Genomic DNA, 126790 nt, shown 5'->3' on the forward strand with positions numbered 1-126790 from the left:
ACCAGGATCTATTAAGTAACTGGTGACAAAGGTCTGAAATACGGTGTTGACTGCCATACAGTAAAATAGCCACAAGGTAAAGAACAATCTGAGTTTGGTATTGCATGGCATTGTTGCTATCGACATTCCAAGAAACGTTGACCAGGCGTCAGTAAAAATATATGCTATACCTTTGTAAGAATACTGCATATTTTGGTTTTCTGACCCAAATTTACATAAATAAAACATTAACACTACGTATGTAAACATAGCAGTGAATATAAGAGCCCATACTTCAGAAGAAAATACTAGAAAGATACTTCTCCATCTGGAGAGTCGTTGAGCACAAGGAACAACCCAAACTATCCCACCATTGACATAAGATATAGTCCCATCCATGAAAGGAGCCCGTTCGGATCTCACTGATATCCCACAAAGCACAACATCTGTTCTTTTGTATATTACATCTCCATATAACCCTGTCCAGATGCCTCTAGCTGATTTTGATCCCCATAACTCATTACGAGGTGGTGGAGGTCTGAAAACGATTGTCAAATTCATTGCATCTGCTACAAAACGAAAAAGCCGTATCTCTAAACCTTCTTCATAGTTTAAATTCGACGAAGTTGAAGATGGTTTCATTACATATGGTTCAAAAGGCATTGTTGATACCATAATAGGGCATTTCCCAAGATTGACTGGAATTTTTGGAGGATACAATGTTACGTTCATTCGGTAGTCATAATTACCTTGTACCAATCGAGTCAAAAGGTAACTTTTTCTGAATTTCCCACACTTACCAGATGGAGGTTTATACGGAAACCACGTATATACATTTAATACAGCCAACCTAACATCTATATGAACAAGTAAAACATTTGCAATATTCCAACGACTCATTTCAGATAAAATATCTTGCACCAAACTTCGACAGTTTGTGATTGTTGTTTCTAAAACCACCAAAAACCGAGCCCTAAGATTCCATGAATTTCCACTAGACATATGATATTTTAATTGCTTTAAAGGATTTTCTTTGATCCACAGGATATAACTTCCATGTACACCAATATCAAAATATGAAACATTGTCACTATCAGGATAGGATATAATTAAAGGCCACTTCAGTGTGTTGTGAAGTTGTTGTAGATGCATGTTCATTTCATGCTGTATGATTAAGAATTTTCCAGTCTTCACATTTGTCGGACTGAACTGCAGCAATGAATCGGCGATCGTTTGATGCTCATCTGCAGGTAAGGATACTGCTAATGTTCTTCCTGGCGCAAAATTTGCGTTGCTAATGGTTGAGATTAGAGTCAGAAGGCTGTCTTGATAGACGAATGCGTAGCTTTCCTTGATTCTGCTCAATAAGGTTAGTATTATCAGCAACATGGCGCCCAAGCTTAAATGAAATATTAATTTATAATTAATAAAGCACACATTTTTTAATGAAATTATTCTTCCAATTCTTAATGGCTACGGATTGTCTCAATTTCATGAGGACGACGAGTTATCACGTCGACCGGATCTGTGACAGTTTTTTTTTTTTTTTGTGAAAATGCATTGAGAATACTAGATTATATCTTTCTGTTCTCTTTCTCATATTCCCTGGTTCACCTGAAATGAAGTAAATTTGTTTTTTTTTTATATTTTAATTAGCTATTTAACGACGCTGTATCAACTGCGTGGTTATATAGCGTAGATAGAACTAGTGACACGAGATGGTATTTAGTGAGGATGCGTCATAGGATTACGTGACATTCACCTTAAACTTTTACAAAATCTCGGAGAAGAAACCCAACCAGAGAAGTCCAAATGCAATTGTAATCCACGACCGAATGCAAACGAATGTATGATAACTAATTTTAAGCATGTTAAAAATTACACTTCCTTTAAGGGATTAGATACAGCCTACAGCAATAAAATTTTTGGAAATATTCAACATTTTTTTCCTCCATTATTATATCTTGTACAATAATGAAAATTGGTATATGTAAAACACTGTCCTTCTGCTATATGAAAAAAATATTTTTTTACGATTTAAAAACAATTATTTATATATATGTTTTTCAAAATTCAAAATGTGCAGTTCACTGTGCAGTGGTAAAGCTTTTCCCTCATAACTCATAAACTTATTAACTTTTTCACGTTGTCTCTCTTTTATTTTATTGCTGAAACTCATGTTTACATTATCATGCTCTTTCAACTACATTCCTTAATAAATATATATATTTTTTAATTTTGTGTTAGACGAAAATACTGATATTTGACCATTTTGTAAAATAAATTTATTTTTTTATCAGACAATCTATCAAAGATAGAGAAGTGATCTAGCATCAGATTGTAGATATGACATGCATTAATATACACAAGAAATTTCATCACAGAATGTTGGATAGTTTTTTAGTTATGTGGAAAACGCTTTATTATTGCACAGTGAACTGAATTTTGAAAAAAAATGTAAATGTCTTAATTCCGATGGGGAATATGTTGAAAAATAGCGCAATAATTGCTGTATCTCTTCCAATAAAACTTTTCACGAAATTGTGTTTTTTTTCTGTAAACGGCCCGACGGGAAATCACTTTCTGGACGGCCTCATAATTGCGGTCGAATAACTAAAATTTGTATAAGCACTTGTTTTGACATTATTAACATGGTGAAAGAAAAAAAAATAACTTTTTTATCTGCTCTCATGAGAATGTTTGCTTGTTAGCGTGAGCTGCATACACGATTTTTTTTAATTAACAATAACTATGGAACTATTACACACAGACAATTTCTCACACTAATAGAACACTCATGGGCTTTCTTCTGATTTATTATTATCATCATCATTTTATTATTATTATTATTATTATTATTATTATTATTATTATTATTATTATTATTATTATTATTATTATTAGCAGTACCCGTGCGCTCCGCTGCACCAGTTAGAAATAAATATAAAGTAATTACATAATTAAAATAGGACATTTGATCCAGGGAACATTCGTGTTTGATAGAAGGATAAATCGTTTATTATGTTACTTAAATTGTATTAAAAAAAATTAAAATGCGATCATTTTGATCCATAGACCACTCATTTGGTCATAAAAATTATTTTAGGAAATACAGGAAACGAATGCCTATCAAGTTTTCTGTGCATAAGAAGCTGTTTTAATCTTACCTGTCCTCGATTCACTCGGACGTTACTGTAATAACATCATAGCATTATGTCCATCTAGAGAAACTACACTTTCCAATGGTGAATTAATAATTAATTATACAAATCGGTTAATTTAACTTCCGATATTACTTCATACAAACACAGAAACATTCTCTGTAGGCTAAGTTTCATAGCTTTCGATTGTTGTTGTCCAAGGCCCCTTATAGACGAAGTCATTTGTTTTTTATTTCATTACACCGCCTTAGATGGCGTTGTTATTGTAATTTTGAAACTCATTTATCTCGTTTAATATCAGTCCTATCAAAGTTTTGCGTGGAATAAAACTTATCGGAAATTAGTTTTAAAGAAACTTTTGTTATGAAATATTTTTCATGAAAATTAATAATAAGGGAGATATTTCGATGTATTTAATTCAAGCCCCCTTATAACCCCCTTTTAAATTAGATATTTTGAATGCCATATATCCTAAATTCTAAGTTACAAAGAACTTAATTTATATTCCAATTTTCATATAAATCGGTTCAGCCATTATCGCGTGAAAAGGTAACAAACATCCAGACAGACAGACATACAAACAAAAATTTCAAAAAAGCGATTTTCGGTTTCAGGGCGCTTAATTATATATGTTAGGACCAATTATTTTTGGAAAATCGAAAATTACCAGAAAAATTTCGGCTACAGATTTATTTTTAGTATAGATTATTATTGTTGATTAAAAAGAAAATGAAATTTGTATAATTTTACTCTGGTATTTTACAGAAAATATTATTTCTCAATAACAATAAATATGACTAATATAAACTTTTTAATTTTATTTGCAGTTAGCATTGCAACAGATTGTAGATCACTATAAAGCGGCAAGAACCAATAATTACATTTACACAATTTTTTCTTTTTAATTTTAGTACTAGAGAAAAAATTCATCAACTGACATTTTCAAAGAATAATCATCGTTGCGCGTTATCGTATCACAATTGAGGCGGTAGCCGGAAAAAGGGCCCATAAGCAAAAGTCATCTTTCGAGAAAAAGATTGAAAGATTTATATTTATCTAAATAGCGATTTGGACGCGCTTTTGTCAAAATAACAATTTGCATACTGCTACCAAAGTCTAGTATATACAGTCACGAAGCTTGAGTTGTGAGGTTGCTAGGAACAATAGACTGTGCCGGTACTATGTAATGAGGCGATATTAGCGATCCTAGTGGTTAGCAACTATCTATGGATGCGTATTTACTACGCACTGAGCTTCGTGACTATATACTAGACTGTGCTATTACAATAATATTTGTCTACAAGTTTTTGTTAAATAATGGATTCCAACTTTAATAGTGCTATAAATACATGTATTTTATTGGAGCATTTCATACGTCCTTTTTCCAGAGAACAAGTTTATTTTATCAAAATACTTTAAATATGATTATATTTTAGCAGAAATTAAACATCAGTATTGAACAGTGCACATTACAGAGGTTTACAAGTTCAAAATCATTACATTTCTTACATATATCTCATAGTTACGTCCTAAATTGTACCGAATATGTAAAAATCAAGCATATCTGTTGATTACAGAATACAGATTACAGGTTATTTAGTTTTAATCTAGAATGGATTCACACTCACTTCAGAGTTTATCTTCAGAGTGTAGTTTACATTTTAGTGCACATCCTGGATGGACTCACTCACTTTGAGGATCATTTTCACCGATGTTTGCTGAGTTCCATAACTACGCAAGGGTGCATGGGATCATTCAATTAGCTACCCTGCCTTCTGTTTACAAGATATTGAAACGAAACTACGTAAGCAAGTAGATTTTAAAACGAAGAGTCGAATTAAACTTTCTCCCGAAAAAGGGCCTATAGGCCTTTGGGCTCCATTTTCCGGCTACCGCCTCAATTATTGTGGTTCAACCTCTGTGAACTGCAGAGACGAATGTGTGTGCAAATTTTCATCAAGTTGAACCATTGATTTTTTTATATAGGCCTACTATGGTTTTTTGTAAAATGTAGAAAAATATGTGCAAATTTTACTTTCTTTTTTATTCAAAATCAATCTCAAATAATGATTATTTGCATACCAAAAGAAAGTCCAGGGATTGTTCTATCAATGTGCAAAATAGTTCCACAGATATTGTTAATTAAGAAAACTGCGAGCTCTCAGCTACAGAAGACACCAGAAAGATCTTGAAACCGGCACCATAATTTCCTTATGATATCATGATGGAAGAGTGGAACAGATAAAAATTCTCTCCGGCACCGGGACTTGAACCCGGGTTTTCAGCTCTACATACTGACGCTCTATCTACTAAGCCACACCGGATTCCCATCCCGATGTCGGATCGAATCCTCTCAGTTTAAGTTCCACTTCTTGGGCTTAGTGGATAGAGCGTCAGCACGTAAAGCTGAAAACCCGGGTTGAAATCCCGGTGCCGGAGAGAATTTTTCTCTATTCCACTCTTCCATCATCATATGATAACGCAGAAATTCTGCACTGAAATATCATATGTACTTCGGTACATCTTAATATTCCGTATGATAGCTTATACTAGAATAAATGAAGATCTAAAGCTAAAATAATTTGTGGTAAAACACTATTACCTGGAGGTACTATTTTTGTGAAATTTGTGGTATTTAGATAAAAGTTGTTACTGTACGACTCTTTCAAATATTATACTTCCGCTGTTAAAAATAACACCCAAAACTAACTTACGTACAACGTGGATGACTGTAAAGAAATAGTGTAATGTATGCAGGAAATGTGAAATGGAGATCAATAACAGCAAGTTTCTTTCATGAGAACTAAAATGACAGCAACAAAAGCGTATGTGTGTGATGTATGTGCCCTTTAAAACGATAGGCGTGGTTACAATAATTTCTCATTCACATGCAAGTGAAACGGTTCTGATATGAACTACTGAGACTTCTATTGTAGACATGACAGACTGAGCATAGAAAACGAATGTAAAACTATTAGTGATATAATGCATTTCAGGAGACAAACACATTACTCCCACGTTAATATTTTTTTGTATACAACGTAATTTTCATTCTAAGGAATTTAGGCTAATGTAACCATACACTCCCTAAGAGCGTTTCATATTTTTTTGTCTTGTATATCATAGGCATAAAAAATAGATATTAAGGTAATAATAACAACAACATGTTATTTATGACATGAAAGGTTCGTGTTCAACCTACAAACTGGCAAATTTATGTGACATGCCTACGTTAGACCTACAAACTGGAAAAATGTGCAACACTTTTGTGTAAGACGAAGTTCCAACAGTTGATCTTAGAAGCAACTCCATCGCTTCCGTTATTGTATTATCCGATATATGGCAGTTTACAAATAGTGTGTAAAAGAAAGTGATGACGTCATACGCTGTTAACAGTCGGTCGTACAAGTACAAGCTACTTGTACGACCGACCGACTGCCACTGCTAGTACTTTAGTACTACATCTAGTACTCTATGAACATTTTTAGTACGCTAGTACTTTTTTGTGGAAATCTAGTACCATTTCGGAGAAATCAGGAATTTATGAAATTTTGTAACTCTATAAAATTAAAAATGCTATAGGCGAATACGTTTTCCAGAATTTAACAACATTTGTATCTTCCACATTCTTCTGCAGCAATAGAGTGTGTGTTTCCTGGTGTTACCATAAACAAGAAAAATTGAGGAAAAGCTCCAAATTCCCATGACGGAATCATTCCAACGAAGGAAAAGCTAAAACATTCATCAACCAAAAATATTCATATTTCCAAAGAACTTAACTGCCTTGGCAAAATCATCCAAGGTCTAGTTGAAGACCAAGGTGCGAATTTAAATATAGGCCATAGTGTATAAATTACATTCAAGTTCCAAGTCATAAATTTGGTTAATATTTGTCCAAGCCTAAATTAACGTAGAATTATCAAACTGTTTATGTCAGCAAAAGTGAACACGGTGAAATGATTACAGTACCAGCGGAGTGCGAGATAAACTCATGTAGGCTACTCCATATCAGAGACCATTTACTGATAATACAGCTGGCATTATATGCTTGACTGTTTCAAAAAGTTATAAATGGTGAGTTTGGTTAAAGTACAATCTTTAATCTGCGGTGTGCTCAGCTCAACTAATATTCACATATGCATAATTTAACCGGTAGGCCTATATGTACGTAAATTTGTCTAAAATGCTGTGTTATAGGCACAAAACATCATACGCTCAGGGAAGCTTAATACAGTACGTTTTTGTATGATCTATTAGAGGCCTGCACAAGATTTGCGCTCTCCGAGCTCATGAGCGGAATGCAGATATTGGCTGCGCTCTGTATAAAGGTGGGCTGGAAGAAGGGGTGAACTCGTACAAAATGTACACAAAAGGAAGTACTATTACGAGTGTTCATGAAATGAATTCCCGTTCAGTCTTTGCAAAACTATCTTGGACTACTATTGATTAAAAAAAATATTTATTTTACAGAAATAATATAAATTCTATAGCTACTTAAATGTACAATATCATTTTGTTATATTTGTATTTATCAGTACATGAAAACGAGGTTCTATGCTTTTGGCAGCTGAAAGGAACAGTAGCCTACTGATTGTAATGAAACATCAGTTACAGATGTTCGATGTGTGCCTTTATTAAAGTTGATTACAGAAAACAGTTGCTCACAAATATTAATGTTGAGCCAAACATAGCAATCATTTTCACAGCCAACCTGTGTAGTCGTTGATATTATTGCTAATCTTTAGTCTTGTAAAACTCAACCAGGCTAGTAGTATTATTATTCAAACGATCTTTACCCTTTAGGTCACAATGAAGATCAATAAGTTCGAGCTGTAAATCGTTAAATGTTATGTTTTATTTAACGACGCTCGCAACTGCCGAGGTTATATCAGCAAAGCCCGTGTGCCGGAATTTTGTCCCGCAGGAATTCTTTTACATGCCAGTAAATCTACTGACATAAGCATGTTGCATTTAAGCACACTTAAATGCAATCGACCTTGCCTGGATTCAAACCCGCAACCTCTGACAAGACAATGTGTTTCAAATTCATAAAAAATAAATACCGACTATACCTACATTACGTCGGGTAATAATGCAGCTTTCAAGTACTGAACCTTTTCACTGCGATCTTCAACAACAAAACAATCATAAGTATCTTTATGTCTGGACTCGTAATGACGCATTGTTATGTTTCTTTCTACCTTTCAAAATTTTGTGGCAGATAAGGCACTGAGTATTTACTTCAGCAGCTATGAAAAAATAAGCATTTTCCCATGCAACATTGAAAGAATTTGCCTGATGATCATTATTCCCTCTTTTAGATTCCTCCATACTGTATTATAGCAGTAGGTAAGCAACGTGAAAGAGTTACTGAGAATACACACTGCACTCCACTAGATAGCTAAGTGGTCGTTTCCTTCTCCTCTACCTATAGCAAGTCTATGTCATTCTGACGTATCTTCCTCTCCATTTCGGCGAGCGGTAAACACGGCTCTCCCGCTCTGAAGGAGCGCTGTTTGTGCAGATATGATCTAGTACCTTCCTAGGGAAAAATGTAGTACGAAAATTTTTTGCCTGGTGACAACCCTGCTTTCATATTCTCCTCCTCCCTGAACCAAAGAGGCATCCTACCCACAAAGCTACAGACCGTCAGTTTAATCACGAATTTGGACAAATTAATGGAGAAAGTTCTCTTGCCACAACTGGGCGTCTAACAGCGGAACCGCAATCTGATTCCGACCGGGAGCGCAACTACGCGACCAGCTGATACGGGTGCTCACTCCCGTTGAAGAGGCTTACACGCATACATTACGCCAGACTGATCGTCTTGGACGCCAAGAGAGCCTTTGACACTGTGTGGATGCACGCCTGAAATATAAACGCATATCCCTCAACCTACCACACGAAAGGATATGCTGGGTCCTCAGCGGAGAGGACAGGAGTCATATCTCCCATTCCATACATCAGCCGTGGCGAAAATGTGACTCACGAGCACATTGTGGCTCGCAATGGTAGCTATGCATTTCTCTTACTTCCTACCTTCTCCAACCCCAACCCTCTCACTCACTGGAGTCAAACTCCGTTCCATTTGTATTTGTCTCTGACCTGCGAGTGGAGTATCGTCGCAATGTCTCTCTCGAAACCATGTACAGTACCTCTACAAAAACGAAAGTATCAAGTAGGATGGGAGGACGTATTTTTTGCTGCCAATATGATGAGAATATTAAATGTATGATTTGTTCACAAGTATTACGAGGAAAACGGTTGTATAACATAAAACGGCATTATACTATATGTTACTCATGAAACATTAAAAGTATTATCAGGATCATCATCTCTGTACGTAGATTCTTTTTCAGCAGATGTACTAATAAAGCGATTAGATCTTCAATTTAAACTCTCAGATTTACAATGTAATGTTACAATGAAAGCTAGATGTAAGGACTTGACAAATGTTGAACTTTTAAAATCTTTGCCAAAAATAAATAAATATCCGAAGCTTCGTTCTTTCGCTTGCTCTGTCGAAGCCATGTTCGCTACAACTTACGTTTGTGAAAAATTATTTTCAACAATGAAAATAGTAAAAAATAAATTTAGATCATGACTGACAGACAAATACCTTCGTGATCAACTACGATTCCTGATTTTGAAACTTTGTCGCAGAGAAATTCTGAAGACAGTTAATTTAAGGTTGTGGTAATGTGTCCTATGTTTTCTTGTTCATTTCTTTCTTCGTTACATGTACTAAACATTAGTTTGTAACTTTATACTGTATAAAATTATATTTCAGTGCTTGACGTAAGGAAAATTAAAATCCGTTAATAAGTCAAACAGTTGTTTCACTTCCTCTTTGGGTGTCCGCCTCCCTCAATAGGTACTATGCACGTTGCAGGTTGCACAGTGGCTCGGAGCACGATTACATTTTCGCTACGGCTGCCATAAATCATCTATGTTGCTGATATTCCCCTCCCCAAAAATCCGTTAGTAGGACTGACGCAATATGCTGGGGACATCGCCTATTGGACCACGCGCCTCTGACACTCCTCTAGGAAACTGCTAAACGCAATACTCAGGCAATATAAAAAGTTGATCAGTAAGTGGCGAATCACAATCAACATGGGAAAAAAATTCGGATATCAAGGAATACACCTCCAGCAGTAAGCTCTTACGTGGCTTCATCAAAACACTTCTCCACTTAAACAACGCACTGATGCGATCCCTATGCAAACACCCCTTCGTCTTACTCACACAAACTCCTCCCGCGATCCAATCAAAATTCGAAGTCAGCGAAAGAAGGATTCTCGGATAAATTCCCCACCTACCAAGACGCACCCGGGACAGGAAAATTGACGCTATAAAAACAGGCCACTCTTCATAATACTAAATCACATCAATTTCCCCCTCTATAGACTGCTTCCCTAAGAGCAAAGTGTTTCTTCCGTGGGAACCGCATGCCTTCAGCGAGAGCCACGAATGTCTCTGAAATAGGCTGTCTGATATTTGTGCTGTATCATCATCTTTCTCTCTTTCTGTTCTCTTCATTTTTCTAGTCCCACTTCTTCCTGTTTATCCCTTACATACTAATATGAAAATACTCCCTATTACTAACATGAGGACGTGCATAAACCCATCAGATTTTAACGTTATTTTGCAGAATATATCCACTTCATTGGAATTAATATAACCTGTCTGAAGAATCATTGCAGACGGCAGGTAGAGTAAGCTTGGACATAAACATGCACTCGATACTGCATTACGTCACCCTGTTCTGACGTACTATGCACAGTGCTGCAGTAAAGAAATGCCTCAGTTCAGTTCGTTCAGTCTGCTAGTCGGTATCGTGTGTGTGTGTGTGTGTGTGTGTGTGTGTGTGTGTGTGTGTGTGTGTGTGTGTGTGTGTGTGTGTGTGTGTGTGTGTGTGTGTGTGTGTGTGTGTGTGTGTGTGTGTGTGTGTGTGTGTGTGTGTGTGTGTGTGTGTGTGTGTGTGTGTGTGTGTGTGTGTGTGTGTGTGTGTGTGTGTGTGTGTGTGTGTGTGTGTGTGTGTGTGTGTGTGTGTGTGTGTGTGTGTGTGTGTGTGTGTGTGTGTGTGTGTGTGTGTGTGTGTGTGTGTGTGTGTGTGTGTGTGTGTGTGTGTGTGTGTGTGTGTGTGTGTGTGTGTGTGTGTGTGTGTGTGTGTGTGTGTGTGTGTGTGTGTGTGTGTGTGTGTGTGTGTGTGTGTGTGTGTGTGTGTGTGTGTGTGTGTGTGTGTGTGTGTGTGTGTGTGTGTGTGTGTGTGTGTGTGTGTGTGTGTGTGTGTGTGTGTGTGTGTGTGTGTGTGTGTGTGTGTGTGTGTGTGTGTGTGTGTGTGTGTGTGTGTGTGTGTGTGTGTGTGTGTGTGTGTGTGTGTGTGTGTGTGTGTGTGTGTGTGTGTGTGTGTGTGTGTGTGTGTGTGTGTGTGTGTGTGTGTGTGTGTGTGTGTGTGTGTGTGTGTGTGTGTGTGTGTGTGTGTGTGTGTGTGTGTGTGTGTGTGTGTGTGTGTGTGTGTGTGTGTGTGTGTGTGTGTGTGTGTGTGTGTGTGTGTGTGTGTGTGTGTGTGTGTGTGTGTGTGTGTGTGTGTGTGTGTGTGTGTGTGTGTGTGTGTGTGTGTGTGTGTGTGTGTGTGTGTGTGTGTGTGTGTGTGTGTGTGTGTGTGTGTGTGTGTGTGTGTGTGTGTGTGTGTGTGTGTGTGTGTGTGTGTGTGTGTGTGTGTGTGTGTGTGTGTGTGTGTGTGTGTGTGTGTGTGTGTGTGTGTGTGTGTGTGTGTGTGTGTGTGTGTGTGTGTGTGTGTGTGTGTGTGTGTGTGTGTGTGTGTGTGTGTGTGTGTGTGTGTGTGTGTGTGTGTGTGTGTGTGTGTGTGTGTGTGTGTGTGTGTGTGTGTGTGTGTGTGTGTGTGTGTGTGTGTGTGTGTGTGTGTGTGTGTGTGTGTGTGTGTGTGTGTGTGTGTGTGTGTGTGTGTGTGTGTGTGTGTGTGTGTGTGTGTGTGTGTGTGTGTGTGTGTGTGTGTGTGTGTGTGTGTGTGTGTGTGTGTGTGTGTGTGTGTGTGTGTGTGTGTGTGTGTGTGTGTGTGTGTGTGTGTGTGTGTGTGTGTGTGTGTGTGTGTGTGTGTGTGTGTGTGTGTGTGTGTGTGTGTGTGTGTGTGTGTGTGTGTGTGTGTGTGTGTGTGTGTGTGTGTGTGTGTGTGTGTGTGTGTGTGTGTGTGTGTGTGTGTGTGTGTGTGTGTGTGTGTGTGTGTGTGTGTGTGTGTGTGTGTGTGTGTGTGTGTGTGTGTGTGTGTGTGTGTGTGTGTGTGTGTGTGTGTGTGTGTGTGTGTGTGTGTGTGTGTGTGTGTGTGTGTGTGTGTGTGTGTGTGTGTGTGTGTGTGTGTGTGTGTGTGTGTGTGTGTGTGTGTGTGTGTGTGTGTGTGTGTGTGTGTGTGTGTGTGTGTGTGTGTGTGTGTGTGTGTGTGTGTGTGTGTGTGTGTGTGTGTGTGTGTGTGTGTGTGTGTGTGTGTGTGTGTGTGTGTGTGTGTGTGTGTGTGTGTGTGTGTGTGTGTGTGTGTGTGTGTGTGTGTGTGTGTGTGTGTGTGTGTGTGTGTGTGTGTGTGTGTGTGTGTGTGTGTGTGTGTGTGTGTGTGTGTGTGTGTGTGTGTGTGTGTGTGTGTGTGTGTGTGTGTGTGTGTGTGTGTGTGTGTGTGTGTGTGTGTACACAAGAGCGAATGGAAACTCCGCCGAGACACTCGTCACGCGAAGTCTTACACTCGCAAAGCAGAAATACTATATACAATGTACTAAAATTTTGTAAAGAGAAAAAGAAAGGTCTGATCATTCCATTAACGAACACTGTGAAAAGAACAACAACGGCGGTGGGGAAGATTGAAAGAACAATACATACTATAGCTAAGGAGGTGAGGAAGCAAAGCGCATTGGAGGACAATTTTCAACTCCTGATGAAAGCCGCCCACATCCAAAGAAAATTGTACTTGATTTTACAAAAAATGTGTCATCCGCAGAACATTTTTGGAGTTTTATGGGAAGAGAAAAGAAATTCCGACCCTACGCAAACTTCTGAATGCTGTTAAGAAAAGATACAGTTTAATGACGGAAATGATACATTCTGGAGGCTGTCAGTTTTGAAACAAATTACCGCACAATCAATAAACGAAATCCGCAAAGAAGTCTGGATAAAATGCTGCCAATCTGTTAAACTTATCGAGGACGAATATTGGCGTCGTGACGCGTTAATGAAAGAGGAAATAAAAAGGGTAGTAATAAACATAGGCATTGTGTGTAGTGACGAAGAGTGTGATGAAGATGAGATGGATTATGATAGGCCAGGTGGCAACACAGATACAGCAGTTCAACTGATAGTGCAAATAAAATTGAGACCTCTGCCTCGGGGATACAGCTACTTCTGGAATAAAGTACGGATATATATCATGACAGAAAAATTAAATTTAACTATGGTATTGGTAATTGTATTTGATTACGTTCATAACCAGCTGCTGATGTTTTTATTGTCAGACTGTACCAACATTTCTCCAGCTGACTCGCCACGCATCGAGACTGAGCGGATCGCAATCGCGACACACGAGCTCCCTCATCTGAAAACTGCAATGTTTCGTCAGACGGGTTATATTTTATTTATTACAAAAATACATAATTTACTTTAGTTTTACGAAAAAAAATATATATGCAACGTGGAGAACATTTTTCAAGTACGTATTTTGTAGAGGTATACAAATCATTACTGGCATGCTGCATAATGTCATACTAGACTGTCTGCAGTGAAGTTATGTACAGTCGCGCTCAAATCTCCTGACGTTTGCAAGTGTGTCCACTTATCGGCGATAGCCAATAGCGGCAGTGCTGCGTTGCAACATATGGGCACGCAGACTCGCCGCTTAGAAAGTATCAGGATCAAATAACAAGTGCGCTCGGAAAATTAGTACGTTGTAGGGACCCTGCATGTATATACGATGAATATTTAATGTTTTCTGAACACACAGAAATAAAAATCACATTTCTACCCCCAGTGGTTCCAGTTTTATGGGTTAATAAGTAAAACCCCGATAAGACGCTGTTCAAGGGACTGCGTGTAAACCGGGATCACATATTAGGTGGGTATACTAATTTTAACTCGTGTACAGTATCTATTAGCATTTTTCTTTATTGAAATACACGATTCATGAAAGGTAATACAACATTACTCCATTTTGTAATTACTGTACTGTACGTCAAAGACATTTACAATATGTACTGTACTTAATTCTTTCGGAAAAATCATCAAGTTCTTTGTCGTGTGCGTATTCTCCAAGTCCTCATGTTTATCACACGTCACCTCCCTGCGCTTACATCCTCCCGACGTCGCAGCTGCAGTAATTGAGTCGCGATTTTTTATTATCGTCCTTGATGTCGATGATTGGATTCCTAATGAATCAAAGTTGTTTCTAATTAAGAATACTGTTTTCATCGTACTTTCGTGAGATTTACAATTTTTCCGATACAGGAAGCGCTTCTCGTATAACACTAATTGTAATCACACTCACAGACACTTCAATACACCAAAAGACAAACTGACTAACCAGGAACTTTTCGTATGCGATTCTGAACATCGCGTAATTTTCATGTGAGCAATATTAAAGATTATTTGGGCTTCAGCATTTGCTCAGTTTCGTGATTTGAGCGAACCAAGACATTTCATCGTTAAACATGCGTTAGCCCTGAAATAAAATACATTTTAGTTCTTTATATTCAATGTTTGCGTTAAGCAAAATCTTCAATACCCATCATTTTTAAATTATTTCAATGAAAACCTTCCCTTCGAAGGTCGCCATGCCATGTTACGTAATTTAATTTTATAATTCCCTTTCTTAGAAGGAAAAATCCTTAAGAGGAGAAACAGTTCAGAATAGAAAAATGTTTGGAAATAACTGGAATATTTTAACTGCTGTAATTATATTAATATTTAACTTAATTTTTCCGATCAGTATCTTGTGTAAAAAATAAAACTACAAATTTTCCTGCATTAATAATTCTCCGTCTTTCCTCATCTTGAAATAGGTTGATCTTAAATTATACTAATTTGTAACATTTTAAGGTTTTTATTTCAATATATTACATCAATACAACATTTTAATACAGTAACGCCGTTTTTCTCTTGCTTCTTGAAATTGCACAAAATTAACATCTTATAAATAATTATAGCTATTTTACTATAATCAGACTAAGCCAATATGTCTATCAATGCCAAGTATGATCATACTCTTCTCCCATTGTGTAGTCTAGGCCCTTCATCATTTTCTCACAGATGAAAATACGTTTAATCGAGCATAGAGCTTCAGTGAGGTATCCGTTTCGGTTAACAGATACGCAATTGGCAGTATCCCTATTATTTGGATGACCAGGAAACCATCTTGCATATCCCGTTGTGTTGATAGAGTTCCCTGAAAATTGTATCGTTCGATTTTAAAGACACCTCAGATATACTGTAAGACATGGATAGGTACACCAATTAAAACACCTATCAAAACTTCAAAAATAGAAGCTGAATGCATGAACAACGTAACTGAACTTAAATTCTACAAAGCAATTTTATCCTTTGGATCCGAAAACTGTGTGGAGACAGTCGACAAAAATAAAGTTCATTCTATGTGCAAGTGTCGAACTTGCAAACTTCAAATACAGGGAGAGCAAATTACTTCCTTACCACGTAGCGGCTATACTCATGTTCGGGTTAATTTTAGCTTAAAGTAAACATAGCAATACGCAACAGCGAGTTTTGATGCCTGATAATTTGTTAAAATTTCGTCCGTGAAAGTTCGAAGACTAATCAGAAGAATCTCGTACTAAAGTTTCAAGTACAACTATTCGGCTGCTATTCATAGACATTTCGCTAGCCCGCGCTACGAGCGTGCTAAACTAGCCCCGACTATCGACTGGTTACTTATACTGGCTTTTAAGGAACCCGAAGGTTCATTGCCGCCCTCACACAAGCCCGCCATTGTTCCCTATCCTGAGCAAGATTAATCCATTCTCTATTATCATATCCCACCTCCCTCAAATCCATTTTAATATCTTCCCATCTACGTCTCGGCCTCCCTAAAGGTCTTTTTCCCTCCGGCCTCCCAACTAATACTCTATATGCATTTCTGGATTCGTCCATACGTGCTACATGTCCTGCCCATCTCAAACGTCTGGATTTAATGTTCCTAATTATGTCAGGTGAAGAATACAATGCTTGCAGTTCTGTGTTTTGTAACTTTATCCATTCTCCTGTAACTTCATCCCTCTTAGCCCCAAATATTTTCTTAAGCACCTTATTTTCAAACACCCTTAACCTATGTTCCTCTCTCAGAGTGAGAGTCCAAGTTTCACAACCATAAAGAACAATCTGTAATATAACTGTTTTATAAATTCTAACTTTCAGATTTTTTGACAGCAGACTGGATGATAAAAGCTTCTCAACCGAATAATAACAGCCATTTCCCATATTTATTCTGTGTTTAATTTCCTCCCGAGTATCATTTATAATTGGTGTTGCTCCAAGATATTTGAACTTCTCCACCTCTTCAAAAGATAAATTTCTAATTTGTTACTTGTACAGGATTCATATCATATTGCTAACACTGGTTTATGAATAATAAAAACGTTAGTTCGCCGTTCATCCACCGGAAGCCCGCGCTAAGAATGTCTATGAATACGGCCCTTCGTGACAAATTCCGGACGATAGGAAACATTACAGATGAATTCTGAAGGCATTCTATCCTTAAGAGGGATTTCGGATGAAAATTTGAAAATTCCCAAAATTCGCTCCACAATTTTTTGTAAGAAATTAGCAACTTCAGATTTCTATGTGAAATGCTACGAAACAAATTGTACAGACCCAGAAACAAAATTTGGGTCAGCTAATTTTACCAAGTTCCAAATACAACTCATTGCACATGTGCAGTAAACAAGAGCTCCTAGACTATGCTTCTTATGGACAGTCTTATGTAGATTGTTGCCTACATAGAGAACTGCTACCAAGACTCCGCCCATTTTATAATTCCGTATCTGTACACTAATCATATTTAGATTTTCTGAATTAACTTAAAGTGAATGATCAAAATTCATCCATCTCCCGTTTCCAAATGCGGCTTTACTTTCATCTTCATGGAAATGTAATTAGACAAATGTTAACCGAGAAGGTGGACTATCAACATCTTGCTAAATTGGACAAGTACACTACGCCTTATTTTTCATTCTGTCAAGACTAAGGAATCACCGATAACACACCGTCCATAGCAGGCGTACGAGAACATTGCACCAGAGTCGAGTGGTCTCTTCGTGGTAAGGAAGTGATCTATTCACCTTCATCTTTTATAGTGTTTGAATTTCTGAAATATCTCTACAGCAATTTCATGGAATATAGATATTCATATGAAGAGCTAGTGAATTTTGATTCTATCACAATTTAAAGGACTTTGTTAACTCGTTACTGTGTCAACAAAGCTCACATTAAGTATATTTAAGGGTGCTGGGACGTGACTGCTATGAAACTGTAGCTCTAAAATTCATGTTAAAAATTAAAAAGAAATGAATTTGCACTTGTGATAGCTTTACGCAGTTTTCACCAACCTTCAGATAAGTCTTTATCTTTGTAAGAAAAAATATCTAACAAAATTTCACAGGCACAAAAAGGAATACCCAAATACTTTTACATGCGCTTTTAATCAATTGTAATTTTCTGACATTTGTATTTATGTCTAAATTTCTACTGGTTTATTGAGAACATAGCACTTGACAAAACGAAAAATAATTTTGCTAAATAAAGATATGCAGTACAGCAAAGTCTTAAATGTTTTGATAAAAATTAAGTAATTAAAAATTTTTAATTTTAAAAATCTGCCTGAACAAAACTCACTACAGCAATACAAACAGATGTTTAGTCTACATTAATTTTAGAGCTGCTGTGAAGGTTTGCAAGACAATTATATCGAAGTATGTAAAAACAAGAGTTTCGGCACTTCATTTTGAATCACCCTGTAAAAGCATTTGGTTGAGTTCTTATCTATACACAGCATGGAAAGGTTTACCTGATGTTTTGTCAAAGTTTCGTGAAGCTATTGCAAGTTGAAGTTCATTAACTTTATTTTAAAAGTCACTAGTTTTAGAGCAAGTCACATGGTCGTCACGTCAAAGTAGCCTTAATCTATTGTATAGGGAAGGCCAGAATTTTCAAGAATCCATAATATTAGCGGAGATATGAGCAACTTAAATTGCATTGTACTTTTAAAAATGTCGTAAGTAGTCAAGCGTAGTGGAGCAGATAAATTAAGCACCAGATAAAAATTTGAAACATTTTTCACGAAATTCAGTTACAGTACATGCACAAGTGCTCTTATCCACCGCACCCGTACTTTGCGGTCACTACAGTTCGAACAAAATCTTACCCATCACAGTAACGAACTGTCCTTCGTTGTCGATGTCGTTTATACCAACATGTAGGGCTACTCCAATACCGGGTGCAGTATCCCATATCTTCTTAATTTCCAGGAATTCCTTTTCCGAATTCAGAATAAGCAAGTAGGCATTTTCTTCATCGCATGTTCTAGACGCTTTGTACCATGTTTGAGCATCTTTGTGGAGCTTGTAGTATCCTAAACCTGGCACGTATTCGTAGCTGGGATCATCGCAAGTAGTAGACTCGTACTGCTCCGAAGACTCTGCGAATACAACACGAACATCGATCAACTTATTTACAATTGCAGTCACATCAGCGCCACTTGAATACCAAGCATCTCACGCAAATATACTGCATTTTCTTGCTACTGAAACTGGTCTCAATCCCATGAAGTCAAGACAAATGTACTGGACGTTTTCTGCATCCGTTAAGAGAATTATTGTCGGAATCTCGAAATAATTCACGAAGAAAGATTACCTTCGTAAAATCTATACTCAGTACAAATGAAGTGTGAACCCTTCATATAGGTTTTAAAGCCCACAGATAGGCGGTGAATTATGCGATTAAGAGCCTTCTGTGTTGCACATTTCACTTTGGCACTTAATACTGGAATGACGTCACAGCACATTCAACTTCCTGCAGACCATGCTCGTGGCCTGGTTTTACTCTACTCCAACCAGGAGAAAGTCTCAGGGGAATTAGACGCAGCGGGGTAATGCAGTGAATCAATGTTTATATCACAAGAGGTCGTAAGGTCACACACGTGGGTACACGCATCTCCATTGGCTAACTCTCAAAGCACAAACGATAATACTGATACACATATTCTTATACTACCCTAGTTACAAAATTAGATCACAGTTAATCTCCTGGTGTGCTATGCATAGACATTTCGCTAGCCCGCGCTACGAGCGTGCTAAACTAGCCCCGGCTATCGACTGATTACTTGTACAGGATTCATATCATCGCTAACACTGGTTTATGAATACAAAAAAAGTTAGTTCGCTGATCATCCACCGGAAGCCTGCGCTAAGAATGTCTATGAATATGGCCCTTAGTCTTTTAATCCCTCCATACAGGAAATAACATATGCAGGAGAGCGCATGCTTTTAAAATAACATAACGGTAATATAATTTATCTACTTCGCTCCAATAGATGACGCAATAGTAAGCACATTCCTTTCACGGTTATTCTCCTGGTTGGAGAACCGTATTGACGACTGCAATGAAATATATTTTTGATTCGAAAACATACTTAGTGGATGAAAGATTCAGGAAGGTGTAATCATTTGCTTTCACCCTAAAAGTTAACATATTGTAACCATTCATTAAAAGAAAAAAAAACTGAAGTATAGGCACAAAAACATAATACTTTTGAAACATTTTTGAGCAGTAAGAATTAAAATCTCCACCGCGCTGTATGTATTTGCACAGTCTATGAACCAGTTTCAATATTCAGTCAGTAAGAAATGCACCTTCTCGGGAACGCACCTATCAACGCAAAGTTTCCAGTTTGTGATCTTGAAAATTTTCCCGCAGGCTGTCATTGAGGGGTCCAAAATAATGAAAATTTAAAGGCCTGGACGAAGGCTGAAGTGAAAGAATATTTCCCAAATTTTGCAGTGGCTTTCTTCGTTTCATTCTATATGACTTTTGCTCTTTTCCGCAAGTTGGATTCTCAATTTATTAGTGTCAATGTAGCGGGTAGTTTGCTCTTTCCATGAAATACACACACAAAAAAAAAACCACGGTAGATGTTCCAGAATATCGGAGGTTTGAGCAGATTGATGAATTTTGCTTTTCTTGCTAGGAGACTGATTCCACTACATGGACTGCCGCTGTATTTCTTTTTTATTATAGTGCACCCAGAATTAAACACATGTGACTGTATACAACATTTCTTCCTATTTCTTGGAGCGCTGCGAAAATGCATATTCTGTTAGCCCTGTGAACCTCTTACTCTACAAGGCACCCACCATTCATAGATTTTCTTTAGCAGAAATCAGCAATTATCTTAACAGCATGGCACACAATACAAATTACAAATAAGACTCGCGTCATCCTGTGCAATCCGCAGATCTTCGCGTATCAAATTAACTACGTTCAAGTCTTACTACATTTGCAGGGGGGCCATCACGCAGTTTATCAATACGTTCCTCTTGTCTTGAAGTGATTTACACACCTAGTCTCCACATTAACAACTTCCTTTTCATACAGATTCCTGAAAATCTGTTAATCACTTCAGGCTCAACCTTCAGCTGCGAAAAATTCAAATGAACTCTTCTGACATGTTTCCAGTGCAGCAGCCATTAAAAAAAATTAGTGCTACAAAGCCATTTGGGGCCAGACTGCTGAAACTTTTTCTGAAGTGGCAAGAAACTTCAGAACTTTCAAAACACTTTACACTAATCGTGAGAAAAATATACTTATGTGGTTACGTGATAATTTATGTTCGTTTCATTCCGAAGAAAACCATCAGCAGAAATTAAGAGCCTAAAACCTCAAGATAAGCACCATCTGCTCTAACCATCGTCATAACGCGGGATTATCAGAAAATTTCCTCCTTCTAACCAGTGATTGTTGAGAAATTTATGGATACTGTTTTGTAGGATAACTTAATATAAAGAAAATTGAAGTTCCTGGTGAATTATAAAATATATCATTACGAAATGTGCTTATACTGGAATGCACGAAAAAATTACTGTACGTATATATTTTCATGGACATCTTTTTAACAGATTACTTACAACTTACTTACAAATGGCTTTTAAGGAACCCGAAGGTTCATTGCCGCCCTCACATAAGCCCGCCATCGGTCCCTATCCTGTGCAAGATTAAGCCAGTCTCTATCATCATACCCCACCTCCCTCAAATCCATTTTAATATTATCCTCCCATCTACGTCTCGGCCTCCCTAAAGGTCTTTTTCCCTCCGGTCTCCCAACTAACACTATATGCATTTCTGGATTCGCCCATATGTGCTACATGCCCTGCCCATCTCAAACGTCTGGATTTCAAGTGCCTAATTATGTCAGGTGAAGAATACAATGCGTGCAGTTCTGTGTTTTGTAACTTTCTCCATTCTCCTGCAACTTCATCCCGCTTAGCCCCAAATATTTTCCTAAGCACCTTATTCTCAAACACCCTTAACCTATGTTCCTCTCTCAGAGTGAGAGTCCAAGTTTCACAGCCATATAGAAGAACCGGTAATATAACTGTTTTATAAATTTTTTAACAGATTATTTGAGTCAATTTCTACAACGTACCTGTATGAACAATCAACTGGTAATAATATAATCACAAACTTTTGTCTAACCTGAATCTAATAGGACTAATGCTGTTTTAGCAACTTATGACTAGACATCAATGTAACCGTTTTTGAGTATTTTATTGCATTATATTCACTCTAAATAGACGAGATCGAACAAAGTCGACCAATATTTTTATATACGAATATATGTATGTACATGTATATTTTTTTCCACAAGGTTTTCCGCTAAGAATTCACTCCAAGAAAAATAAAATCAAAGCTTTCTACCGAAAGAAAGATTAGCCCATCTGGAATAATCACTTCTGGGTGAACTACGGTCATGAATTAATTTTCCTGGCTTCTATGAAATGGGATATTTGTAGAGACCACTCTTCACTTTACTGACCACACAGTAAATTGTAATTTATATTTAAACTATGAAAAGAAATGACGCAAGTTTAGATTTAACTTAAAACTAGCCCATATGTAACTTAAAGTAGGACATCAGAAATAGAAGTTCTACGATTAACGATTACCTCATGCTTTACTTCTACTATTAGTACTGTATTACCATTCAAATTTTACGAATAGACGTTCAATTTAGACACCTGCAACACTTATTACGAAAATCTCATGTCAAGAACATCTTTGTAATTATTAAGCATCTTACTTTGGACTTAATCCATTTATTTACGTCAGTATACAACCAAGACAATTTCACATTTTCTTAACTTTAAATTCTGTTTAAATGGAAAATATATCAAGTCTTACTACAGCGCTAAAAATTAAGATCAAATGTATATGAAGTCTTCGCTACTGATATATACATACTAGTCCAACCAAAACATAAGGTACTATTTTTCTTTAAAAAAACTGGTGAAATTAAGTAGATTTGACTTGATACTTCGGTGTAAATACGAAGAAAGTAATTTTATTCCATTAATTTATCTAGTTTTTAATGTTCTGACGCCCACGAACAAGACAAGTCACTTGAAATTTAACGGCCACTCACCGGCACAGTAAATAATAAAAGATCTGTACTAAGATTATATCGGAAAGGTGAAGAGCACTGGTGAGCCTTGAAAGGATCCTTGAACCTACATGGCTTAAATGAGAGAACGTCATAATAGTCACGAACACAAAGCAATCGTTCGGACCTTAATCACTCGTAAGTAGTGGTAAGTCCAATCTAGACTGGTGCTCGTCTTAGAGTTTCTCTTCCGTAAGAAAATAGTTCCTGCACTAAACGCATTAAAAGATATTTAGTAATACCAATTCTAAGAACCCATATTCTAAAATTTCTCTCCATTACGTTATTATATTTTAATGACTATTACACTTTTATTACGTCACACTACTTTCGACCAATTAAACGGTACGAAAGGACGTCTTTCAACCAATCATGGCTGCTTATTGCACAATTTTATCGCGTCCCCAGCATTTGTTTCTTTGTTTGCCAACATTTCAAACTGCACTGGTCTGGATGTCAAAAAACAAAATTAAAAACCACTCCAGTCGATCCACAGCACTTTCAAATATGACTCGCATTGGCATTCAAGAACAAGAATTAATAAAGATTTTATTTTTTTTATTGGGTTATTTTTACGACGCTTTATCAACATCTAGGTTATTTAGCGTCAGAATGAAATGAAGGTGATAATGCCGGTGAAATGAGTCCGGGGTCCAGCACCGAAAGTAACCCAGCATTTGCTCGTATTGGGTTGAGGGAAAACGCCGGAAAAAACCTCAACCAGGTAACTTGCCCCGATCGGGAATCGAACCCGGGCCACCTGGTTTCGCGGCCAGACGTGCTAACCGTTACTCCACAGGTGTGGACATTAATAAAGATCACTGGTCATATATGAAGAGCACCATTCGGAAATCCTAAATAAGTTGAGGGATACACCGTGTACATCAACGAGTTCACTTCTTTTACGCACACGTCCAATATAACATCAACTGAACCACCAACCATTAAAACATTCAAATTTGAAAATTGTACTTTCAATAATTGTTTCTTTTAAAATTATTCATGTTTATTTTTATTTCATCATCGTTAATTAAAACGTTTCTTGTTTATTTCATCATCCCTAATTAAAACTTTTCTAACACTTATTTATATTATTTAGGTTGTTTGTTATAGCTTCTGCTATATGATATTATGGATAGTCACGTATCAGAGATTATTTAATACTAAGATTTATTGAAAATTATCTGTCAAGTGACGTTGATTATTGGGATCCGGATGATTAAAGTGTAATGCAAATGTTTTAATAAAAATGAAACAATCAACAAAGCCTTCTTGACTAGTAACAGTCCACAGTTCAATTCCATAGTTGGCACAACTGATACCGGTAACAAGAAAACAAAACACTACTGCCATCTAGCGTAATGTTGAGATGGTACAATAATACATTTGAAGACAGTTTTATTTTCGTAAGCCAATTAATATTTTATTGGAGTACTTTATTACTTCTAATCTTTATATACTTTCTTCTAATAGTGTAATAGTCAATTAAATCCCACTCGAATTTTGATTTTCTCTAGATCGTCGATAAAATCAAAACCTCTAGTGAGATTACTGTTGATAAAATAATGACTGCTTTAAAATGTAATTAGCTTGAAGCAAAAATGAAGGAAACTTAATTGTTAGAAAAAAAACTATTCCATTTAAGTAAAATTTTTTATCCGCCTAGAAAAATTACCTCACCTAGTAGTAGTTCCCTGGTAGAGGGGCAGAGAAGGCCTGATGGCCTTATCTCTACCAGGTTAAATAAATAAATACTACTAATACTAAATAAATAGCCTACAAGATATCGTCTGTTTACAAGGAAAGCACATTAAGTCAGAAATATCACTTTAAGAAAAAGGTATGGCCTATATATTATAATGTGAGTGTATAAACTTAGAATTGGAAAATTAAATACACAAAGAGAAAGAACTTACTGAAAATATTTTGAGGATTCGGTTTTGTTAAGAGCTTTCAAAATGCCCTTTTCTCAAAAGTAATATTTTCTACTTCATGTGTTTTGCTCGTCTTTTCTCCAAGACTGTACATTAAACGGTGCAAGATTATGAAACTTCATCACAGGAACTCTGAACGATAGTAACTGAAGGAAGATAGTTTAATAGCTCGATGCATTGCTATTTCGAAATTTAAAGTCCTTAAAAAGTGCTTAAGGGATTCCCTACCAATTCTGATTAGCTAACTCCACTCAGTGCTGCAAACAGTATGATCTGGATCGTACAAGTGCGATAAATTGGTATCGTACGATCGTATAATCCAACACACTGACAGTATGCAAAATTTACGATCCTGTCGGAAAAGAGGAAAAACGTGTCAAAAAGAGAGAATTTTACTTTTTACCATTTACGACATTTAAAATTTTATTTTTACATATCTGCAGTATAACATTCCACATAAAGCGGTTTCTGCGTATAGCACTTCTGCGTTATGAGTGCGGCACAATCGATTGGAGCAACACAGATTCCTATAAGGCATAAACAATGCTCTGATATCTCCACGTCCAGGAGACTGCTTGATTTTGGTAGACTAAACATTATAGTAAGCGTTAAGAAATCCATTACTTGTGGCTATTAAAAATGACTATGACAAAGTTCTTTTGTTTATTTCCAAACATCTGAGAAATGATTTCTCCAATCCTCTCAATAATCTAAACAATTTTCACGTAAGCATGTAAAAAGTTGGTCATAATATTTTGGGAATACCACAACAGAAAAACATACGCAGAAAACATACAACGGAGCACGGAAGTCTTTTGTGGTAGTGCGTGACAATAAGAAATCAGATGTCATTGTGATAAGTATCGACATGAAAAAGTGGCAATGGAATCAGAAAATAGTGATGGTCGTCTTAGTGCGCCCTACTCCCAAAAATCTACATCGAACATACATAAATATAAAATATAAACAAAATTGTTTAAGAAATTATGGTAAACTCTCCCCAAATTTATGTAAAGATTTGTTGTGCGCGATGATCAAACTGAAAGCGCTAGATGTAGGTTATGGTTCTTCTGCTCCTGCTGTTGCAGGTCCTCCCGAAGAAGATGCCTTGAATTTTTAGCCTCTCCCAAAATAAGCATATGTTTTAATATATAATTTTGTGCGTCCATATTTAATTTTTAACAATTCAATCCTCTAGAGTCAACTCAAAAATATACAAAAAATTAACGACTCTCTTAATAATTCATAAATTTATATAGAACGAGTTTACTTAAAACAATATTTAGAATATTTAATACATGGCATACTTAATTGAAGATGCGATTAATTGATATCGAGAGGCAAGAGATTGAGCTCCAATGTTCGGAAAAGTCCTCACATTTACAATCAGATCTCATGCTTAACTGGGGGAGGTGTGACTACATAAATGCTTGTAATAAAGACAGCAGAGCAGGTTTAGCGTGGCTAAAATTGGGGGATGGAATTGTCAACGAAGGAGAGCGCCTTTGTCCCCTTTGCAGAGAAAAAGACTCTTAGACATTTTATTACAGTGTCGAATTGGAACAAGTACGGAGAAAATATCTACCACCCTCGATGCTAAGTCAGAATAGGAGTTCGCTTGTATGTCTTGGCCTCATGGGGAATGGAGAATACGAACAAAAGACTGGATTGTTTCTCTTGAAGGCGAGACATTAGAAGTGCAGCTGTGGAAGTTTGTGATACGAACTGACGGAGATAATTGTATCTACCCAATTATATACTTTTGTGTCTGCTTTAGGCTAGGATATATTATATAATGTGTTTTGTTGTGCCACTTTCATTTTAATATGCGTGTTCTTTTAGAGAAGTGGTTGGATATAATCATAGGTGAGGGGATTGGACTTTATTTAGGTACAAAGCACGTACGGTCAGAAGATCCGTGCACTGGATTTTAGAGAAAATCACGATAATATAACATCTGTATGTATAATATTACTCAATAAATCCATCTATCTATCTAATTTTACCAAATGGTAATTAGATGTGAATTTTTGCTTAATTGTCACAAACATTTTTGAATGTTGAGTTACAATTCTAAAGGACAATTTCCTTACAAAAATTAAGAAACCGTTTAAATAAAACACAGTGAAGGGGGTTTAGGTAAGAAAATTCAAATAGGCCTATTTTTACATGTGTACGATCCCCAATGAAAATACAATAATTTGGAACCAATTATGCTATCCAGTCAAGCCGTAGAGTTGGCAACGCTGACGCCACTAAATAAAATTATAACTATTGAACTAAATCTGCACACACAACGTCCTAGAAATATGGTCATCTAACAATAAAGTTCGTGAAAGAAATTACTTAATCGATGCTGCAGTCAACGCTGTTACCGACGTCTGAATTTTCACGACGATAAGACAAATTAACCTTTCACTACAGTTACGCAAGTTTTACTTGAAACCTGTACCTGGCACTTCCGACATCAGCTCCTCAGGAACTCCATCCAGGCATGTGAAGGTCAGCCGCATCACATCATCAGCAAATGCAAATGGAGACAGGCGCTTATGACCTCCGTAATCAAGGGTCACCTGTTAAAGATTTTACCATTAATACCTTCCAAATTTCTCAACATTGATAGAAAAGGAATCTTCAGTGGTTAGAGCAGTGGTCTTCAGTATTCTGCTGAACTGGGTAAAGGGTAAGGAGGGAGTCGCAATATGCACCGCCGTGCAAAAGAAAGCATACCCGCCAGCAGCCACGGGTGCACGCTGGTGCTGCGGGTGAGAGACGCCAGCCCGAGAGTGCATTATGCTGGTGACCGCTGTGTTACCAAACACCACGAAATTGTGACGTAATAGAAATGCAACCCGCACACCACTATCGCAAGGAGAGGGGTGGAGTGGGTATCTCCTCAGGTAATGCAGTGAATAACAGTGCAGAGACTGACTGACCGAAAAACGAAACCAATATAATATTCTTCTACTTATTAACTATACACACTTTTTTCCATGTTAATTTTGTATCCTCCTATTCATTATTTTTGTATTATTAATAAAATAAAATAAATGTATTTTCTTATTTACCATAGAAAGAGCGTGTACTTTACATCAGCAGATATTTGAAATTAAAAAAACGTACCAGGCTGGTCACGAAGTTTTAAATTACACTACATACTTCAAAAAAACGTTTAAGTATTTTACTCCGATTAAGACACAGAAGCCGATATTTTTTATTGTTTATTTATTAATAAAATATTCAAATTACACTACATACGTCCAAAAAAACCTCATGTATTTTACTCCGATTAAGACATAGAAGCCGATACGTTTTATTGTTAGTTTATTACTCAAGTTACAGGTAAGGGTGTGGTAGTCTTCATAACAAGAAAAATAATTACAACGTACATTGTTCTTTTACACTTCATTTAAAATTTTACAACAAATTTTAGTGTATCATTTTTGCCATCTGCACAAAATACTTTTCCTTCCATGCTCCTTAAAATTAAGTTTTTACTTACTGTTTTCGAAAAGACATCGAAACATATTATCCTACACACTTGTAACATTACATGTGTACGTCCGCTGCTGATAAATGTCTTGCTTTTATCGAAGTGATAGCTGTAAACAGAGGGTGGGGATATGTCATGGCTACGCTTGAGTGGAGACAGGGGCATGTGTCGCGGCACAGCTTTTGGCGATCACTGTGTTAGAGGAATTACTCGTACTTATGCAAGGAAGAAGCGAACAAGTTTCCTACCTTCGTACCAAAGACTTTACATTGTAAATGCTCAGAAAATCTCAAGTTTCACCATTCATTCCAATTTTATTTTTTGTAGAAATATTCTTCACACTGGCAACGCTACGGACTAGTAGCATTCTACAAGTAGACAATAAAATCGAGCAGATGTTTTGCACATTTTATCTTCTCATTTAGTTTAGATTTATAGCAATTTCTCTGCATAGACTATACTGTACACTTTGTCACTGTTCTTTCAGATTTATCAATTTGACGCTTTCAGCTATAGAGATGATTCACCAGTCTGTATTAAACGTGGGCGAGAAGAGCACTATAATACTTTTCTGGAGGCCTACGTACCGTAAACCTATAATACGTGGTTCCCAACTTTACTTCCCTCCCGGAAGAAGCCTTGCTAAAAAAATTTTATTGTTCCTTAAAATCTGTAGAATCTGAACTCGAAAATCACGAAATCACAATGAAAGGCTATTTTAGGAATAAATCATTTAAAACTACTGTAGTGTAATTCATGCCAATTAATCCGAGAAAGTACATTACAATTCTTTTCATGTGTGGCAACAATGTAAAGGAAAACAATATCCTCAATTTAACATCTTGCGTTCAATTTCGCTGAAAATCGATTTAATTTCTTTTAATATTCATTTTCTAATATATAAAAGTTTATCAATTTTAACACTTGCACATTTCCATTTAAAATCCAAAATTTATAACTTTTCTAAACTGAAAAACGATTCGAGGGCTTAATGTGAAACTAACGTAACTGCAATCTATGATTTATTCACAACAAAATTCTTAACAGGCAATATGTTTATTTTACATGAACTGTGCCATATTTTGTGGTTACAAATTATATAATACATGATGGAAGTGAAATAGCCTTGCAGATTTTCAGGTCAGAGCGAATAGCTTATGTTGCATGTAGCAAAAATCTGTCATTGGTGGAAAGTTCATAGTTTTTTCAGAAAAGGTTTTTCCCCAAATGTTTAACAATCTCTTATTCTATAACTATTGCGAATAGGATCGTGATTTTTGTCCATATCGATAGGAGATCTAATAAAAAATAATTTATCCATCTGGTGTAGGCCTATTTCAATAGTTTGGACGGTTTTCGTGTAAATTTAATTTTAAAAAATCTCCAATTTCAAGCCACTACACGATGCTCGCAAGTGGCAACGTCTAGGCAGAGAACAGTTCGCCTACCGAGACACTGAGTTCGTTGACCTCTTGCATCTGCATCACGAGTTTCTAACTTAACTTTCTAATTAACCGTGCATTTAATGACAAAAAGTAATTCAGTGAAACTTCCCTTAACGGACACTTCCCAGTAGCGGACTTTTAAAATTCCCCTGCAAAATCATTGTATAGAGCACATCTAGGTCAGAAAGCATGGGTAGACATAACGGCTCGGTTAGAAAAGCCAACGTACTATGGTAGGAACGATCACGATTTTAAAATCAAATGTAGGAAACAAAACGGATGCACGTAAATTCTCATTTTTAAATAGAACTATAAATGATTGGAATGACCTACCTGCAGCGGTCTTTGAGGGCTGTCCTTAAGGAGATTCAAGAATAATTTAAAAAGTTGTGTATAAAGTGAAAATTAAAATTAAGGTGACATTCAACATTTAATTTTTTAAGGTGACATGTATTTATCTAGCCTGAAGATTTTACTTCCTTGGTTTGAATTTTAAATTATTTAAAAAGTAGTGTGTAAGAGGGCCTTAGACTAGAAATATTTAGTTTAAATGTAGTTCTGTTTATAAGTATGCATAAGGATGTAATTATTTGACTTATTTGAACTGTTGTATCAGTGAAGCGAGGTGAGTCAGTGAAGTTATGGTTTTACAGTGCAGTGAACAGTTCCGATCAGTGATAATTTATAGCGTCAATGAACTGTGTTCTATAGTGTCAGTGAAATGTGTTACAGAGTGTCAGTGAAGTGTGTGCTAAAGTGTCAGTGCAATGCGTCATAGTGCCACTACAGGGAATGAGATGTGAGTAAAGTGAAAGACTATTGAAACTTATGTAGGACCTATACATAATTATGTAGGTTGTATTGTAAAATTAAGTATTTTATTTATGTTTTATTATTATTGTGTTAAATTTTATTGTGTATTCTTATTGTATTGTGTATAAAATTGTATATGTGTTGTAAAATTGTATTGTGTATTGTAAATTTTATTGTGTATTGCTTATCATTTTATTGTGTATTGTTAATATTGTATATACCACTGCCACCGGGTGCTTGCCCACTTGCAGTGTAAATAAATACATACAAAATAACATTGGCCCTTATGATAAAATTCTTCCAAATAGCGGACATTCTCAATAACTGACGCGGACACTGAAATGCATCTCCCAACAACAATTAAAACTTCCAAATAACGGACAGCGTGAAAGAAAAAAAAATAGACTGTTGTAAATTAAATGGAATTCTAACGGAATTCTTTGCAACAATCATTATCGTGCATTTGAAGGTTCTTGTACTTTATTGAATGTGAGCACCACAGTTGTTAGTCGTGATGCTGTACGTGAGCAGTCCGTACTTTTAGTTTGTCAAGTGGAGTGTTTGGAAGTACAGTCACATTAAAAATGTCACAAAAACGTAAACGTTTGTCACTAAAAGAGAAAGTGGATATTGTAAAGCATAATGAGAAGGAGAAATTAAGTATTTGTGAGCTGGCCACAAAGTTTAATGTGGGAAAAACTCGGGTTAGTGCTATTTTGAAAAACAAGAATGTTATTTTAAAATCATACACTGAGAATACAATTCTAGATTTCTTTGTGTAAGATGAAGTGGTGCAGTGACTGATGTTTACTTCATTTACAAAACATTTACTGGTACGATTTCTCTTTGGATGAATACTGTAAAAAATCTCACTGTCTACTGTACTGTACTATAAAATATAGTGTTGAATATGTATGAGAAATTTTAATGTACTGTATACATACTATTTTCTAAATAGCGGACACTTCTCAATAAGGAACATTTAATTTTTCCCCGGCGGTGTCCGCTATTGGGAAGTTTCACTGTATAGCCTATTACAAGTTCCGATTAAAACAATTTGATTTTTCACTGCATATATAACTTTAAAATGCAGTTCTCAAAACTTTGTATTTTGAGTATTTCAAACTGGTCCGTCAATATGTCAAAGGTTTTAATTTGATTAGAAATATTTCCTCGTAAGAGACAACTGCATTCATAGGCTATCAGGTACGACTTCCTTCCGCGGTATTCATTGCTACGTTTGAATCTTTTTGCATTGAGCAAGTTCATTTCCCATTGTTCGACTTTAATATGGACGGACATGCTACTTTTCATGAAAAGTAATCTGAATAATCAGTATTATGATATTCTATACTTGAGAGGATAACTCTAGTGATCAACTTCCAACGGGCTTAGACCTAATATTTATTTTGTATCACCTTAACGAAGAGAATGTAAAATGAAAGAATTTTCTAGGTAAAACCAGTCTACTATAATATACAGTCACGAAGCTTGAGTTTTGAGGGTGCTAGAAACAATAGACTGTGACGGTACTATTTTGCATTGCCTGTAATGAGGCGATATTAGCGATCCTAGTGATGAGCAACTATCTAATGTTTGCATATTTACTACGTATTGAGCTTCGCGACTGTATATACTAGACTGTGGTAAAACTAGAATTTTAAGAATTGTGGTACCTGTGCAGCTAATTCTCCAGTAGCATAGTGTCTGCTGAACCCAAGGGTCATGGGTTTGAAGTAGTCAGACTTGCATTTCATTGCAGTGGCCAGACCTGGACACAGCATAACGCAGCACACCAGAGATGCGAACTTCATGCTGCAGTCCATTATGAAATTCTGGAACAGAAAATGCAAGCATTCACCCCATCTTCCTAAAGTATTCTACTCAAAGGGTTTAATCAGATGTGAAAATAGCCAAGAATATCATTTGAACATGAAGTTTTCGTTGAAAAGCACCAATTCACAAATATTTTAGTACTCTAGAGCTAAAATTGTAGGTAATACTAATTCATTTTCTGCATTTTATGCTATTCATTAAAGAGTAGTTTAATATCAAAGACTGACATTGTCGTCTCCATAGTTTTGATTTAGAGGCACTTTTTTGTTTCACAGTGTTCTTTGAAATATTTTAACAATTTATTTTTATAAATTGTAGTGTTAGAGTTTGCATATAGTTCACCATAACTGAAAAGAGCATGAAAAAATGTACGAGAATCCACATTATCTAATTTTCGATCTGAAGGTCAGATGTCCGCCTTTGATATTAAGCTATTCAAATATTGAACCAACGTATGTCTACTCTTCTATTCAATTGTTTTAAATAATTTATGGACTCAACTAATGCACATCATCCATTATCTATTTTGATTTATTAATATATAAGAGTTCGATTTTTTAGCTACAAAAAATTGTCCTCAGATTTGAAGAGCCGTATTGAAAAGTTAACAGCTCCGTTGAATAAGTGCCTGGTCTTCCTAAGACACTAGACAGCCATTCAAATAGCGGGCGCGCTTCCGAACAGGAGCAGCGGCATTTCCCCCTAAGGTTAGAGCCCGGTTTAGGTAGCTTGTGTGTGTGTATTAATCGAAAAAATGTAAACATACGTCTTAGTCTCAATATTTACTAGCCCCTAATTTTCGATTAATACACACACACCTAAACTGGGTACTAACCTCAGAGGAAATACCGCTGCCCCTCTTGTGAAGTGCGCCCCAAATAACTACTGAGCACTTCAGGTTTATACTTTCTAAAAAATTCTACAAGTTACGAGAAGCGATGCGATTTTCGGAGTCAAATATCTGTCCCATTAGAAATTATAAGGAAGAGGATAAGCTCTTAGTACCCACTCTTCCGGATTAAAGTTTGTAACTGGCGCAATGGATGAATTTCTCAATCCTTGATAACTGCGATTGTACGTAGCTCCGAAATATTAGACGTAATGACATAGCACAACTGATTTATGTTAAATACGCAGTTTTGAGATCGCCCATATGATTTTACAAATGACTTATCCAGTTATCCCAAATAGTTCAGAGACTAATTGCAAATATTTAATGTAACACGAGATTCGTTATCTTTATATTCCGTAGAGTTCACGAGTCTTCATTTATGAAGTTAGATATTTTACATCACATTTCGTGTTTGATTATTAGTTCGTGAAGATCACACGTTTTTCGTAACTCCCCGTGTTTAAGATCTCTCCTATTTATTTCCAGTTCTAGAAATACAATATTTTTTAGTATACAATTTCGAATACTTTATTCTAAAATCTTCGATAGTTACCTGAAATTTATCCATCTCAATCGCTTTGTTTTCAGTAATTTTAAAACTTCAACAATTTAATAATTTATTATATAGAACGAAATTAATTATCTGAAATACAACAGACTGAATTTCTAATTTAGCTCGAGCAAACTTGAGAACAGTTGACATGCCAGTTCTACGGGTTTAATACAGGATTATGTGCAGAACCATGCTAAAAGAATTAGGTCGAATAGAGTATAGGACGCTTGAATTTACTGTAATAAATATGAAAATCAACCCTACTCCCTGTATGAAATTCAAGAGTTCTACATACGAACAGGATAATATGGTGGTGTATTTTGCCTATTTAGTTTTAGCCATTAAAAATACCGAGAAAGAGCCAACAGACTTAATGTACGACAATTACTGCAGGCATGTTTAATTTTTATTTAGTCACTTAGGTAAGTTTTAATGAATTCTTGCAGGCTCATGAAAATGAGATTTGCTTTGTACGGTTGGTTCATATTATACGTAACAGTTACTATTAGTTTCCCTGCCATTCCTTTTCACTAAGTTAATAGTTTATAGGCCTATATATTTAAAAAATACTTTACATTCCGCATACACATTCAGTTATGTAACTATTCTATTTATTACTCTACCAGAATAAATTTTATAGATATGTATGGAACGAGTATGGACATGTTTTGATAATGTGCATAACCGAACGAACTACTACGGTTCCTTTAATTGATTTTCCCTCTCCGCGATCGAGATTTCAGATACAATATCTTTGAAATTGTTAAACTTCAACAGTTTTGCCTTATTTTTCTTTTTTCTCGTTTGAGAATTTGACAACTAATATCCTAATAAACTTGTCAGAAAAAATCCAGTGCCAAGATTTCAAAAACAGCAATACAATGAATTTGAAAGAAACTTGCTTTTCGAACCTCCCTCAGTCAAAATAACAGAAAAATTAAGTTTACTATAGAACTTATGTGGGAGGAAAAGCGATAATCTTTTTTCCAATATTCAATGAAGACTGATTACAGTTAACGGTTATAGTATACAGAGGTAAAAAAAGATGTTACAGAAAGAACGTAAAGGCATTTAATGAATCAACACTGGTACGTCAGAAAAGGGAGAGGTACGGTATGAATCAAGCTCCACACTCTTCTTCTTCTTCGTTCTCTTTCTTGGCCTCGGGTTCAATTCAATGATCCCATGTAGCCAGCTAAATTCTCTAATGTAAAATTGTATTCTCTTATGTACTGAATAAATAGCACCGAAGTACCGCACCGACCGGTGACTAACTATTTTAAAAAAACATGAATGAGTTGTGGATGATAAACGATGACAGTGAACACGCCTGCACTTCACGGATACAGACCGATGACTTCTCCACACTCCTCTCGTCATTAGCAACACGGACAGAACACGCGGAAATGGCTACAGCTATGAAACGATCTGAAAATTCGAATAAAGCCTCCTTGGGAAAATTTCGTTTCCTCAGATTTAGGCAGCTATGCAGAATGAAAAAAAAAAACTATTTCCTAAAACGTCTTACAAGGTAACTCAAATATTTGGTAATTTTCTAATGGTTTAATAACTTAAAAATATCGCGACAGACTGGAAGAAGAGAATATTCAAAATTCTTTTCACTGATATTGAATTTATTACGGATTAAGGAAACTATTTCATATAGGCTACCAATCTAGAAAGGTATAATTCATAAAATGGTTGGGCGGAGCGGAGAAAAATTCTCTCAGACACCAGGATTCGAGTCCTGGTTTTCAGCTCTACGTGCTCACGCTTTATCCACCAAACCACACGGATTCCACTTCCGATGTCGTATATGATAATGCAGAATCCCTGCACGGAAATATACGTACTTCGGTAAATCACAATAATTCATGAAGTTTTTTTTTGTAACAAATTCCATGTACTTACATTCATTCGAAACCTACAAGTCCCTTTAGAAAAAAAAAACCTTGCTAATGTTCGTAATAGATCCCCAAAACACTAATATTAAATTGAGCAGTATTTACTTTAAGGCAAATAATCCGTATTTTTAATAAAAACAAGCGATGCATGTTGATTTATCGTTGAAAATGTTCTTTGTAAGTAACAGACACCAATACCAAAAGAAATTTAAATTGCATTTCAGTGATTTAATAATTTTCCCGATGTTAAAAAAACTACAAAATTTAAATTCCTTTAAATATGAACAAGATGTGCAACAGGTTTCTATGTATGGTCTGCTAAACCAACCCGAAAACTTACTAGGACTACGTAAATCGACTCTCCTCAAAATAGAAAATGTTAGGGAGTTATTCTGAACAAACAACCCTCATTATACATTAATACCTATCCCTAATATAAACTACTAAACACTGCGGTACTCCGACACTATTAGTAAGTAAAAGTACTTACCAAGAGCTTCCCAAGCAAACTGAGACAGAATCAGCTCCTCCAGTGTTCGAGTTAATTGAAGATAGGACGCGTGGTGGGGATATGAAAGACCGAAAATGGCGTACTTGTCATCTCACCAATGATCATTTGCTACATTATCGCTGGATGAGAAATTTGTATTTCCATTAGGAAAGATAAATTCTTTTCTCAATACACATTGGAAAGGAAGCGTATTAAACTGTATTGTAAGCTATATTTAAATAACACACAATTAAATTTGCGCATATATCTTTTCGATTCTTTTAATTTAAATTCTTATTCTATACCTTAATACCTGTTTATACGAATATGATGGGTAAAAGTTTTCCTTTCAGACGCCATTAAAGCTCCTGGGAGGCATGAAGGTAGAGCTCTTTGCTTTCATGATCTCGGAACTAGAATGTGAAAGGGTGGTCAACACCGACTGGCTGGCTTTACGAGGGCTCGACCCGGGCGGGCGTACATTTGGGCACGCTTTGACCTATGCGCCCTATATATTATGCAATGATTCAGCGTATTCCGAATCTCACCGGACCGGTGGACATCAATGACGGCACGCTGCAGCGGAATAGGAACAAAACTGCTGGAAGGTTCAATGACTATCATGGCAGATGTACAAGTTATTGTGCTACGCTAGCAAGATTTTGCGAAATTTCCGTATTATCATCTCGTTCAAAGAAAAGAGAGCATAAACAATTTATTTCTTGAACCGGTAGTAATAACTGGTCCGTTGACATGTTCGCTCATAAGCCATTAACATACTGTTTTTACGTTGTGCTCATTACAAACAATACAGCAGAACACACCGCCATGACACAACAGTGCACGATGTTATTCGTCTGCTAATTCCCGCCCTATACAAGAACCAATCAGATTCACTAATGGAGGCTGATGGAAACTGCTACCACCTCTGCAAACTGATGGAACCGGTGCGACACCGGTGGAGCATCAGTGACGTCATCGTTGAAATTCGGAACACCGTGATGTCATCAGATTGCTCAGCGCTGAGATTCGGAATACGCTCATTGTCCAAGTCTAACAGGTAGCCTGAGTGCTATTCGTGAATTCGATTGACAGGTGAGCCATCCTGCCTCAGCTCCTGATAGAACCAGGTCCCGTCCGCATACGAGTAGCCTGATAAGCTCCAGGGGCCCGGAGCATCAAAAACCCTTTCTATATCGGCATCGGAAATCCGTACTACCCCCAGGACTTCACCCCAGCATACTTTTATTGCAGATGATAAATGAAATGAGAGGGAGGTGGAGAGTGTTGGTGGAATGATACAGGGAAAGGGAAGTACCCCGAGAAAACCCTCCGCAACGTAAGTTTCGCCCACCACAAATTTCATCACGAACTGACAGGGATCGAACCCGGGCCGCCTGGATGGAAAACGTGGCCAGTACTACGCTGTGAATGCTTTTCAGCCTCAAGAAAGATGCGGTATTTAATTTGACAACTTATTTATTTAGCCTCATTTTATTCAAAAGGTGATTTTTTGTAATGGCCTTCACATATTAAAACCAGATTCAAATGGAAAGTTTACAGAAGTCCGTAGCTGAAGCCTCAAAACTTGTAATCACACGAAGAAAGCTGGTATATAAGTTTTTATGGTTTCACTAGTGTTTGACATCGCAGTCAGTTATAGTTAGACAGCGGAAAAAAAAATGGAATTTCATATTTTGCACCATTAATCGCAGAGCATTGTGAATCATAAGTTTTATGTTTAGACATGAGTACAATCGAAATTGGGGTAGGCCTAGTATTTTATTTTGCATATTTCTAAATATTTCATAAACATTTTCATATTATGAACAAATCTTCATGTACTTGTTCATATTTCCCAATACCTACCTTCTTCTGATGTATTTTCGATGTACTGGAGAGATTTGGAGACGAGCTTCCATTTTCTTAAAGCAATGTTCCGCAACTTTTTTTACTCACGGCACACCCTACACGGGCCTAGACTCAACACGGCACACCAAAATGTTAATCCCCTCAATCAAGTTAATAATAATAAAATTATTTATTATTATTATTATTATTATTATTATTATTATTATTATTATTATTATTATAAAAGAGAAATCGACTCTTATTAACAATTCATGAACTTTAATTCACTGTAGAAAACACACATTTCTTTTACTAATATTAAAGTAAATAACTCTCTCATACAGTACCTTCAATGTAATACTTGGGCTCGCTTACCTTCACAGAGGTGGCTGATCCGTGGAAGAATCGTTGACTGCACTGTCAACCTCATTTCTTCATTGATGGATCTGAGTCTCTCCCTCTTTGATGTTTTAATTTCGTTAACAAATGTAGTTTCAATTTACTGGGAACCATAGCAGCATTACCGAGTTTTTCACCTCACACAACACACCCGGGGATGGGCATGTTTTGTCACCACATTATGAAAACCCGTAAGATAAATACTGTAATTATCACTAAATTACCGGTGCACTACTTTTTGTTCCTTTTTTTTCGGGCTCAGTGGTTTCACTACTTGCACTTGCGGACGAAACACTCCGTACAAGGAACTTGTCGATCTTGAAGGTATAAAATAGTTTAATATTAATAGAAACTAATAAAACTGTATAACAATGACAACTTTACGACCACTTCAGAGCACAACTGTGATAGAACTGAAATAATTGTAACTATTGTTGCTTTGAGACATGAAATAATTGATGTCTTGTGATTGGCCATCCAAATGAACAATTCTATTTGTCAAATTTTTTTCTCACGCCGCCTTCTAGCAAAATTTTAAATTTGAAAAAATCATGCAGAAACATTTCTTGAATAATCCTCTGCTAGGGTAATCTGACACGTTTTATTGAACCTGCACGTGATATTAAGAGAGTTTTGTAACTCATACTGTCTGCGAAAATTGTAAATGTTTTAAAAAATGTTAGAGAGGGATCGGTTATTGTCATTTATTATAACAATATCTTAAGGTTTTGAAACTGTCAGTTATTGTAAGAAATGGGAAACTTCAAACCTGGCGACAATTCCTAGTCAGGTCAGTCATGCTCCCAGCTTCTGACAAAGTGGCCTGGGAATGGTACACAAAACATACGGTAAGTGTTACAAAGAAACCGCACCATAGCCGGCGCAGCGGTAGTGGCGAGAATACAAAAATTAATATATCAATAAGCAAACAACGATACAACAACAATGTTAAGTAAATAAATTATACTTAATTTATTTTACAACATAAAATTCGCAGCATGTAATAAAGAATAAACAAGTACCATGTTACTTAAAATAGACAATTTTATTACTTTCATTTTAATTTAATTTTATTGATTTCTTACAATATTAGGTAAAAGTTCACGTCACACCTTTCAACTTGTGGAGGCACACCAGTGTACCGCGTCACACCGGTAGCGGAACACTGTGTCTTAAAGAATCAATAACATGCGTCATACCCAATGTTATACCATGTTCAAATTTTCCAATCACAAGCAACCTCTTACAATAGACGGCGTATTCCGAATCTCACCGGACCGGTGGACATTATGACGTCACGCTGCAGCGTAATGGAAACAAAACTGCTGGAAAGTTCAATGGCTATCATGGCGGCTGTACAAGTTGTTATTGTGCTACGCTACCGAGATTTTGCGAAATTTCCATACTGTCATCTCGCTCAAAGAAAAGAGAGCATAAACAATTTATTTCTTGAACCAGTAGTAATAACTGAAGGGGTCAGAGCCATAGTGGGCCAAGCGCCATACATAAAACGGAGAAAACAAGGGTTAAAATTAAGTGCTTACCATAATTCAATGAAACATACAGAGTGTTTCAAAAATACGGGGCATAATTTCAGGTATGTATTTCCCACATATAGACAATCAAAATAGTTCACTACAACATGTGTCCGGAAATGCCTCATTTCCGAGTTATGGCCTTCACAACATTGAAATTCAACGGAAACGTTTTTCTTTCCGCAGGTCGTTGTCATTACAGAATATGTTCAAAATGTCCACCTCCTGCTTGAATACAGACCTCACATCGATGTCACATTCACCTGCGAACACGATCCCAAACTCCAGGAGTATTTCGTATGTCCTCAGAACATGCCACAATTCGATTGCGAAGGGATTCCAAATCAGGCACCGGAGACGAATAAACCAATGATTTTAAATGGCCCCACAAGTAGAAATCGAGAGAGTTCAGATCAGGTGAGCTTGGAGGCCAAGCAATTGTGCCACCTCTACCTATCCATCGATCAGGAAACCTTCGATCCAAGTACCGGCGAGCCGTACGACTGAAGTGTGCAGGAGCGCCATCATGCAAGAAGTGAATATGTTGACGATTGATCAGTGGAATGTCTTCTAAAACATGAGGTATGGTGTTTTCCAGGAAGTTTGTGTACGCCTGCCCCGTAAGTCTGTTTACAAGTACATGGGGTCCAACTAATCGATCATCAATGTTACCGGCCCACATGTTGAGGGAGAACCGCACCTGGTGATGAGATGGAACAGTTGCACGTGGGTTTTCATACGCCCATACATGCTGATTGTGGAAATTTGTTATGCCATCTCGTGTGAACTGTGCTTCATCTGTAAATAATACTAAGGCAGGAAAGTTCGGATTTACACCACACTGCTGCAAGAACCACTGACAGAACCTAACTCGTGCAGGGTAATCTGCTGGTGACAGGATCTGTACACGTTGCAAATGATAAGGATACGATTGATACTCTTTCAACAGTCTCCAGACAGTGGTATGAGGAACATTGACTTGCAACGCTACCCTTCGTGTGCTGATAGAAGCACAGCCTCCAGAATCTCCTCCTGTACTTCTGGAGTTGTAGATCTTGGTCGTCCCCTTCCCAAACCAGGAGAGTTAAATTTTCCATACTCGCACAGACGGTAATGGAGACGTACAAATGTCTTCCGATCTGGACATTGTCGCTGTGGGTACCTCTCCTGGTACAAACGATGAGCCAGCGCAGCATTGCCGTCCGTCCGCCTTACCGTACATGAAGTGTATCTCTGCCAGCTCTTGATTTGAATACATGTCGCACAGTCTAACGCCTACACAACACTGAATGTAACCTTCGCCTTGGAATGAACTGTCAGAGTGCCCTCTTAATGTCTCCTTTGACGGCAACGACCTGCGGAAAGAAAAACGTTCCGGTGAATTTCAATGTTGTGAAGGCCATAACTCGGAAATAAAGCATTTCCGGACACATGTTGTAATGAACTATTTTGATTGTCTACATGTGGGAAATACATACCTGAAATTATGCCCCGTGTTTTTGAAACACTCTGTATACCAAATAATATAAAGTGTGCACATTAAAACTAAATTATATGTCAATCTTCATTAAACTATGGTATTCACTTAACTTTAACCCTTGCTTTCTCCGTTTTTAATAAATGACGCTTGGCCCACTACGGCTCTGAAACCTTCAATTGGTCCATTGACATGTTCGTTTATAAACCATTAACATTTTTTTTACGCTGTGCATATTACAAACAATAGCCTACAGCAGAACACACCGCCATGACACAACAGTGCACGATGTCATTTGTCTGTTAATTCTCGCCCTATACAAGAACTAATCAGATTTACTGATGGCGATTGATGGATACTGCCACCACCTCTGCAAGCTGATGGAACCGGTGCGACACCGGTGGAGCATCAGTGACATCATCGCTGAAATTCGGAACACCGTGATGCCATCAGATTATTCAACGCTGAGATACGGAATACGCTTAGAGGCAGTGTCCAATATGTGGTAGACAGCATCAGGGGCGGACGCAAGGGGGGGGGATTAAGGGGATATATCTCCTCCCGAAATTTTGAGAAAGATACGAAACAAGAAACAAAAATAATATTGATTTTAATTCGTTAATGTACGTAGGAATTAGAGGGTTTTCCACGTAAATTCTCTTTGCTAAAATGTTAAATAAACGTATCTTTGCATTGAAAGAAATCCCTATATCTGGGATTTTTCGTGCCTCTGCTTCGCAACTCTGATCCACTGCCCACTGGAGATTAGCACTGTTCTCTGACACTTACTACAAGAGATCCAACGCAAGAAGACTAATAATATAACTCGTTATGAGTGACTAAGTGGCCAGGATCAGACGGAATAAGCACCATCTTAAATCACAATGTGATTATTTTTTGTATATCATGATATGCACCTCTGCACATGTATGGACATTATGCCATTGTCATACATCTCTATGACGCAGTGCATGAAGGTAGGCCATTAGAGGGAACCCAAGAAGTGGAACTTAAACTGAAATGATTCGATCCGAAATCGGGTTGGGAATCCGGTGTGGCTTAGTGGATAAAGCATCAGCACGTAGAGCTGAAAACCCGGGTTCAAATCCCGTTGCCGGAGAGAATTTTTCTCTGTTCCACTCTTCCATCATATGACGCAGAATTTCTGCACTGAAATATCATATGTACTTCGGTACATCGTAATATAAGCCATACAGAAACCAACATTTTTAGTGTCAATGATTGTAACTAGCCACGTTTTTAGCCTGTCACATGGTTTAGCCAGTCTACTACAGTCAGAACAGATGGGCCTTAAGACATGCATTGAACTATGTGAGAATCTAGAAAGAGAACTGGAAGATTTTCTTTTAATTTTTCAGCCAGTTAACCTAGAGGCAAAAAGTGTTGCTGAACTTACTGGAATTACGCTGGAAATTCCAAGAACTGCAGAGAGACAAACACAGCATTCTAACTTCAAGACAGAGAGTCCTGAAGAGTATTTTAGGCTTTCAATATTCCTTCCCTTCTTAGACTATTTTATTAGTAAGCTCAAGGACAGGTTTTTAAATCATAAGGGAATCCTAAAGTCCATACAAACTTTGCTGCCTAAAAACATAGTGCGAGCATCAGATTTAGAAACTGCTGTTGAGGCTATAGTAAATCAGTGGCCCAATGATGTTGATGCATCACCAGAGTCTTTCTTCAATGAATTGAAGATGTTGAGAAGAAATTTCCTTGATCAGAAAAATCTTCACCTAATGCCTACTGATTTTATATCATCTTTGATGCAATGAAATTATTTTTCCCTGCACTCACAAGGCACTAAAACTTTTCTGCATGTTACTGTAACTACAGCAACACCAGAATGGTCGTTCTCAACATTGCAGTGTTTGAAGACTTACTTGAGGAGTAGACAGATTAAATGGACTGGTCTTGATGATACATAAAAATGTAGAAATAAAAGCTTATGAAGTACTGGATGAAATGTCTAAGAAGCCTCGTCACCTTCTTCTGTAAATATCACTGTCATTGTTTTTGTATTGCAGTCATTGTAAATATTAAAATTAAAAAATTGTGGTTTATTTAACAACGCTCGCAATTGCCGAGGTTATATCAGCGTCACTGGTGCGCCAGAATTTTTTCCCGCAGGACTTCTTTTACATGCCAATAAATTTACCGATATGAGGCCTGTCACATTTAAGCACACTTAAATGCCATCGAACTGTGCTGGGATAGAACCCGCAACTTCGAGCACAGAAGGCTATACAGACTACGTTACTCAAATGTTTGTGACTCTGAAACAAATTGTGAGTATATAAACTTATTTCTCATTATTCCATTTTTACTATCTCAAATCCCTCCCCGAAAAAAAATCCTGCGTCCGCCCCTGGACAGCATTGCCCACCGTGACCGAATTCGGCTTAACGTAACTTTTAGTAACGTAGCTTGTAGCAGAATGGTCAGTCGAATTGATCCCTCTCCAGTTTTTAAATAAAACCATTTTCTTGTAAACTAAAACTAATAATACGTATTGTTATTTCCTGCCATTACAAGGCGTCAACCCTGCTGTAGTAACTAAAGAACGGAATGCTGCTATTCAGACCTGAGTGGGTGTTTATTCGTAGGCTAGTCGGCGATGCGCTGTTGCCAAACTACGTAGACTTTCAGCCTATTTTCCAATTTGCCATTTACAAAATTAATAATAGGTTTGTTTAATGTATTATATTACCTCCTTCAATCAGCACAGTTACATCATTTCCACTCTATAGGTTACACAATGGACCAAAACTAAGAGCAATGATCCGTCCAGAGTATGGTTCTCGAAAAGCTAATCCTTTTAAACCATTGCCCTCCATCGTGTTCGAACCCGCTGGCCTCATTCAAACATATAATTAAGGACCACGTAAACAATTTCAAACTGTAAAACGATGTCGTTGCAGTTTAACATGGTTTGTAAAAGAATGAATTTTTATTTTACAACTGTTATGCAAATAAATAAGAAAGATTTATTTTATAATCCGCTACAAGAATATTTCATGTTTACATAAATTCTGTATAAACACATTAATGCTAATACACTAGATTTTTGTTTACAAATTCATGAAGAACCTAATGTTACTCCTGTTGCGTAACTACGAGTATGTAATATTTAATATGCTTTCAAACATATTTACGTGTAAATTTTAATATATTTCAGAATTTACTCTTTATGTGAAATTATATGCACTATTTCATCTCTCTTCGAGTTTGAAAATTTATTTATCATATTTAAGTTCAGTAGAAATGTTCTTTATATATATTAGCCATTTCAAAATGTAGGTTAATTTCTTGCATTCCATTTCGTATAACGCATCTGGAAAACAAGTCTCTGCTAATCTACGACATTAATAAATCAAGGTATATGCACTGAAGTGTTTTATTTCCGTAATATTAAATTTCAACAATTTTAATAATTATTTGTACACGACCATCTCATACAAATCAGTCGCATTGAATTTCACCCTCACAGCAAAATGGTAGCTTCCGTGAACACTGAATATTGTAAAATCGGCCTTCAATGTCTAGGGCTACGCAGTTGACGGTCGCATTCCTCAAAGGTTCTTCATATCCCCACTTGACGTATCCAGAATTGGCGATTGGTTCAGCTGTCAAAGAAATTACATTATCCAATTAGGAAGTTGAAAGTTACAACTGCTTTCCAAAGTAAGCACTAGAAAAATAACAAGTGACAAAATTATAATGGAGTCTGTAAGTCAAGGTAGGCCCTAACTTACAACTTACGAAACTTTTGATCCTGACATCAGAAAAAGAAGTTTTCGTCATATAGTCGAAAAATTTAGTCTATTCTCGTAAATGTACGGATATTTTTGTGCAAGTATGAGATTCGAGCAATTCCTCGTTTAATAGATTTGTGTATAATCGTTCTTACTGAAGACTAATGGATCTTTAGTTTGAAAAGACACAAAATAACGAATTTATTAATGGGAAGTTCCTTCAGACATTTTCATAATTTTCCAATTGAGAGGTTTGGGGGAAAAACCAGGAAGTTCCATTTCAGTACTTTTCGAGATAATGAAAAAACTTATCGCCAAACAATAAGCATGTACAGAAGAGGCAGGTAAAACGCATTATAACTGAATAATTCTTGGAACTACTTGGTTCTTCGACCAAACGATAGAGCGTATTTTTTTGTCCTCTCTGCATAAAGAACTCAAATTGGAACTGCCTGGTTTTTCCCCCAAACCCTATTGTATAATGAAGATGCATATATGGGCATAAGCAGTATGCATGCAATAACCATTAGATTATTTAAATCACTATTCATTCAATCTGAAACTTCTGACAAGATTTCAGGCTTAAAAGAGGTTCTAAATGAATAACCCTAGTAATTTAGGAAACTGAAAACAAAGAACCTTGTCTGTAACAAGATTACTTTTCAGAACAAGTCTTAGAATGCAGCTAGAATTCTTTCCTATTTACAAGTAGTTTAGAAATCCTGCAAGACTAATCAGCAACATTTTGCAATAAATTATTATAGGTCATTCGTTATCTCGTAAAACCAAATGCTTGTGTGCACCGTAGCTTATAATAAGAACCTTATGGTGGGAGTAAGAGCTCGCTGGCTACAAGTAGAAGCGTAGGGAGGAACGGAAACTTCTCAGTTCACTTTCCTATCTTCACGATTAATAGATCAATTCCTTTACAATTTTAGACTACGAATTTATTTGAACGTAAGTTCCTTTAGTATCTCAATACTTCAGAAAAAGCACAGAATTACTCAGGGCTTACGAAAAAAATTTGTAGGATTTTCTTCCGAATGCTGTACAAAGCATTACAGATTTATAGTCACAACAACATTTCTGTCTTTGTTAAGTTTATTTATACATCTTTTAACATCTGTAATCATATCGCATGTTTAGGATCTGTGAATACACCAATAGGCAGCTTTTACTAGTTCCTGTTTTCTATCGTGCGTTATAGGCGACTTGTGTTCATATAACTTATTATAGATTTTAATTGAATCGGTCATTGCAGAAAGGGGATAAGTCATAAAATCTTACTTTTGAGATAATCAATAAAAACTGTTTTCTTCTTCCAATACTGGAGTAATCATTATAAATATCTTTTCTTACTTTGTTTATGAATAGTGAAGTATAATACATCATGTTAGACATCTGACATCTCAAACACTTTTGTTTAAAGTTGTTTAATCGAACCATGACTTATCCCCTTTCTGCAAGGAATTGTTAAATATAAAAGAAAAAAGTATATAATTTACAATTTTGGGCTAATGTAATATTTGAAAATAAATTAAATGGCAATAATTACAATGATAACGATGTTTTGTGTGTAATTACTACATTACTGTCACCATTTACATAATTATTTTTGCATTTTAATCATTATTCCTATTACAGAAATGTACCAATATGTGATTTTATATCACAGTTTTAAATAAAAACTCTACTTTTAAACTAATACTTAAAAACTGCATATAGGAGAGCACAATAAAAATACACTGAAGTATTCAACTTTTATGGATTGTATTGTTAGACGTTGGAAGATACAGTACGTCGTCTGTACATTCCTTGTCATAAGATGGCCAGTTCAGGATCTCTTCGTAAAAGGAAGTGTGTTCTAATGGAATGTACCGGTATTGCCTCACTTTCGATACGTCTCCAAGTTGTTTTTCGTATTAATGGGAATTTTCCATATGTATGCTTTTTTGTAGGCATTACTATGCGTCCAGAACCTGGTTTTTTCATACAGAATCTATGTTTCCTCATTTCACTACCAATGAACAAACTGGCAGTCACACATCCTGGATCATCTTTAGAGTAAACAAATTCACTGAATTGTGCTGAAGAAAACATATTCTTATCTTTACCTTTCTTCCTCAGTGTGTCTAATGAGCAGGTGGATTTCTTGTAATACTCTGGCCACCAGTATTTAAAATTCAAAATATCATCAGTAGTAACTGATTGTACAGAAAATCTGTTGTTTGTGTTTGCCTGGTGGATCAAGGTATTTTATTGGTCTGGCACATATACCCTGTCTGTCTTCCTTAGTTTGCGCTTCACGACACCAAAGTTGCGGTCACAGGGAAGAAATGAATGGCCTCGTTGTGGGAAATAATGAATGATTTTGTTAAATCTCCCCATTTGGGTCAGTGCAAGCAATAATCGAATTAAGGCATGATTTTTATTTTGCCCTCCACAGTTATCAGAGAAAAGATACAATTCCCTGACTGAAGCAGGGACATTATTTTCAATGTATTTCAGAAGGAACACACTTCATTTGAAGGTTTGTGGCCTATACCTTCATGACAGGAATAGAAGTGCGCCGTATTGTCTTTGAAATTGTGAATGTTGAAAATTGATGACCCAAAGTTGCGTCTAAACAAACAATGAGTAGTTTCTTACCCACATTGTTCTCCTGTCGTACGGGCTGCTACAGACTTCCCAATGGAATTGACGTTCGAGTGCCTTCAGTTTATTTTTCTTACTTACATTTCTGCGGTAGTTAATTTCATTGCGTTTACGTTTACCACTAATAAAACAGTTTTCTTCCCCTGGGTCACTTCCTACTTCTAGCTTATCTGTCATTTTTCTTATCAGCTGATGGGCGCGTAACTTATTAGATCCGCGGCACTCTGTTGCGTCACGTCGTCAGTCAGTGCAGAAAGAAGGTAAGTCGCTGACTTGTCCCCTTTCTGCAATGACTGCGCTGCTTATGGTGCTCTGCTTTGCGTTAAGAATGAGCAAATTTGTCCCATTTCTGTATGGAAATGTGTCTCTAGGTCTGGAGAAGGCAATGGCACTCTTAACTCATTTTTGCGTTTTTCATGACTTATCCCCTTTCTGCAATGACCGATTCAATTAAAGTTGATATTTGTGACAGACGATGATGAATCATGGCATGCAAATGTCCAATCCGACATTTGCCTTTGTGACCGAGAGAAACCATGAAAAATAACGGTTTGAACCAGAACCCTCCTGAATGCGAGTTTCAAACGTTATCTTTGAGCCAACTCCCTAGGTAATTTAATTTTGTAACTATCGCTTTTACATTAATTGCATTTTGTGATTTAAAATTATAGGCATATTATCATTTCTAAATAGAATAATTTCGAGGGAAAAATTGTTCCGGGCCGGGCATCGAACCCGGGACCTTCGGTTAAACGTACCAACGCTTTTCCGGCTGAGTTACCCGGGAACTCAGCCAGACACCGATCTAATTTCGCCCTCTATATCCACTGACCTCAAAGTGGGCTGACAACCGTCAAGCAACCAACATTGAGTGCACACTAACCCGTGTGACTTAAAGTACGGTTTTCTGTTAACGAACAGTAACGTGTATTATGAAAATCAAGCTCGGAACTTGAAAAAAGTATCCTGGCTTTCTCATACATCAGTAGGCCTACTGGAAGAGTTGACTTTTGGTTTAAATGAGAACACTAAATTATACCATTACCTTGCGCTGTTACGAATTCTCCTTCTCTATCGATGTCGTTGAGACCGATATGGATGTAGGCTCCCTCCATCATGCTCGTTTCCAATATCTCCTTTATCGCGTTGAATTCTTCTTCAGAGTTCAGTACAAGCAAGTGGGCGTTTTCTTGTTCACAGATTGCAGAAGCTTTAAACCAAGACTCTGGCATAGCGTGACACTTGTAGAAACCCAGTTTTGGCAGATTGTGGTAATCTATAGCAACACACCTTTCATCTCTGTAGCAAAATTCTATTCCTACAAAATGAAAAGGATTATTAATTCGCAGCTTAGGTATTCCTGTAAATATATTTTATAGTTCTATTTAAAAACGTACTATTTTGTGTCTAAACGTAGCTGATGTTTTATTTCAAATACCACTTCCACATTTATTTGTAGAGCTCGGACATGGGTAACTCGCTTCATTACTTAATTAAATTTAATTAATTGTTAAAAAGACGGCAATAAACTTAACACATCAATTTCGCTTCATGTTAACTGAGCACGGACCATTCTGCTCTGTAGTATGAAGGGGGTGGAGGAATAGTACCTGTACGCTTGCTACACTCAATTTTGGACAAAAAAATTAGTTTCACGAGTTTACGTATTATTATACAGAGTTGAAGTGAAATCACCCTGCAGATTTGCAGAGAGAATTGATCTTATTGAGGATAACAAAAAAGTTTAATACCATATCGGTGAGAAGTTTAATTTCCAAATTCCCCCCCCCCTCCCCGAAAAATGCATCCTCATCGTTGTGGATAATTACTACCCATAGAATCTTGATAACTGTCAATGCTAATAGAGAATATAATAAAGAATATTTTTTTTCTTTTGTCGTATTTCGATGGAATGGGCGATTTTCGTATAAATTAAATAAAAAGTATTGCAAACTTGTCCCTTAAATAACATAACTACAGTAGAAGAGGCAACAATCATCAGCTGTTTTTCACTTTATATGATGCCAACTTGATACCTTCAGAAAGCGTAGGGAATGTAATGTAGGCTGTCACATCGATTGCTTTGAAAAATTCCATACCTAAGTTACAAACCATGACTATTATCTGAACCAAGTGTAAAATAAGAAGCAAGAGAATGGCTCAAATATGTTTTTTTGTAATAAAGAACTTTTTATAATTGTCATATAGAAGCTGTAATACATGAAAAAAAGCTATACAATTTTTTACAAAAAAAATCAATTACACTGGCCAACAAAAAAAAATGTTTTGAATGTTTCTTGGAATTCATGAGTGAATTCTTACTAATTTTGGGTTGAGAAAAACGAATATGACAATGAAAAATTTTTTTTTAGCTCTAGTTTCTGTGATACACAATAGGTGGAAGTATTTCAGTTTAACGGATTAAGAGAAAACAATACATTTTAATTACATATGCCAACAACATTGAGAGTGCATTTAATTTTTTCTTAAATGGCAGTTACATTCTAAGAGTTCTAAATTTATGGAAGAATACCTGGCAGATGTTTGGGTCTGAAGAGAATCATGTGTGGCTTCATGAGATCGTCGTCTTTTAGCTTGCCTCTTATGAGTTCTGGAGCATCCCTACGCAAAGACAGCAGTAATCCGCAAGCATTGTTTCATTCCAGCGGTACTGATATCTTTGTTCCATAACAGAAATATCGTGATGGAACCTTCCTCCGTGTTCATCACTGAAAGCTCCACAACTAGGAGGGAAAAAGTCTAGGTGGGAGTGGAGAAAATGGATTTTAAGGGACATTTTGCATCCGAGTTGATGGTATTTTTGCAGGAGCACTGTCACCAACTGAGTGTAGTTATCTCTTTTGTTGCCTAAAAATCCATGAATAACTCCCTTGAAGGCTTCCCAAACTTCCTTTCCTTTCCCCGCCAAAACTTGGTCAAATGCAGGATCCTTTACAAGTTCTCGAATTAGTGGCCCGACAAAAATACTTTCCTTGACTTTGGCATCATTTAATTTCGGAAATTTCTCTCTTACGTACTTAAAGGCCTGTCCTTGGTTCATACCTATGACAAAATATTTTATCAAACCCAGCTTAATATGCAGGGGTGGAAGAAGAACATCTTTTGGTTCCACGAGAGGCTGGGCAACAATATTTTTCTCGCTAGGGTTATGATTTCTTGCAGGCCAGTCTGCCTGAATATAATGTGATTTCCTATACCTGCTGCCCCACATACATAAAAAGCAGCAATATTTTGTGTACCCCAGTTGCATTCCTAAGAGTATAGAATGAGTTTTAGATCACCACAGATTTTCCACTTGTGTTTATGATATTCGATTGAGTCGAAGAGGGCTGTCATATTTGCATAAGTCTCCTTCATGTGAACTCCATGACCAACAGGAATAGAAGGAAGACGGTTGCCATTGTGAATAATACAGCTTTCAAACTAAGCTTGGAGGAGTCTGAATAGTCTCCATTCAGTTGGATCATGGTTCAAATTCAAACATTTCATCAAGCCATTAATGTCGCAGCAAACAAGATTGTTTTTCTTCTAAAAAAAGGGAAGCAGATCCCTGTGACGTTGTCTATACTGTGAGACCCTGACATCACGTTCGAGAAGATTCCATTGCTGTAATCTAGATCCTAGAATCGCTGCCTTCTCCTTTGACAGGTCAAGGTCTCTAATGAGATCACTCAATTCCGCTTGACTCAGTCTGTGCGGTTTATCATCTTTTTTCCTCAAAATCAGAGTCCTGGGATGTGGAAGACTTGTTGGGTTCTTTTTCTTGTTCCACACTGTCTTCATTTTCTACTTCAAAGACACAATTTTCGTAGCATTTTTACAAATTTTACGCTTTAAAAACACTTCCGAACCAGAAATTCTGCATTAATTACAGCAGAAACAATATGAAATTCACAATGACAGCAACAATATCTATGTTTGTAACTTACAACCAGCTGAAGAACATTTGTTTTTTTGTTATTTGACAGATGTGCCAACTCCCAAAACAAAATTTCCCCCAAACTGAAAATGTTGACTCTAAAAAAATGAAATATCATCTCCAAAGCAAGAGCTAATCTGTCATTTTTATGGTGATTTTTTAATTCAGCAGGTAGAAATACATCAGAATTAGCTATTTTTGAGCAAGAAACATTTTCATTGTTGACCAGTGTTATCAAAACACCCATCCCATTCATGCCCACTGCCCCAGAACTGGATAAGTGAAAATTGTTTTGAGTAATTTTTTCTGTAATTATAGTCTTATGAACACAATGTTAAAATATTTCTCAAAACTGCAAAAAAAAAATTAACTTGGGCATAAATGGGTTAATGACGTATCATGATCAGAAGAACCAAGCACGCAGTCAGCAATGTAACACGTAGATAATGTATCCCCATTAGACCCGAATGTACTACTTTTCTCTCCCTCATGACATCTTGGCTATGTACTGTACGCAACTACAATTCAGTGTCTAGGTGATCCGTGCCCAAGATTAACTTTTAATCTTTAAGCAATGTCTCATTACCAGAAATGCGGTTTTAGAAAAATGAACTGCATATAAGAATCATACAAATGAAGTTTCTAATCTTTAAACCTTAATTCTAAAATATACTTTAAGATTTTGCCACTCTTCAGGTCTTTAAAACTTAAATTAGTTCCGCCTCTTTAGAAAATGAGCTAACACAAATACGGTAAATTAAACAATATTTCTAGACAAATGTTAATAAAAGAAAAAGTCTTTTGTACCGTCGCATGAATGAATTTAATTACAGCAACAGCAGATTCTCATTAACTATTTAAATCTGTACTATTGTAAACCAGAAAGATCCAACGTAGTAATTAGTTCGTGTGTGAAAAGAGTCTCTGAAATATTAGCAAGTGTTTTCCATTCCTCTCGCTTTTTCCTATACCCTTCTTCAAAGTCAATAGCAGAAAACTAAAAATTCAGCAGCTTATTCTTAGAACCAATGCGTAGTTGCCGGATTTTTTTTTTAATGCGCACACTTCACTACGCGAGAGTGATTTATACATAGGTTAGTGGCAACTGTTCTCCGCTAGATCGGGCACTTTATATTACCACACATCAAATAGTATTTTACAGAAGAAATGTAAATGTTTAGTTTTTGATCACATTTAACCATCCTCGCCCCTTAAGCTCTCGATTTCATGATCATAAAAGTGCTAGTTTCATTTCGAAAAGAGTTTCATGTGCCGAATTACGACTTCTTCAGACAGGCAAAAGGTTTAATTAAATATCGAACCTTCACCAGCATTACAACGACCCCACTTTGCGATGATCATATCTTACAGTATTCTTACCTTCTTTGCACTCAGTGGTGATACGCAGCACGTTTTCAGGATATGCAGTCGTCGCGTCATATCCTACGAGTTTGAGCTCGATCTGTATAGATTAAAACATTGTTTGTGAATTAAGTTTATATATGCAATACATTTACACACACTGCGTTCATTTTTAGAAGTGATTCAGATTTTTTTTTATTAGTTTACAGTAACTTCAAACTACAAACAGAAGGAATAATGCGTCTTTCTACGTTTCATAATAAGAACTTCTTTTGAAATTACCTGAACACTAACAGTTTTGCAGTTATTTCGTGCAAACGCAGAACACAAGCATGAGTTATGGTCTAATTTAACTATTTAAGACCTCTATTGTAATGTCATTACGAATTACTTTCCTTTAAGTGGTTGTGAGAAAAATTTCGACTATGCACACACTTTTCTAATGTAATATTTGAGGTGTCCATATTAGGTACGAAGTATTTCTATATGAGTAATTCCACGGTAATGGAAGGGACAATCATACAAATTGTTCAGTATGATATATATATATATTTCGTACGCAAATTATGTAATATACAAAATAAAAGTCAGAATGCCTGCATCAGGTTATAACCCGATATTATTTCTGTGAAAAAGCAAATTATAAAATATTTGACAATAGTTATAACCGTTTAAAGAAAGGTAACAGACGGGACATAAAAATGACACAGTATATACAATGAACACAAACTCCATACAATCTCTGTCCTGCTATGAAATACAAAAATACCACAATATTACCAAATATTGCGAGTGCACACAGCTATTCATGGGTGCATTCAAACTTTGTGTAATATGACTTGTGTATTGAGGGGAACTGTCTAAAAATGGGTAACAGACGGGACATACAGGTAACGGACGGGACATTTTCTGAATGTGTCTTGTAATGAATGGAAAGAACAACTGAATAAAACAGTGAACTATATATTCTCTTCCAGAACAATGAGGCTTTCTGCAATTCCAAAATTTGGAATACTTCTTACGATTAAAGTCTCGGAAGTCGTGTTTTAATCGAGAAGTGCCTGTTGTGGAAGACTCCATATGTATTTAGATTTTCTCCAGCTTTTCAAAAATGTTCTTTTGCGTATAAACAGGTAATATTGCTTTTTTTTAGTAATGAACACTCATCTGTTCAGTAAATTTATTTACTTTAGTAGGTTATTTTTCGACGCTTTATCAACATCTAGGTTATTTAGCGTCTGAATGAAATGAAGGTGATAATGCCAGTGAAATGAGTCCAGGGTCCAGCAACGAAAGTTACCCAGCATTTGCTCATATTGGGTTGAGGGAAAACCCCGGAAAAAACCTCAACCAGATAACTTGTCCCGACCGGGAATCGAACCCGGGCCACCTGGTATCGCGGCCAGACGCGCTAACCGTTATTCCACAGGTGTGGATTGTTCAGTGAAGGTTCGAACACAGTAATTAATTCGTTCCACGAAACTGCGACGATTATCAAAATGATAATCGAATAATTCAAATTCAAGTTTTAGAAAACCTGGCGACATCTTTTGGTTATAACTAGTTCGAAGTTGAGGCACATTTACTCTGAAGTTAAGTACACAGAACAATATAGTGTTTACAAAGCAGCTGGCAAGGTAGTCCCTTCTCTCATACACACATGTTAGTTGGATGAAGGAAGAAATAAAATGTTCGCCTGCAGAACAAACTTAAACATTACGTTAATTGGAATATATCGCATTATCATTTCTAGGTTGTAGAAACCTAACATTATTCTTAGGCCTATAAACAGTTATACGGAGTAATTACCATTTATGAAGGTACTTTGTAATAATAATAATAATAATAATAATAATAATAATAATAATATAATAATAATAATTTTAGAACAATTCAGAACACATATCATTTGTAACTGTAGGCCTACATAAATTACAAAATAAGGAAAAGAAGAGACATAAAAACAGTAATTATAAAACATAGGTCACATAAATAGACTTATCTGCTTGCTTTAAACTAATTAGATTACAGGTACTATAAAAAAACAATATTTAGATAAAGCATTTAGAAAACAATATCTTCTATTTAATATAAACCTAACCCCCCCATGAGTAAAACCCGTGACCAAGAAACGAAAATAATATATTTAAAATGAAAATAAGTAGTATTCCATCTAGCAAGAATTTAATATTAGTAAGAAGTAAAAATTAAAGTTTTGTAGGTTAACTTAATAACAAACTAGAGTAAAGTAAGATGAAATGAAGCAAATTAACAAGATACTTATTTAAAATATACTGTGTTTTAAATATAATGTATTAATACTAATTTAAATCACATTCTAAATATTTGCCATTTCTAATTTGAATTTATACGGTATAATTTTTAAATATATATATACCGGTATTTAAAAATCATGTCATACATTTTAGTTCGTAATCATGGTTGTTTTTTTTTTTCAGCAATAGCCATTTTATCATTTAAAATAAAATTACTTATTTCTACTGTAAACTTCTTTTTGTGGAAGGACTTTAATAATGTACCGTCAACCGGGTATACTTTACACAAGGGGGGTAACTTTACACATTTCTAGAAAAATGTTTAGAAGGCAGCATATTACAGACAATGTGTAGCAACTCCGTGGAACTGATTCTATGTGACAACAGCACATGTATGGTAGACTGAAGTGTGTGCCATTATTAAAACTGTTATAGACCATTTTTCTAGAAATGTGTAAAGTTACCCCCCTTGTGTAAATTATACCCGGTTGACGGTAGTCTATATTTAAAAATGTGTTCCATTTGAATTTCGTTCTCGACATCGCAGTGACTCCACGCAGTCCCAACTGTCCCAGCTACAGTTCTAGTATGTACGCACTAGAGATGAACAACGATCGAGAAAACTAGTCTAACAGCGCCCGCAAAGCCGAAAACCCGCACAACAATGTTTTATTACGTCGCGTCCTTGACGTAAAGACTACCGAGTCTTCCGAAACTCGATATTGATCATCTCCCGAAATCCCGAAGCAGCCTTGAATCGCCACAGTTGTTTATATCTGACTGAACTTTTATCTACTTTGGCAACTGTTATATAAACAATCAAGTAGCCTATTTGAAACATCCTCTACCTTTCAGTGTATAATAATCCGTTCCCCAGTCTTTATTTAATTACTAGGCCCTTATTAAATGGCTAGGAATTTTCTTTTCATATGTTTAAAATCAAGTGTGCAATTTCAAGTAAAAAGATATTAATGTCATGTTTTATGTTTCTTAGAAATGCAAATTTATTTGAGAATTTTATTTTTATTTTTATTTTTATTGTGTTATTTCACGACGCTGTATCAACATCTAGGTTATTTAGCGTCTGAATGAAATGACTGTGATAATGCCGGTGAAATGAGTCCGGGGTGCAGCACCGAAAGTTACCCAGCATTTGCTCGTATTGGGTTGAGGGAAAACCCCGGAAAATACCTCAACTAGGTAACTTGCCCCGACCGGGATTCGAACCCGGGCTACCTCGTTTCGCGGCCAGATGCGCTGACCGTTACTCCACAGATGTGAACTTTTTTATATAACCATAGGTAATATTATAATAGAACCAGAACATTTTGATAACTGAGATACTGTTCTGTTTTGTCTTTTTGTCTCATTTAAACATTTATGTTATTCATTTCAATGATGCTATTTCGAGAATGACGAGCGAGACTCGAAGCGCAGCGGCAATGACGAGCCGAGACTCTAAAGACAAATGCAGCGAACACAGCGAGCGAGAGCGGCAGTCAGTTTTGTTCATCTCTAGCACGAACCCTTCAAGCAGACCGGAAAAAGTAAAAACAAGTCCCAGTCTATCTTGCAAACTTCCGTCCAACACTTCACTTTCAGTCAACCTGTACCTCCTCCATCGGGACCTGAACTTCGAAGACTAGTTATTACATGACTTAAATAATATATAGATTACGATAAATTTCGTCGCTGAATAATACAATATAACTTAATTAAATTATTAAATCCATTGCATTTCTTATAGAAATTAAATAGGCCTATGTAATTTTAATTAATGCTATGAATTCAATAAATACTGAATCTCGTGCTTTAATTGGACACCACGTTTGCTTACAGAAGCGGTGACCAAAGCGGGTGTCGTGATTACATCGTGTAATCACAGTCATTCAAATAGGCACGAAGAGTTTCCTGTCCATTGCTGAGAGTTTCATTCACGTACTGAAGGCAAGCAGTGGCGGTATCATGTCGTTCTACAAACTCTGTCCCTACAAGCAGTAACAGATGGTTTCGTAAGGAATGAGAGGAACTTCTTTGTTGTTCTGTCGGACAAATTGTAATATGTTTACTTTGCTCAACGGTTCAATTAGGAGTATATAGAAACATTAATTGCCACGCTGAATATATTATCATCATCATCATCATCATCATCACTGACCACTAAGTATGTGTTTCTATCATTCTTCTGTACGTGTATGAATATTGATATTTTTAGGTCTTCTCCCTAGAAGGATAAGATTATTAGGTTTTATGTCAGTTTTAATCTCCTTAATTTTTAGATGAGGATAACTATTTATTAGTTATTCATTTAATAATAATATTGTAGAAAAACTGATTCAATATTATGTGCCAACGGACTGTTGAACGCCAGGAATTGACATGTCTTAAATCATAGCCAGGAAGAGAAAGATGAAATAAATAAATGTAAGGAAGTCAGCTATCTAATGGGGTTTGGAATATCTCGTCTCTAAAGCCTTTAAATAGAACAGAATTTCTCAAAAGAGTAATGATTAAACTAGCTTAAGTAACTTGTCCATAAGAAGTTACTATTTTTTAATAACTACGAATTTCTCGACCAAGTATAGAGAGAAGAATTTAAAAGAATCGTGATTATATTCAGAAAGAATTAAAAAAAAAAAAAAAAAAAGCAAGAAAAATTGTATATCATTCACTGGCTCTTGATGACAGCAATGACATTACTGATACAGCAAAGCTTGAGATTTTTACCCGCGGGATTGATCAAGATGTTAGTACAGGAACCGCCACCGGTTGTAGTTTTCATGCCAAGTACCTTTCCTCCGTCTCCTTACTTCATAGGCTGTCTGTCGCATGTAATCACTGCAGCTCGAGTTTTGGTCACCGCTGGCTTACAGACTCGCGTTGAAACAATCTGCCCATTTTGACGTGAGTAGCAGCATACGGGTATGCTGGTTGCCTCAAACGTAGTCTACTTTGCTTGCCGATGCGAATTCTCGTGTTCAGGGTTGTCCCTATCTTGTGAGCTTAAGGCTCGGTTCGTGAAGATCGACATGAACACTAACTTTTACTCGTAAGTTCGGAAAACCTTTTGCATTGCCGCCATCATATCGCTATGTCTATTGTCAACTATTAATAAACAGAGCAAATCTTCCTAGACATGGTAAATAGTTACCAACTACCGATCAACATCTATGGTCAAGTTTAACATAGGATTTTTCGACAGAATCGAGAATCAGGAATAAAGTTCTCGTATTCTTTTCTTTGATACGTCCGATGGTTCTACTGAATCATTGCTCAGACAGCAGATATTTTGTTATCTGCATAAATAAACCTAGAAAAAAAAAAGCACGTAGACCTTTTCGCTCTTAACGTTTCAAGAACTTAGTCAATAGTATTATTTTGTAGATTCATGATACATACCTTAGGGACCCAATTATCCTGTATATCCTTATTAACAATGACCGTCAATTGTGGAAGATACGGATTCCTGCACACGAATCCAGTAACAACTCCTGCACACAGCGCAAGGAAAGCCACAACGAACTCGTGCTTCATACTGGAGAAAATCGCTGTCAACTAAATTCTGTAAATATTAGAACCACATTTTCTGTACTTGCAACATTAACATTTCAACTGGGACTCTTAAGTTAATTTATCACCAACATATTTATAGTTGTCTTTTTTAGATTAATCGAACATTAAGAATTCTCGTAATTGCAAGCTCAGTTACTCACTAATAAATCATTAATTCGGTAATGACTAAAATTGTAATATTTTTTAAGTACAAAGAAAGCCCCATTCAAGAAACACATTCGACCTGGTAAATTAACTGTACAAGATACTTTAACACACCATTAACAAAACAAAAATTACAAATATTTTAAGATTATAGTATACTTAAGAGAAGACGGAATTTCCCATCTTGAAAATGTTGAACAAGGTCTTTCGTAAGGAATAGTTTTCTAGAGTTGAAGCTAAAAAAAGCAGGTTCTTTTAAAAATTAGATTATGGTTTATTCAACGACGCTCGCAACGACCGAGGTGGTGAATGTTACTTATGTCCCGCCCACTATAGGAGACATAGGCCAGTTTTACACTAATGCTAAACATTTAGTATAACTTGTTGCTTGTGTAGGCAAGCCTTTGGTGAAACGAGCGTTGAGCGACTTCCGCCGATTTTGGAATAGACACCGACGCACTTGAACTGCCAACATATAAAACAAAAAATCACACTCAATCGCTTTCACCTTCATCTTGACGGGATAATAAAAGCCTAAACTAACCTAACCTAAGTGCGTCGGTGTCTATTCCAAAATCGGCGAAAGTCGCTCAACACTCGTTTAACCAATATTCGCTCAGTGGGCGGTGGATATTCTACATTGACCAAATTGGGTAAAATGTCTATTTAAAAAAGGAGTGCGGTAAAGTATGTGCGGTAAAATATAGTGCGGAAAAGTACCTCCAATGAAATTGTTTTATTTCAGTGCAGCGAAAGTAGGTTGTAATCCTAAAACCAGGTGGGCAATTGTTACATTACGATATGGTAATATAAAAAAATCTTAAGAACATTGTTCCAGTATACTACATGTAAAACAACCATACAAAAAAATTCCTGAATTTTTTTACATTAAATAGAGAGTGAGAAAAGATTCCTTTTCTACGAAAAAAAAAAAATAAATAAAAAAATAAACTTATTGAAAATTATCGTTAAAATAAGACGCACATGGACCTATACTGTGCCTTTGCCTCAGAAAGACGAAAAACTAACAGCCTATATGCTGTTTATTAATTTTAATACAATCGTATGTGATAACATTTTGAAGGGGAAAAATTAAATAATAAATTGCGAAAATAATAAATTAAAATATTCCGTCCAAAATCCGTAAATTTATATAAAATGGAATTTTCGTACCCATTCTTAGAAAATTGAATTAAAATAGATACAATTCTAGTATAGTCGTGTGTGAAACACCAAAAATAAATTGAAAAAAATAAAGAATAAATAAATCTTTTCTCCCAAAATCAAATTCCAGTTCCCTTAACATTAGGTCCTAATACTAGATTCAATCATTAAGAATAAATCGTCGTCCCAAGTTTAAGGAGACATTGCGATTTTCTTACACAGCTCATATTTCAACATTAGACTACGCTAAGCTCGACAGTCAAATTAAATAGTCAATTTTTCATCATTTATTCCAACGCAGTAGCTAAGGATTTATAAACGTTTTCCAATTTTAGTCTAATATTTTCTCAGTGTTATGACCCATTTTATTCAAAGCCTCGTGTGGGATGTACAATCTACGCGCTTTACCACCTAACAAAATCCCCATACAAAGATTAGGATAGCAAAATGTAGTAAGTACAACACGATTTAGTAAGTTTAATAACAAAGAAGAGTTGGAAAAAATGAAACAATCCCTAAATGAGCACCCATTATAATTTAAGTAAAACTTTACGACAAAACGAAGTAAAAAGACGAGAAGTTACTTCATTTCATCAATAACTCAGTTACTTCCCAAAAATCAATTTTACTATAGATTTTATTATTCAGCACAATTGACTGTAATTTAGCAATAAACTATATTCAGAAATATGATCACAAATTTCGGAAAGTTTTCAAAAGACCATTAACGATAAGAAGTACTCACCAGCAATCACCGAACAAGACTAACAGACACTGAGACATATCTCCCTTCTCCAACATTTACGTTACAGGCAAACCCTACGTGTGACATGCTTAGTGGTGGGGGAAAGAAACAGCGCATCGAGGCAAGATGTTCGCCCGGAAATGGCGTACATGAAATATAATGGGGTATATTTGTGTTCAGTTCTTCCGTTTAAATCAGAGCTTTTAACGATTGAAGCGTCGGTTGCAACAACGTTATAAGTTACATTTGGTAAAATTTACAGGAGCTGCAAAAATGTGTACGCGTACAACGTTGTTCTTATGAGGGTAGCAAACTTTTGAGTGGACAAATTTCACGTACTGCATTGCTGGACAGTTGCAAGCCAAGGAGTATAGCAAGGTAACATGGCATACAACATTATTACACGGAAACACGCCGAATGAAAATTTTGTAACTTACAACGTTGTTCCAGCCGACGCTTCAATTATTGAGGGGTGTTTAGCAAAAACGTCAGTTGTCCAAAATCAGGTAATTTTAGTTAGAGCGGCCATGTGATGCTCCTCTGGGACACGCATGAACACATGTAATCAGTTCTTTTTGAAAACGTCAATAGTACAGTGTCGAATGGCTTCTAAAAAATTCTCTTTCTATTAAAACGTCACAATATTTCTTGTAAGAATTTCAGTTGTCCAGGTTTCATTGATCTACTGTACACAATGTTGGCGTCACCATCGCACCAGAGTAGCAGCTGCAGGCGCTAGTGTTTTGTTGCATTTTGCATTCTGCATTGTAAAAATAAAATTGTCATTTATCCAATGGATTTTTTGCTCCAATTATCCAAATATTATGCGTTATGCGTAAACAACATACTGAAGATAATCCAATAACTAAGAAGTGTGTTCATACAAATTACTAACGTGAAATGTCAATTGTTGACGCTGTGAAGTTTTTTCAAGATTCCCACAAAAATATGATCTTTGACAACTGACGTTTTTACTAAACACCCCTCAATTTTAATATAAGAAAAGAAAATAGATGGATCGCATTCCTTTTTTTTTTTCTTTTTTTTTTACGAGATAAAAACAGTCTTCTAGTAATGAGCATCCGTTAAACAAATGTTATAAGTTGTTACTTACTACTGACGATGCTTTTAGCTCATTACTACTGACAAAGAAATTGTATACAAGTTAAATATTTTTACATTATTTTCATCAGAATTAATTGCGATGTATGGAGATTTAGAATTTTAGAATAAACATATTCCTTCAGGTTGTATTTCATTTACCGATGCCAGAAATGTTCTCTTAGCTCTTAATAACTCTCGATCTTCAAACAAATGTAAAGCAATTTACAAATATGTTTCAAATGTGGATTAATCAAATAGCATATATATATATATATATATATATATATATATATATATATATATATATATATACAGTGCGTTCGTAGCTCGGCCGGACCGTTCCGCGGCGGCCTTGAACTGGGTGAAGATTGGCGCGCCTGCCGCCAGAGTTACACGTAAACGACCGACAAGTCATGGTACGGAACACTAACTACTCTACCAACATTAGACTTACCTGCATCACAACAGATTTTGAAAGTGATGACCTTCAACTCGAACACATTCCCTATATCTCTGAAAACAATTCTGGTTCACTCGCAAAAGTTCATGTTGACTGATTGCCTGTATTTCTCTCGTGATGTTGTCCTTCAATTCTTGTAACGTGTGCGGAATTGTTGCGTACACTTTATTCTTTAACGTTCCCCATAAATAAAAATCGCATAGAGATAAATCAGGAGAACGAGGTGGCCACAATCCTCGACTAATTATTCTGTCACCAAACACACTTCCCAATTCATGCATATGATTCGCAGCGGTGTGCGCTGTAGCTGAATCCTGCTGAAACCAGCTACTCAGTCGTTCATTTCTTGTTAGTTGCGGAAAAACATTATTTAAAAGTGAAGTTACATGAACGTGTGAATCAACTGTTGTGTCGAAAAATATGGGATCGATAATTCTACTCGCACTCACTGCACACCAAACCCCAACCTTTGCAGCATGGTGAGGAACTTCATGAATAATATGGGGATTTTCGGTAGCTCAGCATCTATTGTTCTGAGTAAAAACGTGACCGTGAAGATGAACCACGCTTCATCAGTGAAGAACGTTAAAAGTGAGTCCACGTCGCCATTATGAACGGACTACACAAACCAATTGCAATAATTAACCCTACTTACAGGATCTTGTGGTTGTAAAGCATTAACTAAAGTTACCCTGTACGGCTTAAGTTTCAGAAGTTTCGTTGCCACAAAAGCTGACGTCTTGGAAATGTTAACCTCTTGTGCTAAACGTCGCAGTGATTTGCGGGGTGAGTGCTCTAACCGGGGCCCTACTTCATCAAGCTTCTCTTCTGTCAGTACACGGTGTTGTTGAACATGTTTCTTGTTCCAAAAAGATCATGTACGTCTGACTTTATTGACAAGGTCATGAATAGTTGACCTGCTAGGAATTCGAACACCAGCAAACCGATGTTCAAATTCTCTTCGACACCTTGCAGAAGAGTATTTCACATACGCAACATAGAAAAAAATGCGTTGTTCTAAAGTGTACTCAACCATTATTAATAGACACTTTATCACCACGAGACAACACAATTTTACTCACAACACGCGCACAGACGTCTTTCCCTCACGATGGATCCAATTCGACTGACTGGCGCTTCAGCGATAGCTACAGCGCCATTCTGGCGGCGGGCGCGCCAATCTTCACCGAGTCCAAGGCCGCCGCGGAACGGTCCGGCCGAGCTACGAACGCACTGTATATATTAATACCGGAATGAACAATAACCATATCTTATGAAAACGAGTGAGCTAACGACGTAGCTCAATCGGCTAAGGCGCTTGCATGCCAATCCAGAGCTGCGCTCGGGCGCGGGTTCGATTCCTGCTTTGGCTGATTACCTGGTTGGGTTTTTTCCGAGATTTTCCCCAACCGTAAGGCGAAAGTCAGGTAATCTATAGCGAATCCTCGGGTTTATCTCGCCAAATACCATCTCGCTATCACCAATCCCATTGATGCTAAATAACCTAGTAGTTGATAATGCGTCGTTAAATATATATATATTTTTTTTATTTTAGTAGGTTATTTTACGACGCTTTATCAACAGCTTAGGTTATTTAGCGTCTGAATGAGATGAAGGTGATAATGCCGGTGAAATGAGTCCAGGGTCCAACACCGAAAGTTACCCAGCATTTGCTCAAATTGGGTTGAGGGAAAACCCCAGAAAAAACCTCAACCAGATAACTTTCCCTGACTGGGAATGGAACCTGGGTCACCTGGTTTCGCGGTTAGACGCGCTAACCGTTACTCCACAGGTGTGGGCTCGTTAAATATCAAAAGAAGTAAAAAAAAAATCTAATCTGAAGAACTGCAAAGGTCCATGAAATTCACGAACCAGAATGCGTTCCAGTCCACTCCGGTTCATTTCAAGCTCTGGCTATAGTGAATCACAAGATATTATCGAAATGCTATCATCGACAACAGGTGGTGAGCTTTGAGTTTAGTGCAAAGAAGATCGACTGGCTTTTAAGTTCTCCTACGCCATATCACATTGTTTACAGTGATCAAAGTTCAAATACAATGTTACTGCTTCACTTATTATTTATAATTTTATTTTATTTTTATTATTTTTGTAAAATCTGGTATGAAGTTACATATTAGTTGAAATTGTGATAATTAATGATAACAGTAGTAATAATAACAATTATTGTTGTTTTCCTATTTTATAATTAGTAGTATTATTTTTGTTTGCTTTGAAGATTCAAATTGTGCACAGTTATAGCACGAATGGCCGTACGGGCTCATGCGAAGGATCTTGTTTACATGAGTTTGCATAATTGTGTACCAATAAATGCACTTCATTTATTCATTCATTCATACTATTTATAATGTCTTGTGATACTCCTTGTAGACTATGGCAGCTATACTATTCCTATTTCTGTTCCTATAGCATGTGCCAGCCATGTAGAAATAATGCAGCAATGTGACAATATCTTTTCATGTCAACTATCGCCATCACACTGACGTCAAACCACTTTGTTTACAGTGGACAAAGTTCAAATACAATGTTGCTGCTTCACTTACTATTTATAGTGTCTTGTAATAATGTGTTCTATACCTAGTCTCGGTTCACCTTGCAATCTCACTCAGCTTTGAATTCTCTTTACTTTCTTCTCTCACAGAGCATAAACAGAAATCATTGTGGTGCTGCATACAAACTACTTCGAGATTTTCAAGGAAATACACGTTTTCAATATGCCTAACACCGAAAAAGTGTTCGGTTTTGTCATGTCTGCCTGTTTGTAACGATTTATTTTAAAATATTGCTCTAATTTTGTTCAGATTCAGCATCTGCGAGTCAATTTATCCAAGAATTATTTACAAAATATAATCATTTTCACATATTATTATGATGTACCGAAGTACATATGATATTTCCGTGCAGATATTCTGCGTCATCATATGATGAAAGATGAGTGAACGGAAAAAATTCTCTCCGGCACCGGGATTTGAACCTGGATTTTCAGATCTTCGATCCGACATCGGGATGGGAATCCGGTGTGGCTTAGTGGATAGAGCGTCAGCACGTAGAGCTGAAAACCCGGGTTCAAATCCCAGTGCCGGAGAGAATTTTTTTCCGTTCCACTCATCTTTAATCATTTTCAGTTAAAATTAATGTGGCGTTATATGAAAGACACACTATGATGATTCCCTGCAAGAAACATCAAATGATTTTCGTGATTTTCCGTATCACTTCTGCACAGCCACCACTATCAATATTGCAGGCATCATTACTGCCACTGCCACAACATTCACCAGATGATTCTTGCATCACAATTCCATGAAGTGCATGTCTTTCAAAAAGTATAGTCAATGAGGTAATATGCATAAAGGAAAGTAGGATGTGAAACTATAAGGTGGAAGGTATCCAATGCACCAACATTTAAGAGGTGATTCTACATGTTAAATATAACACAAATTTTATTACACTTTTCCTTCGATAAAGCACCGTTAAGCAAGAAAAAAATAGTTTTTGCCCAATGTTTGCAGCGCTCTATTGCGGTAATTACCCAAGAGAAATGGCTGAATGCTATACAAGCAGATAAGTAAAAATAATCTGAATAATTAATGTCTTGAATCTTTTTTTTTTGTTGTAAATTAAATCATTTAGCCATCAATTTGAATTGAATAATTTCACAAATCGTTAAAATAAATCTTGCAACGCAGGACACTGTTGTGCATCACTGATTGAGTACAACAGAGGGAGAGGGGTAGGTAAGGAGTGCACCCTGCCCTTGCTAGAGTAGTCATGCTGTTGCCAAATGCTTCATAGAAACATAACAATTTCCTCTAAAACGGTGAATGTTAGAGAAAAGACTTATTTATATTTTTCAAATCTCTCCTCATGCTCTATTACCAGTTTCATTTTGGTCCGGACGTTACCATCCACCCTGAATAGTAAAAATAAATGAATAACGCATGATGAAGGCATATCTTATACACATATAATTTGCATTCAATATTATCATTCTTTCACAATAGCAAGCTAGCAATTCTGATGAACGAAATTACAAAATATTTGCTGATTTAACATGAAGCTTAAAATAAAGCTGTTACACTTGTTTCTATAGAAAACCATGATACACAGACAAAATACTAAATTATAAAGAGAAATGAATAATACTTATAAAATATTTTTGACTGTCATATCAGTTCCATTCCAAAGTAAAACTGACGTAACTTACAATTTACAATTACAATAGTGAAGAATTTGGATAAAAATTATTGTATTTGCATCATAGTATAGATGAGGAAGCGAGATCTGGCATGTGAGCCGTGTGTGAAAAGAAATAATGGGCTATCAGAAAGAGTTTGTTTCAAGATGATTAATATTATACGAATCTATTAACACAGAAGTTCATCTCAGACTAAAATCTATCTTTCCCCTCCATACCCATTGGTGATATAGACACGACACATGATAAGATCACAGGACAGATCTTGCCTCCTCTACTGTACACATTAACGAAACATTTGAACACCTACAATGAACTAAACAATGTAACAATCTAAATTAAAATAATTGCACATCATTACATAACTTCTCAGCAAGAAAATATTTCTAAAACTATTTACAATATTCTCTAATCCCTGACAGTGTGGATCATGGCACTGGTGAAACAATGACAGATTTTGCATTCATAACATTGATATTTATTTTTTCAAGTCTTCCTTTTTTTTTCCAACATGCATACTCATATTTACACGTGTTTATTTATATGCAAAAATTTTTCTTAGAAACTCTATTCATTCGATTTACATAAACCAATAAAACAATTCAGTAAATAATTCTTATAATTTTAAAATAAATAAATAAATAATTAATTAAACATACTCGACTTTCGTGTAAACAATGACATCTTCATTTCTCTTATCTTTTTATCATTGAAAGTAAAATAACATCATGTCTACTATATCATCCATAATGCTATATTATACTACATCAAATATAAACTCCAGAATTACTACAAGAATACTGAAAAACAAAGAGATCACTCAAGCTACTTTTCAAGGAATGACTGTAGAATACAGGTAAGTAGCCTAAAAACTGTGTCACAATGTTGTGAGAAATCAAGGCCAACTGTACAGAGAAGTTTGTAAAGTATTCATTTCAGGGAAAATATTTCCCTTTCATTTGTTGATTTCTTTTCTATTTTCTTTTGTGCAATACAATCTTTTGGTCCAGGGAAAATACTCATCTGATTAAACACATTAGTCATTTTAACTTCATAATTTGTAACAATATCTACTAACCTAGCCAAAGCCTTTGGTCCAGAGATAATTATTCGGAATATATTGCACAGCCATCTTTACTGATCTTCACTTTTTTCTCCTCTCCTTTGGTTTAAGGCTAGACACTAATGCTGGCACAGTCTGCTTACCTGTATTCTAAAGTTTTAAATTAATATATTCCACTTTCATTTCAAATAACTAAAGATATTAAAAACTATGATACTACATACTGAAAAATATCTAAGGGACAATTTTAATTTTTATCATATGTATTGTGTATTTTGTGATACATATCTGATATTGGCAACATTGAGATAATTATTCCGTGGTATTGCCACACTCTAGTATATACAGTCACAAGCTCAATACGCAGGGAATATGCATCCATAGATAGTTGCTAACCACTAGGATCGCTACTATCGCCTTACAACAGACAATGTGAAATAGTACTGGCACAGTCTATTGTTCCTAGTACTCTCATCACCTCAAGCTTCGTGACTGTATATACTAGACTGAGGTATTGCCATGACAATGTCAACAATCCATTGTTTATTTGTTCATTTTATCTTGTGATTAGTATGTCGAAGATCTTAAGCTCAGTTCTTGAATTGCACATTTTTAAGATTTTTTCTTTTTTTATTTCTCAGTTGTAATAATATAGAATGTCGTCATCTCACAACTTCTGAAGTGCTCGAAGCTAATGGAACGATAGAAGGTGACCAAAGTTGGGCTGATGTTTTTCAAGTGTTAAACACATCTCGGAGTGTTAATCGATTATCAAAACAGAGGCGAGGTTTTGGAAAGACATTGTTGCCAAGGGAGGAAAACAACGGAATACCAGGATCGATTTCTGGGTCTGCATACCAAGCACCACCAGACTATCAATGCCAAGAAACTCACGTCTGTTCTTCAGAAATCATGGATTTCTTGTAAGTGACCAGACTAAGAAACCAACTGCATGAAACCTACTTAGAGTACCAGTCTTTTAGAGAAACCATTGTGCAGCTTGTTTAAAATGCCGCAAACAACATGTCAATTGGGATAACGAAGACTGGACTCAGGTTATGCTTTCTGATCAGTCTAGAAGCAAGTCTTGGCCCAATGGCAGGCATATCCGAGTTTGGTGGCAACCTGGGTCAGCAGAAAGACTTTGTGTTCAAGAAGTCCATGGTGTGGCCGGAGCACAGAAAAGCAGATCATTTTTCAAAAAGAGAAATGAATCATATGTATACTTAGATTCTGTTCTGCAACCAATTGTGAGACCATCTGCTTATGCCCTGAGACAACTTTCATGCATGACAATATCTCTGTCTATAAGGAAGAGTGGAGGACATTGGGACAAGGGGTAGATTAAGACACTATCCATCTTTCAACCATTGTTTGCAGGATATTTTTCTTTTGTTTCAAGATAGTTGGTAGCATTGTTCTGCATAATGTCTAGCAGGTCTACTAGTACCAGTGAAACGTTTTCATGGTGTGATTCTTCATGTGAATTTTGTTGAGTGGAGTAAAATTTTGATATTAAATAGATAAGTGGATAATTATTTAGTAATTATATACAAAATAATAGATAATATACTTATGCCATTTTCTAATTAACTTTGATTCCATTAATTGAAAAATTATTCCTTTCTACCTATCTTCACCTCCTCTTTTTCTTCTTCTACTCTCTCTCTCTCTCACACACACACATCCTCCCCTTTTCTCTCTCTCCTTCCCCATTCTCTCTCATGATCTTTTGTCTTAACACCGTCTATCTGCTTAATTTCCTACAACTTAATTTTAATTTCAATCTTACATGTTTCTGCAGAACTGATGAAGTTGACCTTACTAGCAGGACGCTTTACCGATCATGCTCACATCAGTTTCAAAAATGATAATTTAAATATTCCTTACCTATATATTTAGGATGACCTTTTTTCGGAGGTGGCCTTGGAATAAGTTTGAGAAATCTAAAGTTTACTGTGATTCTATGTGTATTTATAAGTGTCACTGCAGAGTGTTTTGAGATTTATTTTGTGATATACGTATATAAGCAGTAATCATTCTTAGTCAACAATTGTGATATTAACAGCACGAGTTATTGACTAGCTACTGCATAATTGTGAAACCTTTGTCTTGCTCCTGATCTGCTAATGCGTTGAATAGGAAGTTAATCTCTTGAATTTATAAGTTTGAGTTAATTAATTTAATTAAAATGATATAGCTAAGTATAAACACTGTGAACTGTAATAAAATTATGGGAGCATTAGTGAACAAACAATTAAGTACCGGTAGTAAATGATTTAATGAATTTTCTTTGTTCTTGAGTTTATTGGTTTTCATTAGCTACACATTACTGTATATTTAAGTTTTATTAATCTGATTCATATCTACGTTCATGAATGCCAGTGAATCCATTACTGCGATAATCCTAGAACCTCTGAGGAATTAATTTAAATTTATGTGCAGAGTGTAAATGCTGGTTACAAAGTGGATGATACAAACCAGTACTCGTGACAAAACTTCAACACACACAATAGAATGTTGGATACTTTTGAGGAAGTAGAAAAATATAAATATCTAGGTAGCACGATAACCAAGCATAATGACGAGACAACTGAGATACAAAGCCATATTATAGTGGCTAATACAGCCTATTTTTCACTCATAGGTTTATGAAGTCTAATAGTGTACAACAGAAAACCAAAATAAAGATATACCAAACTACAATAAGAGCATTCTTACCTATGGAAGTGAAACTTGGACTTTGTCGAAGAAAACTGAGATGATGCTTGGGGTATTTCAGAGGAAGGTGCTTAGGAGGATTTTTGGAGCTGTGCTGGATAAGTCGCTTTGGAGAATCCAATGTAATAAGGAGCTGTATGAGAAATATAAGAATATGGATGTGATCCCCTACATTAAATTGAGAAGACTGGAGTGGGCTGATAATGCCTATAGGATGGAGGATCATCGAATATCAAGGAGAATTATGGAAGGAAAATTATTTGGTAGGAGACCAGTTGGAAGATCTAAGAACAGATGGATAGATGCTGTGACGAGTGACTCCAAAGAATTGTTCGGACTACAGCATGGAGGAGGATGACTTTGGATAGAGAGGGATGGAGGAAGAGGATAAAGGAGGCTAAGGCCCGATTTTGGGCCGTGATGTCATTGTAGAAGAAGTAAATGCTGGTTCCATGGTAGCTGTGTCTATTAATGCAACTCTCTCTGGCTCTCTCCATCTTGTTCATCAAAAGGTGGAACCCATAATATTTCAGACCCTAATATGTTAAATTAGTCTCATGCCCAATTTGCACTGGCAGTGATAAATCTAACAAAGGCTTGAAAGGATGCGAATACACTGGGCAAGAGCTCATCCCAATGAACCTTGACTATCTTCTATTACATTCAGAAAATACTCCATTTGAGTTTTCCTATCGAAAGCTTGCTAATTGCAAACTTAATACAAGAGTTTTAAGAAGAATTCCTAATGGAGCTAGAAGTTTTGTGGCCGAAAAATTGACCTCAACTCATTGATAAATGTATTTCCGAAAATACTGAAGAATGTTGGCAAGAGCTGCTTTTTGCATATATCGCCTCTTGGATACCTGTTCAATCAAAGAAGAAATCAGCTAAATCTTTAGTGTCTAAAATCAAAGCGAACATCAATGATTTTACACTGGAAGTTTCTCCACGTAAGTATAAGTCTAAACTTTAAATCTAAATTCCTATCTCATGGATACCTGTTCAATCAAAGAAGAAATCAGATAAATCTTTAGTGTCTAAAATCAAAGAGAACATCAATGATTTTACACTGGAACTTTCTCCACGTAAGTATAAGTCTAAACTTTAAATCTAAATTCCTATCACATGGATACCTGTTCAATCAAAGAAGAAATCAGATAAATCTTTAGTGTCTAAAATCAAAGAGAACATCAATGATTTTACACTGGAAGTTTCTCCACGTAAGTATAAGTCTAAACTTTAAATCTAAATTCCTATTTCATCAAGTCACATTTTTTACTACATATAGTACATGCCTATATGCAGAAGAGACAATTGCTAGAAAGGGACTCTCTGAAACAGAAAAGAAATAAAGGCATTTTTTAAGGAAGATTCAGGGATCTAAAAAGGTAATAACAAACAAAACTACCTTTCACTTGAGACCAAACTAAGAGCTCTAAGGAAAGTTTGCGAGAATCTGGACCACAATGAAGAAAAGATGATTACCATAGCTTTTTATGGACACAAAAGAATGGGACCAGAAAGCATAGCAAATAAGCTCCTCATCTTCCATGAGGAAAGAAAGACCCAAATCCCGTGGATGAAGAAAGTTCATTAAGATCTAAGACAATGTGGAATTAGAAATGAAGATATAGGAAATAGAGAATAGAGAAGTGTTCAGAAAGAAAGTTGAGGAGATGAAGGATCTGTCTGAACAGAAATCAAGAACAGCAAGGGAGTCTCAGAGGAAGAACGAGCTGGAAAAAGTCAAATAATGAAGTAATATTGGTATAGGAGGAAACTTTTCTTTGGACATTCAACTTGGTGGTGTAGAGACGCTAAAGATCTACTGACCCAAATTGGTACACGCCTATTGTCCTCTACCGGCAATCCTAGATGTATCAATTTCCTTCGTCAATGCATTGGAATTGCAGTTCAGCAAGGGAATGCTACCTCCATCCTGGGATCATTTCCTAACTCTATTTCGATAGATGAGATCTTTCTCATTTAATGTAAATTATGTAAAGTGTTTATTAAAAAAAAAAGAACCTGAAAAAAATGTCTAATATACAGAAATGTCTACAAGTCATGTCCAATATACAGAAATCTCCATAAGTTAAAATGTTCAATAGACAGTAATCACCAGAAATCAAAATGTCCAATAAGCAATATGTTCAATGACTATGGATATTTAAGAAACTGAACATTTGGTGACTGGGGACATTTTTGTGAATTTTGTATCATTTGTGTAATGCTCATGTTATTTTATAAAAACTGAACTGACCTCGAACACGAGCTTTGCTCTTTTGGGGTACGTTCATTAACGTTTTTGTATGTTATATGTTATTATTAAATAAATGAAAATAAATTTCCTCAAAAAAAAAAAGTGTAGAAAAAAACTTGTATAATTAATTCTAACAATTAAAATTATTGAATTTGTTTGATTGTTACCGTCTTTTGTTTCCTTCTGTGCCTCAAACTACAGACGAAAAACTTCGAGAGTTTAATTTTCATCTGACAACAATATTACATTTCTACCTCTATTCAGAAAATAAAATCCTCTGAAACCCCACCATGACTTTTGGAACACAGTGCAGTTGGGGTAATCTGATCAAAATGAAACTGAAATGCATTTCTATTTAATGGCACTTTTTCTGACGAGTGTACACCAAGTGGACATAAACGTACTGGTCTGTCCCCTATCTCTCCTCTTTCTTCACATCAGAATAACTGTGAGATGACGAAATTACCGATTTCTATTCCTATGTGAGATGATGACGAAGAGCTCTAGATATGTCTCTCTTCTCATATTCCGGTATAGTTTATTACACATTTTACCTCCCTCATGAGACAAGGAATTAAAATCACAGGCACTGAACAAAATATAAAACAAATTAAGTTCCTGGATATTACAAATGAGTCAGCTTTCAGCTATGCAACATCCCTGGCTTTATTTCTTCCATTAGCTTCTTCAATGTCATGAACTAGAATGTCTATATAAGATAATGTGACCATGTGGTTATTCGTTTTCTATTAGCTATGCAATAACTGATCCATATACCAGGCTTTCGTATGTATTGAAATCGTAATATACTCTTTATCTTGTTACGAAATTATTAATTTTGTGTCACAAAATGAAGAGTGCTGATATTTAAATTAGTTTTGTTTGCAATGTCTGTATTTGTGTTTGTTAGATCAACTCATCTTGTACCAAAGAAAAAGGAATCAAATATTTAATAATTATTCTGAGATTGGAGTTTTGCTATCCAGTTACCAAACTTAAACAACGTTTTGGATTTCTTCATAAAGATAATGATATTATAGTTTTTATATTTTGTTACCAGTACGAATTAATTATGATTCACATTATAAACTTACGGGTTTGCAATGGTGTGTCGTATATGGGAGGCAAGGGAAGCACTGCTTACCGTGTTCATAAAGCGAAAAACAAGAAATTTATTGCAAAAATTATATTTTAATCGTGAGAACTATGAATTCTCTAATCTTAAAATGTCACAAAATTTTTTCTCTGAGAGCCTGTTCTGGTCAAGGCGGATTCATTATTCATATTCTAGAGAGAAGAAATTACTGAAAACCGTTCACAGTAATGAAAATTTTTATGCAAGCTTATCGATGATTTTGCTGCTGAAGACAGGAGAATTGCTTTGATCTTCAAATATATTTAGGTGAATTGGCTGCTATCAGTTTTGTATTATACATATAAAAATTTGTATTATTGCTTCACTCACATAAAATTGCACTGCACGCCAGTGTGGGTTTGTATCATATTAGCAATACATTTCAAATAATGGTACCGGTAGTCAGAATTGAGATCAAAGATGGGAAAAGGAAAAAAAAAAAGAGATTTGATGAGACAGTGCCACACACACTTAGAGACTGGAAGAATTAAGTGTTACCATGCATCCAACAGGAGTATCGGGTGTTTGAGGGGTCGAGCTGAATGTTCCCAGAAAGGCACTGTAGCCAAAGTTGGCTTGTGTAATCCATCTTTGATATTGTGTTTCACTTTCAGTGTATAATTAAATGAATTGTAATTTTGCAAGTTACGTTTACTTAGAATTAAGTTTGTATTGTATTATATTTTATATGTTGTCATTTTTCTTGTGTACTCAAAATGCCATGAATGTTTGTAATTCTTGCAGTTAATAAAGATCTAATCTAATCTTAATGTGTAATGATTTTCACAAGTGCATATTTCAGATAATACGTACTTATGTACTTAGCACATAAAGAGGCAAAGTTAGGAAGATCATTTACTGATTTCCCTATGGACATTCAGTTCAGCAACTTAATGGTTTAGATATGGGAAGATTTTTACATTGTAATTCAAATGTATCAATATCACTGATCATATATGTATGGAAATGAGAAAGAAAAAGCTCATCACCTCATAAAAATAATATCAAAATTAGTATTATGGTAGATGAGTCAACTACTTGTGGTAATTTTCCAACACTCATATTGTGTTTGAAGCATGCTATGTTAGAACATACAGAAGTGCAATTATTTTTTGAGAATCTGAGCTGATATAGTTTGCACTTATCTTAGAAATAACCCTATTGGCTTTGCAAGTGATGGAGCCTCAATGATATTGGGAAAAAAAAATGAAGTTGCTGTAGAGTTACAGGAAATTTTTCCTAACTTGATTGTCTGGCACTGCGCTAATAACAGACTAGAACGGCAGTCGATGGCACGAGAGATGGTGCTCTCTCATGCACCAGTTTGGGCGGAAGTGATAAGTATGAATTCAACAAAGCGAAGTATAGAGTTCAAAGATTCGTCAACATAAGGGTAGCAAAAGTGTTTCGCACAACATCTACTGAAGCACTGAGTATCCTGTTAGGAATAACTCCCATTATCATTCTAATTGAGGAGTCAATTAGATTATACAAGATAATGAAAAGAAAAGGAAACCAGACATACCCCGTAGACCAGTGATCGTCAAAAGTTGTGTCGCGACACATGACCCTGCCTCCACTCAAGCGTAACCATGACATTATACCCCCACCCTCTGTTTACAGCCTTCACTTCGATATAAGTATAGACATTTATCAGCAGCGGACGTACGTACATACACATGTAATGTTACAAGTGTGTAGGATAATATGTTTCCATGTCTTTTCGAAAACAGAATACAGATAATATGTAAAAACTTAATTTTAAGGAGCATGGGAACAAAAGTATTTCTTTTGTGCATATGAAAAAAATATGAGATACCTAATTTGTTGTAAAATTTTTAATGAAATATAAAAGAACAATGTACATTGTCATTATTCTTCTTGATATAAACACTACCACGCCCTTACCTGTGAATTTAATATTTCATTAATAAACGAACATAAAAAGTATCGGCTTCTATGTCTTAATTGGGGTAAAATACTTCGACGTGTTTTTGAAGTATGTAGGGTAATTTATATCTTCGTGACCAGCCTGGTACGTTTTTCTCATTTTAAATATCTGCTAATGTAAAGTACACGTTCTTTTTATGGTAAATAAGAAAATACATTTTATTTGATTAATAATACAAAAATAATGAATAGGAGGATAAAAGTTAACACGGGAAAAGTGTGTGTAGTTAATAAATAGAAGAATATTATATTGTTTTTGTCTTCCGGTCACAGTCCGACTCTGCACTGTTGTTCACTGCATTACCTGAGGAGATACCTACTCACCCCTCTCCCTGCAATAGTGGTGTGCGGGTTGCACTTCTATTACGTCACAATTTCGTGGTGTTTGGCAACCACTGCCGTAGACCGTAGTGGAACTCAGAAACTGGCCTCAATGCTGTCAAGATCAATGAGGGAATAGAATAAGGAATACACACTTCAAAACTTCAGAGATGGGAGCAAGAGTGAGCAAGGGGTTGAAGCAGTATCGCCATTTCCATTGGAAATGAACTCACCAGCCAATTGAAATTCAAGCTACATAACAGATGTTCAACAATCAAGCCGCGCAAGTAGCAATCATTAAAACACTGGAAACAATACAAACGATTGTAATTACAGGCAACAGACCACGCACAGCAGCAAATCTCAGACATCAGATTAACCACAGACTCCTTAACTTCTATCCTTTTATTGAGTGCGCGGTTTTCTCTCACAGCAATTACTGTTTGGTTTAAAGTGTTATGATGGATCGAGAAAGCAGTTCGGATAGTGAACCAGACAATATTTCCATTGAAGATTCGGGTAGTGATACAACAATGTCGATAGACAGTGGTGAATCTGAATCTGATGACTCTTGTATTGATACACGACTAGCTCGACAATGGGTAGAACTGAAAACATCTGGCACAATTACCTCTGCTGCACCATGATTTCCTTTTACAAGTGCCGCTTCTATAAATTTTGATGTGCATCCAGATGGTGATATAACGCAATATTTCAACCTGTTTTTCGATGATATTCTTGTAAATATTATAACAAGAGAGACTAATCGATTTGCACAGCAGACCATACAGAATCAAGGAAATGCAAATATGGGAAGAAATAAGTGCCACCCGACTTCAACAGAAAAAATTAGAGTTTTCCTAGCAATTGTCATTTTGCAAAGTATTGTCTGGAAACCTGAAGAACAACAATATTGGTCCAGGGACCCCATGATTCAAGGTCCGTGGATGGGTTGGTCGCTATCGCTCTCACAGGTCCCTTCAAAACAGCCTTTAAAGAGAAAGTGAAGGCGCTGTAAATCTGTGATGTCACCATGGGGACACACTCAACTGTCAACCCCTTGGCTTGCGCTAGCTTTATTAGTAGTTACTGGAATTTAGAAAATGCGGGGTGTGTTTGTGATTTTGTATAGACCTTGCTAGTGTGCTATTTATAATAGGCCTATATTGTTACTATTATAGCATACAAAATGCCAAATTGTGCAGTGAGCGAGTGCCAGAATTATAGCAGGAAAACTAAAGGCTCGAGTGTTATTTATCATACGTTTTCCTCTGATCCAAAGCTCTGAAAGGTTTGGAAGATTAAGTGTTATCGAAAAGATGAATTTCATCTTGAAACAGCGCGTATTTGTTCCGAACATTCCACATCTGATTCCTATGAGCGTGATTTGAAAGTCGAGCTTTTGAACATACCAGCAAAGAAGAAATTGAAATTAAACGCCCAACCATCGCTGAATTTACCAGTGTGCTATGTGCAAAACAGTGAGATAAACAGTGCTAGAAGTAAACGTGTAGAAGAGAGAGCTTGCAGAAAAAAAGTTTTGTCTGAGGTAAGTGAACAATTAGATGCAAAGACACAGTGCAGCAGGACGATCCTTTGGGTGTGTTATCTTACGTCTGTTCATTGGAAAATGAGGGACTGGATCTCAAAAAAGAAAATGAAGAACTACGTATAGAAAATGAAAAACTTAAATTAGACATTGAGAAGTTAGAGTCTAAATTAAAAGAATTACAAATAAAATATAAAAAAGCAAACATATTTTAGGGTCAACCAAAATTCACAACGACAAAGAAAATGTTTAAAGTGTTTAAATCCGATTCTTCGGAGCTGCAACTATTCCCGAAATTACATTGGGGTCACATTACTGTGCAAGAGAATGATAGGCAAAGAGTTGTACCAGCCATGGAACTTTTTTCACATCACACTGCTGTGCTGATTAAATATTTGGTACCCGAAAGTGAAGAAGTTCATGAATTTTTTCTACTCATAAATGACTTCACAGCTGTAATGAACTCGGGAATTCCGAAAGATCCTACACACAATAAACTGAAAAGTGCCTTCGGAATTAACCACAATGAACAAGTACAGATATTAGATAGAATGGAGGAAACAATAAAAGAACTGAGAGTCAGAGGCAAAAATACTCTTCTACCTTTTCAGAATGGCTTCCTTACCTCTATTAAGAGCTTGAAAGGGTTGTATAGCGATTTAAAAGAAAAAGGAATTGATTATATAATGACCAGGAAACTCAATCAGGACGCCCTGGAAACCTTATTTTCCCAAATTCGTGGGATGGGACATTTTTATAATAACCCTCTGCCCGTCAAAGTAGAAAATCGCTTACACCTCTTGATATTAGGATGTCACCTGCCCCACCCTATAAGTGCTCCAGTATAAGATTCAGGTAGAGTTTTTCAGGATCTCGTAGACATTTCTCATGAAAGCGTGAATGAAATCCCTGAGGAACTAAACTCATTAGAGATGGATATTGATGATAGAATTGACACAACAGAGCTGATGAAAAGGGAAGAAATGGAAGCGCTCAGATATGTTGCTGGTTATATTGCTAGAAAATGTAATAACAAAAGTGCTGTTTCGGATGCTAATTCCAGTCAACAATCTCCAGGATGGATAGAGGTCGTTTCACATGGTGGATTGGTTTATCCCTCTTCTCAGTGGATGGCAACAATTGAAGAGTGTAAAGTTATATTTAGAAAATTTCATAAAAAATCAGTCAACAGAAAAAAGAATGTAATTGGCCGTTTATTTAGATTTTTGAGGAAAAAGTTTCCAAATGAAGATCCGGAATTATTGAAGTTATTTAGTAGAGCACGGACATTTTTTAGAATTCATTATCTAAATAGAAGGAAACAGGACGTCAAAAGAAGAAACTGTATGAAGCAGAATCAATGGTTGTAGAGCTGCTCGTCATGTCCTTCACAAGACTAGGTAAGTCAGTTTAAATTTTGTGAAACATTCTTAAAATAAATTGTTGTATTTGTAAAATCAGTGTTAAAATTGGGATACTTTCACTCCCCGCTGCTCTTGAAAACCACTTTATTAAAATACTATAGGTTAATTTACAAAATATTCATTTAACAATTCTGTATAAAATTAATTATTAATTACTTTTAGTGCACACACTATTCCAGTGTTATTAAGGGAAATTTAATACATTTTGCGTGCGTAATTTAAATTCTGTCATTTGCCAATGTAGTTTATATTTATTGAACACTACTTTAATATAATTAATATTTTGAGGTTCGGAAACAGAAATTGATGTGTAAAATAAACTAAATATACCTACTGTGCAATGCGTATTTGATAATAACTTTCTTTAAAATTGGACCGAAATATTCTACGTAGGTTAGAGATACAAAAGAAAGTTGGTACAATGAAGCATTCGTAATAGTTTTTATATTGCTATAAGAATTTGGAAAGTAAACGATCATTGAATTAAAAAAAAAAGATGGGGCATTGCCTTTATTCCTTCAGTGCGTATGTGACCCAAGCAAATATATAAATATAGGTCTTTAAATCACTTGTTTATCACTAGAAAGTGTAATCTGAGGGTTGGCAATGAGTATAGTATTCCCATGGTGACGTCACAGATTTACAACTCTCTTGACTTTCCCTTTAAACACTGTTATGAAGGGACCTGTGAGAGCGATAGCGACTGATCGTCCGCGGACCATGCCCATGATTACCACATCTTTCTCCCTACGTACTATGTCGCACAGAAGATTCGTACAACTGAAGAAACATTTATATTTTTCGAACAATGAAGATTTTGACTGTGAAACTCACCCAACTCAATAAAATTTGGGAAGTTTTTCAAAATTTGGAAGAGAAATTCCGAAAGTTTTACACCTTGAACGAGAGTTTATTGTTGTACAAGGGGCATTTGGGTTGGGTGCATTATTTGCCACTGAAACGAGCCAGATTTGGCATAAAATCATACATGTTGTGTGAATCAAAGCATGGCTATGTCTGGTCCAGTATAATCTATACTGGAAAGGGAACAGTTGTAGATGAAGAATACAAAGACTTACCAGTGTCATCCCAGGTAGTCATGACTCTTATGAAACCACTGTTGGGAAAAGATTATTGTCTAACAACAGACAACTTCTACACATCACTTCAACTAGCTGACATTCTTATTTCTAAATGCACTGACACGGAAGAATCCGAATGTCAAGAAAGGAGATGCCGCAAACTCTGAAAAGTAAAAAACTAAAGAAAAGAGAAATAGTTGCATATCAGAGAGGTAAAGTTATGGCCATTCGCTGGAAGGATAAGAAAGATATTCTCCTCAGTACCATCCACAACCCAGAAATGGTGGTGAAGAATGTTGACCTGAAACCAAAGGTAGTCACTGATTACAATGACACAATGGGAGGAGTGGACCATGTTGATCAGCACTTGGCAGCATATCCAGTTCCGAGAAAAAGAAGAAAGAGATACTACAAGAAGATTTTCTTTCACCTCCTGGAACTTGCTCTTTGGAACTTTTACATTCTGTACACTAAAAAAGGGAGGTCATGACACTCCTCTGAAATACAGAATTTCAGTCATTAGGAAAATGTTTGAAAAGTATTGTCCAAGAGTGATATCTCCAAAGGCAGGACGACCTGGAAAAATACCACATCCACTCCATCTTACAAAGATACATTTTCCCGACTCAAAAGAAGAATGCTCCGACAAGACAAGACAAGACAATGTGCTATAATAATAATGAGAATTAAGCAAAATATGCATGAAGCTAGAATCACTCGCTGCAAAATCGTGTCAAAGAGACTGATCTTCGTGTGCACCACATAGCATGATATCTATCACAACTCTTCAGGCATAGTTCACAAATGCAGTCTTCTGCCGGCAGGTGGAAGGTCTTTGTCCTACATAGTCAATGTGCTATGTGCAGTCGTGTGAGGGATGCAAGTAGTCTACTTTAAACCAAGCATGAACACAGTTCGAACATCTGAACCACCTCGTCGATGTAATTTATCACTGAAGATGGAGAAGCATTCTCCGAAACATGTCTGACTAAGAACTTTAATAAACTTATAAAGTGTTCATATAACTGTAACATATCTCCTTTAATGTATTTTAGTGAGTAATTTTGTTGTTACTTTGAACAATGTAAAACTTTAAACTTAGTTTTCTCAAAACACACTTTTTTCCTTCTTTGGATTCTGACGGCAATAACAATGACTTTTTTTTTTAGCTATTTTAACATCAAATACATCGTTTTATTAAGTTTTTTCCCTTTTTCTAGTAATACTTGTAACTTAGTTTTGACCTCAGTGAACATAAAATCCTATTTCCTGTGATGTGTCACAAATATAGTGCTAAGAAGTTATTAAATGTGTTAAATTGTGGTGGTAGTAAGCTGGAAAGCAAGGGAACCAGGCTTCAGAACAGATCAAGCATTGCAGTTTTTCTCTATATGGCCATACTTCCTTATAAAGGCACTCTATCATGAACTGGTAACAACATATACTATCTATAGTCCAGAAAAAGAATATAGGCAGACAAGACTATTCTCTTTTATGCAAAAACAACCCACGACCATCCTCTATAGTTCATTCACTATGACATTCAAATTATGCAAAGTTAGAATGAGACCATTCTAAATGCAAGGAAAGTCTGTAAAAAAAAACCGACTTTGAGACACTGTAATACCTACGTACATAAAAAAGTGTACCATGAAAAATTCGCTTATAGTTCTTCTCTGCAGTACAGTATTGCAAAATTGCATAATTCCAGACTATCATCTGCACAAAATCTAGTATAGGAAACTTCATATACCTCCCAATGAAATTATACTTCTGTAAGTACACTTCTTAATCCAGGTTAAGTTAACACTTTAAGTATGGAGGTATTTAAATATCCAGCATATCCCTGTATCGGTACCTTTAAATGCCCCAGCTAAGAAAATTTTTCTGAGATGGCAGCATAAGGTTATGCTTTGACATAGGAACATCTACTTTTAACCATGAATATTAGATCAATTGGAGTGTTCAATGGTTAAGAGTTCATATCGATATTACAATAGGTTTTCTCGATAAGATATCGCAAGTCTGAACATGCACATGGGATGCAGGAATACTAGTACAGCTCCTGCATTATGTCCAGGCACTCTGCCATTCTTCCTACAGAGCTGCACACGAGATCGGATGAGTCTATTTACGAATTATAGAGGAACTTGCCATAAACTCGGTAGACATAAGCCCGACCTTCCCTTCTACTCCTACCCCTCCACAGAAACGTTGTTCCCGTACTGCACATCATGAGTGTCTTGACAAAATGCATGAACTGTACTACTGCCAGGTTCTTTGTGATTTAAAAGTCACGAGTCCTGGTACTACCCCTGGTTTTAAAGTGTTAACTTATCTTGAATAAAAGTTCAGTCAGTGCTTAAGCTCTTGTACACGATCAAATTTTCGTCAAATTCAATGTTTCACAAGTCTTTTAAAGACTTGCCAATAAGTTACAAGTTTTATTGTCAAATCATTTACAATACTTTTAAAGTTCCTGATTACCCTGAAAGTAAATAACAACATGTTCTAATTTAACAAAGACTTAACAAATTTTTTAAGCAACTGACCAATGGGATTCGAAAATATTATGGCGCCAATAACCACAGAAAACATGGCGTCCTAGCCAAGAAAAGATGTTTTTAAGTTAATTCAATTGTATGAATTAAATCCAGGACAGTATGCCATGGGTTCTGTGGAATACCACAATAAAATGAAGAAAAATAATGTTTATGGGGAAATTGTAGAACAATTATCTCAATACCAACACATGTATATTTTTAATCAAGAAAATTCTAACCTACATCCTAGGCAAATACTAATCGTAAATGTTTTGTTTTAAAGGAATATGCAATCGTAGTATTCTTCGTTTTAGGTACTAGTACCGTACAATTAAGGAATACAAATATTGTTTTGTATAGCCTAGTTATGCTCCAAAAGATTTACATATTTATATTGTAATATTTGGTAGGTAGGCCTACACAGGTTACAATGAACATGAAGCACATGTTACAAAATTTTGTCAAATCTTTACCAATATGAAACAGACTTTGACAATTCTTTATCAACATTGACCAGTCTTTTGTAAAGTACTGAATTGGACTCAGAAATTGATCTTGTACAAGCAGCTTTAATAACCTACCGACAAATACTTGTAACACATTTTGCAACACCAGATAGGTGTGAATTTGTAGCTTCTCACAAGGGAATCTCTGACACACTCAGTGCATAGACACTATGTATACATGGTTTCGTGCAAGAAGGTCTCAACGTCCTCCTGACAAATACTAAAAGATGCTCCTAGAAAATACTTTTATCAAACTACACATCTCTTGATCATGTCCATATATCCTCCTCTTTTCTACTTTCGAAAATAAAACAGCATAGTTTTAAAAATATTAATTACAGAGAACTTGCTTTAGATGATATTTTGCAATCTGTAAACATCTACATTAGTTACAGTATCTATGTGCTCTGTAAAATTCGACAAATTTTTCACTTCAAGAATCAAAGACTCACATAGCAAGATATGAAATCTCATAATCCATCAGTACAAAATATTGTGCTTCGAAATATTAATTTAAGCTTCATATATTTTTATACAGAGGAGTAAAAAAATATATACACACTTCCACTATCAATATAATATAATGGGCTCTTCAAAGTGATGTTCTATCAATAGATGGTGCTTAATCATATAAATGTCAGAGTCAACAATGCAACTGGAATGACAGTTAAACAAAATGGTGGCACAGGTGTCATTTGAGCAACGAAAGCTCATTTGATGTGATATTTTCAATTTTAAAATATGCTAAATACAATAGGTCGTGAATTCGCAACAGAATCTCCAATACGTTTAACAATTGGATGCATACGTCATAAATTTGAGACTAATAATACCATGTGTGATGTGCACAAGCAAAGGTCCAGGAGGCCTCGAACAGCAACAAGTCCTGTCTCCTCGTCCACAGTGCTGAAACAATTCACAAGTTTACCACAGAAATCCGCAAAATAACTTGTACGTGAGACAGGACTTAGCTGATCAACATCCCAAAATTTTTACATGCCATGAATGAAGATGATTCTGTATAAGATAAAACATTGTAATAAATATATATAGATCATTTTCTTAATTAATAACAGTGTATATCTCCAATAAATGATTTCTTAACATCGCCACAGATACACTTGATTGTACTTGTCACTATCTCTCTCACTAGAGAGTTACTGAAATATATATTTTCCCCGCCATTCATAAAATATTTTGATATGATACCTCTTGCACAAAAGGGGAGATCTATAACTGAAACTTGATTAATATATTTCAGTATTATTTGTATTTATCCTGGAAATAATGAACAGATTGACTCGTAGACATTTTGTTTTTCAGCATTAACTTCCCATGATTGTATGAGAAGATTTGAAGAGAATGGCAGTTACGTAGACCTTTGGCTCCCCCTACTACCAATAATGCATAACACAATGTCAATATGGCGGTTGCTGTCGTCTGTGATACATCGAACTTTTCTGTTGATTTTCGAGTTCGTCACTTTTTTTTCTGGTTATTTTTATGCTTATTTAAGTTGTGTTAACTCTCGCTAGTGGTTTTATATTATATTTTATCCGTCTTAGTAGTATTATTATTATTATTATTATTATTATTATTATTATTATTATTATTAATGAATTAATTTGTATTACTATCTTTGTATCATCTCCGTCACGGATATTCTATTATTATTATTATTATTATTATTATTATTATTATTAGTAGTAGTAGTAGTAGTAGTAGTAGTAGTAGTAGTAGTAGTAGTAGTAGTAGTAGTATTATTGTTACTATTATTTCTAACATCAACTTTATTATTGATCTCTTTAAAATTTATGTAGACTACTGAACTGTACCCGAGCACATGCATATGCTCATTTCGGGTATATATTCATATGTATCATTTCAAATGTAAATTATGAATAAATTTTAATTTGAATTTGATCAAAGAATGCAGTATTGTAAGTAGTTTCAACCAGAATTGGGTAAGTTACTTTTTAAAAGCAATTAAGTTACAGTTATTTACCAGAAAAAGTAACAGTTACAAGTAGCTACAGTTATTATACACAAAAAGTAACTACTGTCCTTCTGAATGGTAATATCACATCCCGGTTTCCCCCACCCATTTCTGCTGGACCCTGTGTTAAGGTTAGTGGCTGGACTGTTAGGATTTTCCCTGAAAAAATATTTACTGTACGTAATATTATTTAAAATAATTTAAAGAAAAGGTCCCCATAAGTAACTGCCACATGATTTCTCCATTTTGTTGACCCTGCGACATAACCATGCCAATGGACAGTATGTTGCAGTTACAGCTATCAATGCAGAGTTACTTTTACAGTTACTTTAAAAAAAAATAACTGTTATTATACCTCCATTAATCCTAAAATATGTCTCATCTGAAAGGTGGATGCCCATAAACTAAGTAAGCCCTATGTAAAAAAAAAGAAAGAGTCCACAGCCAACAATGTCACTAATTATATATATATATATATATATATATATATATATATATATATATTTTTTAATACCTAAGGAGTTTCTATCACATAGTGAATATTAAAGTTATGTTTATCATAATTAGGGCCAGGAAGTTCATGCATTTCATAAACCTTTCCATTGGCTGTGATTAATTGCAGATTAATCATCAGCATTTAAGTTTATCAACCTATTTTTTATGTTGCATGTATTCGTATATCTTGTTTTTTTTTTATAAATGCATAATATTTCATGATATTTGTATTATTGTGGCATATTTTCGCTTTTAAGTTCATTAAAGCTGATTTAATGTTGCATAAAAATGAGTAATTTGGATTTTTAAAATAAAAGAATCATATTCTATTTCTGAAAACTGGTACTGAATGAAATTATTATAGGTAATTATTTTTATCAGAAAAGTATTGAAAGTTTCACGGCACACCTAGTGAATCTCATGGCACAGTAGTATGCCTAAAGAAATAATGTCCTTGAAAAGGGTAGGCATATTTTTAAATGTGGTGTTGCAAGTATTTTAAGAAACAATATCCCTGGTAGTGTAAGGGGAAGCTTAGAGATCAAATAAGTTAATGGTATCAAAAAATCCGGGATATGAACAAATGTGCAAAATTAGAGATATTTTAAACAGAAAATCCTCCATTAATCCCTGTGAATTATCTTTTACTGTGGAACAGTTACAAGCATTTAAGTATGTCCCAGTAACGTCTTGCGACATTGACAGGTGCTTTTCAAGATATAAATCCATCTTCTACACTCTGTATCTATTGAAAGCCTACGCCATATAATCATCATGAATAGCAATCCATCGCTTCTTTTGGACAGCGAGCAATTCACATGCTCTAACTTCTCAACAATAAATGTAAGTCTAGTCTCAACTATAACATTATTACACTTGTTTATTATTATTATTATTATTATTATTATTATTATCATTATTATTATTAATTACTTATTACTTATTTATTAACGATATATCAGGAAATACATAATTTTATTAGTGCATATTTATTGACATATTTTAAGATTTTTAAAGGCATACTTGCATGCATATTCAGTAGGTTTTCAGGGCATGAACTTCCTGGCACTAATCATAATATATGACAGAAACATTATATATATATATATATATATATATATATATAATGTTTCTGTATATATATATATATATATATATATATATATATATATACATACACATACATAAAGTTGGTTATTTAACGATGCCATATAAACTATTGGGTTATTTAGTGTCGTTGGGATTGGCGATAGTATGGTATTTGGTGAAATGAGGCTGAGGATTCGCCAAATAAAGTCTAATTTGCAGGACGTGAAGGCAGTTGTAAGAATTATAATTCAGACATTTCTATAACAGATCTTAGGAGATACATGGTTGCTTACATTTCATAGCAGACAATATTGTTGCGCAGCTGATGTAAGAAAGACAAGGATTCAGAACACGACTGAGTGATGTATGGGGCAGGAGGGGGGGGGAGGAATAGGCATGGTGGAAATATAGCTGCCACAATGAACTGAATGGGTCTAGAGCAAGAGGAGCCATCAGCATAGCTCAGACGGTAGTGCATATGCCTGCTGATTCTGAGTTACTCTCAGACATGGGTTCGAGTCCTACTTGGGCTGATTACCTGTTTGGGGTTTTTCCGAGATTTTCCCAAACCGTATGGTTAAAGTCATATAATCTATGGCGAATCCTCGGCCTCATTTCGCCAAATAGCATCTTGCTATCACCAATTACATCGGTGTTAAACAACCCAGTAGTTGATACAGCATCGTTAAATAATCAAGTAAAAAGGAAAAGAGAGATAAAAGGTGTTAATAATGTACAAAATGTTGAAATGATCGAAAGAACATTTAGCATTATTATTACAAATAAGGCTGGTATTACACTGTCTGAGATTCTTACAATAAAATATACTACTAATGACAAAAATAGTAATGACTATTTCGTTTATATTTCGTCATTCCTTTTTCAACATTGAAGTGTACTGAAATTTTGAATTCCAACCAATCACTGTCATATATCGCAATCATTTTTGCAACTCGATTTATCGCAATCATTTTTGCAACTCGGTTTATCGCAATCAATTTATCACATGGTCGTTCTTTTGCTTAGTCAGTGTCGCAAACTGTTTCCCCGTAAATCAATGTGCATGAATCCATTAATGTAACGAAGTACTAAAAAAAAGTGCGAAATCCTATTTCCACACCTACAATTGCATCTTCTAATTCCATATCCATTGTATCTAAAGAAAATGGCATGCCTTCATTCAGATTTGATAACTGAGTTTTCAACAACTTTTCATTTAATTAATCTATTAATCAGATTATTTGTAATTATATTATATAATGTTTAAATTAAATTATGATATCAGCAAATAATGAAAATGTATTTCTGTATAATATCAAGAAAAAAGTGCAGTACATGTAATTAAGATTGTTAAACCTGGATTTCGCTTTCCTGAATTGGCATTACTGAATAACATCCACTTTCTTTATTGCAGTAATCGATATTCATCTATTTCAACTTCACAGTGTCTGAATAGATAAGTATTCATAAATATACATTAACTTTTTGTGAGCAAAATTTAGGGATGTATTATTTAGGCTACATTTTTATTTTATTCATGAAATAATCCTATTAAATCTCACTTGAGGTCTGAGATTACTATAGATATTTTTGTTGCTTTGTTACCGATAAATTAATTTCATTACAGTTATAGTTACATCATTCAAATAACTCCATTACCGAGCATTACTTTTAAAAAGTAATTGTTGCTAGTAATGTTGTTATTAGTAACGCATTATTCAACTCTGGTTTCAACACAAGATATATGAAGAGCAGTAGTTTCTGAGCAAAATGGCTTTGTCTGATGAAGCACAATTTACCGCGAATACTACAGTGAATTCCATAATTTTATATATTAGACTTCAGAAAATCCACACATTCATGTTAAGGCAGCCAATTTACTGCGATTCATTGTCTGGTATGGACTATCATCCAGGAGTGTAAATGGACCATTCATTGTTTTAAAGGAACAGTCACTGACCTTGTGTACCTCGCCATGTTTCACGCATCCATTTTACCTGCCATTCATGTAGGCTACTCTATGGAGTGAATGATTTTATTTTCAACAAAATGGTGCATCACTACACTACCACTGAGATATGAGGACCTACATCGACGAGATCATGCCAGGTCAACAGATAAGATGAAAAGATGTCGTGGAGTACTCTCCCCGCTCACCGGATTTAACTCCGCTTGACTTTTACTTATGGTGGACCCTACATCATGTGATGTATCCAGTGGTGTACGCAGAATTTTGTCAAGGGGAGGGTCATTATTAAAACTGTTTAAAATTTACATTATCGGTATTTTAAATGTTATGCATTATTATTATTTTTATCATTATTACTATTATTATTATTATTATTATTATTATTATTAAGAATATGAACTGTCAAATGCACAAACCATTAAACAATCGTTTCACAATAGTCAGTATTCAAACTAACGAAAAGATGAATACAGCTCTTTAAATGAGTTTAAAATGAACAATGCACAATATTTAACACTTGCACTGCAGAACTGTCAAAACAACCTTTTCAACATGCTTCACAGGTTAAATTTCATATTGTGTCAGCTTAATTTTATTACAAGGTTGGTACTCGGTACTAGGCGGAAGGTCTCTTTATAATAAAGATAGCATTGTTATAATTCGAATGTGCCACAGCACCAAGCACAGGGATGATATCGAGGATATGTCTCATGTCGATGTAGATTTTGTTACTCTGACAGTGAAAAAATTAGAGAAGGAAAAAGATTGTGGATAAAGAAATATTCAGATCTAAATATATAATTTTTTTTTAAAGTTGAAAAGAAGGGACTGAAACTCGGTAACACCCCCTTGTGTACGTCCCTGAATGTATCACAAAAAACTGCTACAATGGCCGAGCTACGTAAAGAAATTGAAATGGCGTGTGCAACCATCACACATTAGTAAACATTGCTTGAACCCAGAAGTGTTCGAATAATAATTAGGGTTACTTCGAGTTCGAGCACTTATGATTAGGGGGCGAATTTTTGCATCTTTGCATGTTTTATTTCTTAGTTGCAAATCATATGCTACAGTTAAGTTTGTTTTTCAAGTTATTTACAACCTAAGGTCAGGTTGTTATGATGCATATATATGTATGCATATTTAAGGGATAAATGTATACTATTTCAGCTTTTAGTGCATATAAAATCATATTATTTTTTTTTACCATTCTGGTGCTTAAACCAAAATTAAAAATACAAAAAATCGGAAAAATGGAATACAGCAGAAACGCAAACAATGAAAAACATGACAGTTATATTTTATTTACTGCAATCTGAGAACATGCAGAAAGTGCACTGTTGGAATTTTGTGGCAATCAACAAAGTAGTCCATAATAAAATGCATTACTGATTCTGTGATGTTGGAAGAAACTTCTCGTCATTTAAAAACATTCTTGTGGACAATAGAAAAAGCTTGTTACCTGACAATTTAGAAAATTATGAAACTTCAGCAGAAATATATTCTTATGTGTAACACAAAAATCAATAATAGTAAATTGTTTGAAATAATTTTTTTTTCTCATTTTAAAAGTGTATATTTTGTTAATTTCAATGCATATGCATCCGCCTAATCGTTGTTAATAAGTCTCACAGCCATCTCTTGATGTGTAACAATTTAGTAATATTTTACAAATTGAAATGTATATATATTTTTGGGCCCCTCTGTATATGTGCACTGTTTCTTTGATCATTAACTGTTCAACTGTAAGTAAAAAGGCTTATTTTTTTACAATATATTTTAAATAAAAATTAAAGTAATACTATCACAAAGCTGCTTTATGGATAGACAAATGTTTAGTAAGTGATATTTTCTGAGTGAACGCCTTCATACAAATGGTACACTGGAAAGGCCTCTCTCCAGTATGCAGTCTTTGATGAACTTTCAGGTTGCCTTTCAATGAAAATGCTTTGTTACATACTTCACATACATGTGGTCTCTCCCCGCTATGTAGTTTTAGATGCGCCTTCAATCCACCTTCTCTCCCAAATCCTTTCTTGCACAGCGGACATATGTAAGGAGTCTCTCCATCGTGTTCAGATAGATGAAGTTCCATTCTATATTTACTAACAAATGCCGCACTACAAACAGGACACTTAAACCTTTCTCCAGTATTATTTTGATATTCCATTTTCTCGTAACCCTCATTTAAAAAATGCTCTGGCACTGAGATCTGTCCCCCTGCAGAATTATTTATGTGTGTGTTGTTAAGTGACTGTTCCACAGTACAATCATTTATGTGTGTACTGTTAATTGACTGGCCCACAGTAGAATCACTTATGCGTGTGCTATTAATTGACTGTCCCATAGTGGTACGTTCGATAGTTACACTATCTTGTTCATGCGGGACTTGAAAAATACCGTTATTGTTTTTCATACGCATCATTCCACTTTGCTGCAAATGGATAGAAAATGTTTGTGATCCATTTGAATTCAATGGCTTGTCACTTCTTGACAGTACAACATCATCGTTTTGCACGTTGTTTCTAGGTACTGGTATATGGCTGCTGTCAGCATCGTAAAGGCTCTGATTTTCTTCATGTCCAAGATCCAAGGGCTGTTACATAACAAGAAGTAATTAAACATTATCAGTCTTACTAATAAACAGTGTATAGTTTTTATACGAGGCTTATGCAGAGTTGAGACAGAAAACATTACTAATAAACCGTGAATAAGCTATGGACGTATAAACAGGCTGTAACTATACAATGGGAATTGCTTTGCAGTAGTTATATACACGAAACCCCTTGTTTAAGCGTTGTACAGTATATAGCGAAAAAATGGCCGCTCCTCTAACAGCTGTTCGTATCGACTGTCATTTTATGATGATGTTTACCTTGAAACCACAGAAGAACAAACCAAAGATCATAGAATTATTAGAATAATATTGCTGTAGCTTGTACTCTTTGACCAAAATGTAGTGTGGTAATCGATTAGAGCCAGTTGTACTATCGATATTTAACACGCCACACTAGAGCGCTCTACCGGATGCAGTAGAGAATCTCAGATATTCTATTACCTTTCGTAACGAAGTAATGACGAAACTATAACGTAGCTGTGTAACAGTTATACTGTTATACACGACGTATGTAGTGATTATTAGTAAGGAATTTACACACGACTTATAAACGAGCTACTCATTGTATAAGACAGTTAAACGTCTGTATATAGAGTTTTTATTAGTAAGACCGTATTACTATTTTTCACTTTTTTACCAACTAATGTCCTTAATGGTCAAGTGATTACCATGTTTAAAACTGTTTCCCTATATCTGCAAGTTAAAATCTAGACTCGTGAGCCTCACGCCCAATGACAACAAACACGGTAATCATTTCAAAAGATAAATTGTGTAGATTTTACTGCCATTTATTTGCAATACACAGTGGTTTTGTATGTATATAATTCTTACCTTTCCAATTATAACAGTTAAGAGCTGTACAATTAAATGACGCACTTTAATACAGTGTGTCCGGCTCATAGGTATAACATTTAAAACATTTGTAATGTGGCCCAGGAAATCATATCACATATCTGAAAAATCATTTTTGTGTTTATTATTTCTATAAAAGAAGAATTAAATTCTGAACAAATTAAAAAAAAAAAAAGAACCTGTATTATGTGGAACCTGTCCAACATGGAAACGGAAACTCATTCTGGATGTGTTTAATGAAACATAGAGTCCCAGTTTTATGTGTTTTTATTTTTGTATGTTCCCTATAACACTTTTCATTTGTTCAATTTTCTGTGCATTGGAAGTAGGATTCAGTATTGAGGAACAATGTAAGTCGCAAGGCAATTTTAATGGTATACAGAAGTGAATTACCCTATTACTGTAAAATGTTAACAGTGTTGAGAAGTGAATGATCCTGCATTTCATTCAACAAACCCTTTGCCTTGGAATTCTACCTGCACTGGGACACACGCATGCACGCGCGCACACACACACACAGATATATTAGGAACATCCTGTGTTAAGCTGACTTGCAGGATGCTAATGACTCCAAGCAGAGGAGTGACTAATAGAAATACCTTTTCCCATGTTGTATAAAATGTATGTAAACGTAATATCATAATATTCATTACATTAATATTGTACATTGTTTTCATATGCTACTCGGAAATAACAAATATTTTATATATATATATATATATATATATATATATATATATATATATATATATAAAGTATTTTAGAAGAGGCTACTGCGAGTTAGATTTCGTTAAAAAAATCATAATATCAGAGATTTTGTGTAAGTGAAATCAGAAATCATATTGCACAAAATATTTCGTACTTATCTTTCTTTCTATTTCCTTTAGAAATGTAAAGAAACTTAATTTGGCATTGTTTCTCTTGTTGTCAGGACAATTCACTGCAGAACAATACAGTCCTTTTGCCACTCTCATACCTAAGACAGCCATATTTCTACTTATAAACGCCATCCAAGTTGTCTGCTTTTGCAGTTATAGATAACGGCCACTAGGTATGCTACCTGTATGTGTGTGCACATCTTGTACAAAGAAAAACAGCCAGAGTGTTCCTATTCTTTAAATACATATACTGTGGTTACACCAATTGCTATCACAGATGGAGCAAGATCCAATTGCTATCACAGATGAAGCAATGATCACTGTCAACTAATGGTCTGCTTGCAAGCTGTTGCATAGCTTAAAATGGCTCTGTATAAATTGGGAACTCTTTAAAACGACATATTACCATTGTACAATTTCTGAAATTACACTTTTCTCTGTCCAACGAAAGAATAAAGTGATGTAAATCACAGAACACCAACAGACCTTTCACTGCCAATTCAGAGATCTTAAGATCATATGCATGTGTCTATATCACTTCATTTTTTTTCGTTGAACAGACTTCACTTATGTTCTTGGCATCTCATACATTCATTCTTGTGACATAATGCAATCATTAATAATGATCATTATTTTAATCATTGGTTGAAATACTGATGTAGAATTGAATACAACTGTAATTTTTAAAGACTAAACTCCAACACTGTAAAATTCATAACCACAATCATCTAGAAATAAAGCAAACTCATACTTTATTTATTTACTTACTGACTTGTTATTTATAAATTAAATCCAAAAGAATATACTGTTATCATTTATTATCAATTAAATGTTTAATATATTTGAATGATTACAATTGTTTTCCCAAATTTCTTTATTTTTCTGTTACTATATAAAGATATTTCACGAGAAAATTCTAACTACATTTCAATCATATAATGCATTTCCTTTACATACTTACATCTTGATCCTCGAGATTTGCGTTTGATGAGAGAACAACAAGAGGTTCAGCAATATTATTAGCATCTTCATCATCATCACTATCAATCTGAATTTCTTCTGGAGGATTTGAACTTTTAGTCTGTAACAGTGTAAAGTCTCAAGTTTAGAGCATTACAGATAGTGGTACGGAAAATAAGGACAAAGAACTCAACATTCCCCACAATAAGCCAGATAGTGACAATGAAACTAAAAGCAATAAAATTACTCTCCATGTGGAAGAATATTTATTCTTTTCCAGGGTTACAGTACGATGTCAACCATGTGTCATAAAGTGATCATGTGGGTAACAAAACCAACACTTGTTTTTAGTCTTTATAACAAATAAACCAGAAGTGACATGCTGTCATCATCGACTGAGGACCTATTTTTACATAGGGACATGGGATTTGAAATTTGGTCAATGTCTTAAGTTTGACACCCATTGAAGACCTAGCATTATAGCTACTACTTTTAAATGTGCACATATACACACACTTTTTATATTTTTCATAATTCACACTGTTAATTAACTGTTTGATATTACTGTGTGTCTCTTTCATATGAACTGCATGAGCTATTGCTATTGAGGCAATTCTTTAACTGTGGTCCAAGGAACCCTGAGGGTACGAGCACTAATAATCAGGGGTCTGCAAGTGAGTTTTCAAAATAAAATTTCATTTATTTCATTGTGTAAAATATAGAGAATTAAATTCTGAACAAATTATAAAAAAAAAAGGATCATCTCTCTACAGTCAGGGTTCCGCAAGTGAGTTTTACAAGGAACCAGATATAGTCCATTAAACTTAATAGACTCAAATGGGCAGGGCACATAATACGAATGAATGACATATTACAAGAAGAATTTTTTAAATAAATCCAGAGGGCGAGAGAGGAGTTGGAAGGCCTTAATTCAGATGAGAAGACAGTATCTGCCAAAATGTTAAACTGATTGGAGAGGACAAGGCTCTTAATAGGGAGGAATAAAACCTCCTCCACTCTTGTGGAGGCTGTAACCAGCTGTTTCAGAAGTATGTAGTCCATTACAATTCTGAAAATTGAGTGAAAGTATGAATATCTAAGCAGCATTTCAAAATGAGTTTTCTCCATCTTAGTATTTATTTTTTAAGTGAAAAAATCCGTTCTGTTCCAATCAACACTTACTTTTTAACATCATATTGACTGCCCAGTTCAAAAGGGAAGTTAAAATTTAAAGTTTTGAGAAACATGAAACTTGAAGTTTCATGTTGCTGTGAAAAATCCGATTAACATACTCTAATTTGAAACTTATAGTACACATAAAACATCATTAATAGAATTTGAAATAATTTTAATGATCCCTTGGTTTTTCACAGCAACATAGAGCTTTAAAATGCAGGTTTCTCAAAACTTTAAGTTTTGAGTACCGGTAGTTTTCTTTTTGAACTGGTCCGTCAATATTAAGATGGGAGAAAATACGTTTTTTTTTTTTTTCTTTATTGTTGCAGACTTGAATTCTGCGTTCTTATAAATTGAAAATATTCTACATGTTGAAGTTATTAAGAAGAGAGAAAATATGTTTAGAAACGATGCTCCTCATCTTTGAAATGCAAACCAATCATGCAAAATGAATGTCATTTTCGTGTTTAGCAGCCTAAAATTAGTAAAACTTTGTTGGTTTCATCTCCAATACATTGTGGATGTTGACCGATGTAAATTAATGTTAAGACACAAAGGAAGTTTCATATTAAAATATTTGAGAGTACCCTATAGTAACATTCTCTAAATATGTTTAAAATCTATGGAATACTAATGGTGTGTGGTGAGTATCCATGGAGGGAAGCAGCTATTAATATACAGTGTGACATACATAAAAGTAATTTGACAGGTGAGAAAAGTAGCTCTGCTATGAAATGAAAAAGACATAATAAAAAAAAATTTGCTATGAAACAAAATTCACAATAATTACATATCAATGAAACACAACTCCACATTATTACATTATTGTCAAATAAATATGACTCTGTTTATGTCTACAGACTTAGTTTTCCCAGAGCAGCCAAGATACATACACATACACTACCGTAAATGAGACTTGTGAAATGGTCACATTGATTTTAAGTGTTGTCCCAGGTTGGCGTGTATTAGATTGGACAAGGTTATCCTTGGTCATGGCCCTTACATCTGAGGGGAGACAGCCCATGAAGGGCCATGACCAACCAGCTGGTTGCTGGCCTCACATCCAGATGTCTTGGCCGTCACATCTCTAGATCTCATATTATCTTTCAACTTTTTCTATGGGGGAAGTATGTAAAATGCAAGTTTTTCTGACAGAGTCTGCATGTACTGTACATACGACTTTAAAGAAAGGCTCACACATGTTATTCAGCAAATTCCACCAGCATTAAACCTATTTTTACGCATGGCAGAGTAGTGTCAGAATAATATAAGACACTGTTCCGAGAATATACAGTGAACATATCCAGTGTACGTATGGTAGGTATGTGTACAGAGTGGAAGTAAAATAACCCTGCAGGTTTTCAGAGTGGATAGCTCATGTTGTATGCAACAAAAAAGTATAATACCATATTGGTGGAAATCCATAGTTTTCTCAGAAAAAAATATTTTTCCAAATCATTAACACACTCTTATTCGGCAAGTATTGCGAGTAGGATTGTGATGTTTGTCCATATTGATAGAAAATCTAATATTGAATCATTTATTCCTCTGACATATTTCAATAGCATAGATGGTTTTCGTGTAAATTTAATTTTAAAAAATCACTAATTTCAAGCTATTGAACAATGCAATCAGTTGCAATATTGTAGCCAGGAGGTAGTTCACTAAGGCAGACAGACCAAAGTTCGTTGACCTCTTACATCTGATTACGAGAAAAAAAGCAGTGTCAGACTGCTCAAACTTGCAACTCAATTTTCTAATTAACCATGCACTTAATCACAAAACGTAATATAGGTTTTCTATTCATTTAAGTGTACACTATCACTCCTTTCAATCTGCGGAATTATTTCACTTCCACCTGTATAAAGGCACAGGAAACACTAAAGCTTTATACACAAATCAATTCATGTTTACCTGAAAATCATTTTTCATATAACTTCATACAAAATTTAAAACTGTCAGTAGAAGTAAGGACTAAGAAGGAGTTAACTTGTTTCATTTAACAATACATACACTGACTACTGGTCCAGTTGAAGCTCGTCCTTTCCTCAGATGCTGCCGAAGAATAATATCAGTCTTCTCGCACTTTTTCTTAAATTTATAAGCTGCATTCAATTGATACAGGCAATTCTTGCAAATATGGTTAGGAAATCTCTCATCTAATAACTGAAAATACCAGGAAAACATGGGTTCAGTGCTACATGTTTGTTGTTTAGTCAACTGTCCGAAGACAGGTTTGAACCTCTTAAGTAATACCAATAAGGCAACACTCATGAGGCAAGTAGGCCAGGAGATAATGGGGTAGGGTGGCCAGTTCCTTTTCCCCTCCAATCCTCCAATGCATACATTGCCGATTAGCTACATATTCCACTAATCAGACTTATGCAATATAAATGACAATTCCTTTCTCTTTATACTGTACATAAATAATGATTAGAAATTACTGTAATGAAACAAGTCTAATTAGCATGAAGAAACAAAATTTTACAGAATTGGTCTATTGTTATGCCCTCTTCAGCCATTGTGTGTGAATACATAGGGTTTACATAAGCAGATAATGAGTTAAGGGTATATGTACATGAACGACCACAAATATTATCAGGAAATGCAGGCTCTAAATTTCTAAAATTTTATAAGGAAATGAACTCATAATTGGACAAAAATTACAAGGTATCACAACAAGACTTATTAGAACTTAAATACCTGATAAAAGTAGGAAAAGGTTACTAATAATATTTTTTAGAATTACTTTTTACTTTAAATTAAATTTTCCAAAATTTGAAAATTTTCACACATATTATTTCATAACTCCACAACCATTAGAGATATAATTCTGAAATTTTGTAAAGTGACTTAACATGCATTTATGCAAAAGGTAGACTACAATAATGCCCATTTCTTTGAAAATAGAAAAATTAGGTCACAAAACACTATGTACATTTTAATATATTTTATACAGGACAATTAAAAAATTAACTGTATTAAAATAAACAACTCTACATGTCTGAGAGTAGTTTACTTTTCAGAAATAAGCATTTATTACATGCAAACAAAATATTAAAGATGTCAGAGAGAACATAACAATGTTATGGTTACCAAATGATGTAACTGCAGAATTGTTTTTTTTTTCATACTTTGATAAAACTGGTTTGAAAAATATTATTAGTAATATTTTTTAAACTTTTATCAGATATTTAAGTTCTAATAAGTCTTGATGTGGTACCTAGTAATTTTTATCCAATTGTGAGTTCACTTTCTTATAAAATTTTAGAAATTTAGAGCCTGCAGTTTCTGATAATATTTATGGTCATTCACGTACATATACCCTTAAACAAATAATAAAATTTAAAAAGATAAATAATCACAGTTAAACATATAATTGTGAATAATGTATTTTATATAATAGTGAATAATGTCTAGCAGGAAGTGCCTTTTTTTTTCGTGGTGCCAGTTGTCAATTGTACGGGACAAGTAGTCGTGATGTACTTGAGGTTTCTATTAGAGTTGTCTGCTGGTTCATGATTTGGATGATAATGAGTGATGTGGGTCACCATTGTCTCTCTCCTTTTTTTTTGTGGGTTTTCAGTGATACACAGATGAACCAACATGTGGTTCTTTATGTTTGTGTAAGTGTTACTGTGGAGGTTGTGGATCGTGGTAGTGTGTAAGTAGTTTTTCTATTGTTGTTCTGTTGTTTGTGTCGGGCGGTTGTGTGAAGAGTGCATGTGTATATTGCCTGTTTAGTGCAGAGAATCTGTATTTATCGTTGATGTGCTGGAGGTGTGTGAAAAGTGGTGTGGTGTTTGTTCTGAATATACGGTGTGATTGGTGCTTCGTCTTGGGAGTCTGGAAATGGATCTAAGGATGCGCCTTTCTCTTGCCTCAAATTTTCGTCTGTTGGAATTGGATGTTTGTACTAGGAATATAGAGGGGTGCATGTAAAGGGATCGAATCAATGCTTTGTAAAGATGGAGGAGTATGGGAGTCGAACAGCCTAGGCATCTGATGCCACTAAGGTAGCTGATTGCTTTGGTGGCCGTGTTAAAATTTTTCCAGGTTCTAGTGGCAAGAGTAGTCCAGGATAATTAGGAATTTATTGAGTTGCCGAGGTAGGTGAGTTGTCGCCGGAGGGGAATTTTGGTGGTTCCGATTGTGATAGAGTTTGCGTTTATTGTACGGGAGCGGAGGGAGGGATGGAGCACACATTTGTGTTTATTTGGATTCGCCACATGTCGGTCCAGGTGATATATCGCCGCAGTGTTCTGTTTATTTGGACTCTGGCGGAATATAATCGGGGGTGTGTCGCCCAGAATCCGACATCGTCTGCATACTAAGCGAGTCCAACGTCATTGTCTATGGGGAGAAGAATGTTTGACACGAAAATATTATACTGTTCTCCAACCAGGAAATAAACCGTGAAAGGAATGTACTTACTATTGCGTCATCTATTGGAGCGAAGTAGATAGATAATATCAGTTTAAAAATCATGTGCTCTCCTGCATATGTTATTTCCTGTATGGAGGGATTAAAAGACCAGGAGATTAACAGTGATCTAATTTTGTAACTAAGGTAGTATAAAAATGTGTATATCAGTGTTATGGTTTGTGCTTTGAGAGATAGCCAATAGAGATACGTGTGTGACTTTATGACATCTTATGACATCAACATTCATTCACAGCATTACCCCGCTTCGTTTCACTCCCTGGAAACTTTCTCGTGGTTGGAGTACAGTAGAGGATTGGGGAGAGGACACAACTCTGTGGGACTCCAGCTTCGATTTGGAAGGGTTGAGACAACTCGCTCCTTCCGAGTCTCACCTGTCCTGTACGGTTCGATGTGACAGTAGAAACCCACCTGGTTATTTCGTGTGGGAGATGGAGTAAGGAAAGTTTGTACTTAAGGGCGTCAATCCACACCACTGTTCACTCCATTTTTAAGCAGAATCACATAAGAGAATGCTACGAATTATCCTATCTGTAAATTTATGGTCAAAACTTACCTTCAAATTTGGCAACAATGAACTTGCCTTAATTTGTATGCTTATGTCGTGGGTTATGTTACACATAGGAACGTCTTTGGCCATACAGAAACGGCATATGGCGCTAAAATCCATAATTGTTGTTTATTACATGCTAATCTCACTTATTACATGTATATATTAAAATAGTACTACTACAGCAATTGTAGAAAAGACGGGTATGTATAAAGCTTCACACAGACACGGCCACATTGAGCGCAAAGGTCGATGGTAATGTCAACACTCAACAATAACGTGATTGGTCCTTTTAATACTAAACTGCATATCCAAACCCAGAAAGGCAATAATTAGCCTACGATCTATGTAAAGATTAATTTTTGGTCCTACAGAATTTAATCTGTTATGCTAACAATTGTAGTTAGAGGAAAAAAATTCGCTTCCGCACCGGGGATCGAACCCAGGTCCTGGGTTCTATGTACCAAGCGCTCTAACCATCGAGCTACGTCGAAGTTCAATCCACAGTATTGGATCGAATCCTCCTCCTTTAGTGTTTTTCCTTTTGTGGCCTTACTCCATGTATGTTGACATATATTGAGTCAACTTCCTGGACTGCGCTACTTGTATAATGGCAGTTGACTCAATATACAGTTTGTCGAACTTGGACAGTAAAGTCACTAAAGGAAAAACACTAGAGGAGGCGGATTCGATGCGGTGCTATGAATTGAACTTCGACGTAGCTCGATAGTTAGAGCGTTTGGTGTGTAGAACCAAGGACTCGGGTTCGATCCCTGGCGCCGGAGCGAATTTTTCTCCTCTAATTACAATAATTACGATTCCAATATTTACCTAAAACAGAAAACTGAAATTTATTCGTTGGGCAAGCGAAATGTCGGGAAAAGGTATGACCTCAAATACCGTAACAGAGCACTTCTCAATCACTTTCCCTTAAACCAAGAATGAATTTACAGTAGCTAGGCCTACATACTTTTTTTTTTCCGGCAATTTACAACGAAGTGGTTTACCGTCGTGCCCATCAGTGGCGTAGCCAGACTAATTATTTTGGGTGGGCCAGATATGCAGGGTTTAGAAAGTACCTAACCCATCTCCTGAAAATGCTGCTGCAGTCAACTTCTTGAAACTCATTCTCGGAAATCTTATTTAATAACATGCAAAATTATGATAAATAATCATGCAAGTCATATCTATACAAATACTTCATAAGGTGAACTGGAGCTGTAGAGATTTCCTAGCAACGAATCTGTCGATTGCTGATGACAGGTCCTTCAACAAATTCCAACTTTTCTCCCTCTCAATGGATAGAATTGCTGGATTACAAAGCCTTGTGCTTGACATGATTGTCCAATTTTTCTTTGTTTCAGAGCTGTGAAAAGTTTTATATCATTGCCTTAATGAAGGACGAACATTTACTAATATCCATTTTTGGAGACAGGTGCTTCCGATAATGAATTTGCAGAAGAGCAAGAATATCGTCTAAACATACCAAATAAAATAAGATGTCAATTTTTTCTAGCTGATTTAACAATTCAGTAACCTCCACAGCTTCTTTCTTTTTATCGCTGCCAGACAATTTTTTTGGCCCAACCCAACACAGTTAAATTGGCTCTTGAAGAAATGAACACATTTTTAACTTCTTACCTTAATGCTATCGACTGTAACTATTGCTCTGGATCCATGGTTTAGTTTTAATGTTGAGTATTTTCCATAAAAAACACAAATTTCGCATATTTTTGGGTGGGCCTGGGCTCACTTGGCCCACTCGCTGGCTACGCCACTGTTGCATGCACTGCATTGCTTCAGACTTGTTTCCGATTTTTAAAAAATTGGAAAATTCGGAAACAGAATGTTTGTAATGGCCGTAGCATGTTGGGAAGGTAGCCAATGGTAGCTATTAGGCACGCGTCTTGTATTTTGTGTACCAGTATGTAATGTGAAAAATGTGGAATCAGAAAGGTAAAACACGTAAATGTGTTGCAAGTGTTATGTTGATGGAAGAATTTATTTATTAATGATGATACCGCTGTCTGCTCATTGTGCCAAACTTTCTTCATCATTATCAGTGGCGGAAAAACTTCTGTTAACGAAACAAAAAGATATAAAAATGCTGTTGTCACTCACAGTGATTGCTCAAAATTGTTCACTTATTTCAAAAGTATTGTCCCAGACAAGAATAACATGACAACTGCTCTACAAGATGGTACTGTACTTTTGTGATCCATACCATAACACCATCACAGTTTCAAGACAATGCTGTAAAACTGATCTAGTGAAGAAGTTCTATGAAACAAAGTTCATGTGTTCCAGGACAAAAGTGGAAGCAATCAATATTCTCAGCTATGAACATGATGTGAACTTCACAACATTCAAGATAGAACAGTCCAGTAAATGTTAATTGTTAATACAAACTTTCCATTGACATATTAGAAATTTGTAACAAAGCTTGCTTCGAGACAAACATATTTCAAAAGATTCACTCATCAGAAAAAATATGTGTAATTTTATGTCAGAACAGTTAAACTGTTGCGTTTCAATCTTGTAGTAAATTAATTTAATTTAATCATAATATAACCTCTAATAGAGCTTCTGGCTGATATGTATAGCCTTAGACACAAAAAATGACAGATCACCTTTAGCATGTCCACTTCAGGCAGCGCCTGGCTCATACGACAAGGGGAAGGATGTTTATTTTTCACCTAATTTATTCCTTAAATATGGTATATCTTCGTTACTATGTAATGTTGAGGAGGGGAGAGGCTTTCAGAAAAAGACGCCATTGATTATCTTCCAGACTTAGGAAAATATTTGGGCTAAGAGGGATGAAGTTACAGAAGAATGGAGAAAGTTACACAACACAGAACTGCACGCATTGTATTCTTCACCTGACATAATTAGAAACATTAAATCCAGACGTTTGAGATGGGCAGGGCATGTAGCAAGTATGGGCGAATCCAGAAATACATATAGAGTGTTAGTTGGAAGGCCGGAGGGAAAAAGACCTTTAGGGAGGCCGAGACGTAGATGGGAAGATAATATTAAAATGGATTTGAGGGAGGTGGGCTATGATGATATAGAATGGATTAATCTTGCTCAGGATAGGGACCAATGGTGGGCTTGTGTGAGGGCGGCAATGAACCTCCGGGTTCCTTAAAAGCCAGTAAGTAAGTATTGATTATCTTCCAGAATCATAAATGGAGATCCTTTCAAGAGCTAAAAAATATGTAGGCCTATAATGTCCATCGGTCCCGCGCCTTGGCGTCGAGGTCTAAGGCATCCCGCCTAGGACTCGCGTTACGGAATGCACGCTGGTTCGAGTCCTCATGGGGGAAGGAATTTTCTCATGAAATTTCGGCCAGTGTATGGGACCGGTGTCCACACAACATCGTGATGAACTTGGGGAGCTACGATAGGTAGCAAAATCCGATTGCGAATACCAGCTATAACGGCTGGGGGATCATCGTGCTAACCACACGATACCTCCATTCTGGTTGGATGATTGTCCACCTCTACTTCGGCATGTGGGCGTGAGGCCAGCTGCCGGCTGGTCGGTCTAAGCCCTTCACGGGCTCTAGCGCCACAGATTATTATTTATAATGTCCATCGAAGGTTTTACTCTGGTCCATCTTTGGCCCTTTCAATGGCAAGAAAAATAACCAAGTATGGTACCGGTAGGCTATGCTAAGGTAGGGGAGGTAATGATAGTACAGGTTCTATGGTCCGTTCCAGGCATCTGTAGATTAGAAAGACGAAATAAGACCTCTGCACAAGTGATATGTGGGAAGGGCTAGGACCAATGAGCGCTCTGGGGGGGGGGGGAGGCATTGGTTGAACGAAACTACCAATCACTTGAAGGAAGGGAATCATTTCTATAACATCTTATCCCTTAGCGGCCTCTAGCTGATGCTGCCCGCAATACACTCCGGTACAGATAGATACCGCCCCCATATGCGCCAAGTCATTCTACAGATCCTGGGACGGACCATAGTTAATATCGGCACTACGTCCACCCTTTAAAGAACCAGGAAAAACTCGGAGCTATAGAAAGAGAGGCGTTATCATTATTGTCAAATCAGAAACCATTACATAATATCCTCTTCATTCAAAACTAGAAATTATCATGAACTGAAAGAATGTGGACTAGCCTATATTAATACTGACGCGGATAAGCAGCTTTGAAATATCGGACATTTCTGCATGTATGACAATTGACACGGTACAAAGCCCAAAAATTTCGTACCACGTCGCACACAATGAGGTTCTAACCGTTATCATTATTATTATTATTATTACCGGTATTATTATTATTATAACAGGGCTGGGCATCATTGTGTTGATCACGGCCTCCTATGTTGTAGAAACAGGAAAATCATGTAGGTATGTAATGTTACTAGAAGGGACAAGTACGTACTAGAAGTACCGGTACCGGTATTTGGCAATAAAAAAGTTGCTTCATATGTGAAGTTACAAATTACAGGATATTTATTGTGTTTTGGATTCATTCGACAGTGTTGCATTTTAACAAAGACAAACTATATACTCCCTTGCGCTTATGACAGAATATTCATCAGTGATCTTACAGTATACTGTATAATGAACATTTTCGATGGATATCAAAGAAGTTTATTACCAGCACACAATGGCTATGATGACCTTGCGGCCATGTTTCGTTTGTAGTGTTTGCAATAAAACGTTTGAAATGAAAACCCAGTTAGACGGACATCTAAGAATGCATTTTGACGAAAAACGTTTCTTATGCTCCATATGTAATAAAACATTCGCGAAGAAAGAATATCTGGAGAATCATTCACGTGTACATTCAGGGGTTAAACCGTTCTTGTGTTCAGTATGCAATAAATCTTTCGCAAGAAAAGATTATTTAGACAATCATGGTAAAGTACATACCGGCGAGCGTCCTTTCCAGTGTCCTGTTTGTGAAAAATCGTTTGCAAGAAAAGATTACCTAGAAAATCATTCTAGGAGTCACACGGGAATAAGACCTTACCGATGTACTTTGTGCAACAAAACTTTTGCAAGAAAAGATTACTTGGACAACCATTCCAGAGTTCACACAGGGGAAAAGCCATTTCATTGTAATATATGTAATGCTGCTTTTGCTCGGAAAGATTATCTCGATAATCATGGAAAAGTACATACGGGAGAAAAGCCTTATCAATGTACTGTTTGTGAAAAATCATTCGCTCGTAAAGACTACCTGGATAATCACTCTAGAGTCCATACTGGAGAACGCCCGTACAGATGTACATCCTGTGATAAATCTTTTGCTAGAAAAGACTATTTGGACAACCATTCGAGGGTACACACAGGTGAAAGGCCTTATAGCTGTACTCTGTGCAACAAATCTTTTGCACGAAAAGATTATTTGGATAATCATTTCAAGATTCACGTAGGCGAGAGACCTTTTCGGTGACTAACATGCGACAGTTCTTTCGCAAGAAAGGACTATCTGAACAATCACTCTAGAATACATACTGGTGAGAAACCACATCAATGTTCAGTATGTGAAAGGACATTTGCTAGGAAAGATTATCTTGAAAATCATTCCAGGATACATACAGGAGAGAAACCATTTCATTGTTCTCTATGCACAAAATCATTTGCACGAAAAGATTATTTAGATAATCACTTTAAATGTCACACGGGCGAGAGGCCATATCATTGCTCGGTGTGTGATAAATCCTTCGCTCGCAAAGACTATCTTGACAGTCATTCGAAATTACATAGTGGTATTAAATCGTATGTTTGCGACATTTGCCCAGAAACATTTACTACTCAAGAATACTTAGATGTTCATGTGAAAGGCCATGAGAATGCTTATCATTGTACCTTATGCAGTTCCTCATTCACAACGAAAGAATATTTGGACAATCATTTCAAAGAACACGACGAAAGTCTAGTAACTTTCAGATGTACTTTATGTAACAGATCTTTTGAAAACAAGGAATTTCTGGAAATCCATTTTAAGACACACATAACGTCACCAGAAACTTTCCAATAATCTTAGTATAATTAAAAACCAGTACACAAGAATATAAAGTATATCAGTAGTGATATATCATAATGAAACAAGAATATTGCTAGATAGAATGTGCTCTAATGATGAATATTATATTTTTAATTTCTGAATATTTCACAATGCAATAAATGACAATATAAAGTATTCGAAACTAGTTGCTTTGCTTTTCCTTCTGTATTAAGTGTGCTTTACATTATACAAAAGTATGACATTAATATAATAACATGTCTTGTTATATGTCATAACTTATTATGTAAACAATATAACATTTGTTATTAATTATATATGTCATCTTAAATCATAATATTGATCTATATATGTAATTCTTTATCATTTTGTTTATTAAAAGTATACTGGTTTATAGTATCTAGATACATTATTACTACTATTGGCCACGATGGCATAAAAGTCATTTCACACTTGAAATATATTCTAATTTAAGTTTCTTTAGTGAAGTCGGTTTCTCTCTGTACTATAATCAAAGACGTGTTATGATCAATCTTAATGAAATCACCCTTTTACAAATACGGTACGAAATGTAGTGTGACTTTTGCGCCATTATCTTTCCCAATTTGTTCTCCCTGTCTTGTAATGTCTCCTAAAGAAATTATCAATATAATAGTAGGCTACGTATTTATCAATTAAATGGTTTATGAAGAAAATCTGAGAAAGATGTTTCAAGCTGGAAATACTTAAAAATACATATCTCTTTATTCTTTCACTAATGACAATGTAAGGACCATATAAATACGAGTAATTCTAGGTATGGTCAAAAGCATTAAAAATACTGTGAAGTGCAAAATACTAACATGAAAATCGACAGAGGGTCCACTTGTAGGCCTACATAAACTCGCCCACGTTTTCGTCTTTCATTGACAGATGTATTGCACCTCTTTTTGGTTCTGGTGAAATTACTCGTCTTTAACACAAGAAAAGGGCTAAGGACCACCTTGAATTGGACATACCACTTTAATCTATGTGTGATGAGAGAGTGCAACACGCCTATTAACTGTTCTTCACATCACATGATTGTGTGAGTAATATGATGAACCAAGTGCTGTACATGGGAAAGTGGTACCACTAACGACTTTAGTATGTGATCATTTTCCACTTTCCAGTACTTTCTATGCTTCCACCATACCTAGAATTATTTGTATGGTCTTTACAATGCCATTAGTGAAAGAATAATGAGGTACTGGTACTTATTTTGAAATATTTCCAACCCGATAATGGTACACTACCACCATTAATACAATGCATACAGCAAACTGAGAGAAGAGGGGTTGTTACTATCTGGTAAAAGGTTTTAATAGTAGATGAAAGTCGTTTGAATAGTCCTCATTAATTACATTACAAAACTTGTGATGAATGTAAAAGAAACATTTCTGCAAATAGGCATATGATTTTAAAGGTAAAGAAGCAAGGTTGAAGCGAAGTTTATTGTTAAAGATGGCAGTACTGGTACCTACTGTATTGGGAAATGGTGAAACAAATAAGGGCAATTTACTAATTCAACTTTACTACATTGGAATATCATCTGAGGGATGTGCTTTGTACTGTACAACAAGAAAGTAAAAGAGCATCAAAATTCAGATAGTGCAAATTTCGTTTTTAGATTGATATGCTGTTGCATTCTAATGGGTCATAGATGCTGTGAAGATATACAAGGTGATTAAAAAAATATCCAAATTACAAGAACAAATTTTAACATTACAGATGGAACAGACTGTAAGATTAAAATCATGAATGGTTATTGTAATGGTGGTGGTGATGATGATACATAAATAGATTAATTAATTACATTTCGAAGTTAATCAAATATTATTTATTGTTTCTGTCATCAATAAAAATGTTTTTTAAACATCTGATGTCTGCAATACAGGAAAGCAAGGTGACGACCTTTTAATCTAACTTCAGTTTTCATTCTTCATACATGCTAAAATTCGATTGCACGACATCCACCATATACTTTGTAGGTAGTGGCCACAATTTAAGAAGTGTATGATATTTTGAGAATTTCTATGAGATTATTTTTAACTTATTTTCTTTTTTCTTCCTTTGCTGTACATTCGAGAAGATAATATTTAATTGTGTCGTCTCTTGTAACACATCTGGAACATCATAGTTATACTGAAAGGTTGAATCTGTGTAGGCAATTTCAGTGACAAAATATCCCATTCTGGTTCTGGCTCCAAATGGTTGGAGCTGATGTTTTACTGTCATTGTCTTCTTCCAGGAGAGGTTTCAAACAATGTCCCGTATTACATGGTAATCATTTTGGTATTGGCATATTTCTGAGAATGGGAAGATCCTGTTTCATGGCTTTTTCAAGTGACACTGATTAGTGGTTTTGGATACAAATTTGAAGCTAGTTTTGCAGTTGTGTATGCTATTTCTTTTCCAATTGCTCCATGATGACTTGGTATCTATTGAATTATAATTTCTTCGTAATTTTTGGATTCAGGTGTCCTAAAATAGTGTATAGTACGTTTATAGCATGATACTGATTGGATAGCAGCTCTTGAAGTCAGTGAGATCTGACAGCCGTGTAGAAGATCAACTTCAATGGCCAGTAGTTCAGTATCTAAGCTAGATGTTACATAATTAGATATTATCCTTGCATCACTGCTGTTCGAGTTTTGGTCACCACTAATTTAGATCCACTGATCCGTCAGTGTACATGTGTAGATATTGTCCCAGATATCCCGTTGTTTCAATGTTAATTGTTTAAAAAGTGATTCCTGTTCTTTTATTGAAAAGATTTCGGGAGGTTCAAGGCCAGGCAGGAATTTCATTCACAATTGATATTTCGATTATCTTTGTTTCTATGAAAATTAGAAAGTCTTCCTTTTTGTTTTAGAAAGTTTATTTATGAATAGTACCTGTTAATCTAAAGATTACAGAAAAGATTGACTTCGTAAGCTGCAACAACCTTCTAACCTCATCAGTCAGAAAAGGGAGTTAACTAAAATAAACAAACTTTACAGTGTGTAAAAAAAATAACTCATATTGTACCTAAAAAATATGCATTAATTATACGCTATGTATCTTCTGTTAAGAAATAATTTAAACTTTCATGAAAGGCGATGAAAGTGATATATTCTGTACATATTATATCCATCGTATATTATATGAACTCCAGTTTCTAAAGCTTTACACTCAATTGCTGTACATATTATATCCATTGTATATTATATGAACTCCAGTTTCTAAAGCTTTACACTCAATTGCTGTGAACTACTTCATGAATTGAATGTATTTCAATACATATTCTAAATCAGTTTATACCAGTTACATAGGTACCATTAAAGCTATGTGTGTATGATAATAATGGGGGGGGGGGGGGGAAACAAAAATGGAAATTATGTTTTTAACTTTAAAAAACAAAATAATGTTTCAGTTTTCTAAATCTGTGCTTATTTTAGTCCTAAAATAATTTACATCCCCTAGAACGAATTTAAAAGGACCAGCACATGTGGAGCTGCAGCCCTTTAAACTGACACTCAGCTGTCATTCTGACAGATTTTGTTCTTCATTCTAACTAATTTTACTTTTCATTTAGTTCATATTTCGCGCTGTTATATAGGAGAAAAATGTGTGTGGTAGACCTTTATAAGAAAGGATATCGATAGTATATATCATCCTAGATCATAGAAGATAACAGACAGAAGATCATAGATACTTCTATGATCTAGGATATCATATACATGCTGTACTTTGATACCTGTTTTCTCGATTCTCCAATTTTAAACATTTTGTAACATTCATAATGCTCTAATGAATGCAATCTCAGTGAAACTTTGCACAGAAGTCAACAAAAGCATATGAAGTAAACCGACACATTTGTTTTCTTCTGCTACTGAAAGTATTTAAATCACCATGTGTTGAGAATGTGATGAAGTTTAAAAAAATTGAAAAATTATCGACTAATATATATATATATATATATATATATATATATATATATATATACTCTTATCGACTAAAAGAGTATATATATATTTTCAAAAGATAATTTTAAAAATATGAAAAGAATGTGTCATATTTTACATACATCTATCAGGCATAAATGAAATATAAATTTTAAGAAAAACTTTGAAAATTGAAACAATTATAATTCATTATTAAAAAAGACACAAAAATGAATTATAAGTATACTAATTCGAATATCAAAGTGAAAATTTGTTTGTTGTACGTCCACATTGTAAGAAATATGTGGTAAAAGTTTGAGATTAATTATTGGTGTAAAAATGTAGAAGTTAGAAATTTCACAGATCCATAGCCTTAAAAAAAAAGACTGCTTATGTAATTTAGTCATTTTTTTTTAATAATAACATCCAGAGTTGCCAGACACCATACAAGGGAACTGTCAGTGAGCTTGAACTCATATCAAAACCAAACTTGAAATTTCCCTGGCAGAATCTACACTTTATAGAAGCTCATTCACCAAAAATTAGCTGTGAGTTCAAATTGTAAATTCTCCATATCAAGATAGGAATCCCTATTAAACACTAAAGCCTGGTTCAGACGGTGCGTGTTTCCGTGATGGATTCCAAGGTGGCTAGCAGGCTGGGTGCCATGGTGGCTACGGTGCTGGGTTCCGTGGTGGCTGCGGTGGTAGTTTTCGTTCACACGGAGCGAGCTGCCTTGCATGCTGGATCCAAAGAGTTTGAAGTATTACAAACTCTTTGGCTGGATCCCAGTTTGGAAGTTGGAGATGCTGGCGTGGTACGATTTGTAAACATCAAATATGGAAGCTGTATGTGAAGCTGTACGAAGAAGACGTTTAGCAGCCTTTGCTGTTTTGCTGGCTTTGAACACTGAGGAGATGGATCAAATTAAAAAAGAGTAGAATGTGGAGCCAAAAATGGTTACTGCGTAGAAATACGGGCCAAGATGTCTTAACAATGCTGTTTGTACAGCATATAAACATGTTTCTTCTCTGTACGCCTCAATTAAAGTTCTGACTTGATCTTTGGTCCAACCGTAGGAATTCATAATCAAAATTTTCGACTTGCTCTCTTAAGGGGAGAGGATGGTATTTTTCAAAACTTTTTTCCTATTTGGTGTAAATTATTAATTTTTTGTATGTAGAGGCTCATAGCTGTGACAACTCAACCAAATAAAAATATTTTGAAAAAAAAAAAATTATTTGGGGGCCCAAATTTGAAAAAAAAATATACCCAACGCAGGATTGTACTAAAACCGATATATCTAAACCGTTTTTAAAGATAGATTCAAACAGTTTTTGCAATATATTTGCAAAAGTATGTTCTACAAACTGTTTGTAACAGAATTTTGATATTAGTCCTTACGTTTGTAAAATAAACAATTAAAATTTAATAACAATTTTCTGATTTCCTTTCTTGCAAACAAACGCACGTATTTTTAAAATGAAATCAATTAACAAAATTCTGTTACAGAGAAAAGTTTCCTAATAGTCTAAAGAATGTGTGTTCTAAATATCATGCATGCATCTTTAATAGTTCAGAAATTATATTAATTTTGTCTGGCAATGTAGCAAAAAAATGAAGTTACTGGAAACCAATAAAAGCAGGCGTGTGATTTAAAAATCCATAGCGCAGGAAGTTTAAAAATGACGTCTCAATATCCGATAAGGGCACAAATACCCACAAAATGTTATGCAATGTATTCCACACATATCAAAGGGTATTTTAAAGAAAAAACAATTTTTTGGAAATTTAATTTACCGGAAACAACTATAAAAGTGGGTGAGTGATTTAAAAATCCATAATGCAGGAAGTTTAAAAATGGCGATCCACACATATCACAGAGTATTTTAAAGTTTTTTATTTTGAAAATTTAGTAATTTTTCATCAAAAATACCATCCTCTCCCCTTAAAATAGTAGCTTCTGCAACCTTCCCGAGGTTGATCCACACTGTTGTTTTCTCGCTCCCAAGGTCCCAGAACAGTCTAGGTAACACTCATGATAAATAAGAAACTAACCATAAGTGGAAAACAACTAAAATTCTACATTAACAATATTAAATGTTGCAACAAAGCAATTAAACAAAAAGTTTAAAACGACTAAAGTTCTATATTTGATTATTCTATCCTTAGAAACTAAGAAATACATAAAAAAAAAAAAGATTTAGTTGGAGAACAACTATTTTGGTAACACTGAACCAGCACAGAAACACGCAGGAAAAATAGCAAGGAACCTACCCTCGAAATCCAGCAAGCTAGCCATCCACGGAACCACCAGAGTGCATTATTTCCGGTGAGTGACCATGCAGGCGACCCATCCGCACTGCCACCTTGGAATCCATCACAGAAACACGCACCGTCTGAACCGGGCTTAAGGAAAAGCATGGAGTTTGTGCACCTTGTATGGTTGCCTGGCAGTATCACAGCACATTCTACTTCTCACCAATGCTGATAAGTGGTGCCAATTGCTGCTGTCTGGTTGCATCAGGCAACATTGCAGTTGAAAGTCGTAGCTGATCTTTTTATGTGTGACATTCTTACACGACATCCCTTTATCAGTGAAATTTCAAGGCAGGTTTCGATATGAACTCAGTGACAATTCCGTTGCCATACCAGAATAAGAAACAGAAATGTACAGACCCAGAAACAAAATTCAAGTGGTCCAAATTTTGTTTCTGTGTCTGTACTAATATCTATCGATGTCTAGATTCAATTAAATATCAATTAGTATTATTTGTAATCAGTTTTAATAAACAAGTTTTCATTTTATACATCCATTTATATTTTACACGAATGAAGTGTCAAATTTAACATTTGAATTTGTCACAGATCTTCACAAAGTTCCTATTTATAATTATAAGACATAGTATAAAAATATTTATTGAAGTCAAGGACGCTGACTTAGTCAAATCTGATGAATTGTTGTTTCTTACGTCAGTTTACTTCGAAGCTCCTTGGATAAACATTCTTCCTAGAAATGCATTTGAAGCTGGTACCAGCATATCCTGTCCTACATAGCAAAAACTTACTAGTTTGGCACTTGGTTCCCATCACTTGCGAAAACTGCCAAACATCTACTAAGCTTACTAAATCTAGTTTATCGTAATTTAAATCACTAGACGTAAGTTCTAAGTAGAGTGCCATCAACATCCCATGAATGAATTATTACAAGAAACATAGGGCATTTCTCTTAAATACGGGACTGTCCATTAAAATCCGGGATTTATGGTCACCCTGACAGTAGTGAAACCAAAGAGTGAAGGAAGAACAGAGCAGATTAAAGAATGTAAGAAATAATACGAGGTTATGAGTCAGATTAACATCATTCACATTAAAATAAACTGCATGAGGCTACCTATTTTGAAAAAGCAAGCTTTGAAACATCTATCATCTGTTAGAAATCACTTTACTCAGTAGCTCAAACGAAAAATTAGGTATATAAACTTCGGTAAAGTTCAGTTGTATGTCTTTATAAGTCGTTGGGTCCACACCTGTGGAGTAATGGTCAGCGCGTCTGGCTGCGAAACCAGGTGGCCCAGGTTCGATTCCCGGTTGGGGCAAGTTACCTGGTTGAGGTTTTTTCCGGGGTTTTCCCTCAACCCAATAGGAGCAAATGCTGGGTAACTTTCGGTGCTGGACCCCGGACTCATTTCACCGGCATTAACACCTTCATATCATTCAGATGCTAAATAACCTAGATGTTGATACAGCGTCGTAAAATAACCCAATAAAATAAAAAATATATATATATAAGTCGATGGTTTAATTTGGGTCACTTGGGGAATACATGCCAAAACTAGGTACCGGTACTGAAATTGAGCAGGAAGCAATAATAAAGACTTAGCTATCCTCTTATCTAACTCACTGTAATTTTTTTAATGTGACTGTCAATTAAACATTAAAGAAAGAAACATTCAATTGGCATAATTATTGAGCGTGAAAAGTGATTTTATAGGCAGGATGTGAATGTACTGTAAATATATGTAGCCTACTTCTACAGCCAGAAATGTTAAGAAATAATTTCTAGTACCAGTATTATTAAACTGATATTGTTCTATTCTGCAGAATATAAGGAAGAAGAGAATATAAATTATTTTGATTAGCTAAACGCAATAGGTATATGTAATCATGCACTGCTGGGAATATGCTGATATCCGGAAATGTAGCAAGGAATGATAAATGATAAATAATTTAACAGGTATTGGGTACCGGTACTAAAAACATTTAGACATATAGTTATGTATACGCATACATAGTAAAATGTCTATTAATGAAACTTTTTAATATAAATTATCATATTATCAAGTTCTAATTGTAGCCTAATATAAAAAAAATAATAGTTAATAAATTTACTGAAGGAAACGAAAGAATAAATAATTGCAATTTAGGAAAGAAAAACTCCTAGAATTCCTGAATTAAATAATGTAAATGAATGGTGAATTGCTAAAAGGGCATCAGTACTAGTAATTAATTTGACTATTTTGAGTTTTTGTGGTAATTACAATCTATATTAATAAAGTATCATATAGTGTTGAAGTGGTATGATTCATGTGCTTGTGACAGGAGAATGAATATTATAAATTTTGTTAAAAAGTTAACAGTCATTGACTCATGGCTCTTTAACAAAATATAATTGACAAAACTGGTTGCAGCTTCTGCTCTTTCCTGCTTATTTTCTTCATTCTATACAAGAATGATGTATTGATCTAAATGAAGGGGGAGAGCAACGGTAAATTGTTCAATAGTTGAGCAGTTTGGACTTTTTTCATTGCTAATTGTCAAAATTATAACACAACGTTTCGAAGAGTGGATTCATCTTCAGGTGAAAACCTACTGTGGGGATCGTTACAAACAGCTAGCCTGTGTGACTGATGTATTTAGAGAAAATTACATTTCCATGGACATTGTTTACTGATGTTGAATTGTTAAGAAAATGAGTGAAGGTGAAAGTGGTAATGTTGCAGAGCAAATAGTTCACGTAAAAAAATATAAAGAGTAAAGGTAGTCCCTTGACATGTCATGAAGGCACTTGGGGGGTAGGGGGGGGGGGAGGCATGCTTTCTTAATCTCGACACTAGAAAGAGATTGTGTGGTCGGGACCACATTCCGACTGCCTTTCACCTCTGGAAAAGATCCGATCCATTCAGGAAGTTTGGCAACGAAAAAATTCCATCACCACCCAGGATCGAACCCCGGACCTTCCATTCGTAGCCATTTGCTCTACCAACAAATTTTGTTGTACTTTAAAGAATGGTGAAAAACCACTATAAAAGAACAACAGTTTCAGAAGAAAATAAGCATAAACCGAGAAAGAAAAGAGTAGGCGACTCTTTGGAATCAGTAATCTATACCATTGTGTTATAGCATTACAGGTTGCATAACTATCAATGGGATTTTGTCACACACATTCCTTATGAGTATTCACAGGGACCTGTGAATCCACCAAACAGATATACATATCCTTCAGTAAAGGTTCCCATAAAAAGTTAAAAAATTACGGATCTTACAAAACTTATGCCATATGTATCCAGTGATAATATACAATTTTATGAAACCATATCACAGTGGCCAGTGAACAATAATACACTGGTAGAAGGTAACTGACAGTCTGTAAGGTACTTACAAGTTAATTTTGTGCTGTTTTGAAGTTTTGATGTTACATAACAATGTTATTTGTCTTTATCGTAAAAACCGTGTGCTAATTAATTACTATATTTTTGTTGCAACCATAAAATATCATTAATTAATTTTATGAAACCTTTTTACAATGGCCAATGAACATTATATACTAACTGAAGCCGTTTGGAATTCTGTATGCACATGTTAATTGTGTGCTGTGTTGAAGGTTGGTGTTATATAGCAATGTTATTTATTTCGTCTGTATTGTAACAACCATGTGCTAATTAGTTATATTTTTGTTGCATCCGTAGAATAATTATTATTCATTTAAACAATTAAACTAAAGTTTCCTTCGAACCTTAATAATGTATTTTGTTAAAATGGCATAAGTCTAGAGCAGCCTAAAGAAAACACGAGAAATAAGAAAAATTAACAAATGAAATAAGGTAGCATTCAGTGGCGGTTCCTCGGGGAGGGAAGGGAGGAACGTCCTCCTCACATTTTTCTTCTCTTGAAAGTAAATACCAAATAAAATATGATGTGCCTTGAACTTCAAAGAAGATGCAATAATTTTTAAGTTCACAGCTATAAGAAAACCTCGGTTGATCGAGTTTTAAACGACATGCACTCATGTGCTGCTAGAAAACTGTGAGAAAGATGCGAGATGGTTTGTGGGAGGAAAGTCAATCCATTCCTCCTTTACTGGCGTTAGCACACATAGACAACAGCGCACTAGCGGCCAGAGAAAGAAGCAGAGTTTTAAAGCAAGTAAATGAATGGAGAGGGAGGAGATTCTCCTCTGAATCAGCGCATGGGCAGGAAATAGAAACCGACTGGTCATGCAGCAAGCAGACTATAACACATCTAGGAGGAGGCACAATAAAAACAGTTTTAACGCAATGCTATGAAAGACACCATATAAACTTTTTTTTTTTTAATTATAAATCAAAAATATTATTCATTACACTTTATATAGGCTACTATTCATGGCTTGAAACTTTCAAGGATATTTGAAAGTTAAAGTCGGGTTTATATAAAACAAAGAGTAAGTAGTTCTACATTAGTATCGCAGATCTTTTTGGCCCCTGAAATTCACTTCCATTCATTGTGTACTAGACAGGGCAACACCCAAGTTGTCAGTTTTGTACAAATATATTTGAAATTGAAAGTAGGTACTCCAAGCTACATTATTTTTAACATAAAAAATTGGCCACCAGCAACTTTGAACAATAATGATAATATGACTTTACAAGAACTGATATTCTTCAAAAGCATGTGTTACTGAACTTGTAAAGTGTACATGTGGCAACACAGACCACGTGGATGGGTGCAGTGTTCTCGCTTTCCTCAGATTATTTCCCATTCCCATTTCCGCGGTTCCGATTACATGTTAGTAGCTATATAGTCTCTTCCAACACGTGTGATGCTGTAGTGTGCTCGAAAAATGCTGCGAGGGGAATTTCCTTGTAATTGTTAATTTGTGCAATTATTCAACAATGAATGGAAGTGAAAACATTATATATTTTTGAAAATTTAGGAAACTCAGTTTACAAGAACAGACTATTGCTATATAGAAGGGAAGGCCAGCCCCAACACTACCTGGTCTTACATGTATGCATGTTTCATTCAAGAACGTGTCATTTCGTGCTGTTACCTTCTTTCCTCCTCTTAAGAAATTCGCAGGAGCCGCCACTGGTAGCATTTACAAATGACATTATTTGTGAGATAACCTGTGTACGTCGAAATTTCAATTTTAGTAAAGGTGTTAGTTTGAACAATATTATTCCCATGTCAAAAATTATTAGGAAAGCTGAAGATAAAATAAAACGGCCAAGAAGTTCAGCAAAATGAAAAGGACGAAATGATCTTTATGTTATATAAAATTTCCCCCTCCCACCATGCAGAGCCATGGTATCACAGAAACCACCATCACTTGATCAGTGTTCGATTCTATTAAAATTCCACTTTAAAAGCATTCAGTAATGATAATATGTTGTTGTCATGCACCGACAGTCCTAAGTGTTGTCATGTTCTTCTACAAGAGATGAGTTAGATGTTGTTTCTGTAATTAATACATTTTTTTCAGCATAACTGGTTAAAAGCTCCACAACCCTGGTACGATTTTTAGAAAGTGCTGCTTCAAGAGGAGTATCTCCATTTTTATCTTCAATTGTGTAATTTGCTCCTCGGCTAATCAGAAACTTCACAATATCATAAGTTCCATTTCTTGCAGCGTAGTGCAATGATGTCTCGTGATCGTCATTAGTAACTGCATCTAATTCTGCTCCTTTATCAACTAGCAGTTGTACAACATTCAGGTAATTGTATAAAACTGCCTTATGCAAGGGAGTCCACATATGAAGATATGTCATGCGCGCATTAACATCAGAACCTCTTTTTATCAATTTTTTACATAGTTCTAGGTGACCTTTAGAAGATGCAGCATGCAAAATTGTGGATCCTAATTTATTTCTTATCATTACAGAAATACCTTGGTCTAAAAACCATTCTGTTAATGTAATGTGGCCTTTTCCAGCTGAATGGTGAATAGGAGGATCTCCTATTCTATTGTTAGTTTCTATTGAAAGATTTGCGCCGTATTTAGCCATAATTTTGACGATGTCAGTTTTTCCATTATATGAGGCATAGTGCAGCGGTGTCCAACCTTTTTTATCAAAGGCATGGATGTCTGAAGCATTGAGCAGGAACTGAACGAAGTCTTTATCTGCTGATTTGACTGCAGCAAACAAATTGAAGCATTCTTTAGTACTATTGTCAGTACACCGACCTTTCAGTAACTTCACAATTGCCTGAAAGCATAAAATTGTACAACCTTATGAGATTTTAGACTTTCACGAATGTTACTTTCAGAAGAAAGGTTTAGAATTCTCTACCATGTTTTGGGACTTCATATCTTCAACCTTTGGAACTATTTACACGTATTATTTCCCAAGAGCTAAGCTAAAATGTCGCCTGCTCCATTATATGGAAACTAATCTCAATATAGACAAATCCTCACTCATGTCAGTAATCCTAAATAAAACCAAGGTATTAACCAGGGATGTATGCAAGAGGGGGGGGGGGGTTTACCGGGTTTGAATCTCCTCCCATTTGAACTTAAAAAAATACATATTTAGATTTGAATATTTCTTTATTCATAATCGCTTTCCCTTCTATAATTTTTCACTGTCAGAATAACAAAATCTCCTTCAATATAATCCCTGTGCTTGGTACTGCAGCACGTTCCAATTATAACATGCTATGTTTATTGTAGAGAGACCTACTGCCTAGTACCGACCTTGTAACAAAATGAAGCTGACACAGTATAAAATTTAACTTGCATTGTCGATTTTAAACTCATTTTAAGAGCAGTATTTACTCGTTTGTTAGTTTGAGTTCTGACTTTATTGTGAAATGTTCATTTAACGCTTTGTGCATTTGATAGTTCATATTTTTAATAATAATAATAATAATAATAATAATAATAATAATAATACACAGTATTTAAAATACCGATAACGTAAATTGTAAACAATTTTAATGACACCTCCTTGACAAAATTTTGCATACGCCACTTGTACTAACATAAGCAATGAAAACATGTTGGCAGTGTAGAAGATATATAGTCCACGATTTAAAAAGGAACAAATTGAGAGTACTGGTACAAGTAATACAATATTAATGGAAATGTTTGGACAACAAAACATGGTGGTTGGGCCATGTAAAGCATATGCCAGAAGCCAGGTTACCTAGGCAAGCATTGTATAGTCACCCGGGAGGAGTTTGGACTGAGAGATAAGTCTAGACTCACGTTGGCTTCAAGATGTGGATGATAATTTGAGAACAGTTGGAGTTAGGAGTTGGAGGCATTGTGCTCTGAGTATAACGGAATGTCGTAATATTTACTTAATAATAATCATTATAAAGTGTTACCTTAATTATGAAATACAGAGTATTATTGTACTTTACTGAACACCAATTCAAAAGTCATACTATATATAAATACATTCAAATAAGAAAATAAACTTTAGTTTTCTGCATTACCCACAAAAGGCTCCTTTTCCTTATGCAATCTCAAACTATCTATAAGCTGTAGGCCTACAGTTTATTTAGGTTACCAGCAATGTAATTAATTTTACACAAATTCATATTAAAATTTCTTTCATACCATGGCATGATTGTGACTATAATAGTATTTAATTCATTAATATGTCACATCAACGGACGTATATACGTCACCCAAACATCGTAAGATGAAGATTACATTTGTAAAGTTTCTTTCCAGCCATAAGCAGTGCTGACTAAGATCAGACGCTATGGACAGTACTCTATAACAGAGTCGCCAGTATGAAAGGATAATTCCGAGCCTTTGGCGTGAGACGAACTCGATAGCTCAGTGGTAGAGCGCCTGACTGGAGACCAGGAAGTCGCAGGTTCGATTCCCGCTCGAGGTTGTGAAATTTTTCTTTCATACCATGGCATGATTGTGACTATAATAGTATTTAATTTATTAAAATTATTTCTTGTACTGGTATTATAATTGCTTGTAGTAGTTCGTTATTTATTAAACTTTATATTTAAAAGAGACAAACTTTAAAAATTATAAAATGTTTATAATGAGATACTAAATATGATATACAACTTGCTTGAAAGTAAAATGGCCAAAAAATTGTTACAAAATTATGGTCTACCATGGTATAAACAATCAATCGCACATTCAGAACAGATCTTAATAATCAGTGACAAGGAGCTAATTTCTTCAGAAAATACTCATCTCGCATAGGCCTATTTCACTTCTGAATTGTTTCTTACGAAAAACGAATATATGAGTAAATTGTGAAAATATATTCACCACTTCGTCTTCAAAAAAGTAAAATCTTATAAAGAAATAATGAATTTTTATTTTTCTCTATCTACATAACACCTAGGATTTTATTAACTTCACAAAATGACTCCTGTACTTATTTTTAAGCTCTAAAATTCTTGTCTGGAGAAGATGGAAATATAATTCTTTTAAATTCTGACAGAATCACGAAGTTTCTCTTGTGCTTTATTTCTGTATTAACTCAACATATGTTATTTTAAAAAGTAATTCCTACAGATGTAAACTGTAAATGTTTGTGTCTGAAAAAGTTTTCAATTGAATACATAATAATTATATACCGGTATCGGTAAATATTTTTAATTTCTTCAAAACAAAAATGCTTTTGAAGATACACTGCTTATACTATTTAACTCATAGCATAGATGAATGCAACCAATGAACTAATGATGAACCTTCGTTAGTAGTTTAAGTAACTTCACTGTAGATATCATGACTCTCAATGTATATGAAATATTAGATTTTATGTGAAAAAAAACTATCGGTTGTCTTTCAACCACTTACACTTACCTTAGTATTTTGCAAATCTCTCTCACATGATAAATTATCGTTCTTTGTTCTTTCTGGAAAGATATGAAACCGAAGAGTTACAAAACGTTACAGAAGAATATACATACCTAATTAAAGATTAGGATTGAATTAAAACTAATTTCTGAATATACTTAAATTACAAATCTAAACTATAACTTGTTTCTTACGCCTTTGAACTCTTTCTATTTCCAGTAATTAATTTATATATCATACACAGGCCTACATTGTATGTTGCTTTAAACATCATAAAACAGTATTCCTTTACATCTTTTTCTACTGACATTGTTATTAATCCAGTAAATAAAGGTAAATAATACAATAAAATTATAACTAAAACTGTTTCTATGTAAGTGTATCTTCATTTTATTACGTAGATGAGCTTATTATTATCAAATATACGTAGCCTACACTATTTAGACTTTATATATTATATAAAATTGGTGTAAAGTCATACATAGAATAGGGTTCCACTGTGACAGTGTCACACATCTAATTGTTCTGTTGGAATGGTGAAAGTATTACCATAACGAATATAAAGAAGAAGTGTGCGCACTCCTATCTGTTCAGCATTGTCGACGGTGACCAAGAGAATTAGTGGCGCTGCGATCGGTATTGCTCAGTTGGACGCGAATATCCATAAAAGAAGCAGTAGAGTTTTCGTTCATTTCGTTTGCTTTTTTAGTGTAATTAAGTGCGTTAAATATTTAAGTGCCAATACACTAATCTGAAATTATTCGTACACGAGTGACGAGTAGCTCTCACGATTTATTTATTAAAGGACGAGATTATTATGTTTTTATCGTGTTATATTTGAAGCAATGCCTTCGTGTTTTGTTCCGGGTTGTAGGGCGTGCGTGTTTCATTTGCTTATGCAAATAGAACAGACAATAAAAGAAAAATTGAGCGATGGAATGTGGGGCGACATATTTCACGAGTGCATAGCCAGTATTACCTCAATTGTAATTCAGCCACCGGGAACAGGATGCTGCTTGGATCATGCCATGGATATCATACCGAAACTAATTTTTCACTATATGAAATGTCGGTTCTTCTTCCGGACGAAACAAATCCGACGAGAACTCCAAGCTCCGAGAGCCGCCAAATCATCTCGTAAATTCTCCAAAGTGTCGGACAAGTAACTGTTGGTGAGTACATAGTGCATGCCTACAAGCAGCCCTAAGTTAAGTTTTACATATTAAACTATTATTTGTTTTACAGTGTGATGTATATGAATGTGTTTTTCTTTAAAATAGTCTTAATGTTGTAAGTACAATGCCAGTTACGTACGTATATGGAGCGAATGGTAAACAGTGCAACTTACGTTAAATGTATTTACGTACTTACACACGGAACAGACTAGTAATTTCACATATAATGAAAAGCAGTGTATTCAACACAGAACCAGAATTAATTCACAAGTTTTTAATTGTACAGTGTAAACATAATGTCACAGTTTTCAGTTAATAATAATAATAATAATAATAATAATAATAATAATAATAATAATAATAATAATAATATGTATTTATTTATATTTAATATGCTGTACAACAGCCAGTGGCCAATTACAGTTCAGTTCATAATAATAATAATAATAATAATAATAATAATAATAATAATAATAATCATCATCATCATCATCATCATAATCATAAACAAATCTTATTCCCCAAGAGGATGAAGAAATTTAGAATGACCTAAAAAACGCTGGCATGAGACTAACAGATCCACTCGGGTCTTTTTTCATTTATATTTTATTTTAGTAGGTTATTTTACGACGCCTTATCAACATCTTCGGTTATTTAGCGTCTGAATGAGGTGAAGGTGATAATGCCGGTGAAATGAGTCCAGGGTCCAGCACCAAACGTTTCCCAGCATTTGCTCATATTGGGTTGAAGAAAAACCCCGGAAAAACCTCAACCAGATAACTTTCCCCGACTCGAAATCGAAGGCAGGCCACCTGATTTTGCGGCCAGACACGCTAACCATTACTCCACAGGTGTGAACCACTCGGGTCTAATACATGATGATGATGATGATGATGATGATGATGATGATGATGATAATAGTCATTAACTTCATCATCCTTAGACCTGATAGACTCCTTCCATGTTTCGGAGATGTCCTCAGAGATCTTTTACTTTTTAATAAGGTTAATTTAGAAGTTGAAGAGGTGGATATGCTCTATGAACGTGGAGGACATGTTAACATGAGTCTGCATTTATCAATAGGACATTATTTTATTGATTCTAGTTTCAATTCTTGCAGAATACATTTATTAATTATTTTTTTATCTTCATATAGTATGAAAAAATTCATTTCATTGGCCATGGTACTTCTTTGTAATAGTTGTATGTATTCCAAGCTTTGTCGCCATGTTAAAGTATTGATCTTTTCAAAGTGTATTTTTGGGATTCATTATTGTAATATATGAAATTCAGTTGCTTATATTACTTTTCATTACCAGTACCTACCGGTATGTTGTAAATGCAACTACCTGTATTATTTAAGATTATTGGTACTGGTATGTAACATCAGAAACAAGACTACTTGTCATGACTTTGATATTTTAAATAATATATTAAGCATTTATACATAATTATAAGTTTTCTTCCTTACCTACAGCAAATTTCACTAAGGTTAGTGTGATGACAACATTTGTCAAGAACACTCCCACAATAACAGCCAACAAGTGACTTCGTTTACTAAACCACAGGACTGAGGGAATATTGTTTGACTGATTAGTCTTGTGGTCCTCTTCTGTGATATTCTCACCTGCAAATGAAAATACTGTCGCTAATATTGCTTGAATAATCTTCAGAAGAGAGTGTATACCTTCATGAAAGGTGAAAAGAAGAAAATGAAGATAATATATTCGTAATTGATTAACTAGCGGACTTACTCGTGTTAATTATGTAAGTCTGTGCGGCTTACAACTGTTTCGGTGCTTCATCACACCATCCTCAGAGCCTACTAGATCTCGGCGTCATCTCGAATCCTCTGCCTGTTATGTGGGTGCGTTTGATTGTTGAAAGGTGTTGAAGAGTGGAGTCAAATAGTGTGTGTGTACTGAAATTTATCTGTGTGTTGAGAATTTGATTGGGGTGTGTTTTAGTGTGTTTGTATATTTCGTATTGTTCTAGTGTGCACAAAATATACAAACACACTAAAACACACCCCAATCAAATTCTCAACACACAGATCAATTTCAGTACACACACACTATTTGACTCCACTCTTCAACACCTTTCAACAATCAAACACACCCACATAACAGGCAGAGAAGTTCGAGATGACGCCGAGATCTAGTAGGCTCTGAGGATGGTGCGTGAAGCATTGAAACGGCTGTAAGCCGCACAGACTTACATAATTAACACGAGTAAGTCCGCTAGTTAATCAATTACTTATATTCAAGTGTTAAAAGTAGTGTACGCAAGATTCAAAATGGATTATAATATATTCATTGAAATCTGCATAAATACAGTAGTATAAAGAAAAATAATAAAACAATACACGTTACATTGTACTGTATTATGTTTTATGTATCTGAAATATACCTTTATCATTGATGATGTTGAACTGTTTAATTGGTAGAGTGGCTGCCTCCTGCTTCAGATCTTCTGAGGCAGGTAAATCTTCTCTAGGATTCAGAAAATTTTGGTTTATAACTACTGGACAATGGTAATGCAGCCGTGGTCCAACATGTATGTCAGAACAGGAATCCAGTTCCATAGCAGGAGTTGCTTGTAGTGCTGACGGATCATTGCCAACTTCATTCTCCGAGTCTTCATCGGTCTGATCAACCACAATACCATCATCGATGGACGTATTCTCACAATAATCTAGAGGAAGAAAAAAATAGGCTATTACAAGTAAATATTCATGTTTTTGAATGTCTGAGAAAGTATGTAAAAAAATAGCAATACCATCATTATAACGCGTTTTATACGATCTACTTTAAGTGAAAAAATAACTCTTCTTTTTTTAATAACTCTCTAACCTGATATTAATTCTGACAATGGCAACTGAATATTTCTTATATGTATTCGATTTAATATGACAAACTCTATACATCTATTACAATAAATGTTAAGCACTGTGACGAAGTAATTCTTAGATGTCACTTGAATTATTATGTAAAGAAATGTCAAACAGATCTAAAGGAATAGTTTCTAAAATAATATTGTATCGGTAGGCTATATGTGAATAAATGTAAATTTATGCAAATCTAGTCTTTCAGGTGAAGCTCCCTGCAAAGCAGATTTGAATAATTTCAAGGGAAAAATTGTTCCGGGGCCGGGTATCGATCCTGGGACCTCTGGTTGAACGTACCAGCGCTCTCCCAACTGAGCTACCCGGGAACTCCACCCGACACCGTCTCAACTTTTCCCTTTATATCCACACAACTCGCGTGACTAGATTTGCATAATATATACGTTACTGTGTTCGTTAACAGAAAACCACAATTCCAAGTCACACAGAGTTTGTGTGCACTCAATGTGGGTCTCCGGCGTTTCGTCAACTCACGTCGATACCCGGCCCCGGAACAATTTTTCCCTTGAAATTATTCAAATGTAAATTTCTCTTATACAGAATTTTAGACTTCAAGGACATTTTAGATAATTAAAACTAGAGATCTTTACTAGGGAAATGTTATCAAATAATAATTACATTTGTTTTTCGGGTTGAATTCCCTTAAGTTCGAAGATTTTAGTTTTATTTGGGGATATGTTAGCTTATAGGCCTATTCTATGGTACTATATTGGAATTTATAAGTTGCTCTTTGTTACTGTTCTCAAAGTCAGATAAATTACTGCTAGATCGGCTGTAAAGAACTATGTAGATGTACATTTCCAATAAAATTAGTTTTTAGAAGTAGTGTTTATCACAATTTCATCAGTATATAAATAGAGTATTCGCCACCGTGTAATTTGATTCTAGTTTTCACTGATTCAAAATTCGGACGGCCCAAAATACTAATAATTTTATGTGTAGTCTTACATTTACGAGTATTATAATTTTACGTGAAATGTCTTTGTAAGTATTGTACATTATTTTATTTTTCTCTTTAATTGGTTATATAGTATATCGATATTTTATTTTTATCTTTAATTGATTATACTATATAAATATTTTATTTTTATCTTTAATTGGTTATGTAGTACAACGATATTTCACTTTTATGTTTAATTGGTTATTCAGTATAACGATATTTTATTTTCATCTTTAATTGGTTATACAGTATAATGATATTACATTTTTATCTTTAATTCGTTATGCAGTACAACGATATTTCATTTTTA

General features: G+C 35.4%; 5 protein-coding genes across 6 annotated transcripts in view; 1 reads left to right on the top strand and 4 right to left on the bottom strand.

The window, feature by feature from the left end:
* Nucleotides 1–15217: 15217 nt before the first annotated feature.
* On the bottom strand, nucleotides 15218–36261 carry LOC138695314 (hemolymph lipopolysaccharide-binding protein-like). Its single transcript, XM_069819740.1, has 5 exons — nucleotides 36218–36261; nucleotides 32219–32377; nucleotides 27244–27364; nucleotides 18568–18840; nucleotides 15218–15579 (listed from the first exon to the last, which is right to left on the bottom strand). Exons 2-5 carry the CDS (start codon nucleotides 32366–32368, stop codon nucleotides 15377–15379), a joined length of 747 nt encoding a protein of 248 aa, XP_069675841.1. The 5' UTR covers nucleotides 32369–32377; nucleotides 36218–36261; the 3' UTR covers nucleotides 15218–15376.
* An 8624-nt stretch (nucleotides 36262–44885) lies between these two features.
* Nucleotides 44886–61221, bottom strand: LOC138695315 (hemolymph lipopolysaccharide-binding protein-like). The gene is made up of 5 exons (XM_069819741.1): nucleotides 61112–61221; nucleotides 58885–59047; nucleotides 53228–53309; nucleotides 48953–49225; nucleotides 44886–45123 (listed from the first exon to the last, which is right to left on the bottom strand). Exons 2-5 carry the CDS (start codon nucleotides 59017–59019, stop codon nucleotides 44960–44962), a joined length of 654 nt encoding a protein of 217 aa, XP_069675842.1. The 5' UTR covers nucleotides 59020–59047; nucleotides 61112–61221; the 3' UTR covers nucleotides 44886–44959.
* An 8863-nt stretch (nucleotides 61222–70084) lies between these two features.
* LOC138694726 (uncharacterized) lies at nucleotides 70085–100724 on the bottom strand. Of its 2 annotated transcripts, none has more exons than XM_069818720.1 (4): nucleotides 100478–100724; nucleotides 97492–97644; nucleotides 94304–94423; nucleotides 70085–84352 (listed from the first exon to the last, which is right to left on the bottom strand). In XM_069818720.1, the coding sequence occupies exons 1-4, from the start codon at nucleotides 100589–100591 to the stop codon at nucleotides 84236–84238; spliced, it is 504 nt and encodes a 167-aa protein (XP_069674821.1). In that variant the 5' UTR covers nucleotides 100592–100724; the 3' UTR covers nucleotides 70085–84235. The 2 variants fall into 2 exon arrangements, with proteins under 2 accessions (XP_069674821.1, XP_069674820.1); XM_069818719.1 differs by lacking the exon at nucleotides 70085–84352 and adding an exon at nucleotides 87350–91591.
* A 3986-nt stretch (nucleotides 100725–104710) lies between these two features.
* Nucleotides 104711–107847, top strand: LOC138694727 (gastrula zinc finger protein XlCGF26.1-like). Its single transcript, XM_069818721.1, has one exon. The coding sequence runs from the start codon at nucleotides 105075–105077 to the stop codon at nucleotides 105897–105899; it is 825 nt and encodes a 274-aa protein (XP_069674822.1). The 5' UTR covers nucleotides 104711–105074; the 3' UTR covers nucleotides 105900–107847.
* A 9589-nt stretch (nucleotides 107848–117436) lies between these two features.
* The window catches only part of LOC138694729 (putative ankyrin repeat protein RF_0381), a 21862-nt gene continuing 12508 nt past the window's right edge, over nucleotides 117437–126790 (bottom strand). Inside the window, exons 3-6 of the mRNA XM_069818723.1 lie at nucleotides 125045–125329; nucleotides 124107–124262; nucleotides 121467–121519; nucleotides 117437–118884 (exon numbers count right to left, since the gene is read on the bottom strand). Of these exons, the coding sequence (XP_069674824.1) occupies nucleotides 118090–118884; nucleotides 121467–121519; nucleotides 124107–124262; nucleotides 125045–125329 (1289 nt within the window). The 3' untranslated portion in view covers nucleotides 117437–118089. The remainder of the gene's footprint in view (nucleotides 118885–121466; nucleotides 121520–124106; nucleotides 124263–125044; nucleotides 125330–126790) is intronic.

The sequence above is a fragment of the Periplaneta americana genome, chromosome 2, assembly GCF_040183065.1.
Source record: "Periplaneta americana isolate PAMFEO1 chromosome 2, P.americana_PAMFEO1_priV1, whole genome shotgun sequence".
NCBI lineage: Eukaryota > Metazoa > Arthropoda > Insecta > Blattodea > Blattidae > Periplaneta > Periplaneta americana.

What these genes read in the sequence shown, in the direction of transcription:
- LOC138694726 (XM_069818719.1), bottom strand. Translation starts at nt 100,591, where the DNA reads ATGGATTTTAGCGCCATATGCCGTTTCTGTATGGCCAAAGACGTTCCT. An exon ending in CAACTGGACCAGTAGTCAGT is followed by an intron (nt 94,424 to 97,491) that starts GTATGTATTGTT and finishes ACACTGTTACAG; the next exon opens with ACTAAAAGTTCAAATCCTCC. An exon ending in CAAATCTCGAGGATCAAGAT is followed by an intron (nt 91,592 to 94,303) that starts GTAAGTATGTAA and finishes GTTATGTAACAG; the next exon opens with CCCTTGGATCTTGGACATGA.
- LOC138695314 (XM_069819740.1), bottom strand. Translation starts at nt 32,368, where the DNA reads ATGGACTGCAGCATGAAGTTCGCATCTCTGGTGTGCTGCGTTATGCTG. An exon ending in GCTGATGTCGGAAGTGCCAG is followed by an intron (nt 18,841 to 27,243) that starts GTACAGGTTTCA and finishes TTGTATTCGCAG; the next exon opens with AGTCTTCGGAGCAGTACGAG. An exon ending in ACAGTTCGTTACTGTGATGG is followed by an intron (nt 15,580 to 18,567) that starts GTAAGATTTTGT and finishes TACAATTTTCAG; the next exon opens with GGAACTCTATCAACACAACG.
- LOC138694727 (XM_069818721.1), top strand. Translation starts at nt 105,075, where the DNA reads ATGGATATCAAAGAAGTTTATTACCAGCACACAATGGCTATGATGACC.
- LOC138695315 (XM_069819741.1), bottom strand. Translation starts at nt 59,019, where the DNA reads ATGAAGCACGAGTTCGTTGTGGCTTTCCTTGCGCTGTGTGCAGGAGTT. An exon ending in AGGATAATTGGGTCCCTAAG is followed by an intron (nt 53,310 to 58,884) that starts GTATGTATCATG and finishes TAATCTATACAG; the next exon opens with ATCGAGCTCAAACTCGTAGG. An exon ending in AGAATTCGTAACAGCGCAAG is followed by an intron (nt 45,124 to 48,952) that starts GTAATGGTATAA and finishes TTTCTTTGACAG; the next exon opens with CTGAACCAATCGCCAATTCT.